Here is a 124,991-nt window from a genome sequence, read left to right on the forward strand (position 1 = left end):
GGGGGCCGGGAGGGCTGGGGAGAAAAAAGGCAAAGATCCAAAGAACTGCGTAACACACAACATAGCCAACAGTACCTTGGACCTGTGTTTCACAAAGCAGGCAAATGCAGCATGCTTCCCTCACCTTCAAGTGCTGTAGAGGAAGCCTTAAAAGTATTTTGGAATTTGAAATGGGACTTAGAAGCTCCAAGCCAGAAATCCTACCAGCTGTGTGCAAGATATTGGTGCCTGTTTTGGATCTTGGCTAAAAAAGAAACATAATGCCCAGGCCGTGTCGAAGACTATTCTGCTCCATTCGGAGTGGCCGTTTTTCTTTGCATAGCATTGTGATGGGTTAACATTCTGTATCAAAGTGGCATTTGGGAGGACGTGTCAACATGAGAGGGAAGGATTTATAGAAAAGAAGGTCTTTGACTTGATCTTGGTAGTTACAAGAGCTGCTCAGCATTTCCTTTTGGAATAGTTAGTTTCGGAAGATGTGCTTACAAAAAAGGAGTCATGACTAGTCATGGGCCTGAAATTTGTCTCATCTGTTTGAGTCATATTTCCGTTTTGTTCCGTCCATTGGGATGGCACGAAACGGGAAGGCCCCTCCTAGAACGAAAATGGACTTGAAATGAAAGGAAGGCAGGAGCGGGTATCGGCTCCAAGCCTGCTTTTCAGATCGACTGCCGTGCGCATAGGCCCAAAGCGCCGGGGACTGGCAGGGCTTGCAGCAGAGTGCCGAGTAAGGAGTGCTTCTTACTCAGAACTCAGCTGCAAGCAGCCCACAGGTGCAGGCTTGGGCCTATGCGCCTGGGCCTGGCAGAGCCTCAGCCGAGTGGCAAGTAAGGACCACTCTTTGGGCGTGTAGACCCAAAGAATGCACCCGTAGACCCGGGGGCTTTCGGGTGAAGTCCCCCTTCCCAATAATGGGCCGAATGAAAATGGATCTTTCAGCCCCAAAAACAAAAAACGAAAATCTGACCTCCCAATTTCGGGAGGCTCAGATGAAATGGATCGAAGTCCCCACCAAAAACTGGAAAAATGCATGTGGTCTGAGTACACAAGGCATTTTCTTCTCTTGCAATGTCTGCTTTTGTACTCAAACAGCAAAAACTTTCCTGTTACGAGACGAAAAAATCCTTCTTTTTCCGCTCGGAGATGCTTACTGCTCAAGAGAGAGCTTGAAAATCAATGTTACAGAAGAAAAGATATCTTTTGTCAACACAAAATCAAATGCAATTTCTGTATTGTTGCAAAGTGCATTTTCATATTCCGATATAAAAATGAAGCTGCTGGGTTTGTGGAGCAGAGTATAAAGCAGGCATGGGCAAACTTCAGCCCTCCAGGTGTTTTGGACTTCAACTCCCACAATTCCTAACAACCTCAGGCCCCTTCCTTTTCCCTCTCAGCTGCTCAAGCTCAGATCTGTTTCTGACCTTGCTTCCCTAGCAAACTGCCTTTCAGAAATGTGGCCTTCAGACACAGACCGCTCATTTTCAGTGCTTAAAATTCCTTGCTGGCTCTCCTGCAGACTTGCAGACCCAGAATCCGCAGTGTCAACAGAATGACTAACAAGCCCAGAATCCCCAGAGAGCTTAAGCGACTGAAGCTTAAGCATTTTCAGAGCTTAAAATCTCTTGCTGGCTCTCCTGCTTAAGCAGCTGAGAGGGAAAAGGAAAGGGACTGGGGCTGTTAGGAATTGTGGGAGTTGAAGTCCAAAACACCTAGAGCAGTGTTTCTCAACCTTCCTCCTGCCGCGACCCCTTAATACAGTTCCCCATGTTGTGGTGACCCCCCACCCATAAAATTGTTTCCGTTGCTACTTCATAACTGGAATTTTGCTACTGTTCTGAATCGTCATGTAAGTATCTGATATGCAGGATGGATTTTCATTCACTGGACCAAATTTGGTCCAAATACCCAATACGCCCACATTAGAATACTGATGGGGTTGTGGGGGGGATTGAATCTGTCATTTGGGAATTGTAGTTGCTGGAATGTATAGTTAGCCTACAATCAAAGAGCATTCTGAACTCCACCAATGATAGAATTGACCCAACTCTCCACACAGAACTCCCATGACCAGCAGAAAACCCTGGAAGGGTTGGGTGGGCATTGGCCTTGAGTTTTGGAGTTGTAGTTCACCTAGATCCAGAGAGCATTGTGGACTCAAACAATGATGGATCTGGACAAAACTGGGCACGAATACTCAATATGCCAAAATGTGAACACTGGTGGAGTTTGGGGAAAATCGACCTTGACATTTGGGAGTTGTAGTTGCTGGTATTTATAGTTCACCTACAATCAAAGAGCATTCTGAACCCCAACAATGATAGAATTGGGCCAAACTTCCCATGACCAACAGAAAATACTGTGTTTTCTGATGGTCTTTGGTGACCCCTCTGACACCCCCTCGCGACCAACCCAGGGGTCCCAACCCCCAGGTTGAGAAACACTGACCTAGAGAGCTCAAGTTTGCCCATGCCTGGTATAAAGGGACAATTCCAAGATCACACATAACACTATATCTGTATGTAGTGCAAAAAGAATCATAGAATATGAAGATGCCAATCTGTGGGTTGGTAAACTAATACCCTAAGACAGAGGTCCTCAAAGTTTTTAAACAGAGGGCCAGGTCACAGTCCCTCAAACTGTTGGAAGGCTGGATTATAATTTGAAAAAAAACATGAATTAATTCCTATGCACACTGCACATATCTTATTTGCAGTGCAAAAAACACTTCAAAACAATACAATAATGAAAAACAATTTAAACAAATATAAGCTTACAAGTATTTCAATGGGAAATGTGGACCTGCTTTTGGCTGATGAGATAGGATTGTTGTTGTTGTGTGCTTTCAAGTCATTTCAGACTTAGGTTGACCCTGAGCAAGGGCCAGGTAAATGACCTTGGAGGGCTGGATCCGGCCCCCGGACCGTAGTTTGAGAGCCCCTGCTCTAAGACATATAATAAGAATTCAGTGGACTGCTCTGTGATTTCTGGACAAGCCATCTAATAGGGCTGGGCGGTTTCGTTCGTTAATTTCGTAATTCGTTATTAATTCGTTATTTTTTTTATAACGAAGTGATATTGAACCATTGAGGAGGAACTAAAAATCGAAACGAATTTTTATTTGTTTCGTAATTGTTTCGAAATTGTTTCGTTATTATTTCCGTATGTCTGGTGCAAGTTTTATAGTTGTTGTTTGTTTTATCAGTGATAAAAAAAATAAATTATCACACCAACAGTCAACAACAGAGGGAAGCTTCAGAAGTTCCCCCTGTCCTACTTGGAGGTTTTTTTTAGCGTATTGCGCAATCGCGTCCGCCATTAACGAATCGATTCGTTATTGTTTCGAAATTGTTTCGTAATTTCCGAAATTTCGTAAATATCGAACTTTTTTAAAGAAAAATTTCGGAATTCTTTTAAAAAACGAAACGCAAAAAACCCCTAAAAACGAATCGAGTTTAGAAACAATTTTTTCCGTGGTTGCCCAGCCCTACCATCTAATCATCATAGCAAAAACATTTATTTCATTCCAACGTTTGTCTATGCGTCACCCCAAAAAGCACCAAAAATGGACCTCATGTGCTTTACAAACAGGCCAAAGGCAAGCTTGGGACAGCAGGGAGACACAATGAAGGAAATACGACGAGTCTGATTTGAGAGGTTTTGGCAACAAACCTGGTCATTGTACAAAAATAACACTTGATAATAAAAAAAATCATCAGTAGATATTAAAAAAATGAGGACATCTATTGATCATGTTGTTCTCTTATTTGTGCTTACATGGCAGGCAAACGTTTGTTCTCTGACATACTCCATTTTGTCAGAAGTGTAAAAAATTAAAAAGGGGAAGCAATAAGAAAAGAAAAACAAACCTTCGGGTGATATCAGCAGCTCTCCAATGTCTTAACGTCTAGCTAAAAGTGCACAGAATTTTAACCCATCATGAGGCTGTGAGCGTATATGAGGTGGGTAAGTGTTGTGAACCTTCCAAAGGCCTTCTGACACCTTCAAGATGGAGATTGAGGCCACCACTGAGACGGCTTGCTTTGTTTTTTCTTCATTCGCAAGGTGAACAGATATCAAGGTTTTGCAGCATTGCAGTAAGGCACTCGCCCACAGTTAAGTATGCGGCTGACCGTTGCATCGAAAGGGCAGCAGCTAACCCACTTTCAAAACAGATGGAAGACAAATTATTCTTCTCAGCTTCGTGGTAAGTGCTGGGGGTGCCTTACATTATTATTATTATATATATAAGGGGAGAAAATTATCATTTTTCTTTCATGGGGAGGAGTAAACAGTGTTAAAATTCATCTATATACTACTGGTTTCTTTTCTTTTTTTTTCTCTTCACCAATTAAAGTATTTTGTATCCTAAAATATTAGTTTTTATAAATCTAGTCATCTGTTTTAAGGCTCTACAAGTCCCTTCGCCCCATAATCCCACCCGCCCGCCCCCAAATAATAAGGAAACAAAACCTGACCAGCATTTGATTTGGCATCGGAGGACCCAAGCATTCCACAGTCCAACGTCTACTATTGCGTTTCCACTCTCCCTCCCCCGTCCCGCCCCCCCCCCCGTCCCCCCCGAAAACCTGTTCCGTTTGGAATCGGAAGTTGGATCCCTTCCGCGGCTGTGTTTGGTCAGGGAATCGGAACACCCAAAAAACAAAGACAGTCTCTCTTGCGATACTGAAGAAGGTGTGTCCATCCGGTCGAGCGAGCGGCTCTCTTGCATTTGCCCCGGAAGATGCTGGTTTCCTGCCTCCAACGCTGTTGGCGCCCTGCAGTGATTTCTCATGGGATGCCCCAAAGTGCTCCCAATGCTTCCTTTATTTTCTTTTTTTAAAATATTCTGTATGGCTCCTACAAATCTGAAAGCTTTCTGGAGTGAGGTAAAAAATTTCGGCTTTCAAGCAAAGTACATGGTACGTAAAGTGTCCTGATGAACCTGCACGGCCTTGGCAAGGGCCTGAGGGTCTCGGCCGTTGCTTTGGCCAGATATGTGACTGCCTTCTCCGCTGGAAGGGGAAAGAGAAGGGACGGGGGACAAAACAAAGCATTGAGTTGGTAACGCTTCCTGTGTTGCAACAATATGGGTACAAGTTCCGGTATTTCTATATCACATAGGAAAAATGGAGCGTCATTATCTTCCTGAAGAAGCAATACCTACTGATCTTCTCCTGAAATTGAGGATATAGCACACATATTGTTTGATTGCAAATTGTATCAAAAGGTGAGAGACTTCCACCTTGGTCCATATATAAAAACGGACAATGTATTGGGATTCTCACATCAGAACAACATATTTTATGTGTGGCCAAGACCCAAAAATAACATATAAAACAGCTCTGTACTTAAGCAAAACAATACGTCTGAGAACCACATATGTAGGGCTGATTGGGGTAAATTGTAGGGGTGATAATGAAATATGATGTATAAACTCAGCTTGATCAGTTTATCAGCTTTATCATGTCTTATCATATGTATTTACTGTATTATTATAAGTGTCTTATTTTAACTTTCTACGTGGAGTGTGATCAGGTCTTGTCAGGCCTTGTTGTTCTGTTTCTTATTGTGATATGGCCTAAGGGCTAATCAGTAAAATTACTACTACTGATCTTCTCACATTTGCATGTTTTTGAACTGTTAGGTTGGCAGAATCTGGGGCTAACGGTGGGAGCTCACTCGCTCCCCAGATTGAAACTACCAAGCTTTCTATCACCAAGTTCAGCAGCTCAGCAGTTTAACCCGCCGCGCCATTGGCACGAATACTATGTGCCCAGATGTGAACACTGGTGGAGTTTGGGGAAAATAGACCTTGACATTTGGGAGTTGTAGTTGCTGGGATTTATAGTTCACCTACAATCAAAGAGAATTCTGAATCCCACCAATGATGGAATTGGGCCAAACTTCCCACACAGAACCCCCATGACCAACAGAAAATACTGTTTTCTGATAGTCTTTGGCAACTCCTCTGACACCCCTTGCAACCCCCCCCAGGGGTCCCAACTCCCAGGTTGAGAAACTCTGCTCTATTTGGGTTGTTGTAGATTTTTCCGGGCTATATGGCCATGTTCTAGAGGCATTTTCTCCTGACATTTCGCCTGCATCTATGGCAAGCATCCTCAGAGATAGTGAGGTCTGTTGGAAGTAGGAAAATGGGTTTATATATCTGTGGAATGACCAGGGTGGGACAAAGGACTTTTGTCTGCTGGAGCTAGATGTGAATATTTCAACTGACCACCTTGATTAGCGTTTAATGGTTTGGAAGTGCCTGGGGGAAATCTTTTGTTGAGAGTGATTTGATGTGCCTGATTGTTTACTCTCTGTTGTTTTGCTGTTGTAATTTTTGCTCTATTTGTTATTATTATTATTATTATTATTATTATTATTATTACATTTCTTATTTTATTCTATTATCACTGTTATCATTACATTTCCATTATTTTACTCTATTATTATTATTATTTTATTACATTTCTTATTTTACTCTATTATTATTGGAAGGATACGTAAGCACATTTACATAGAAGAAGGTGAGAATAAATTAATCAGAGTTTGAATAAATTCATCAGAGTTTCAACAAGCCTTTGAAAATGACCAGTTCTAACTCAGCCCTACACATTGTCAAATACGGCCTTATTCGTTCTACCAATTACCCAGATTCTTTCCTCTAATTGGCCCCGGAATGAACAGCTACAGATCCGTACCTAATATTATTGTTGCCTGCCATAGCATTGCATTTAATTCCCGGGCCCCTTAGAATTTTTGGGCTTACACAAATCTTGGCCCGGCCTTTTAAATTTTTTAATTGCCTTGAACAGGTAGGATTATTTTTAATATATGTGTGTTATGGCGTCAATTATTATGCTTATATTTTGTTTTGTTAATCTTATGGTTATGTTGTTTTTTACTTTGGATGTTTTGTGATGTTACCTGGGAACTGCTCTGAATCCCCTCGTGGAGATGGAGCGGTATAAAAATAAAGTTGTTGTTGTTGTTATTGTTATTATTATTATTATTATTATTATTATTATTATTATTATTGTCTTAAATCACACTTTTATGTAAATATTCAAAAACATTTACCCTACAGATGCCTCCATAAATGTAATTTTATTGGTATCGGAAATTCCCGGAAATTCGGCCCGGAAATTCCAACTGGTCCAACGGGCGGCGGCCAGGTTGTTAACTGGTGCTCCTTACAGAGAGAGGTCAACCCTCCTGTTTAAGGAGCTGCATTGGCTGCCATTCATTTTCCGGTCCCAATTCAAGGTGCAGGTGCTTATCTACAAAGGCCTAAATGGTTTGGGACCCGCCTACCTCCATATATGAACCCACACGATCTCTCCGATCATCTGGAGAGGCTCTGCTCACGATCCCACCTGCGTCGCAAGTGCGATTGGTGGGGACGAGGGACAGGGCCTTCTCCGTGGTGGCCCCCCGACTCTGGAACTCTCTCCCTAAGGATATCAGACAAGCCACAACATTGGCAGTCTTTAGGAAGAGCTTGAAGACGTGGTTGTTCCAGTGTGCCTTCCCAGAATAGGAAACTCCTAGCATCATGTCCCAATTGCACTTTACTAGAGATTTAAGATTGTCTGCACACCACACTTATCTCCAAAAACCTATCCATCTCACCTGTCATGTTCAGCATTTTGAAATTTTAATCATTACATTTGGCCCGGCCTTAGTTTTAAGTGTGTCATGGTGTTATTGTCTAAAGTTTATTGCTATTGTTTTAATGTTTATTGCTTGTTTTATGAGTTTATTTATTGTTGTATTTGTTATGCTGTTGTTTTATTGATGTGTTGGGCCTCGGCCTCTTGTAAGCTGCACCGAGTCCTTCGGGAGATGTTAGCGGGGTATAAATAAAGAATTATTATTATTATTATTATTATCTATTTTTATTTTGAACTTTATCAGTAGCTGAGGCATTTCCCACACTCGGCTTATACTCAAGTCAATACATTTCCCCAGTTTTTTGTGGTAAAATTAGGTGCACTGGCTTATATTCGGGTCAGCTTATAACTGAGTATATATGGTAATCTCCAAAATGTTTTACTATATCCTGGTTTTGACCTATAAAGCCCTAAACAGTTCAGGTCTGGCCTATTTGAAGGATCATACTCTCTCTCCCCAAGCTGTGTTTTGAAATCTACTGGTAAGTTTCTTCTTTCTGTGCCATCAACATCCCAGGTACATTCCCCACTAAAAATGCACCACAAAGTGACTGCGACAAATCAGGCAGTGGAGGAAAACTTACCTCTGGGGGTGGAGGAATGTTCACAAGAAAGACAAGCATTATTGCGTGATTATCAACCAGTTGCTCACCTGTCATGCTCTTTGTCTACAAGGTGATATCGTGCCCGAAAGGCCACCAAGCGGGCATAATATGCTGGTGCTGGGATAGAGACAGAGCGGGTGCAGCGGACGTACGTGTGGCAAAGCTGGTAGGTGAGGATTTGGAGCTCGTCTGCTGTAAACCGGTTGTCGTCCCACAGAACGTAGTAATGAGACGGTCTGCTCGTACCCTGGCGAGAAGAGGAAAAAAATTAGTGTGTATATTGCGGTGATGGTTTCATCGAGATGCTGTTCTCCTGGAAGACCTATCAGGGACATATAGAAAGCAGTCCATGAAATAAAATATATCTGAAATATTGTTACACATTTGATAATGTCCTTAAGAATGTCCTTGGCCCTCTGTTTAAAAAGTTTGTGGATCCCTGATTTAGACACATAATTTTCACGATATATGCCACCACAGATAAGTAAAACAAGCAAAACATCTTTACTGTAAGCTGTTTTGAGTCTCTTCTTTGGAGAGAGAAAAAGCGGAGTATAAATAACAACAACAGTAATAAAGCACCCCACTCAGGGGGACTCCACCCCACTCAGACCCATCGTGAGTGCCATTGGATCCCCCACGTACAACTTAGCAAAATTCCTTGCTGCAAAGTTACAAAGCCATATTGGGCTCACTGCACACAACATCAAGGACTCAGCCCACTTCATTGAAAAAATCAGCAATCTCAAGCTAAATACCAATGACAAACTGATCAGCTTTGATGTGGTGTCTCTATTTACCATGGTCCCGGTAGCAAACACCACGGCACTAATCAACCAGAGGTTCCCAGAAGACATCACAGTTCTGTTTCACCATTGCCTCACCACCAGCTACTTTCAATGGGACAATGAATTCTACGAACAGAAAGATGGAGTAGCTATGGGGAGCCCTCTCAGCCTGGTAATAGCTAATTTCTACATGGAACACTTTGAAAAACAAGCCCTTGAAACAGCAACCAAAAAGCCCACGATATGGTTCAGATATGTGGATGACACTTTCACCATTTGGAGCCATGGAGAAGAAGAACTCAACAGGTTCCTGGACCATCTTAACAGCATCCACCCAAACATCCAGTTCACCATGGAAAAAGAAAAGGAAGGAAGACTGCCTTTTCTAGATGTCCTAGTCATCCGCAAACCAGATCAACCATTGGGTCACACCGTTTACAGAAAACCCACACACACAGATAGATATCTACATAAAAACTCCTACCATCACCCAAGTCAAAAAAGAAGCACCATTAAAGCCTTGGCAGACCGTGCAAAAAGAATCTGCAAACCCCACCTCCTTCAAGATGAACTGAACCACCTCAACTGGGCTCTCCAGGCCAATGGATCCTCCACCTCAGACATCAGAAGAGCTGCAAGACCAAGAACAACCCACGAGAGTAAAGACGAAGATCCACCCAGAGAAAAAGTGTTCTTGCCATACATCAAGGAAACCACTGACTACATAGGGAAGCTGATGAGGAAACACAACATACAAACTATCTACAGACCCACCAAGAAAATCCAACAAATGCTACGTTCAGCAAAGGACAAGAGGGATCCTCTCACCTCTGCAGGAGTCTACCGTATACCATGCAGCTGTGGACAAGTCTACATAGGGACCACCAAACGCAGCATTGCCCAGACACGCATCAAGGAACATGAAAGGCACTGCAGACTACTTCAACCTGAGAAGTCAGCCATAGCAGAGCACCTGATGAACCAGCCTGGACACAGCATATTATTTGAGAACACAGAAATGCTGGACCACTCTCACAACCACCATGTCAGACTACACAGAGAAGCCATTGAAATCCACAAGCATGTGGAGAATTTCAACAGAAAGGAGGAAACCATGAAAATGAACAAAATCTGGCTACCAGTATTAAAAAACTCAAATATTACAACAGCAAAACAACAGAGAGTAAACAATCAGGCACATCAAATCACTCTCAACAAAAGATTCCCCCCAGGCACTTCCAAGCCATTAAATGCTAATCAAGGTCGTCAGTTGAAACATTCACACCTAGCTCCAGCAGACAAAAGTCCTTTGTCTCACCCACAGATATATAAACCCATTTTCCTAGTTCCAACAGACCTCAATACCTCTGAGGATGCTTGCCATAGAAGCAGGCGAAACATCAGGAGAGAATGCCTCTAGAACATGGCCATATAGCCCGGAAAAACCTACAACAACCCAGTAATAAAGCAAATTATGGATAATACTACAATATTTGCAGATGTAATGTACTGTGATTATTCCACTCCATTCTGTTGTCACCTAGAAAGTTTGTGCTTGAAAACCATGCTGTTGAGTTAAAAAAAAAAAATCTCTGTATTATAAGTAAGTTTAAAATTTTGTGTTGGGATGCATTCATAGGAGTCTAGGGCCATATGTGGGCCACGGGCCACAGGTTCGACAAGTCTGCCCTAGGCCTTGAAGGGTTAATACCCTTCTGGGGTCTCCCTCATCTTTTGTAGGTCTTCATTCAACCTGTGCAACACACAAGAATTGACCAGCGCAGGATGTCCTATCACTTTTGAGCAGGTCCGGAAGATGGCTAGTAGAGGGACTGGCAAAACCAAAATATGTTCTGTTCCTCTCTAAAACACACACACACACACACATTCCTTTTCCATGAAAGGCTATTCAAAACATGGTACCTGAATGCCAGCGTGACTGCACAGGTAGAAATCAAACTCAAAGGGATGAGTGATGTTTGTGTCCACAGTTGTTCCTGCAGGGATGTTCCCACTTTTGCCAATCTGCAGTTTGTTATAAAAAAAAAAAGAAGAAGAGAAAGGGTTGCAGGGAAAGCAGTTTCTTAGACTGATGGATAAGGTGCAGCTTCTGTCTGTTTCCCCCCGGTAAAGCTATATTTAGGGGATCTGAAAACAAGCCGCTTACCAAATAACATTTACAAATTCAGTATTGAAGTTTTATGAGCACAACCAACTGCCCATCTGTTTGTGGGTCAAACTGTCCTTTGCTGCACAAACAGACAGCATTGGAGGATAGGTAAAGATTCAGGTGGGATCACAAAGTTTAGACTTGCCTATGTGACACCATCAATTTAATGATCACATATTCACAAGGTATTCGGGAATTAACCGATCTATTTTAAGATATCTGCAGATGACACCCAACTCCACTACTCTTTTCCATCTGACTCCAAGGAAGCCCCGAGGATACTGGACCAGTGCCTGGCAGCTATCACAGTCTGGATGAGGACGAACAAGCTGAGGATCAATCCTGACAACACAGAGGTCCTCCAGGTCAGTCGCCTGTCTGATCGGGCTATTGGGTGGCAACCTGTGCTGGACGGAGTTGCACTCCCCCTGAAGTCACAGGTCCGCAGCTTGGGGGTCCTCCTGGATTCAGCACTGACACTTGATGCGCAGGTGTCGGCGGTGGCAGGGAGGGCCTTTGCACAGTTAAAACTTGTGCGCCAGCTGCAACCATACCTCATGAAGTCTGACTTGACCATGGTGGTCCACGCCTTAGTTACCTCTAGACTGGACTACTGCAATGCACTCTACATGGGGCTACCCTTGAAGACGGCCTGGAAATTACAACTTGTCCAACGTTTGGCAGCCAGATTAATAACTGGGGCTAATTATAGGGAGCAGTCAACTCCCATGTTTAAGGAGCTCCACTGGCTGCCGTTTATTTTCCGGTCCCAATTCAAGGTACAGGTTATTTATTTATTTATTTGTTTATTTACTTTGCTTGTATACCGCAGTTTCTCAGCCCATAGGCAACTCAACGTGGTTCACAAGAAGAGCAAAAGTCAATGAAACAACAATATTTAAAACCATTAACAGCACAATATACAAAATAATGACACATCAATACAACACATTAGCATCTCCTAACTAAAATCGTGATCCAATTCGTCATCCATAAATTCCGTTTCCTATATTCATCGTTCATTGCACTATTTATCCGAACGCCTGTTCGAACAGCCAGGTTTTTAGTTTTCTTCGAAACACCATTAACGAAGGGGCTGATCTAATGTCCCTGGGAAGGGTGTTCCACACTCGAGGGGCCACCACAGATAAGGCCCTGTCCCTCGTCCCTGCCAGCCGTGCTTGTGATGCAGGCGGGATCGAGAGCAGGGCCTCCCCAGAAGATCTTAGAGTCCTGGTGGGTTCATAGGCAGAGATATGTTCGGATCGGTAGCTTGGGCCAGAACCGTTTAGGGCTTTATAGGCCAACGCCAGCACTTTGAATTGAGCCCGGTAGCAAATCGGCAGCCAGTGGAGCTGGTGCAGCAAGGGAGTTGTATGCTCCCTGCACTCCGCTCCTGTTAGTATCATGGCTGCCGAGCGTTGGACTAGTTGGAGCTTCCGAGCCGTCTTCAAAGGCCCTAAACAATTTGGTAATCAGGACAAGAACATTTAGTAATCAGGACAAGAACATTGAGCTGCCTATATGCAAGAGAGATACCAAAATACAAGACCCCATCTTTGAGCCTCACCCTTTCATTCTTGTCAGCACAGAAAAGGCGGGTGTGATGACGCTTCTGTACAACAATGTAGGTGATGCCTGGCTGGTAGTCCTTCTCCAGTTTGATGCAGGCATCGCGGATGGCCAAAAGCTCATAGTGAAGGATCTAGAAGGAAAAAGCAGCCAAAATGCTTTCAGGAGGAGGATATGAGGAAGCAATGTCAAATCTGTACTGAGAAAGAGAACAGGGACAGTGCAACTCTAAGTCCAGCTCGATCCAGAACATTCTCATTTGCTCTACGTGAGTATGCTTTCCTCCTTCTCCCTCCCAATGCCAGATCTGTATTGCTCCAACTGTTCACCTGAGGCCCTGGACTATCTCAGTATCATTCTATTCTGGTAGCCTTTGTGAAATGGAATTACAAATAAAATGTCCAATAAATAAATGAAATTAATAAGGATAACTTTTAGTGCAGCCTTTAAATGGCTTTATAGAAGGTTCATTTAGAGGAGGGGTTTTTTTGGTGGGGGTCGGTGATAACTAAAGATGAATAATAATTATAGTAATAATAATAATAATAAAAACTTTATTTGTACCCCGCTACCGTCTCCCCAAGGGACTCGGTGCGGCTTACATGAGGCCAAGCCCACAGTTCATCAATAAACAAAGCAATACAATTAATATAAATCACCTAACAAAAATAAACAATAAAACAACAAAAACACACAAGCATTTAAAACCAATGGCTGGGCCAAATGTAATACATTAAAATTAAAAATAATGCTGGACATGAACAAGGTAGGATATAACAGGGATAGAATTTTCAAGGAGAGATAAAGGAACACAGTCAGTCCTAAATCAATGGTAAAGTGCATTTTGAGGGCATATTGCTGAGAGTTTTCCTAGTATTGGTTTAGGAAGACCCATGACTATATTCCCCTCTGAATCTTAAAGCTTTTTGGGTGACCATGGACTATTCACATACACTCTTCTCAAGTTCACCATTAGAAATGTTGTAAGGCAGTGTTTATCAACCTGGGGGTCGAGACCCCTGGGGGGGGGATTTGTGAGGGGGTGTCAGAGGGTTCACCAAAGACCATCAGAAAACACATATTTCTGATAGTCTTAGGAACCCCTTTGGGCTTGAAGTCTGAAGATCTCTCTGCATGTTGTTCTCTTCCTTTTTGGAAACAGATGGCAACCCCCCCCTTCACTAAAAGCCCTCCTCTTGCTGTGATTGACTGGCCTCTCAGCTGGCCTCTCAGCCAAGGGGCGGGAGGGCTGTTTCTGAAACTCCAAGTGGGGAGGGGAGAGCAGGCGTGCTTGACGAATGGTAGCCTGGTTCGTATGTGTGAGCGAGGAAGACCATGCGATGCTGGAGGGAAGCTCATACCAGCGAGTCCCTCCAAGGCAGTGGGAAAAACACCAGCTTAACGTGGGACTGAGAGTGGCCCAGCAGCATCAGAAGGAGGAGGAAGAGGAGCAGAAGCAGCTTAAGTAATTTGGAATGGTATTTATTAGAAAAAAGTCAGTCTTTCCTTTTGTTTTTTATTAATACTCCCATTAGGAAATGCATAAGGATGTGGGTGAACTACAACTCCCAAAATCGTGGGTCAATCCTCCCCAAATCGCACCAATATTCACAGTTGGTCTGTGTGCCAATTTTGGTCCAGATCCATCATGGTTTGAGTCTACAGTGCTCTCTGGAAGAAGGAGAACTACAACTCCAAAACTCAAGATCAATGCCTACCAAACCCTTTCAGTATTTTCTATTGGTAATGGGAGTTCTGTGTGCCAAGTTTGGTTCAATTCCATCATTGCTGGAGTTCAGAATGAACCTTGATTTTAGGTTAACTATAAATCCTAGCAACTACAACTCCCAAATTACAAAATCAATTCCTTCCCCAACCACACCAATATTCAAATTTGGGAATTATCTGGTATTTGTGCCAAATTTGGTGTAATGAATTAAAATACATCCTGTATATTAGATATTTACATTATGATTCGTAACAGCAGCAAAATTACAGTGATGAAATAGCAACAAAAATAATTTTATGGTTGGGGATCATCATAACATGAACATAACTGTATTAAGGGGTCATGGCATTAGGAAGGTTGAGAACTATGATTGTAAGGGAACATTCAGATCCCATTTATCTCTGAAAACTCGTAGTTGACAGAAGACTATGGATGGCTGGCATCACAAGACCCTGCTCCAAGGCTTCCCCAAAACAAGGAAATGGGATTGGAATATTATTTTAATCTTTTGTTTGATTTGACCTAAGGTGGAATAAAGGTGGGTATAAATATAGCTAACAGTAACAAGAGATTCCCTTTTTGGGTTGTCCATAACATCTTGCAAGTTGCTCTTAGGAAACTGGGGTCCTCACCTGAGGAAGCTGTCCTTCTGGAACTCCGTCGCGGTAGAATATGATGCGGGTGGGCTTGAAGCGGGTGGACTTGTAGAACTGGATGAGGAGTTCCCTGACCATGTATGAAAGGTCCTCGATGATTTCTTGCCGGGGACGTTGGACCCGCACCGTCGCGCAGTAACGACTTGGGTGGGCATCCATGCTTCCCACCACCTGCAACCAAGAAAGAGCATAATAATAATAATAATAATAATAATAATAATAATTGTCATGCCAGGAGCGACCTGAGAAACTGCAAGTCGCTTCTGGTGTGAGAGAATTGGCCGTCTGCAAGGACATTGCCCAGGGGATGCCCAGATGATTTGATGTTTTATCATCCTTGTGGGAGGCTTCTCTCATGTCCCCGCATGGAGAGCTGGAGCTGATAGAGGGAGCTCATCCACCTCTCCCCGGATTCGAACCTGTGACCTGTTGGTCTTCAGTTCTGCCAGCACAGGGGTTAACCCACTGCGCCACCGGGGGCTCTAATAATAATAATAATAATAGTAATAATAATAAGCTTTATTTATACCCCGACACCATCTCCCCAATGGGGACTCGGAGTGGCTTACATGAGGCCAAGCCCAAACAGAAAATTACAATAAAATAAAACTGAAAACGCAAACAATAAACAACAAACAACATAATTACATAAAACGTATGAAAACATAGCAATACAAAATTACAATAGGCACAATCACAATGACAATGGGCGGGCTGCATGTAATGATTAAAAGAGAGACTGATTAAAACTAATTAAAAGCTTTCCCACAAAGTGGGGATGGCATATACTCCAATGACAAAATGTTGAGGCTAAGCAATAGTGTGAGAATGTAAACCTATTCATCAAAAGCACAGCAAAAGAGCCAGGTTTTAAGGTCCCTTTTAAAGGTTTCTAAGGTAGGGGCTTTCCTAATTTCTCCAGGTAGTGAGTTCCAGAGTCGGGGGGCCACAGAGGAAAAAGCTCTCTCCCTTGTACTTACTAGGCGAGCTTGTGAAACTGGCAGGGGCGAAAGAAGGGCCTCCCCAGAAGAACGGAGGGCCCGAGTTGGTTCATGGAGGGAGATATGGTCATGAAGGTAGGCGGGTCCCAAAAGCGTGGATTCACCATTCTTCTCAAGGGGAATGGATATTACTTTGATTCTCTTTTCCTTTACTTCAGCCCCCCCCCCCCCCCCCCCCGGTCACTTTCGTCATGCTTGGGAGACCAATGGCGACAAAAATTGAAAGCTGACAACTGGTGAGGAGTAAAACTAGCTGAGAGGAACATTGCTTTTGATTTTAGAGACAGTCCCTGGCCCCAAGGGGCACTGCTGCTCCTGCTGGTGTTCAGGTCATGACCATTACAATTGGAGAAGACACAAAAGGATCGGAAACTGGGGCAAGCTCCACAAGAACAGCTGCTGTGCAGATCCTTCCTGGATACTCTTTATATTCCCCAAGACAAAAGAGATGACAGCTGTGGGCCAAGGATCAGTGGTGTGGTGAGACGAGACAAGGCACAGTGGATAGAGAGAAAAAGAGCAATCAAATGCAGGGAAAGCAACAGCAAACAAAAACCTAGCAATGGGAAATGCATAACGGTCACAGTGTGGGAACACTTATTTGGACGACAACTTCAAGAATCCCAGAACATGCCTGGGGGTGGAATCATCCCCCAAACTAACTTTTTTCTGAGTTATTATACATGTTGATTATCCCTTGTCCAAAAGGTCTAGTTGAGATTTTGGATATTGTGGGAGGAGAGGAATTTTGTAATTCTGTATTTACGGTTCTGGCCCAACTTACCTGTCCAAACGTATCTCCCCTTACGAACCACTGAGGACTTTAACATCATCTAGGGAGGCCCTGCTCTCGGTCCCGCCTTCGTCACAAGCATGTTTGGCGGGGACGAGAGACAGGGCCTTCTCAGTGGTGGCCCCTCGGCTATGGAACGCCCTCCCTAGGGAGATCAGTTCTGCTCCCTCCCTCTTGACATTTCGGAGGCAAGTTAAAACATGGTTATTCGAGCAAGCATTTACAAATACAGAGTAGGTAATATAGGAAATCGAATGACCTGACAATGGAACTGGACAATGCTTGAGAATAATGAGACGCTGATGATGTTGTTTTTACTGCTTTTGTGATGTCTTATACTGTTTAATGATAATCTATATTATGTTTTATGTATACTGATTTTTTGGAAACCGCCTTGAGTCGCCGATTGGCTGAGAAAGGTGGTATACAAATACAGTAAATAAATAAATAAATAAAATCCGGATATGCATACACAACATTTCTTTATGCTTCTTATACACATTGCCTGGGTTCAATATCACGTGCATTCAGGTCCGTAGCCAGGATTTTGATTTGGGGGGGGGGGGGGGGGGGGGAGGTGAGTTTGATTTGGGGGGGGGGGGGCTGAGGATCTACCCTAGCAAACCTTTTGTATCATTATCCCAATATCCCATTGCATATGGGATATATTGAGCATGGTGATCAGATCATGGATAAACATAACAGTTTAAATAATGTACCAGTAAGGCCTTCTCATGGACCACCATGAGAATTTGGGGGGGGGGGGGGGCGGGCTGAAGCCCCTGAAGCCCCCCCCCCCTCCTTAGGCTACATGCCTGCGTGCATTAAACAAAGTTTGTTGGGGAAGTGGCTTGATTAAACAAAGACTCTCCTCATAAATGAACAGCAGAGTAACTTAGCAGCATCATGACCCAGCACCAGTAGCCCAAAGTGATAAAAAGAACAAAAACACAGAGACCAATGTTATCTCTTCCATAGGAGGCTTTTCTCTATAGCAAAAATAATATGGATGCACTATTTACAAGAACAAGGTTTCAATGACACAAAGAAAGTTCAACCTTCACATTGGAGCTTCGCACATGAGGACTTCTCATACTCTGATGCCTTCTCACAGACCTCAAACAGAGGCTTCTCTGAAAGACTAAGGCCTACTTCACACTGTGAGGCCTTATTCTGGTTTCAGCTTTCCACTTTCTAGGTATAAGTGATCTACACTGATGATCGTGCCATCACCACCCAAGCAGGGAATTTTGAAATGGTTGAACAGAAGCTCTCCAAAGCTTTAGGTGCTCTTCCTGTTTATTACAGGGAAAACCAGCTGATTCCTAATCCATCTAAAACACAGACATGTGCTTTTCATCTTAAGAACAGACAAGCATCTTGAGCTCTGATGATGACCTGGGAAGGAATCCCACTGGAACACTGCAGCACACCCAAATATCTCGGAGTCACTCTGAACAATGCTCTGACTTACAAGAAGCACTGCTTGGATATCAAGCAAAAAATGGGTGCTAGAAACAATATAGTACGAAAGCTGACTGGCACAACCTGGGGATCACAATCAGACACAATGAAGACATCTGCCCTTGTGCTTTGCTACTCTACTGCTGAATATGCACATCCAGCATGGAATACATCACACCGTATTAAAACAGTGGATGTAGCTCTTAATGAGACATGCCACATTATCACAGGATGTCTATGCTCCACACCACTGAAGAAATTATACTGTTTAGCTGGTACTGAACCACCTGACATCCGTCGGCAAGCAGCAGCCAATAATGAAAGGACCAAGGCAGTGACATCTCCGGCCCACCCCGTTTGGATATCGGCCAGCACGTCAACGACTTAAATCAAGAAATAGTTTTCTAAGATCTACAGAGACACTCGCTGGAACACCTCAGCAAACGAGAGTCCAAAAGTGGCAGGCTCAAACCCAGAACCTCAATCAATGGCTGATACCAAATGAAAGACTCCCCCCTGGGCACACAGAAAACTGGGCAACTTGGAAGGCGCTGAACAGACTGCTCTCTGGCACTACGAGATGCAGAGCCAATCTTAAGAAATGGGGCTACAAAGTGGAGTCCACGACATGCGAGTGCGGAGAAGAGCAAACTACAGATCACCTGGTGCAATGCAACCTGAGCCCTGCTACATGCACAATGGAGGACCTCCTTGTGGCAACACCAGATGCACTCCAAGTGGCCAGCTACTGGTAAAAGGACATTTAATCAACTACCAAGCTTGCAAATTCTGTGTTTTGTCTGTTTGTTTGTTTTGTTAAAAATATAATACAAATGTCTGGTTGCTGATGACACGATAAATAAATAAAATAAATCATAATGCAGTTCAAACTGTATGTAGATGGATGCTCACTACGTCCCGGTCTGCAGGTACAAGTTCATGGGACAGACTGGCAATCTGTTTTTCAAGAGTCAAGACTAAACCTGCCTCCATCTTTCACAAGTCCATCACAACAACAATATTTGAGAAGTGAAACTTACGGCTGTTATAGAGGGCTTCTTTCCATCTCCTGCCGGCGGATGAGTCACATCAGCTCCCAGAAATATAACTGGCTGTTGAAAGACAGCAGAGCTGGGGGAAAACAGAAGAGAAGGTGTAAAACAAGAAAGATACTACCTACAATGTCTGTCTATGAGTTTTGGGGGAGAAATCTTATCTCTTTGTAAAGGCTAACTCCCCAACGTTGCTACAGAATGGGGTCCTGGATCTTGTCTTTTCTTGCTTAAGCTATACAGTTTTCACGTTCCGTCCACCTCCATAAGTCCTAAAATTATCTATTTATACCCTGCTTTTCACCCAGAATACAACCCAAATCATATTCCTCCCAAGAAACTTCAAAATATTTTGTTTTAGATTAATACTGTTAATAACTGCAAGCATAGATATACTGATATAATTTGGAATACAGAACAGCCCCTGTATCCATGGGGGACAACATTTCTGAACTTACTGAATGTCAGGAATATTAAAATTAACTAGATATTTTAAATTACAAAAATATGAGTCAAGCACTGAAAGGATTAAATGGATGCAATGACTCATCATAAGCAGGTGTGCCTGTAGCTTAGTAGCTCTCAGTCTGTGAGAGGTTTCTGTGTGAGAAAGGCGTCAGTCTGAGAGAGCCCTCAGTGTGAGAAGGCCTCAGTGCAACACTCGAAAATATCAAGCTTATGGATATAACTCTGAAAATGCTTCTACAGTCTGTTTTTTTATTGTACCTTAGTGATTGCTTAGTCTGCTCATTTTGGAATGACTTTTGGATTACTGTCTACGCATTTTTGAAACTGCATTGTCTATTATATACTCTTTTCTTAATTAGCTTATTACTTACTAGCTATCCCCTGCCACGTGTTGCTGTGGCCCAGTCTGTGTATATGTGCTTTGTGTGTATATATTTGTGTATACGTGTGCATATATGTGTATTTGCATATAGATAGATGGATGGATGGATGGACAGATAGATAGATAGATATGGTTTTGCGCATGGTTGTAATGTTTTGTTTTTTTGCTTTTTAAGTCCCTTCTGCTGTGTTTTTCAGTGTTTTTATGAGTGATGGTCACTCGTTGGCCTGATAGGCGTATTGTGTCCGAATTCGGTGTCAATTCGTCCAGTGGTTTTTGAATTATGCTAACCCCACAAATGAACATTACATTTTTATTTATATAGACTAGCCATCCCCTGCCACGCGTTGCTGTGGCCCACATGGGGGTTCTGTGTGGGAGGTTTGGCCCAGTTCTGTCGTTGGTGGGGTTCAGAATGCTCTGTGATTGTAGGTGAACTATAAATCCCAGCAACTACAACTCCCAAATGTCAAGATTCTATTTCACCCAAACTCCACCAGTGTTCACATTTGGGCATATTGAGTATTCGTGTAGAGTTTGGTCCAGATTCATCATTGTTTTTGAGTCCACAGTGATCTCTGGATGTAGGTGAACTACAAATCCAAAACTCAAGGTCAATGCCCACCAACCCCTTCCAGTATTTTCTGTTGGTCATGGGAGAACCGTGTGCGAAGTTTGGTTCAATTCTATCGTGGGGGGGGGGGGGGGTGTTTCAGAATGCTCTTTGATTGTAGCTGAACTATAAATCCCAGCAAATACAACTCCCAAGTGACAAAATCAATTTTTTTGAGTGAAGGACATACATTGGGTTTTTAGGTGTCTTGTGTCCAAATTCGGTGTCAATTCGTCCAGTGGTTTTTGAGTTCTGTTAATCCCACAAACGAACATTACATTTTTATTTATATAGATTGGTGAACTGTGTGGTATTAAAGTGAAAAGTTGTCATGCAGGCAGCTGAGATGCAACAGGTGTTGGGTAAGGTATGACTTAACTCCACATCCCTCCATCTCCATCCCTTGATTTAAACCAGAATGTCTCCTTTCTATGACTAAAACACCCCCATTCCCCACCATAATAGGTTTAACACACAAAGAACACCACTTTTTCAAAACCACAAGTAAACCACAGCATTTTAGGTGGTCTGTGCAACTTTCAGAAGCCTCAGGGGCAGAAAATTAGCCCCCGCACGCTCTGCAGTCTGTTTGAATCAGGGCACCAAAGGGATACAAAGGATGCCCCTGTCATTCAGTTCCACCAGCCCACATACCGTTGGTGGGGCACCAAGATGTTGTTGATCCCTCCCAGCTTGACGTTGATCTTGAGGCAGAGGTTGGACAGGGTCTGCGGAGACGTCTTCACGACATTCTTCACCTGCACGCACTGAGTGGCCATACCAAGGAGCGTGTCTCCCACACGCTTCACCTCCGCTGGAGACAGAACAACAAGGTGTTTTTAAGTGCCTTAGAATGATCGGGAGAAAGACTGATTTGGAAAGAATTTCCTCTGAGATATAGGGAGAGAAAGCAGTAAGTTGGACTGAGAACTTGAGGACCAATTCAAATGTCCAAGAAAAATTCTGTATTTGTGTTAAAACAGCATCATATCATGTAAAGCTGCAATTAGCAGAAGGAGCGGCTATCTGTCTACTACATCTTTGATTACTGTTTGCATTTAAGTAACTTGCTTCCAAGCTACAGAAATTAACATGCTCTCAGTGGGACTATCTTTAAAAGCACTTTAGAAATTCAACAACTATAGAATACTGCTCAACGATTACAGCAATGCCCAATCGCTAACAGGAAACTGCATCATTCCCGGTCTCAAACAACCTTGCGGATTTCATGTACACTTTTATGCTCGGTTCCAAGAAGTGACATTTAAACAAAAGAGTGGAGATCTGGGCATCTGATGGTATTCCTTAAGAGCTTGAATTTCCTTGTTTCCTTCCACAAGAAAGAGCAAGAAAGAGCATGCCTTTGCTTATTCCTATTTTGCTTCCATCTTGCTGCCAAGCAAAGCTGCATTACATCTCACCAGGCTTAGAACATCTTTTAAAGTATAGTATATACTCGAGTATAAGTCGACCCGAATATAAGCCGAGGTACCTAATTTTACCACAAAAAACTGGGAAAACATATTGACTCGAGTATAAGCCGAGGGTGAGAAATCCAGCCGCTACAGGTAAATTTCAAAATAAAAATAGATACCAATAAAATTACATTAACTGAGGCACCAGGAGGTGAAATATTTTTGAATATTTACATAAAACTGTAATTTGAGATAAGACTGCCCAACTCTGATTAAATCATTATTTTAACCTTCTTCAATGTAAATATACTTACACATCCTTCCAACAATAATAAAGAGAATAAAATAATAAATGTAATAATAATAACAATAAAGTAAAATAATGGAAATGCAAAAATAACAGTAATAATAGAGCAAAATAATAAATGTAATAATAGAGTAAAATAATAAATGCAATAATAATAAAGTATAACAAATGTAGTAATAATAATAATGTATTGTCGAAGGCTTTCATGGCTGGAATCACTATTATTAGGTTCTTGTGGGTTTTTTCAGGCTATATGGCCATGTTCTAGAGGCATTTTTCCTGACGTTTCGCTTGCATCTATGGCAAGCATCCTCAGAGGTAGTGACTACCTCTGAGGATGCTTGCCATAGATGCAGGCGAAACGTCAGGAAAAATGCCTCTAGAACATGGCCATATAGCCCAAAAAAACCCACAAGAACCTAATAATAATAATAATAATAATAATAATAATAATAATAATAACAACAACAACAGGGTATAATACTGTAAATGTAATAATAACAGAGAAAGTAAAATAATATATGAAATAAAAATAATACTAATAACAGAATAAAATAATAAATAACATAGCTCAAGTATAAGCTATGGGGAGCTTTTTCAGCCAAAAAATGTTTTGGCACTTTGCTTCTGTGCTATTCTCCTCATGACTGCTGGCTGATTGTTTGATATTTCCAATTACATATTTCCATGGAATGCTGACTAGTACTAAAGGTGCAGGATATCAATTTTGTCCTAAAATAGGATAAAAAAGAAGAAAACTAAGAAGCCGGGGTTAGTCTGTTGAGCAAGCTTTACATCTCAATAGACAGCTTGTTTATCATCCTCATCATCATTATCATGGATGATCCGCCAATGATGTGCCTCTACCAGAAAGGACAGAGTTCCATCTATACTGATGCTTGCACCATCACCCCCATGCAGGGAGATTTGAAATTGTTGAACAGAAGCTCTCTGAAGCTTTAGGTGCTCTTACCGTCCACTACAGGGAAAACCAGCTGATTCCTAATCCATCTAAAACACAGACGTGTGCTTTTCACCTTAAGAACAGATACGCATCTCGAGCTCTGAGGATTACCTGGGAAGGAATCCCACTGGAGCATTGCAGCACACCCAAATACCTGGGAGTTACCCTGGATCGTGCTCTGACTTACAAGAAGCAGTGCTTGACTATCAAGCAAAAAGTGGGAACTAGAAATAATATCATACAAAGCTGACTGGCACAACTTAGGGTTCACAACCAGACACAGTGAAGACATCTGCCCTTGCGCTTTGCTATTGTGTTGCTGAATATGCAGGCCCAGTGTGGAACACATCTCACCACATTAAAACAGTGGATGTATTTATTTATTTATTTATTTACTTACTTACTTACTTACTTACTTACAATGTTTCTACCCCGCCTTTCTCACCCCGGAGGTTACTCAAGGCAACAATTTACACTTAACTCAATGTACACTTAAATAAATATTAAAACAGAATTAAAAAGTACATTAAAACAATTAAAACATTTAAAAACCAATACATTCTGAGTTAAATATGTAATCCACAAGCGTAATCCGGGCTGCTCCAATGGTCATTGCACATTGTTCCAAGTCTATCTATTGAACAAGTTCTCCAAAGGCTTGGTAACAAAGCCACGTTTTCACTCTCCTGCAGAAGGCCAAGAGGGAGGGGGCTGATCTAACATCACTGGGGAGGGAGTTTCACAGCCAAAGGGCCACCACCGAGAAGGCCCTGTCTCTTGTCTTCGCCAATCGTGCCTGCGAGGGAGGCAGGACTGAGAGCAGGGCCTCTTCAGATGATCTTAAACTCTGCGGTGGTTCATAGAGGTTCCTAGATGTAGATCTTAATGAAACATGCTGCATTATCACAGGATGTCTACACCTCACACCACTGGAGAAATTATACTGTTTAGCCAGTATTGCACCACCTGACATCCGCTGAGAAGTAGCAGCTAATAATGAAAGGACCAAGGCACTGACTCTCCAGGCCATTACCTGTTCGGATATCAACCAACACACCAATGCCTTAAATCAAGAAATAGTTTTCTAAAATCTACAGAGATACTCGCAGGAACACCTCAGCAAGTGAGAGTCAAAAAGTGACAGGCTAACCAAATAAAACTAGAACAATGGGAGAAAATTTGGAACCAAAAAATCAAATATACCTATTCCTATAACCTAAAAGAAAATCTACTTAAAATGATTCACAGATGGTATATTACACCTCAAAAGATCTCAAAATTCTATAAAAATGCATCCAACAAATGTTGGAAATGTGAACATCAAATAGGATCTTTCTTCCACATTTGGTGGTCTTGCCCCAAAGCAAAAGATTTCTGGAGTATGGTTCACAATGAAATACAAAAGATCCTTAAAATACAAATAAAGAAGGAACCAGAATACTTCCTACTTGAAATGCTTGACTTTGAAGGGGACAAAAATAAAGACATAACCTTCAACTACCTAACCACTGGGCACAGGGCAAGACCAAGGGCAAGATGATATCCTTGAAGTGACTGGACTGACCTTGAAGGAGCTGGGGGTGGTGACGGCCGACAGGGAGCTCTGGCGTGGACTGGTCCATGAGGTCACGAAGAGTTGGAGACGACTGAACGAATGAACAACAACAACCTAACCACTGCAGCCCGAATTGTTTTCGCTAAGAACTGGAGACAAATAGAAACACCAAAAAGAGAAGAATGGCAACATAAAAGATTGGAAAGAATGAATATGGACAAACTTACCTATTGGCTGTCGCCAAATGAAGGGACACCAAAGAAACATACAAACTGGGACATGGTAAAAAGTTATTTTAAACAACAAAAAATAGAGATTATCTTTTGAAAAGACTAATCAGAAGTTGAAGAAGAACTAAAAGAGGGAAGTATTCTTTTATTTTACCAACAATATAGGAGAAAAAATCTACCCAAGATCTTCAAAGAATAGATGTAGAGTTTTTATGTATACATACTTTTTAAACTTTTTTTCCTTTTTTTCTTTTTTCTCTTCCCTTGACATTTTTGGAGAGGATCTGTAAACCCTATGGACAAGTTTTTTTGGGGTTTTTTTTGCCTTTATCCCCCACCCCCTCACTTTTCATTGGTTGTGGTATTATTCTCTTACATACCTCTTTTCCTGCTTTACTATCTCCTTCACAAATATTCCCCCACTTTCCTTGTAATCTTACATTCTATTAATAACAATCATTTTTTTAAAAGTGACAGGCTAAAACATGGAATGTCAAGCCATGGCGGAGACCAAATGAGAGACTCCCTCCTGGGCACACAGAACTTGGAAGACACTGAACAGACTGCGCTCTGGGACAAGATGTAGAACCCACCTTCAGAAATGGGGCCACAAAGTGGACTCCATGACATGCGAGTGCGGAGAAGAGCAAACCACAGACCACCTATTACAATGCAACCCGAGCACTGCCACATGCACAGTGGAGGACCTTCTCACAGAGACACCAGAGGCACTCCAAGTGGCCAGCTACTGATCTAAGGACATTTAGTATAATACATTACATTTTAAATACATTACAACTGTACCCTCAGTTCGCTTCTGACATGATAAACAAATCATGGATAATTAAGACATCTTCTCCCAGCATCTTTCCTGTCAACATACCATACACTGGTGTTTTCCCCGGCAGGATGACGATGATGAGCTGGAGTCCTGAGTAGGTGTTCTTAAGGTGCCGGAACATGGGCTCCACACTATCTGCGCCTTGTGCATATTTGCAGAAACAGGGCTGACCCTGGATTGGCATCCCCGCATCCTTGGATATCTTGCGCAATTGGTCTGTGAAGTTTCTGCAACAACAGAAGATAAAAAAGCAACAAATGCAGAAGAGTTCCCCTTGTATTTGACTAAAAGCCATTACAAATCCAATAAAATATGAACGCTTGATTGCTTCCCTTCTCATCAAGCAAAGAAAAAAAAACATGTCAGGACTACTCTTGAATCAGAGTCTAACCCAGGGCCTTAAACTTCAATGTCAGAGAGGTACCACTTGTCAGAAATATTAAAAATTAACTGGGTTTTTTATTACAATAGTGTGAGTCAAACACTGAAAAAGTTAGTAGGCCAAAGCTTGTTAGAGTCAGTGGGCCAAAGGTAGTGTCGTCCTGAGGAGAGTAAGTAGGTCGAAGCCTGTGAGAGTTAGTGGGCCAAAGCTTGTGTAGTCCTGAGGGATGTGACGTAAATCTCTGTGTTAAGAAAGCTGCAGTGTGAAGGCTGCAGTGTGTAAAGCTACTATGTATTTGTTTATTTGCTCTCGATCCCACCAGAATCGCAGGCGTGGTTGGTGGGGACAAGAGAGAGGGCCTTTTCGGTGGTGGCCCCTCGACTCTGGAACTCACTCCCTAAAGACATCAGACAGGCACCAACCTTGGCAGTCTTTAGGAGGAGCTTGAAGACGTGGTTGTTCCAGTGTGCCTTCCCGGAATAATGATCCCATAGCACTTTGTCCTCCAAAGCACTTTACACTTTTTAGATCTGCTCGTATGCCCTTCCACAAACGCCACTATCACCTTTCATCCATGTCCCAGCATCATTTCCATTTTAACTTTACATTTGGCCTTCCCACTGTTTTTAATTGCGTGTTGTCTTATTGATAATGTTATATATTTTATTGTTTATGTGTTATTTTAATTGCTTGTACTGTTGTTGTTATTGCTTGTATTGTTGTATTCGGGCTCAGCCTCATGTAAGCCGCACCAAGTCCCTTGGGGAGATGGTAGTGGGGTACAAATAAAGTGTTGTTATTATTATTATTATTATTATTATTATTATTATTTTGTGTTCTTGTAAATAGTGCAACCATATTATAGTGTTCCCTCACTACTTTAGTGGTTTACTTTACGCGGACTCGCTGTTTCGGGGGTTTGTGTAAATATTAATATAAAATATTTATGTACATTACAACGGGCCTCAGAAAGGGAGGCTGGTGTGCAGGCCGGAACTTCCTCCGTCGGCTCTGCTAAAATAATGTATAAATATTTAAATTAATATAGTGTTCCTACTTTGTGGATTTTCACTTATTGCTGATGGTCCTGGAATGGAACACCCGCGATAATTAAGGGAACACTGTATTTTACTACAAGAAAATCCTTCTATGGAAGAGATAACATTGGTCTGTTTGTTTTAGTTCTTTTTATCACTTTGGGCTACTGGTGCTGGGTCACGCTGCTGCTAATAAGTTACTTTGCTGTGCATTTATAAGGAGGATCTTTTGTTAATAAGCCCACTCACACAACACTCTTGCTTTGAAAAACAGGAACGTGTGAAGGCACTATCTTGCAGCAGCCACCCACCAACCGGGAGCAAACAGTATGTAGGGCCCAGGCTCAGATTTCTACAGCTCATGAATAGCCAGTCCTTACAGGTTAACATATCTGACTCTCTAAGATCATTCTAAGATGGCACACTGTTTTTGCCTTCTTTCTAAAGGTGATCACCAGGGATGCATTACAGCAGTGTGCTGCAATCTCAGCTAAGAAGTTGAACCAAGTTAAAATGGCGATCCGTCTCAATACAGTCTACACTGAGCAGCAGCGGCTCTTGAGGATTTAATATAGGAGCTTTGTTGTTACTAGGGGTTTGCAACGGGGCTTTTTCTAAGTCTTAGAAAGGATCAGGATTTTTTTATGTTGCAGCTGTTATGGGTTAATTGAGTGTGGTATTGTTTCCTGTATATAGTAAGGCATCAAGTGTTTGTAAATTTTGAGCATTGCGTTCTAAGCTTTGCTTGAGAGCTCGTTTTGAGCTGAAAAGCCTTTGTTTGGTGCCGGGAGCAGTTCTGCAGAGTCCTGAAGATAAAGTGTTTACAGCAAGACAAGGTCATTCTACAGACAATTGAGTAAGTGAGACTGTATATTATTCTGTTACATGTCTGCATATCGCCATTGAATGAAGAGGACTCACTGAAGATATTGTTTTTGCTATGTTTTGGTGAGAGCAATTCTTCTGTCTTGTTTTGTATACAGCGAATAGAACTTTTATTTCTACTTAAAGTGGAGGATTCATGTGTTTTTATGAGTTATTTTTAGAGTTAAAAGGGCTAAGTCATTATGTGGGCTACTAACGCTAATGCTGACAAGCTTTTCCTCCAGTGTTTTTGCCTTCCTTCTAAAGGTGATCACCAGGGATACAGGGAGGCAAAGTCAGTCCAGCCTGGGACCCTCAGTCTCAGTGTGATCACCTCTGCCTCCCATATACACACAAAGCCACATACTGAAATAGACCACTTCAGAGAATAGTCTTTCCCAGAACCACCTGGAAAATCCAGGAATTCATCCTGGGACCTGTGCTGTGATGCTATGGCCCTGCTGCAGTCTTACGTCTCCCAGCAAAGCCCCCACTTACTTCAGTACTTCTTCCCTGCACTGCTTCTGAGGGGCGAAGCAGGCGATGGCCCAGACTTTGATCTCAATGCCGTTGTAAAATTGCTTTCCTCTCATGTCCCAGACCCCCTGGTTTGGTGTGGCGATGGCACGGTTCTGTGGAGAAAGCAAGACCTTTCATTCCAAAATAAGCTACACTTCTCAGGCCACACTCCAAAACCATTATGGAGTTCTATTCACATGTAGACAATCATTTGAGAAGGATGCAGTCGTTAACTGCCATCAAAATGACTTTGACTAATGAATGAGAAGTTTCCAAGTCATACTGCGGGTAAATTTAGGGCTGCTATGGCTTCCATGGAATATGGTCTTCCCCTTTTCCTTTTGCCTTCTATCTTACCAAGCATTATTGTCTTTTCTAATGAGTTATGTCTTCTTATGATGTGGCCAAAGTATGCTAGTTTCAGTTCAGACATTTGGCTTCTAGCAAGAGTTCAGGATTCATTTGTCTTTTTAGCCATCCACAGTATCCATAGAAGTTTGGCCATTCAAAAATCTGCCATCAATTCCAACATGTAATGCTTAATTTAATTTCTCATGCCACATCAAGTACAGCAACTTCTGCCAAAAAATATTTGGAAACTGACCTCAGAATTGTGCTGGAGGCCTAGGGAGAACACTTCCCTGAGCACTGCCAGGTCCTCGAGCACTGGTCTACAGTATTCAAATATCCCAATTCTCTGGGATCTAAGGTCAGTATTACTACTCTAAATAGTTCCATACTACCAGCTGAAACAATATCATACGAAAGCTGACTGGCACAACCTGGGGATCACAACCAGATACAGTGAAGACATCTGCCCTTGCGCTGTGCTACTCTGCTGCTGAGTATGCATGCCCAGTGTGGAACACATCTCACCACGCTAAAACAGTGGATGTGGCTCTTAATGAGACATGCCGCATTATCATGGGGTGCCTGCGCCCTACACCACTGGAGAAATTACACTGCTTAGCCGGTATTGCACCACCTGACATCCGCCGGGAAGTAGCAACCAATAGTGAAAGGACCAAGGCAGAGACATTTCCAGCTCATCTCCTGTTTGGGTATCAGCCAGCACGTCAACGACTTAAATCTAGACATAGTTTTCTAAGATTTACAGAGACACTCGCTGGAACACCTCAACCAGATACAGTGAAGACATCTGCCCTTGCGCTATGCTACTCTGCTGCTGAGTATGCATGCCCAGTGTGGAACACATCTCACCACACTAAAACAATGGATGTGGCTCTTAATGAGACGTGCCACATTATCATGGGGTGCCTGCGCCCTACACCACTGGAGAAATTACACTGCTTAGCCGGTATTGCACCACCTGACATCCGCCAGGAAGTAGCAGCCAATAGTGAAAGGACCAAGGCAGAGACATCTCCAGCTCATCCCGTTTGGGTATCAGCCAGCACGTCAACGACTTAAATCTAGACAGAGTTTTCTAAGATTTACAGAGACACTCGCTGGAACACCTCAGCAAGCGAGAGTCCAAAAGTGGCAGGCTCAAACCCAGAACCTCAACCAATGGCTGATACCAAATGAGAGACTCCCCCCTGGGCACACAGAAGACTGGGCGACTTGGAAGGCGCTGAACAGACTGCGCTCTGGCACCACAAGATGCAGAGCCAACCTTAAGAAATGGGGCTACAAAGTGGAATCCACGACATGTGAGTGTGGAGAGGAGCAAACCACTGACCACCTGCTGCAATGCAACCTGAGCCCTGCCACATGCACAATGCAGGACCTCCTTGCAGCAACACCAGAAGCACTCCAAGTGGCCAGATACTGGTCAAAGGACATTTAATCAACTACCAAACTCACAAATTTTGTATTTTGTCTGTTTGTTTGCTTTGTTCTGTTAGAAATGTAATATAATTGACTGGTTGTCCTGACACGACAAATAAATAAGCTGATAACTGAAGAAACAGTGGTCAAGAATCTTTGTGTTGCTCACCCGGCCTCCATATTGTAAGATTGGAGCTGGCAAGACACGTCCTGTCACCTCTGTCATATCGTCCTTCACTTTAATGCCAAACTCCTGTATGTATGGGTCCAGGTTATAACTGGCATTCTTCATCTGTAAAAGAAAGAGAAAGCTACAGTCCTCCAAACAGGCCACAATTTCAAGCAAGATTTGCCCCTTTGGTCTGTGGAACTGTATCTGAGGATGCAAATAATGAGGTTTGCCAATAAATTATTATTATTATTATTATTATTATTATTATTATTATTATTATTTATTTATGCCCCAAAGGGGACTCAAAGAGGCTTAACAAAACAGCATTAGCACAAAATTTAAAATATACAAATGTTTAAACAGAATTAAATATAAACAGTATTTTTTTAAAAAATTAATGGCAAAAATATCTGCATACATAATAGGAAGATCCTATCACTTCTTCACCTGTTCCCCAAGAGGATTTTGATGGATTCATGTCAAACATCTAATCTGCTGATGTCTAGGGGCATAAGAAAACCCCTCTCACATGTCCTCTCTAAAATCCTAGGTTTTCAGTGACAGGAACAGGTAAGATAGCTGGATACATAGATAGATAGATAGATAGATAGATAGATAGATAGATAGATAGATACTGTATAGATACTGTATATACTCGAGTATAAGCTGAGTTTTTCAGCACTTTTTTAGGCTGAAAAAGCCCCCCTCGGCTTATACTCAAGTCAAAATTATTTAACATTTTACTCTGTTGTAGTAGTAAAAAGGTTAGGTAAAGGTTGTCCCCTGACATTAAGTCCAGTCATGTCTGACTCTGGGGTGTGGTGCTCATCTCCATTTCTAAGCCGAAGAGCCAGCGTTGTCCGTAGACACCTCCAAGGTCATGTGGCCGGCATGATTGCATGGAGCGCTGTTACCTTCCCGCCGGAGCGGTACCTATTGATCTACTCACATTTGCATGTTTTCGAACTGCTAGGTTGGCAGAAGCTAGGGCTGACAGCGGAAGCTCACGCCGCTCCCCGGAATCGAACCTGCGACCTTTCGATCAACAAGCTTAGCAGCTCAGTGCTTTAACCCACTGCGCCACCGGGGGCTCCGTTGTAGTAGTAGTAGTAATTATTATTATTATTATTAGATTTATATTATTTACTCTTTTACTATTATTATTATTAGATTTATTATTTTACTATTATTATTATTAGATTTATTATATTACTCTACTATTATAAATAAATATAAATTAATAAATAAATAAATAATAAATATTATTTTACTCTATTATTACATTTCCATTATTTTATTAAATTTATTACTTTATTCTATTTATTATTATGAGTACATTTCCATTATTTTACTCTATTTATTATTATTTTACTGACACAAAAGCAGAGTCTGTCACAGCAAACGAGATCTATATGCTAGATTTCGTATCACAAAATCACAAGTCGAACACTTCTCAAGTGTCTAGGATTGTGTGATGTATTTTCGATTGATGCGCGCAGATCCAAGTAAGGTGGCCTTTATTGTTATTATTATTATTATTATTATTATTATTATTATTATTATTATTTGAAACACAACAAGATGAGTCCACAGCAGACACTCTGCTGGCTGTTGAATTGGATCACACGTCAGACACTTCCCAAGTGTCTAGGACTGTGTGATGTATCGGCGAATAATGCGTGCAGATCCCAGTAAAGTGGCCTTCTGCAGCTTGTGTTTAAGTGCAGGCCAAGGTCTTTAGACACTGTACCCAGTGTGCCGATCACCACTGGGACCACCTTTACTGGTTTGTGCCAGAGTCTTTGTAGTTCGATTTTTAAATCCTCATATCGTGTCAGCTTTTCCAGTTGTTTCTCTTCAATCCTGCTGTCACCTGGGATTGCGACATCGCCGATCCATACTTTGTTTTTAACACGATTGTGAGGTCAGGAGTATTGTGCTCCAAAACTCTGTGTCTGAATCCGGAAGTCCCAGAGGAGTTTGGTGTGTTCATTCTCTGTAACTTTTTCCGGCTTGTGATCCCACCAGTTCTTTGTCGCAGGAAGATTGTATTTGTGGCACAAGTTCCAATGAATCATCTGAGCAATGGTGTTATGCCTCTGCTTGTAGTCTGTCTGCGCAATCTTTTTGCTGCAGCTCAGGATATGATCTATTGTTTCATCTGCTTCCTTGCAGGGTCTACATTTGGGATCTGTTGTCGACTTTTCAATTCTGGCTTTGATGGCATTGGTTTGAATGGCTTGTTATTGGGCTGCCAGAATCAGGCCCTCCACTTGTGAGCCACAGCCATGTTTTTTCTTTGTCAATTTGGCTCTCAATTTTTCCCAGGAACTGTCCATGGAGAGCCTTCTTTTGCCAGTTTTCTCTTCTGCTCTGGATTGTGTTTTTACGGTATTCCCTCTTTGTTTTTTGCACTTTAAGCAGTTTACTACAATTGACTTCCCTCAATGTTGGTTCTTGACTGCCTTTCACATAATCTGCCAGTGCCGTGTTTCTCTTCTTCTACCATTTGTTTCACTTGCAGAAGCCCTCTGCCTCCTGATTTTCTGGGCAGGTAAAGTCTGTCGACATCACCACACGGGTGTAATGCGTAGTGGATTGTCATCAGTTTTTATTATTATTATTATTATTATTATTATCTCACCCTGGTCATTCCACAGATATATAAATCCTTTTTCCTACTTCCAACAGACCTCACTACCTCTGAGGATGCTTGCCATAGATGCAGGTGAAACGTCAGGAGAGAATGCCTCTAGACCATGGCCATACAGCCCGAAAAAACCTTATTATTATTATATTTATATTTATATTTATTATTTTACTCTATTATTATTATTGTCTTATACTCAAGTATATATGATAGGACAACAGGCTTACTTGGGGGGCGGGGCAAGAGAGATTAAATTTCAACTTTTCATAGTTCAGCCACTAAGCAATGGAGCTATCCCACTGAAATTACAGAATCCAAATTATCACCCCCGAGAACCCCAACCCTGATTCCTTCCCAGCAAAGCGAAGGGAGAAGAGGCACTTACCAGCCGGCTGATTTCCTCCTGTCTGTCTGGAGCGGACCTTGCTGTTGCTTTGATCATGGTGGAAGTCTGATTGTCCGTCAACTTTTTGATGCACCGCTGGCCAGCCACAATGTTACATACCTGGCAGGATGGATAGAGATCCAAACATTTGCATAGTTTTATTTGGCCCAAAACAGGGTGCCTCAATGGCACTGTGATACACATGTAGGGTCATCCAAATGTATGCTAAGGGCAAATATCTACATTTGGATAGCCTACATGTGCATCACAGTGCGTATGAAGATAATTTTTTGAAGGGAGTCAACTTCCAGTAGACCCTCTATGTCAGGGGTCCTCAAACTTTTTAAACAGAGGGCCAGGTCACAGTCCCGTAAACTGTTGGAGGGCCGGATTATAATTTGAAAAAAAAAACATGAATGAATTCCTATGCACGCTGCACATATTTTATTCATAGTGCAAAAACACTCTAAATCAGTGTTTTTCAACCTTCCTAATGCCGCGACTCCTTAATACAGTTCCTCATGTTGTGGTGACCCCCAACCATAACATTATTTTCATTATTACTTCATAACTGTAATTTTGCTACAGTTATGAATCGTAATGTAAATATCTGATATGCAGGATGTATGTTCATTCACTGGACCAAATTTGGCACGAATACTCAATACACTCAAATTGAATATTGGTGGGGTCGGGAAGGACTGATTTTGTCATTTGGGAGTTATAGTTGTTGGGATTTATATTTCACCTACAATCAAAGAGCATTTGGAACACCGACGACGGAATTGAACCAAACTTGACACACAGAACTGCCACGACCAAGAGAAAATACTGGAAAGGTTTGGTGGTCACTGACCTTGAGTTTTGGAGTTGTAGTTCGCCTACATCCAGACAGCACTGTGGACTAGCACAATGATAGATCTGAACTAAAATTGGCACAAATATTCAATATGTCCAAATATGAACACTGGTGGAGTTTGGAGGAAATAGACCTTGACATGTGGGAGTTGTAATTGCTGGGATTTATAGTTCACCTACATTCAAAGAGCGTTCTGAACTCTACCAATGATAGAATCACGGCATTAGGAAGGCTGAGAAACACTGGTTTACACAATCATGTATCCCATTCCAGAAGACAAGCTTTCACCTCCAGAGGCAGATATGTGTGTTTCTGTTCTTGACCAACTTGCAGACACGGCAAATGGGGGTACTTCAGCTGGAGGTTGTATTTCTGCTTGAAGTATTGTGCAACTGTGCATTCCACCGTCTGACCGCTCTCCAACTGCAGGGGGAACCTACGCAAACAGAAATGCAGCAGTTTAAGGAGCTTAGGGGAAAGAGCCATTGCCACTTGTTCCTGAATGGTGAGTACTCCAACTAGGTGACTATACTAACCAATAATTTTTGCATATTGTTATTTTGCATATTTTATTTATTCATAGACTTAATTGAAAAGTCTCTTGGTCCTCCAAGGCAATCCTATAACTTCCATGGGAGATGTCATCTCACATTTTAAAAATAGCAATTTTTAATTCACGTTTTTTTCACTTTCATGTGGGGGGGGGGGGGGGGCTTTGTCAGAAATATTAAAAATTAACTATGTATTTTTAATTACAGAAATGTGAGTCGGGCACTGAAAGGGTTGGTTGGATGGATGCAGCGACTCAGTATGAGTTCAGTAAGGGCAGGTATGCCTGTTGCTTAGTAACGCCTCATTGTGAGGTAAACCTCAGTGGGAGAAAGGTCTCAGTCTGTGAGTAGGCCCCAGTCTGTATAAGACACTATCTTACAATTATTTTTCCTCCAGAAGACACACTATGGCTTATTTTCAGGGGATGTCTTATTTTTATTATACACGTGTGTGTGTGTGTGTGTGTCTGTCTGTCTGTATGTATGTATGTATGTATATATATATATATATATATAAAATTATTATTATAAACATAGATATTCTAGGCATACAGGTATTATTATTATAGATGTATAGATATTATTGACAGACAGATATTATAATTATAGACATGGATATGGATATTATTACAGACCTATAGATATTATTATAGACATGTAGATATTATTGTTATAGACATATAGTTATCATAGATATGTGTACACACACACACACACACACACACATATATATACAGACATAGATATTATTATGATAGATATTATTACTGTAGATATATTATAGCCCAGGGTTGCTGTAAAATAAAAATGGATGGCCATCTTTTGGGAGTGTTTTGATTGTGCCTTCCTGGACAGCCTTTCCTAACAGAGCGTGCATTTTTGTCCTTTCCTTGAACACTGGACTTCATTTCCCAGAATTCCTTCCCATAACTCAATATGGATTAGCTTTCTGGGCACACACACATACACACAGAATCCCTCCCATGTGAGTTCCCAGCAGCAGAGGCACCTCCATGCCGCCGACAGCCAAGACCCAAGAGGGAAAGGGAAAAAAAAAGAAAGGAAAAGAAGGAAAGGGAGGGGGTAGATCTGGAGGAGGGTGTCCTCTCTCTCTCCCTCCCCTCCCTCTCTCTGAATCCTTTGGGAAGAGAGAGGCTGGGGGTAGCAAGAGGGATATACCGACCACCTTTCCCTCCCTCTCTCAAGCTAACTCTTACTCAGTTGTTGGGTTTTTTTCCCTCGTACAGGAGGGAGGGGAGGGTGTTCTTTTAATGCATGCTCTGTATAGTCATTTAGGCTTGTGGGGGTTTAAGTTCTTTTCAGTTAATTTTTTTTCATTTTTTTTTTTTTGTGAAGGACATAGATTGCTTTAGTTGTCTTGTGTTCAAATTTGGTGTCCATTTGTCCAGTGGTTTTTGAGTTCTGTTAATCCCACAGACGAACATTACATTTTTATTTATATAGATGGAAACCTTTAGTGTAACCATATTATTTTACTACAAAGAAAAACCTCCTAAGGAAGAGATCTTTTTATCACTTTGGGCTACTGGTGCTGGGTCATGCTGATAGAATCATAGAATCATAGAATCAAAGAGTTGGAAGAGACCTCATGGGCCATCCAGTCCAACCCCCTGCCAAGAAGCAGGAATATTGCATTCAAATCACCCCTGACAGATGGCCATCCAGCCTCTGCTTAAAAGCTTCCAAAGAAGGAGCCTCCACCACACTCCGGGGCAGAGAGTTCCACTGCTGAACGGCTCTCACAGTCAGGAAGTTCTTCCTAATGTTCAGATGGAATCTCCTCTCTTGTAGTTTGAAGCCATTGTTCCGCGTCCTAGTCTCCAAGGAAGCAGAAAACAAGCTTGCTCCCTCCTCCCTGTGGCTTCCTCTCACATATTTATACATGGCTATCATATCTCCTCTCAGCCTTCTCTTCTTCAGGCTAAACATGCCCAGTTCCCTAAGCCGCTTCTCATAGGGCTTGTTCTCCAGACCCTTGATCATTTTAGTCGCCCTCCTCTGGACACATTCCAGCTTGTCAATATCTCTCTTGAACTGTGGCGCCCAGAATTGGACACAATATTCCAGATGTGGTCTAACCAAAGCAGAACAGAGGGGTAGCATTACTTCCTTAGATCTAGACACTATGCTCCTATTGATGCAGGACAAAATCCCATTGGCTTTTTTTGCCGCCACATCACATTGTTGGCTCATGTTTAACTTGTTGTCCACGAGGACTCCAAGATCTTTTTCACACGTACTGCTATCGAGCCAGGCGTCCCCCATTCTGTATCTTTGCATTTCATTTTTCCTGCCAAAGTGGAGTATCTTGCATTTGTCACTGTTGAACTTCATTTTGTTAGTTTTGGCCCATCTCTCTAATCTGTCAAGATCATTTTGAATTCTGCTGCTGTCCTCTGGACTATTGGCTATCCTTCCCAATTTGGTGTCGTCTGCAAACTTGATGATACTGCCTTCTAGCCCTTCATCTAAGTCATTAATAAAGATGTTGAACAGGACCGGGCCCAGGACGGAACCCTGCGGCACTCCGCTCGTCACTTCTTTCCAAGATGAAGAGGAAGCATTAGTGAGCACTCTCTGTGTTCGTCCACTTAACCAATTACAGATCCACCTCACCGTAGTTTTGCCTAGCCCACATTGGACTAGTTTCCTTGCCAGAAGGTCATGGGGGACCTTGTCGAAGGCCTTATTGAAATCCAGGTACGCTACATCCACGGCATTCCCCGCATCTACCCAGCTTGTAGCTCTATCGAAGAAAGAGATCAGATTAGTCTGGCATGACTTGTTTTTGATAAATCCATGTTGACTATTAGCGATGACTGCATTTGTTTCTAAGTGTTTGCAGACCGCTTCCTTAACAATCTTTTCCAGAATCTTGCCCGGTATCGACGTGAGGCTGACCGGACGGTAGTTGTTTGGGTCATCCTTTTTTCCCTTCTTGAAGATTGGGACCACATTGGCCCTCCTCCAATCTGCTGGAACTTCTCCCGTTCTCCAAGAACTCTCAAAGATGGTTGCCAATGGTTCCGAAATGACTTCCGCTAGTTCCTTCAATACTCTGGGGTGTAGTTGATCTGGCCCTGGGGACTTGAACTCATTAAGAGCGGCCAGGTATTCCTGGACGACTTGTTTCCCAATTTGGGGTTGGATGTCCTCCAATCCCTCATCCACTCCATCTTGCTGAGGTTGAAGACTCTCTTTTTGTGAGAAGACCGAGGCAAAGAAGGCTTTAAGTAGTTCTGCCTTTTCCCTATCCCCTGTCAGCATTGCCCCATCTTCTCCTCGAAGAGGTCCTATCGCCTCCTTGTTTTTCCTTTTTCTACTAATAAGTTACTCTGCTGTGTGTTTATGTGAAGGATCTTTTGTTGATAAGCCCACTCACCCAACAGTCTTGCACTCCTAATCCCAGCAAATGTGGAAATCTGGTTGTTACTAAGTTCAGCCTGACAATTGCACCCCTTCTCTGTTCAAAGCAGGTGGCAAGGTCGTGTTCGGCACTGAACGCAACTGAAGCATTCAGTCATTTCTTAAGAATTAGATGCCAGTCATGCAGCAATGTGAGTCACTGCACTGGGCAGACAATGGGTTTTCTGGAAAACTTTGAAGTGGGAGATTTCCCTACCCATATCAAAGGAGATATTACTTAACATTATTCAGTAATGATGGTCTTAGATCATCCATGATTATTATCATCATCTTTAATTATATCCCTTTTCTGTCCGAGACTCAAGGCAGCTTATGTGTTTAAAGTGATTACAATATAATTTTAAAAGTCTACATTAAAGTACAGTAGTTCTAAAGAAATGCGCATGCGTAAACATCATGGAAATTGTAATGGGAACAGCACACTGCTCCCACAATCTCTTTGAGAGGAAGTTAACAATGGTGCCTGTGCTGGAACTGTACAAATCCCAGTTCCTGGGTTGTTGTAGGTTTTTCCAGGCTATATTGCCATGTTCTAGAGGCTTTTTCTCCTGACGTTTCGCCTGCATCTATGGTAAGCATCCTCAGAGGTAGTGAGGTCTGTTGGAAGTAGGAAAATGGGTTTATATATCTGTGAAATGACCACGGTGGGACAAAGGACTTTTGTCTGCTGGAGCTAGGTGTGAATGTTTCAACTGACCACCTTGATTAGCATTTAATGGCTTGGAAGTGCCTGGGGAAAATCTTTTGTTGAGAAAGAGTCCTTTGTCCCACTCTGGTCATTCCACAGATATATAAACCCATTTTCCTACTTCCAACAGACCTCACTACCTCTGAGGATGCTTGCCATAGATGCAGGCGAAACGTCAGGAGAAAATGCCTCTAGAACATGGCCATATAGCCCGGAAAAACCTACAACAACCCAGTGATTCCGGCCATGAAAGCCTTCGACAATACATAGTCCCAGTTCCTTTTGTCAGGCGGCCTCACGCCATTTTAGAATAATAATAATAATAATAATAATAATAATAATAATAATAATTTATTTATACCCCACTCCATCTCCCCCAGGGGGACTCAGGGCAGCTTACATGAGGCCACACCCATCAATACAATAAACACAATATTACACAAAAGCATAACACAAGGCATAACAGAACTAAAAAAAAATAACATGCAAAACCTAAATAATAAGTGAGATAGCAGTATAAAATCGGACAGTAAACACACAAAAAATTGCATGGGGTAAGGCCAAATTTAAGGATAACATTTTAAAATTTTAAAAGGAGGGAAGGAGAGAAGGTAGGAAAGAAAGAAGCATAGAGAAGGAAGGAAGGAGAGAAGGAGGGAGAGAAGAAGGAAAAGAAGGGAAGGAGAGAAAAAAGGAAAGAAAGAAAGGTAGAGAAGGAAGGAAGGAGAGAAGGAGGGAGAAGAAGGGAAAGGAGGGAAGGAGAGAAGGAAGGAAAAAAGAAGGGTAGAGAGAAGGAAGGAAGGAGAGAAGGAGGGAGAGAAAGAGGGAAGGAGAAAAGGAAGGAAAGAAAAGCGTAGAGAAGGAAGGAAGGAGAGGAGGGAAAGAGAGAAAGAAGGAAAGAAAGAAGGGCAGAGAAGGAAGGAGAGGAGGGAGAGAATGAAATAAAAAAGTGAAAGAGGGAGGGAAGAAGAGAAGGAACGAAAGAAAGAGGGAAGGAAGTAAAGAGGGAAGGAAGGGTGGAACCAAAGAGCAAAGGAAGTGAGAAAAGAAAGAGGTAGAGAAGGAAGAAAGAAGGGAAAGAAAACGAGGGAAGGAAGGAAAGAGGGAGGGAGGGAAGGTTGGCCACAGCAACACGTGGCGGGTACAGCTAGTAAGTAAATAAATAACAAACCAATATTTAGCTAACCAATAACAAATTAACAGATTGGGCATTGGGTGCCGCAAAGACAGTGGAATACTTTCATTGTGTTGTCGAAGGCTTTCATGGCTGGAATCACTGGGTTGCTGTGAGTTTTCCAGGCTGTATGGCCATGTTCCAGAAGCATTCTCTCCTGACGATTCGCCCACATCTATGGCAGGCATCCTCACATACCTCACAACCTCAGAGGCTACCTGCCATAGATGTGGGCGAAACGTCAGGAGAGAATGCTTCTGGGACATGGCCATACAGCCTGAAAACTCATCGCAACCCAAAATTTTCATCTATTTTTCTTCTCAGGAATCGTCAATGACCGGGAACTTTAGTAGCAATCAGTTACCTTAGAATTTTAAATATGGGCTTTGTTGTGAGGAAATCAGGTTAGCATCTGGGTGGAGATAAACCCAGTCAATACATCGTTACCATTTCATGAAATCAATAGCATGGACATTGATTCTGTGGGGTTCACTGCTCAAACACAAAGGCAATCCGACATCCTCCAAGCTGATAGAACGTTAGGATACGTCAATGCTAAAGACACTTTAAGCAGCTTGAGTGCGACAGCACAGTGTCCCTTACCTATTCCCTTGTCTAAATTTTTCATGATCACAGCAGTGATGCAGGACTTTTGGTTCCATGCCATTAGGACCCCCCCCCCCCCCAAATTCTAACCCCAATACTACTCTCCCCTTATTCAACCCCTGCCTTACGTTTGGTGGCTAGCTGGCCGCCGGGTAACGTTACACACACGGTATTTCCTCTTCATCTGCCCACAGTGTGTCACTTCCACTTTCAAACCTAGTGAGGGGGGAAGAGAGAAAGAGGCTTAATTCTACATGGACTCATGAAGGTTATGCAGATCGCCATCAGAATTTCCTACAAAAAAAAGTAATTAGCATTATATGAGAACAACATCTGAAGCTCACAGGTTGCCTAGAATCATAGAGTTGGAAGAGACCTCATGTGCCATCCAGTCCAACCCCCTGCCAAGAAGCAGGAATATTGCATTCAAATCACCCCTGACAGATGGCCATCCAGCCTCTGTTTAAAAGCTTCCAAAGAAGGAGCCTCCACTACACTCCAGGGCAGAGAGTTCCACTTCTGAACGGCTCTCACAGTCAGGAAGTTCTTCCTCATGTTCAGATGGAATCTCCTTTCTTGTAGTGTGAAGCCATTGTTCCATGTCCTAGTCTCCAGGGCAGCAGAAAACAAGCTTGCTCCCTCCTCCTGTGACTTCCTCTCACATATTTATAAATGGCTATCATATCTCCTCTCAGCCTTCTCTTCTTCAGGCTAAACATGCCCAGCTCTTTAAGCCGCTCCTCATAGGGCTTGTTCTCCAGACCCTTGATCACTTTGGTTGCCCTCCTCTGGACACATTCCAGCTTGTCAACATCTCCCTTCAATTGTGGTGCCCAGAATTGGACACAATATTCCAGGTGTGGTCTAACCAAGGCAGAATAGAGGGGCAACATTACTTCCCTAGATCTAGACACTATGCTCCTGTTGATGCAGGCCAAAATCCCATTGGCTTTTTTTGCCGCCCCATCACATTGTTGGCTCATGTTTAACTTGTTGTCCACGAGGACTCCAAGATCTTTTTCACACGTACTGCTCTCGAGCCAGGCATCGTCCCATATTCTGTATCTTTGCATTTCGTTTTCTCTGCCAAAGTGGAGTATCTTGCATTTGTCCCTGTTGAACTTCATTTTGTTAGTTTTGGCCCATCTCTCTAATCTGTCAAGATCATTTTGAATTCTGCTCCTGTCCTCTGGAGTATTGGCTATCCCTCCCAATTAACACTCCCTTTCTGTCTCTTTCACATACAAGGTCTCTTTTCCTCTTTCTCTCTCCCTCCTGTACTTCTTTATTCCACTCAGGTCAAAGAGACTTAGACTGAAGATGGGTTTTTGATCACGACTAAAGAGCCTCCGGTGGCGCAGTGGGTTAAAGTGCTGAGCTGCTGAGCATGTTGACTGAAAGGTCACAGGTTGGAATCCGGGGAGCAGTGTGAGCTTCCGCTGTCAGCCCCAGCTTCTGCCAACCTAGCAGTTCGAAAACATGCAAATGTGAGTAGATCAATAGGTACCGCTCCGGCGGGAAGGTAATGGTGCTCCATGCAGTCATGCCGACCACATGAACTTGGAGGTGTCTGCAGACAACACCGGCTCTTTGGCTTAGAAATGGAGATGAGCACCACTCCCCAGAGTTAGACACGACTGGACTTAATGTCAGGGAAAAACGTTTACCTACGTAACTGCAGCGTACAAATTGATTAGGCTGATATAGAAGGAATATCTGTTTAATTTTAAAAGAGATCTGGGATTGGATAAATAACATGTTCCAACAATTTTTTTGGAAGGGGAGGGGGGAGATTCACTATTTGTGGGATTTACAAGCTAGCAGTATGTTATTAAATTTACAAGTGTGACTATAATATGCGTTAAAGGGAGTAGATTTGCAGTTAGAACTAAAAAGAAACAGCAGACAGAAAGTGAGAGGTCTTTATTTTGCTAGCTTGTTTTAGTATATATGTTATGTACCATATATACTGGAAGATAAGCCCAGTTTTTCAGACCTTTTAAGTGCTGAAAAAGCCTCCCTTGGCTTATAATAGGATCAAGCCGGGCAATGGAGCCTGTAGGTTCATTGCTTGCATTTCTCACTCATCTTCCCCTCCCTAAACAGCATGTTTTCTTTTCTCCTTCTGCTTTGCTTCTTCTCCCAGGATGGAATGTTTTGAAAAGGGAAAAGAGGGGGAGATAAGCCCTTGCAAGTAAGGAATGTCCATTAGACTTATTAAAGCATTTCCCCCCGAAATATTGGTTGATCTCTCCCACAGATATATAGGCATTTCCCCCTGCAAGCTTTTGCAATCCCTATGTACTTATATATCTATATGTATGCATTGTTTGTATATTTTCCCCTCACATGTTTGCAAGTTTCTGCAAATCCTATATAGATATTGATAAATATATAGATACCTATATATCTGTATATCTTTGTGTGTGCATGTATATGTACACATATACACATATATATAAATAATTGTATATATGTGTGCATGTGTATGTACATATATATAAATAATTTTATATATGAAGAGAGGATAAATAAATGTTTCAGGGGGAAATTCATATGTGAAATCTATATATATAAAATGCTCTGTGCATAATGAGTACAAAACAAAAGAACCAATGAACGAAATCACACCAAATTTGGCAACAAAACGTTTCACTACACAAGGAGTGACCTTCACTCAAAAAAATATGATTTTGTAATTTGGGAGTTGTAGTTGCTGGGATTTATAGTTCACCTACAATCAAAGAGCATTCTGAACTCCACCAACGATGGAATTGAACCAAACTTGGCACACAGGACTCCCCTGACCAACAGAAAACACTAGAAGGGTTTGGTGGGCATTGGCCTTGGGTTTGGGAGTTGTAGTTCACCTACATCTAGAGAGCACTGTGGACTCAAACAATGATGGATCTGGACCAAACTTGGCACGAATACTCAAATATAAACACAGATGGAGTTTTGGGGAAATAGACCTTGACATTTGGGAGTTGTACTTACTGGGATTTATAGTTCACCTACAATCAAGGAGCATTCTGATGAAATTGGGGCAAACTTACCACACAGAACCCTCATGACCAACAGAAAATACTGTGTTTTCTGGTGGTCTTTGGTGACCGTTCTGACACCCCCTCACAACCCCCCCCCCCCAGGGGTCCCAAACCCCAGGTTGAGAAATGCTGCCTTAAGGCCATCCAGTCCAACTCCCTTCACCAGAGCAAGAAAACATAAAGCCCTCCAGACAAAGAGCCATCCAGCCATAGATATAGATAAATATATATGATTCTCTCTCACACACAGATATAGTATCATAGATTTGAAAGGGACCCCTAAAGAAGGACAATAATATGTTGCATGTTCCAGAGTAGCCAAACCAGACACTCTCCACATCAACACTGACAAAGAAACAGCAAGAAACACTGTTTACCCACAACCATAAAGAAATTACATATATTAGAAACCAACAATTTCTCATTACTGTATGTTCCGAATCACCAGGCTGGGCCACAGCAACGCGTGGCAGGGGACAGCTAGTTAGTATATATAATTATAGATCTTTATCTAGCTCTGCATTGTTTATAAAGGCATTGAATGTTTGCCTGTTACTATGTTGGAAGCCTGTCTGAGGCCCCATGGGGAGATAGGGCGTGATATAAATGAATATTATTATTATTATTATTATTATTATTATTATTACGTTATGGTTGATCCAATATTGTTTTTTTGACCCTCCTTTCCCACTTGAAGAGCTAGTTTACTGTTTTTCTTTGAAATACGGTAAATATTCAAAAAGATTTTAACCTCCTGAAGCCTCAATTAATATAATTTTATTGGTATCTATTTTTATTTTGAAATTTACCAGCAGCTGCTGCATTTCCTCCCTGAGCTTATGCTCAAGTCAATAAATTTTCCTAGTTTTTTTGTGGTAAAATTAGATGCCTCGGCTTATTTTCGTATAGGCTTATACTCAGGTATATACAGTATGTATGTCTATGTATTGATGTGTTCTACTTTTTGTGTTTATACGTTCTTTGTGTTGCCATGTGCAGGTCTTTTTTGTACTAGTAGATTAATAGGGTGTTTGTTGTTTAAAAATATATAAATTTGTAATGTATTCCCTCACTTTCTTACATTTGTATTAAGGTTTTTCCTATCTATCTATCTATCTATCTATCTATCTATCCAGTTATCTACTTATTGGCTTAGAAAAAAAGCTACCATTGCTATCAGTTCCCAGGTGTAGTTTCCTTGGCAAGATTTGGTCCAAGGGAGGTTGCCATTGCTTTCTTCTAGGCTGTGAGTCTGTGACTTTACCAGGCTCTCCAGTAAGGATTAGCAGCTCCTTATTTTTCCCTCTGTCCTATTTATTATTTATTTATTTACAGTATTTATATTCTGCCCTTCTCACCCTGAAGGGACTCAGGGCAGATTACAATGTACATATACATGGCAAACATTCAATGCCACAAACACACAACATATATAGACAGACATAGAGGCAATTTCACATTCTAGCTTTTTTCTTGAGGGTATTCTGGCCACCAGGGGAGCTGTCCTTTCACCGACCATTTGTGACACTGATGAAGTACGTTCTCATTCTTTGCATGCTTGCTTGATATTTTTATGGCCTCGTAAATTAGTTAAATTTGCCTCCCCGCATAAGCGGTACCTAAATTTCCTACTTGACAGATGCAAGCTACACAAAATTGGTTGGAAGCTCACTCCGACCCAGGCTGGCTTCAAACTCATGACCTTTCGGTCAGTAGTGATCATAATGCAGCTGATTCCCAGCCAGCTGCGCCACAGTCCCGGTCTTACCTTTGATCTCCTTGGTGAAGCGAACTCTCTGAGAGTCAGTCAGGGGCTTTGGCTGTTCATCAATGTTCCGGATATCGAGAACTTCACACATGAACTCTATGACAGGCTGGGCCTTATAAAAGGCTGTTGCTGACACTGTTATGGGGTAAAAGCAGATACAGAGTTCAAGTCAGTCAATTATACATAACTGCAAGCTAAAAATTTACACTTCACCACAGTAAGCAGTGTCAAACTGCATTAATTCTACAGTGTATGTGCACCCCAGGTTATAACCTCGGCAATCCATTTAACAGCTACAAAATTCTGAGTTTGTTTCCAGCCCAGTTTATTTTATTAAAATAAAAACAAAGAGGTGGGCATATGTGAAGCATTAGGTTACCATCAATGTTGAGCATCATCTTCCACATAGCAGGCCTGACAGACTGGTGGAAACCGAACCAGACCTCCCGACCTCCTCCCAGCGGATGATAGTATCCTTCCGGGGGCGAGAAGAAAGAACGGCCCACTGGGGTGTACCTGAGGGGGGCAAAGACAATTTAGAAGCATTACTCCAAGTGACACCCATAAAGGAGAGCAAATGCTTGACATGTAAAAACCTAGATTAAGGCACAAAGCACACTAGAGTTTCCCTGAGGCTCAGATCTCCTATCAATTTCATTTCTGGCATGAGAGGTCCGGTTCATTCTTTACATATTGTTTAAAACACATATACGGTATGTCTTTCCTCATATTTGGAGTTTATATAGAGAACTTTAACTTCTTCTACCTTCCACTTTAAGAATTCAGGAAAATGAAATTTTGTTAAGGACAGTTACAGACTACTTGCTCTCCCTACTATTACAACTTTCAAAAATTCTTTACAGGAAGTTAAGTAAACAGATCTTAAATCCATCCGAAATAACCCAGAGCTGTGTTCCGGATATTTCTTTTGGGACCACTCAGTTCAAATAATCAAAAAATCAATCAATCAGTCAATCAATCAATCACCACAATACTCAACTGAGAAATACTCTCACCCACCTCATGGATGCTAGGTGCCTCATGGCAACGTCAAGGGCCTGGACAGATTCCAGAGGAACGGGGATCTGTCCACTCACCAAGGCCTCATGAAGCATTCTCCAACTCACGATGGCCATCCACTTGATAGAAACCTTGAATATCCTGTCTTTGCCTTCACCTGGAATTGTCACCTCAAAGTCAACCTGCAACAGAGAAGAGAAAGAAGAACAGAGAGCTGCTAGATGAGTTGGGCTCAACTATATGTATGTATATAGTCAACTCTCCAGATTTGGTTACTAACTTTTGAGGATCTTATTATTCACTGATTTGATTAATATGGCCTCTCTAAGAATCCCTAAGTCTTCCACCATCAAAATTTGGCCACAGAGTTGTGCTGGAGGATCTAGAGATTCCTAGTAAGAATACATGTCATACTGAAAGACCTAGAAATTCATAGGAAGAGCACTTATTTGGGCATTTGTGGATCCTCCAGCATGATTCTATGGTGAACATTAATCACAAGTTGATCCTTGTGATACTGGAAGACCTAGAACAGCGTTTCTCAACCTTGCGGGGGTCGTGCGGAGGTATCAGAGGGGTCTACAAAGGCCATCAGAAAACACGGTATTTTCTGTTGAACATATGGGTTCTGTGTGGGAAGTTTAGCCCAATTCTATCATCAGTGGGGTTCAGAATGCTCTTGGATTGTAGGTGAATCAGAAATCCCAGCAACTACAACTCCCAAATGTCAAGGTCTGTTTTCCCCAAACTCTGTCAGTGTTCACATTTGGGCATATTGAGTATCACTGCCAAGATTGGTCCAGATCTATCATTGTTTGAGTCCACAGTGCTCTCTGGATGTAGATGAACTACAACTCCAAAACTCAAGGTCAATACCCACCAAACCCTTCCAGTACTTTCTGTTAGTCATGAGAGTTCTGTGTGCTAAGTTTGGTTCAGTTCCATCATTGGTGGAGTTCTGAATGCTCTTTGATTGTAGTTGAACTATAAATCCCAGCAACTACAACTCCCAAATGATAAAATCAAAACACCATTATTCAAATTTGGGAGTATCGGGTCTTTGTGCCAAATTTGGTCCAGTGAATGAAAATGCATCCTGCATATCAGATATTAACATGAAGATTCATAGCAATAGCAAAATTACAGGTATGAAGTAGCAAAAAAAAATAATTTTATGGTTGGGGGTCACCACAACACAAGGAACTGTATTAAGGGGACACGGCATTAGGAAGGTTGAGAACCACTGACCTAGAGATTCCTAGAATGACATTCTTTCAGTACAAAAAAACAGCAGCATTGGTTTTTACTGGCACGATAATCTATTAATTTATTGTTAAATTTTACTGATGATGTACAATGTTTTAAAATGATTTTATTGTGAATTGTAATTTATATGGTACTAGCTGTCCCCTGCTGTGGCCCAGTCTGGTGATCTGGAAAACGAAGTAATGAGAAAGTGTTGGTTTCTAATATATGTAATTCCTTTATGCTTGTGGGTAAACAGTATTTCTTGTTGTTTCTTTGTCAGTGTTGATGTGGAGATTGTCTGGTTTGCCTACTCTGGAATATGCAACATATCATAGTCCTTCTTTAAGGGTCTCTTTCAAATCTATGATACTATATCTGTGTGTGTGAGAGAGAATCATATCTATCTATCTATATTTATGACTGGACGGCTCTTTGTCAGGAGGGCTCTGATTACGTTTTCTTGCCCTGATGAAGGGAGTTGGACTGAATGGCCTTAAGTATTTTCTGTTGGTCATGGGGATTCTGTGTGGGAAGTTTGCCCCATTTCTGTCGTTTGTGGGTTTCAGAATGCTCTTTAATTGTAGTGAACTATAAATCCCAGTAACTACAAATCCCAAATGTCAAGATCTGTTTCCTCCAAACTCCATTTGCGTTTATATTTAGGCATATGGATTTTTTGTGTCAAGTTTGGTCCAGATCCATCATTGTTTGAGTCCACAGTAGTCTCCGGATATAGGTGAACTACAACTCCCAAACTCAAGGTCAATGCCCACCAAACCCTTCCAGTGTGTTCTGTTGGTCATGGAAGTCCTGTATGCCGTGTTTGGTTGAATTCCATCATTGGTGGAGTTCAGAATGCTCTTTGATTGTAGGTGAACTATAAATCCCAGCAACTACAACTCCCAAATGTCAAGGTCTATTTCCCTTAAACTCCATCTGTGTTCATATTTGGGCATATGGAATATTCGTGCCAAGTTTGGTCCAGATCCATCATTGTTTGAGTCCACAGTGCTCTCTGGATGTGGGTGAACTATAATTCCCAAACTCAAGGTCAATGTCCACCAAACCTTTCCAGTTTTTTCTGTTGGTCATGGGAGCCCTGTGTGCTAATTTTGGCCCAAGTCCATAATTGGTGGAGTTCAGAATGCTCTTTGATTGTAGGTAAACTATAAATCCCAGCAACGACAATTCCCAAATGACAAAATCAATTTTTTGAGTGGAGGACATAAATTGGACTGTTAGGTGTCTTGTGTCCAAATTTGGTGTCAATTCCCCCAGTGGTTTTTGAGTTCTGGTGGTAGCACGGACGAACATTACATTTTTATTTATATAGATTTATGCTGTTAGCATCCTCTGATGCTCATGTGAGGCCACGCTGAGTCCCCCTTGTGGGGAGAAGGGCGGGATATAAATATTTTAAATAAATAAATATAAATAAAAAATTTTAAAAATGCAGTTTTCCCACTTTCACAGGCGTTCTGTGCCCCAAGCCCCACCAAGTTGGGCCTACTGTATTATCCATTCAAATTTATATTAGTGAACACAGATAGCCCTTACCACAAAACATTTCACCAAAAGCTTTGTAAATTGGGTAGAATTAATTCGTCCTCAACTTGTATGGAACCCACAGTAGCTCAGTGGCGCATTTCAGGCTCAAGATATATCAACACAAACACAGATATAGGAACACTCATCTGCTCCATTATAATGTTCATAACATTCCTGAATCATAGAATCATAGAATCATAGAATCAAAGAGTTGGAAGAGACCTCATGGGCCATCCAGTCCAACCCCCCGCCAAGAAGCAGGAATATTGCATTCAAATCACCCCTGACAAATGGCCATCCAGCCTCTGCTTAAAAGCCTCCAAAGAAGGAGCCTCCACCACACTCCGGGGCAGAGAGTTCCACTGCTGAACGGCTCTCACAGTCAGGAAGTTCTTCCTAATGTTCAGATGGAATCTCCTCTCTTGTAGTTTGAAGCCATTGTTCCGCGTCCTAGTCTCCAAGGAAGCAGAAAATAAGCTTGCTCCCTCCTCCCTGTGGCTTCCTCTCACATATTTATGCATGGCTATCATATCTCCTCTCAGCCTTCTCTTCTTCAGGCTAAACATGCCCAGTTCCCTAAGCCGCTCCTCATAGGGCTTGTTCTCCAGACCCTTGATCATTTTAGTCGCCCTCCTCTGGACACATTCCAGCTTGTCAATATCTCTCTTCAATTGTGGTGCCCAGAATTGGACACAATATTCCAGATGTGGTCTAACCAAACCAGAATAGAGGGGTAGCATTACTTCCTTAGATCTAGACACTATGCTCCTATTGATGCAGGCCAAAATCCCATTGGCTTTTTTTGCCGCCACATCACATTGTTGGCTCATGTTTAACTTGTTGTCCACGAGGACTCCAAGATCTTTTTCACACGTACTGCTCTCGAGCCAGGCGTCCCCCATTCTGTATCTTTGCATTTCATTTTTTCTGCCAAAGTGGAGTATCTTGCATTTGTCACTGTTGAACTTCATTTTGTTAGTTTTGGCCCATCTCTCTATTCTGTCAAGATCGTTTTGTCAGCCCAAAGTCTAATGATGCAGAAGATCCCGTTTCAAAGAATAGGGAATCACTGCCATGTAACAGAGGGCTAAGAAGATGCACTCACATAACTCCTCCTTTGGAAATAGTTCTAGCCTTAGACAAAAAATAAATACAGAAACTATCCACCCACCCAAAGGACCACTGCCCTCTTACCCTCTCATTCCCAATCGGCAGGGCAGTGACGGTGTAGATGTTCTTCTTGCCATCATATACTGGCTTCCGGTCTCCAAAGATCTGAGGTTTGAAGTGTTGGACCATGTATTCCACAACCTCCCTGGAAAAATAAAGAGTTTGGTAAGGGGACTGAGAACAGAAGCTAGAAAAATAGGTAGATATTGGTGTTACGATCCTGGTTGAAAACTCAGACCTGGACTGTGGACTGCTTGACTAGACTTCAAGGAATCATAGAATCATAGAATCAAAGAGTTGGAAGAGACCTCATGGGCCATCCAGTCCAACCCCCTGCCAAGAAGCAGGAATATTGCATTCAAATCACCCCTGACAGATGGCCATCCAGCCTCTGTTTAAAAGCTTCCAAAGAAGGAGCCTCTACCACACTCCGGGGCAGAGAGTTCCACTGCTGAATAGCTCTCACGGTCAGGAAGTTCTTCCTCATGTTCAGATGGAATCTCCTCTCTTGTAGTTTGAAGCCATTGTTCCGCGTCCTAGTCTCCAGGGAAGCAGAAAACAAGCTTGCTCCCTCCTCCCTGTGGCTTCCTCTCACATATTTATACATGGCTATCATATCCCCTCTCAGCCTTCTCTTCTTCAGGCTAAACATGCCCAGCTCCTTAAGCCGCTCCTCATAGGGCTTGTTCTCCAGACCTTTTATCATTTTAGTCGCTCACCTCTGGACACATTCCAGCTTGTCAATATCTCTCTTGAATTGTGGTGCCCAGAATTGGACACAATATTCCAGGTGTGGTCTAACCAAAGCAGAATAGCGAGGTAGCATTACTTCCCTAGATCTAGACACTGATCCTATTGATGCAGGCCAAAGACCCATGTTAACCAGGATTCAGCTATACTTTTATTTGGTTTGAGATTTTCCAAAATAAGAATTTAGACACATATGTGGATGTCTTCCTAATGGAAAAAAATAATTTGAAATTAAAATATCTGAACGAGACAGAAAATGGAACTGACAAACCATGCATGCCTTGAGTGCTTAGCTCTTAGAAACATGAGCAGATGTTTCTCGCTCGAAATTAACAGATGCAACTAAAAATGACTGTTTGCACCTAAATGAGACTCTGAAATAAAGGCTGGGGTGACTGGTAAGAGAAAGGGCTGCAAGCACTTTTTCCTTCTCACATGGAGAAGAAATTTGTTTGCACAGAATGTGCTCAGCCCTTCAATTTACCTGTTCAGAAGACCCTAAAGATCCAATAAACCTAAAATCAACCCACTATTTCTTAAATATTTTTTTATTTCAAAGATATTGGGGAGCACTGAGGTGAAAAAAGGGGGAAAAAAGAGAAAAGGGGAGGAAATGTCAAAGCAAAACAACAAAACAACATGTTAAAGAGGTTGATGTATAAAATGCAATAGTATGTAATAATTGTGATAAATCAATAAAAATTAATTAAAAAAACAAAGATATTGGGGGTAGGGATTAGGGTGGGGATAACAGTGAGGGAATGCAGCATTTATTTCGATAGAGAAGTGTAAAAAAATCGGGTTGGAAAGTGATTAAAAAATAATAATAAAAAGAAAAAAAACTTTGAGGAAAAGATTATTTGACTCCTAATTTTTCCATCGGGGTAAAGTGTCTATTTTAGTATATATCATATTGTCCACTCCGTTTTTATATATTTATATATATATTTTATTTCAGAATTTTTTCAATAAAGTCCAGTCTGTTGCTATCTTTGGTTTGCCTTGGTGAGTCTTTAGATAGAATGTTAACTAATTCATTTTTATTGTGTCCAATAGGAGCCTCCAGTGGCGCAATGGGTTAAACCCTTGTGCCGGCAGGATTGAAAACCAACAGTCAGCAGTTTGAATCTGGGGAGTGTGTGGGTGAGCTCCCGCTGTCAGCTCCAGCTCCCCAATCATGGTATCCTTCTGGGACAACTCTCCAGGATGGGCCTTGGGGGCACGGTTTTATTGTGGCTCCGATCCTTCCTGGAGGGTCGTTCCCAGATGGTGAAGCTGGGAGATGCCTGCTCGGACCCCTGGCCTTTGACCTGTGGGGTCCCGCAAGGTTCCATTCTGTCTCCCATGCTTTTTAACATCTACATGAAACCGCTGGGAGAGGTCATCCAGAGTTTTGGAGTTGGGTGCCATCTCTACGCAGATGACACACAACTCTACTACTCTTTTCCACCTAACTCCAAGGAAGCCCCTCAGGTGCTGGACGGGTGTCTGGCCGCTGTGGCTGTCTGGATGAGGAGGAACAAGTTGAAGATTAATCCCGACAAGACAGAGGTCCTCCTGGTCGATCGTAAACCAGAGCGGGGTATAGGGTGGGGTTACACTCCCCCTGAAGTCACAGGTCCGCAGTTAGGGTGTCCTCCTGGACTCATCACTTATGCTTGAAGCTCAGGCGTCAGTGGTGGCCGAGAGGGCCTTTGCACAACTAAGACTCATGTGCCAACTGTGACCGTACCTCGTGAAGGCGTATCTGGCCAGGGTGGTCCATGCCTTAGTCACCTCCAGATTGGATTACTGTAACGCACTCTGCGTGGGTATGCCCTTGAAAACAGCCCGGAAATTTCAATTGGTCCAACGGGTGGTGGCCAGGTTGTTAACTGGTGCTCCTTACAGGGAGAGGTCAACCCTCCTGTTTAGGGGGCTCCACTGGCTGCCGTTCATTTTCCGGTCCCAATTCAAGGAGCAGGTGCTTACCTACGAAGCCCTAAACGGTTTGGGGCCCGCCTACCTGTGTGACCGCATCTCTGTTTACAAACCCACACGATCTTTTCGATCGTCTGGAGAGGCCTTGCTCACGATCCCACCTGCATCGCAAGCGCGATTGGTGGGGACGAGGGAGAGGGCCTTCTCGGTGGTGGCCCCTCGACTCTGGAACTCTCTCCCTAAGGACATCAGGCATGCCCTAACGCTGGCAGTTTTTAGGAGGAGCTTGAAAATGTGGTTGTTTGAATAATGATTTAATCAGAGCTGAACAGTCTTATCTTAAATTACAGTTTTATGGAAATATTCAAAAACATTTAACCTACTGATGCCTCAATTAATGTAATTTTATTGATATCTATTTTTATTTTGAAATTTATCAGTAACTCCTGCATTTCCCACCCTCGGCTTATACTCGAGTCAATAAGTTTTCCCAGTTATTTGTGGTAAAATTAGGTGCCTCGACTTATATCCGGGTCGGCTTATACTCGAATATATACGGTAGTTACATTACAATTCATTACACTACCAAAATTACAGTTATGAAGTAGCAACGAAAATAATTGTATGGTTGGGGGTCACCACAACATGAGGAACTGTATTAACTGTATTATTGAGGCCCCTCCAGGGTGAGAAAGGTTGGGGTAGAAATTTCGTAAATAAATTAATAAATATTAAGGGGTTGCAGCATTAGGAAGGTTGAGAACCACTGCTCTATGCCTCTAACCCTAGTGAATACAGATAGTTGACTGTACACTAGTGAGGAGAGCCTGTGCTAAATGTCTCCACAGACAAGTGTGTAAGAAGTTGCAAAGTCTTCATGCTGAATGCTCTCATCCTTATCCTCGCAAGTTCAGAATGAAAAATAGAACAGTTTAAAAGGCAGTACAATTGCCCAAAGTCTAAGGACAGCTATTTTAAAAGTCTGGGAGCACAGCCAACATGGCACAGCTGATGTAAGTTGACCGGTGAAAGAGCCAAAAGCCCAGTTAGCTCCTGAGCCGCGAAGGCATGGCCGGGGGCGAGAAACGAGGTGAGAAGGGACACCAAAGACCTAGAGTGGGTGCGGCGGAAGGAAGAGAGGAAGACGCTACAAGAGCCATTTCCCTTCTTGTCTGACTGCCAGCTTGCAGGATCAGCTCCCACCACAAGTAATGCCTCTGCTCTTAACAAAGCAAAACAGGTAAAAATAGCTGTAACAGGTGTGCTCTCCCATTTTGGGGGTTGTTTGTTCTTGTTGGATGTCTTATAGTCCTGAGGTATCAAACCTGTTTCCATCACATCAGCCTCATGGTTGCCTTCAGAGGGCCGGTGATTCCATGGGCAGAGAATAAGTGGATATGGAGAGTCAACTACAATTTTTTTACATAGCGGCCAGTGCTCTTTAGTTTGCACCCAGTTTAGGTCTCATAGAATCATAGAGTTGGAAGAGACCTCATGGGCCATCCAATCCAACCCCTTTCTGTCAAAAAGCAGGAAAATCAAATTCAGATTACCCCTGACAGATGGCCATCCAGCCTCTGTTTATTTTTATTTTTAAAATAATTTTTATTGAAGTTTTACAGGGTATACATATAATAAGGAAATAATGAGCGGCCCATCGCTAGGTGATAAGTTCAAATCTAGAGGGGTTCACAGGGTTCCCATAACTCTGGGGCTTCTGTGCAATTCAGGGACCCAAGGATTTGCAGTAACTGCTTGTGGGCTGGTGTCATGGGGGGGGGGGGGCTAACCATGCTATTACACCTGTTTCTGACAGACACCCCTTTTCTGGAGGTCAAAGGAGGTGCAGCCAAACATCGGCCCAAAATGACCAATGAAACCTTCCTCCTGAATGAGTCCGAGATGGTGAGTCCATTCTGAATTTTACCTTGAACTTTCAAGGAACGATCCCAGATCTGTTTTGGGGAGAGTTCAGTGGGGCATTGATTCCGAACCAGAATTTAATTTTCAGATTACTATCTCTAGATGTTATTTTGGGGAAAGAGGTGTCAGGGTGGTAGTGAATCCGAGCTGGGTGTTGGGGTTCAGCCTGTGTGTGAACCTGAACCTGATTCTCTGATTGTATTTCCTGATGCTACTGAAAATACATTTTCAGTAGCATCAGGAAAATGCAAAGTCAAAAAGCCATAGTCAAAAAGCCATAGTAAAATTCAGCAGTCAAGAATATCCATGAATTAGGTCAAAATTCCAAAAGCAACACTGTAAAAACCTGGAACCTGTTAGCAATTCACTTGGCCCAACGAGGTTTGTTTGGCTCTTTTTCATGGAGGACAGGCAGCAAAGGGGGAGAGACGAGCGTAACATAGCTGTGCAGATGGCGAGGAAGGATGCGGAGCCCACAGACTGGCCTCGGAGGGAGAGAGCGGGCGGAAACCCCTGCGGGCAACGCGCCTCCTCGTCCGGCGTCGTTGCTAGGGAGGGGGTCCATGCAGGGCGGTTGCTAAGGGCCGAAGCGGCGAGGAGGCGCGTTGCCCGCAGGGGTTTCCGCCCGCTCTCTCCCTCCGAGGCCAGTCTGTGGGCTCCGCATCCTTCCTCGCCATCTGCACAGCTACGTTACGCTCGTCTCTCCCCCTTTGCTGCCCGTCCTCCATGAAAAAGAGCCAAACAAACCTCGTTGGGCCAAGGTAAGCCTTTGGGGCGAATGCCGAGCCTCAAGGAATTGTGGGAGTTGAAGTCCACCACATCTGGAGGGCCAAAGGTTCCCCATGCCTGAGCTAACACCTGGCTTCCTTAATGAGGAGAGAAAAGGACAGATCTGGAAAAACAGGAGTGAATCGCAGAGTCTGCGAAGGTCAAGCAGATTAAGGGAAAAGGAAAAACAAGCTTCAAAGCCTGGAGGCGTGTCACGAAACAGTTTTCTCAGTTTTAAGTGCCTCTCGCTGGGTTGTCTCGTTAGATCAGGCATCGTTTAGACTGAGGCATTACCTTGGCAGATTTCCCTGTTTCCCGTGGCCTACATCCCAAGAGGCTTCTAGTGCTCCAAATACGGTTAGTGAATTGCTAACAGGTTCCAGGTTTTTACAGTGTTGCTTTTGGAATTTTGACCTAATTCATGGATATTCTTGACTGCTGAATTTTACTATGGCTTTTTCACTTTGCATTTTCCTCTATTTCGTAATCATTTTTCATCAATAAAAAGGGATTGTTTTTCCCACAGTCAAGTGTGTTGGATTGTTATCTTATGGTCTCGTTTCCTGCTCTGGGTTGCAACATTGGGTATGGATGTGGAGGTGAGGGAAAAAGATTAAAAGATAATATCTATAGTTATCCTATATATATATATATAATAAAAGAATATATAGAGGGACGCAGGGGGGAGTGTGAATGAGGGGTCGGGGAAGGACAAGGGTGGTGTGGGGGGAGGGATGTTGACTTTCCAATCTTCCTTCCGACGTTCATATCCTTTTCTTTACTTGTTTCTTCGTTTCTTGTCGCGGCTCTTCTTCCTGTCGACTTTTTCCTTAATGTTTATTAAAATAAATTTTAGCTTTATTTTGTCCTACTAATCTTCTAGTAAGACCCTGATTCTTCCTTGTTTTTATAGGTACTCATAAAGTCTTCAAACTGTTTCCAGTCTGTTCTTTTCATAGGTGATCCTGTATAATCTTTCAAATAATAAGTTAACGTGTCCATATCTTTCAAGTCCCAGATTTTATGTAACCACTCCTCTATCGAACTAGATTCTTTCAGTTTCCATTTCCTAGCGTACACGATTCTGGCAGCTGTCATGAAGTAAGTAAAAAGGATGTCTTGGTTAGGGTCTAATTCTATGTCATTGTCAGTAATGCCCAGCAAAAAATACTCCGGTTTCATTTGGATTTGGATTTTTAATATTTTCTGGGATAGTTCTTGAATTTCCTTCCAGTAACTTTTAGCTGTGGGACAAGTCCACCAGAGGTGGTAGAATGTTCCCACCTGAGTGTTGCACTTCCAGCATTTATTCGAAGTTTTCTTGTACATTATACTCTGTTTTTGCAGGGTCATGTGCCATCTGTATATCATTTTGTAATGGAAATCATCTATCGGACAGATGGCAAGCTATTCAACCTCAGCAGATTGAAAGCCAAAACCAAGGTTACAACAACATGTTATAGAACTCCAGTATGCTGATGACAACGTTGTCTGTGCGCATTCAGAAGAAGATCTACAAGCCACTCTAAACACCTTTGCAGAAGCATACGAGAAGCTCGGCCTGTCATTGAACATTGAAAAAACCAAGGTGCTGTTCCAGCAGACACCAGCCAACCCCTCTCCAATGCCAGTGATACAGCTTAATGGTGTAACATTAGAAAATGTTGATCATTTCCGCTACCTTGGCAGCCACCTCTCCACCAAAGTCAACATCGACACTGAAATACAACACCGCCTGAGCTCTGCGAGCGCAGCATTTTTCCGAATGAAGCAGAGAGTGTTTGAGGACCGGGACATCTGTAGGGATACCAAGGTGCTTGTTTATAGAGCTATTGTCCTCCCAACCCTGCTATATGCCTGTGAGATGTGGACTGTCTACAGACGTCACATGCAACTCCTGGAACGATTCCATCAGCACTGCCTCCGGAAAATCCTGCAAATCTCTTGGGAAGACAGGCGGACAAACATCAGTGTGCTGGAAGAAACAAAGACCACCAGTATTGAAGTGATGGTCCTCCGCCATCAACTCCGCTGGACCAGCCACGTTGTCCGGATGCCCGACCACCGTCTCCCAAAGCAGTTGCTCTACTCCGAACTTAAGAACGGAAAACGGAATGTTGGAGGACAGGAAAAGAGATTTAAAGATGGGCTCAAAGCCAACCTTAAAAACTCTGGCATAGACACTGAGAACTGGGAAGCCCTGGCCCTTGACCGCTCCTGCTGGAGGTCAGCTGTGACCAGCAGTGCTGCAGAATTTGAAGTGGCATGAATGGAGGGCGAAAGGGAGAAGCATGCCAAGAGGAAGGCGCGTCAAGCCAACCCCGACCGAGACCGCCTTCCACCTGGAAACCAATGTCCTCACTGCAGAAGAAGATAAAGAGCAAGAATAGAGCTCCACAGCCACATATGGACCCACAAGAATACTGGAAGACAATCATCCTCGGAAAACGAGGGATCGCCTAAGTAAGTAAGTAAGTAAGTAAGTATTTTGTAATAATTTTCTTTCAATTCCGTCGCATATACATATTTCATCTTCTTATTCCACAGTTGTTCCCATTCTTTATAACTGATGGATCTCCCTATATTAGTAGCCCATTTTATCATGCACTCCTTTATAATTTCCGTTTCAGTGGCCATCCAGCCTCTGTTTAAAAGCTTACAAAGAAGGAGCCTCCACCACACTCCGGGGAAGAGAGTTCCACTGCCAAACGGCTTTCACAGTCAGATGGAATCTCCTTTCTTGTAGTTTGAAGCCATTGTTCCAGATGGCTTCAAACTGGATGGTCTCTAAACGTTATTGGACGACAACTCCCATCACTTTGTATTATCCACCATGCAGATTGGGGAGAATAGGAACTGCACCCCAAGAGCACTTGTGACTGAGGTGGGGGAAAGGTGTAATGCTATTTAAAGACATAAGACATCCTAGCCACAAGCCATGCCAAACTAATATGATTTTTTGATAGAGTTACAAGCTGGGTAGATGCAGGGAACGCACTGGATGGCGCATATCTGGATTTCAGTAAGCCTTCCTTCGACAACGTCCCCCATGACCTTTTGGTAAGGAAACTAGTCAAATGTGGGCTAGGCAAAGCTACAGATAGGTGGATGTGTAATTGGTTAAGCGAACAAACCCAAAGAATGATTCTTCCCAATGCTTCCTCTTCATCCGGGAAAGAAGTGACGAGTGGAGTGCCATAAGCAGAGTTCTGTCCAATATTTTTTTAATGATTTAGATCAGTGGTTCTCAGCCTGGGGGGCCCAGATGTTTTTGGCCTTCAACTCCCAGAAACCCTAACAGCTGGTAAACTGGCTGGGGTTTCTGGGAATTATAGAATCATAGAATCAAAGAGTTGGAAGAGACCTCATGGGCCATCCAGTCCAACCCCCTGCCAAGAAGCAGGAATATTGCATTCAAATCACCCCTGACAGATGGCCATCCAGCCTCCTCACTGTAAGGATAGCTGTTCAGAAGTGGAACTCTCTGCCTCAGAGTGTGGTGGAGGCTCCTTCTTTGCAGGCTTTTAAGCAGAGGCTGGATGGACATCGTTCAAGGTGCTTTGAATGCGATTTTCCTGCTTCTTGGAATGGGGTTGGACTAGATGGCCCAAGAGATCTCTTCCAATGCTATGATTCTGTATATCCAAAATTAAACCTGACTGAACAGAATAAACCGCAGCCTTCCTAAGTCACAGCTCCCATCCACCCTAGTCAACAAAAGTTGTAGTCCAGCATCTGGAGGACCACATAAAATGTCATGTATTCTAGCAGTTTTCAATTCATGAGAGTGTGTGACTTGGCCAAGGGTTACCCAACGTATTTCCATGGCTGAGCAGAGCATCTAATCCTGGTCTCCAGAGTTATACTCCAATGATCAAAGCATTACACTGTGCTACCTGTACAAGGAGGGGAAGAACAAGGAGTAAAATGGCTAAACACTAATACTTGCCTTACCTGTTGACTCTGCGCGGGCACTTGTCGGGCTTGATATCAACTTCATAGTGGTAGACATCGATCTTGGGGATGTCCACCTCAAAGTAATTGGCTAAGAGTTTGATGGGCTTCCCAACGGTTCCTATCCCGGGCCGGCGGGGAGCTTGAAACACCTGCTGCAGGGGAGGCAGGTAAGCACCGGCAGCGGCTGCTGGACAGAACAAAAGAACATGGGAAGAAAAGATTGAAACACAATGCTATTCATAGCATTTCACATATTATGCAGTTATCCCTCTGCATTTGAGGTTTTGACTTTTGCAGAGTTGATTATTCACAGATTTAATTCAAAACATTCTCTAGGTTCTCCAGTGTTACTCTATGGTGAACTTCCTTCAGACACCTCTCTAAAAATGCCTAGGTCCTCCAATGCAATTCTATAGTCAACTTACAGTAGATGTTGACCCGAAAGACCCAGAAATTCCTAGAGAGGTGATCTCTGAGGTAAATAATTGTTGAGCGAATGTATAGCAGAATAATTTATCAGCAGCAGCGTGACCCAGTACCAGTAGCCCAAAGTGACAAAACGAACAAAAACACACAGACCAATGCTATATCTTCGATAGGTGGCTTTTCTTTATAGCAAAATAATAAGGTTCCACTATTTACAAGAACAAGGTTTCCATAACACAAATAAAGTTCAACCTTCACACTGGAGATTCACACACAAGGCCTTCTCACAGATTAAGGCCTATCTCACACAGAGGCTTCTCTCACAGACTAAGGCCTATTCTCCCACTGAGGCATCATCTCACACAGAGAGGCTTCTCAAACACCGAGAGCTCTCTCAGACTGAGGCTAAGCAACAGGCACGCCTGCTTATATTGAACTACAGCTTTCATGAGTCACATCCAACCCTTTCAGTGCCAGACTCACATTTTTGTAATTAAAAATATCTAGTTAAAAGTTACAATTTTTATACCTGGATTTTCACTTTCATGGAGATCAAGTGCCTCTGATCTCAGGTAAGTGGAGGGCTGACTGTATTATAAGTGATCCATACAACTCCTGGTTTGTATCACTACAGCTGTATGCGGCTTACAATGGCTTACTATATTTCATTCATATATATATAATCATTTATATATATTTTATATATACTATTTTATATCATATGCTATTGTTTTTAACAGAATTTCTTGATTGTTTTTACTTGATATAATTGTTGAGGCATCGAATAGTTGCCAATTTGTGAACTGCTCCGAGTCGCCTCTGGGATGAGAGGGACGGTATATAAATATAGTAAGTAAGTATATAAATAAATACTAGAATTTTAGGTATTAAGACTCCACAAAGTAACTTTCTTAACTGTAAACAACCACTCAGAAGTTGTACAGAGGGGGATCCTGCAAATGGAGATATGCCATTTACTTCACTGCACGACAGCTCCAAGAAAAATGCTGAGAACAAAATCAACCTCTGTACATGGCATTCATCGACCTTGCAAAGGCATTCGACACAGTGAATCGCAGCGCTCTCTGGACCATCCTCCAAAAAATCGGGTGCCCTAACAAATTTGTGAATATCCTGCGGCTGCTCCATGATGACATGATAGCAACAGTTTTGGACAGCAATGGCTCCCAAAGTGACCCATTTAAAGTGGAATCGGGTGTCAAACAGGGATGTGTTATTGCAACCAACTCTATTCTCCATCTTCATCGCTATGATACTTCACCTTGTTGACGGGAAGCTTCCCACCGGAGTGGAAATCATCTATCGGACAGATGGCAAGCTGTTTAACCTCAGCAGACTGAAAGCCAAAACCAAGGTTACAACAACATCTGTTATAGAACTCCAGTATGCTGATGACAATGTCATCTGTGCGCATTCAACAACTTAATGGTGTAACATTAGAAAATGTTGATCATTTCCACTACCTTGGCAGCCACCTCTCCACCAAAGTCAACATCGACACCGAAATACAACACCGCCTGAGCTCTGCGAGTGCAGCATTTTCCTGAATGAAGCAGAGAGTGTTTGAGGATCGGGACATCCGTAGGGATACCAAGGTGCTTGTTTATAAAGCTATTGTCCTCCCAACCCTGCTCTATGCCTGTGAAATGTGGACTGTCTACAGACGTCACATGCAACTCCTGGAACGATTCCATCAGCGCTACGTCCGGAAAATCCTGCAAATATCTTGGGAAGACAAGCAGACAAACGTCAGCGTGCTGGAAGAAGCAAAGACCACCAGCATTGAAGCGATGGTCCTCTGCCATCAACTCCGCTGGACCGGCCACGTTGTCCGGATGCCCGACCACCGTCTCCCAAAGCAGCTGCTCTACTCCGAACTCAAGAACGGAAAACGGAATGTTGGTGGACAGGAAAAGAGATTTAAAGATGGGCTCAAAACCAACCTTAAAAACTCTGGCATAGACACTGAGAACTGGGAAGCCCTGGCCTTTGAGCGCTCCAGCTGGAGGTCAGCTGTGACCAGCAGTGCTGCAGAATTCGAGGAGGCACGAGTGGAGGGCAAAAGAGAGAAATGTGCCAGGAGGAAGGCGCGTCAAGCCAACCCCGACCGGGACCGCCTTCCACCTGGAAACCAATGCCTTCACTGTGGGAGAAGATGCGGGTCAAGAATAGGGCTCCACAGCCACCTAAAAACCCACAAAAATAGTCATCAAGGAAGACCATCTTACTCGTCCAACGAGGGATCACCAAAGTAAGTAAGTAAAGGTAAATGGCCACAGTGCTACCCAGAATGAGAACTTTTAGATTTCCATATTCAAAAATAGACCTGCCGGGACCTCCAGCCTGCTTGGAAATTATACTCTGTGGCCTCAAACTCCACCTTTTGACAGGATTCTCATCTGGCTATACATGCTGCATCGTAAATAATTGACCCAAGAAAGGGGGGGGGGAGCTATATGGTATAAGGAAGGCCACAAATAAGAGCAAGAGAGGAACCAATGGATCAACATATGTGTATAAAGCTGTGTATAGTCGCTATGTCACTTCAGGAAAAACTGACTACATATACAGTCCAAGCAAATATATATTAGGAGAAAGAGGAAAGGCACCATTTTTATGTGACTACTCAAATAATGTGATGTATAGCTAGGTAAATGGGAGACCAAAATACCCAAAATGTACAAGATCATGACTGAACTTGGATGCTGAGCAGGGTCAGCCCTGCCTAGTACTTGGACGGGAGATCACCAACAAATTCCAGGTGCTATGGGCCATGTTTCAGAGGCAGAAACTGACAAAACTATGTTTCAGGATTCTTTGCCTTATGGGATCACCATAAGTCAAAAGGCACAAATGCAAGCACAAATGGAAAGAAGAGATGGCAGCTTACATTCTAAATACAGCTGCTACCTCCAACTGCGGATGTAGTTCAGCCTGTGATTGTGTCTGATGTAAATGGGAATGATGGTTTTCCTGGGCCTGTGTCTGATGTCAATGGGGATGAGGGTTTTTCTGGGCCTGAGTCAAGCCTAGGCCTTGCTGAGAGGCCCGAGATCTCTCATGAATGGAGTGCTTCTCCTGTAGATTCCCAAGGTCAAATTCCTGGGAGAGGCCAACAGCGGTCTTTCTCTGAGAAACTAGTGGAGAATTTAATGAGTTTGCAGATAGAAAACAAGACTTTTGTAAACTAAGATAAAGTTCTCAAGATTGACGAAGGTCAGTCCATCTGCTAGAAAAGAGAAATAAGACACCCTTATCTGGCTGTAAGGGCAAACTGAATGCTTTCCTTTGGGTTTATTAGATCATGACAGTCTTGTTTCTAAGTGGATTTCTAGTTTCATGTTTCAAGTTTTGCCAGGTTCCTCTTCTGCGAATTGGATCTCTATGCTGTCTGTTTCGCATCTTTGGATCTTGTGTTTTTGTTTTTGTACCCTGAAGTTCATGAACTATCTGTACTCTTTGGAAAATACTGTTTTGGACTATACTGTCTATAATTTTTATTGCTTTGCTAGATTATGACACGGTGCAACATAGTAAAATGCTGAAGAAAGTCTACCATATTACCCGAGACTATGATTTTACAAAAACTATCCAGACTCTCCTAGAAAACCGTAGCTTCTATGTGGAGTTTCAAGACAGGAAAAGTAGATGGAGGAGGCAAAAGAATGGTTTACCCCAAAGCAGCGTTCTTGCACCGACGTTGTTTAATATCTTTACTAACTATCAGCCACAACCACCACTCACAAAGAGCTTTATATTTGCAGATGACTTTGCCCTAACAACACAAGCAAAAGACTTTGAAACAGTTGAAATCCAACTTACTAATGCCTTGAAAGATATCTCCAGCTACTTCAAAGATAACCACCTGAAGCCTGACCCTGCCAAGACACAAGTGTGTGTTTTTCCACCTATGTAACTGTGAAGCCAACAGGGAATTGAAAGACACCAGGGAAGGTCAAGAGCTTGAACATTGTTTCCATCCTAAACATCTTGGTGTCACCTTAGATCGAGCACTAGCATATAGGAAACACTGCTTGAACAACAAACACAAAGTAGCTGCACAAAATAACATCCTGCAGAAACTTACTGGCAGCACATGGGGTACAGACCCAAAATTAGTAAGAACATCAGCCCTAGCCTTGTTTTACTCAACTGCCGAGTATGCCTGCCCTGTTTGGCATAGGTCTGCCCATGCAAAGCAGGCGAACAGAGCATTGAATAATTACAGGATGTCTTAAACCTACACCTGTTGATGAACTCTACAAGGTAGCTGGCATTGCGCCCCCCCCCCCCAAATGTGCAACGGGAAGTTGCTGCTAAATGTGAGAGAAATAAGGTTGAACACTGTGAAAGCCACCCACCACATGGCTACCAGCCTCCTCCCAGTAGGTTCAAATCAAGGAAAAGCTTTATGAGAACTACCACTCCTCTTGGCGTCCCCCCAACAACACCAAGAGCATCCCTCTGGGCAGCTCAACCAGGAAACCCCAACTGGATGGCCCCCCACGAGGGTCTTCCTCCAGGGGCAAACCAAGAATGGGCAACTTGGAAGTCCCTGAACAGACTCAGAAGTGGATTGGGCAGAACAAAAGACAACCTGGCAAAATGGCACTACCTAAAAGAATCCTCCACCTTGTGCAAGTTTGGAGCAGAACAGACAACTCTGCATCTGTATGCTTGTCCACTGTGCCCTGCCTCAAGTACAGAGGAAGAATTGTTGGAGGCTACAAACAATGCCATTGCTGTTGCCCGTTTTTGGTCAAAAGGTATTTAGCCACCTGCACTCCTTCTATATTTTTTCGATTTTATACTAATTTATGCAATGTTTTTGATATGAAATAAATAAAATTGCTTTGCTCACATATATCTTTCAATAAACAGATTACTAATTTAACCATGCTGGTGTGATGTTTAAGGACAGAGGTGTTCCTACTCTGGTAAACAACAACAGAGTAATGGATGTCATAGAATCATAGAATCAAAGAGTTGGAAGAGACCTCATGAGCCATCCAGTTCAACCCCCTGCCCATAAGCAGGAATATTGCATTCAAATCACCCCTGACAGATGGCCATCCAGCCTCTGTTTAAAAGCTTCCAAAGAAGCAGCCTCCACCACACTCCGGGGCAGAGAGTTCCACTGCTGAACGGCTCTCACAGTCAGGAAGTTCTTCCTCATGTTCAGATGGAATCTCCTCTCTTGTAGTTTGAAGCCATTGTTCCGCGTCCTAGTCTCCAAGGAAGCAGAAAACAAGCTTGCTCCCTCCTCCCTGTGACTTCCTCTCACATATTTATACATGGCTATCATATCTCCTCTCAATCTTCTCTTCTTCAGGCTAAACATGCCCAGCTCCTTAAGCCGCTCCTCATAGGGCTTGTTCTCCAGACCCTTGATCATTTTAGTCGCCCTCCTCTGGACACATTCCGGCTTGTCAATATCTCTCTTGAATTGTGGTGCCTAGAATTGGACACAATATTCCAGGTGTGGTCTAACCAAAGCAGAATAGAGGGGTAGCGTTACTTCCTTAGATCTAGACACTATGCTCCTATTGATGCAGGGCAAAATCCCATTGGCTTTTTTTGCTGCCACATCACATTGTTGGCTCATGTTTAACTTATTGTCCACAAGGACTCCAAGATCGTTTTCACACGTACTGCTCTCGAGCCAGGCATTTGCCCCCATTCTGTATCTTTGCATTTTGTTTTTCCTGCTAAAGTGGAGTATCTTGCATTTGTCCCTGTTGAACTTCATTTTGTTAGTTTTGGCCCATCTCTCCAATCTGTCAATCTGTAAACATGCCCAGCTCCTTAAGCTGCTCCTCATAGGGCTTGAATTAACAGTATTTATGAAAGTACTAATTCACCATTCATTAACTGATTTCATGAATGTATTCTAGGTGTGACTAGCTAATAGATTTAGGTCGATGTTAGGAAAGTTAGTTAAAAGAAAGTCCTGGTAAAGCTACAGCTCTCTGAAGGGCAGATTGGTGAACAGAATGATGCCAGGAGTTCAAACTCGCGCCCAGTATATGGACTGCCTTCAAGCCGTCCACTTCCAGATAAATCCAGCAGGCTGCACTGTGACTGCAAAGTTCCCACTGGGTGTCTCCAGAGAGACACTTTTAATCAAAATTTATTCCGCAGTTCCAAATCTTTGGGGGAAGAAATACTTTTTTTGGTTTACAATTACAAGGTCAGGCAAGGTGAGGGAGTCTGGGAGCAGCCTTGAAGGTGGGTGGAGATCTAGTCCAATGAAAAAGGAACCTTCTCAAGCTCTGCCTTGCCTCTACTCTTCCTCCCAGAGAGTCTGGCTATTCTGCAGAATAACGGTGATTAAAAAAATATATTTGCATTGAGAAATAACAACCAGAAAGCTTCATTACAATGACAGGCCTCTCTGGGGTTATTTTTGGAGCTGTCAAATCTACAGGTTGCAGTAAGGCAGACGGAATGCACTCATCTTGACAATCCGAAAAACCTGGAGGCGAGTGGTCTGGACGGCCAGGAAGGTATTGTTCAACTACAACAGAGAAGGCAAAAGCTCAGAACAAAGATGCACAATGGACAGACCCTGAGAATTATGAGCACCAAAAGAAAAGCAGCCCCAAGGCCGGGTCTCTAGGGAAACAAGACGTAAAGGGAGTCCCGTCCTTCCTATTCCAGGCATTTGCACTTCTGTTTGACATCTACTGTGATAAAAATATCTTGAATCCAATCCAAAATCTCAAATGGTTTCTAGATTAAATGGAGGCAAGTGTAGAATTCCTAAATGTTTGGTCTAGACCGGTGGTTCTCAACCTTCCTAATGCCGCGACCCCTTAGTACAGGTCCTCATGTTGTGGTGACCCCCAACCATAATATTATTTTCGTTGCTACTTCACAACTGTAATTTTGCTACTGTTATGAATGGTAATCTAAATATCTGATATGCAGGATGTATTTTCAGTCACTGGACCAAATTTGGCAGAAATACCCAATATTTCTGCCAATATTTCTGCCAATATTTCTATGGAAGCTTGCCATAGATGCAGGCGAAACGTCAGGAGAAATGCCTCTAGAACATGGCTCTATAGCCCGAAAAAACCCACAAGAACCTAGTGATTCCAGCCATGAAAGCCTTCGACAATACAATACCCAATATTCCCAAATTTGAAGACTGGTGAGGTTGGGGGTGATTGATTTGGTCATTTGGTAATGCTGGAGTTGCTGGGATTTATAGTTCACCTAAAATCAAAGAGCCTTCTGAACTCCACCAATGATGGAACTGAATCAAACTGGGCACACAGAATTCCCATGACCAAGAGAAAATACCGGGAAGGTCTAGTGGGCATTGACCTTGAGTTTTTTGGAGTTATAGTTCACCTACATCCAGAGAACACTGTGGACTCAAGCAATGATGGATCTGGATCAAACGTGGCACAAATACTCAATATGCCCAAATGTGAACACTGGTAGAGTTTGGAGAAAATAGACCTTGCCATTTGGAAGTTGTAATTGTTGGGATTTATAGTTCACCCGCAATAAAATAGCATTCTGAACCCCACCGATAGAATTGGCCCAAACTTTCCACACAGAACCCCCATGACCAACAGGAAATACTATGTTTTCTGATGGTCTTTGGCGACCCCTCTGACACCCCCTCGCGACCCCCATGGGGGTCCCGACCCCCAGGTTGAGAAACACTGGTCTAGACCCTCCTAATGCCATGACCCCTTAATACAGGTCCTCATGTTGTGGTGACCCTCAACATTATTTTCATTGCTAAATCATAACTGTAATTTTGCTACTGTTAGGAATTGTCATGTAAACATCTGATATGCAGGATGTATTTTCATTCACTGGACCAAATTTGGCACAAATACCTGATATTCCAAAATTTGAATACTGGTTTGTCATTTGGGAGTTGTAGTTGCCTGGATTTATAGTTCATCTACAATCAAAGAGCATTCTGAACTCCACCAACAACGGAATTAAATCAAACAGAAAACACCTAGCTCCAGCAGAAAAGAGTCCTTTGTCTCACCCTGGTCATTCCACAGATATATAAATCCTTTTTCCTACTTCCAACAGACCTCACTACCTCTGAGGATGCTTGCCATAGATGCAGGCGAAACATCAGGAGAAAATGCCTCTAAACTATGGCCATACAGCCTGAAAAAACCTACAACAACCCAGAAAATACTGGAAGGGTTTGGTGGGCACTGACCTTGAGTCTTGGAGTTGTAGTTCACCTACATCCAGAGAGCACTGTAGACTCAAACTATGATGGATCTGGACCAAATTTGGTACGAATATTCAATATGCCCAAATATGAACATTGGTGGATTTGGGGGGAAACAGACCTTGACATGTGGGAGTTGTAGTTGCTGGGATTTATAGTTCACCTACAATCAAACAGCATTCTGAACTCCACCAACAATAGAATTGAGCCAAACTTCCCACGCAGAACCCCCTATGACCAACAGAGAATACTGTGTTTTCTGATGGTTTTTAGCAGCTCCTCTGACACCCCCCTCGCGACCCCCTCAGTGGTCCCGACCCCCAGGTTGAGAAACTGTTGTCTAGCCAATTTTATGGAAACATACGAGGGGCCCTGGGCCTCTAAACCCTGCAAAAGTGGAGGGCCTATTGTAATACAAAGGGGCCTCTTCCAGCTACAATGGAGCATTTTTGTTCTCTGTGATTTCCTGCTTAAATGCCTTGCAAGAAAAGATTTTGCTCCTCAGGGAGAACTTTGCTATTATCCTTGAACTGAACGACGTGATTTTTTTTTTAATTTGGGGGGATCTTATAAAGGGGAGCACCGGAACAAGAAACGGGACCATCTCTGCTCTGAATGATAAAGGCCATTCATTCTGTGATTTCATTCTGCTGTTATTTGGAAAGACAGGTGAAGTGATGGCAGAGGCTTACTCCGAGAAGGGAGGGACATTTCATAGAAAAATGGCTTTTCTCTTATCTTTCTCTTTCCAGAATTGAGAAGATTTGGGAGGGAGCAATTCATACTCTTTCTCTCAAATGACTTCCACCCCTCTCAAGTGACTCACGGACAACTCCAAGCAGTAAAAAAAGGCTCCCTCCAGGCATAAAAACCCTAATGGTGACAGATCCTGTTTAATCTTGGATGCTAAGAGTAGCTACCCCTGGTTAGTACTTGGAAGGGATATTTATTTATTTATTTATCGTGTCAGAAGCAAATGGAGGGTACAGTTTAAATGTATTTAAAAACATAAATATTAAAAAAAACTTGGCATTACACTAAATGTCCTTTGACCAGAAGCTGGCCACATGGAGTGCCACTGGTGTTGCTATAAGAAAGTCCTCTATTGTGCATGTGGTAGGAGTCAGGTTGCATTGTAGTACGTGGTCTGTGGTTTACTCTCCCCTGCACTCACATGTCATGGACTCCACTTTGTGGCCCCATTTCTTAATGGCTCTGCATATTGTGGTGCCAGAGCCCAGCCTTTCCAGGTCACCCAATCTTCTGTGTGAGCAGGAGGGAGTTTCTGATCCGGTATCAGCCACTGATTAAAGTGCTGGGTTTTAATCTGCCATTTTTGGACTCTCGCTTGCTGAGGTATTCCTGCGAGTATCTCTCTTGATCTTAGGAAGCTGCTTCTTCATTTAAGGCATTGGCATGCTGTCTGATATCCGAACAGAGGATGGGCTGGAGATGTCGCTACTTTGGTCCTTTCATTATAGGCTGCTACTTCCTTGTAGATGTCAGGTGGTGCAATACGAGCTAAACAGTGTAATTTCTCCAGTGGTGTAGGACATAGACGTCCTGTGATAATGTGGCATGTCTAATTAAGAGCCACATTCACTGTTTTGGTGTGGTGCAATTCCACACTGGGCATTTGTATTCGGCAGCAGAGTAGCAAAGCGCGAGAGCAGATGTCTTCACTGTGTCTGGTTGTGATCCCCAGGTTGTGCCAGTCAGCTTTCATACGATATTATTTCTAGCACCCACTTTTTGATTGAGCAGTGCTTCTTGTAGGTCAGAGCACAGTCAAGGGTAACTCCCATATATTTGGGTGTGCTGCAGTGCTCCAGTGGGATTCCTTCCCAGGTTATCCTCAAAGCTCGAAATGCTTGTCTGTTCTTAAGATGAAAAGCACACATCGGCATTTTAGATCGATTAGGAATCAGCTGGTTTTCCCTGTAATAGGCAGTAAGAGCACCTGGAGCTTCAAAGAGCTTCTGTTCAACCATTTCAAAGCTCCCTGCTTGAGCGGTGATGGCACGATCGTCAACATAGATTAAACTCTCTGTCCCTTCTGGTAGTGGCTGATCATTTGTCTAAATGTTAAACATTGATGGAACAACCACACTCCCCTGAGGCACATCGTTCTTCTGTTTACGCCATCTGCTGCTCTGGCCCTGGAACTCAACAAAAAAGTTCCTGTTTTGTAGCAGATTTCCTCTGAAGCGGGAGATGGGAGATCACCAATGGATACTATGGTACTGCAAGCAATATTCCAGAGAAAGGAATTGACAAAACCACCTCTTAGCATTCCTTGCTGAAGAAAACCCAATGAAATTAATGGGGTCATCGTAAGTCAACAGCAGGTTGAAGGCACATACACATACAAACACAAATCAATCCCACCTACTTCCTCCCCTGGCCTTTAACCCACCGGTTTCCCCAGTGAACTGAATTTGGAATCGGTTCCCTCCCAAGGTCATGCAGGGGCCAGTGTTTCCACACAGACCCCTTCCAAAATTGCTCTCCGAGGATGAAGCATGATTTACAAGGAGGGAGGTTCAGAGCTGAGAGAGAGGGGGGAGTGTAGAGGGAGAAGAAAAGATAACCAAACAAAGACATGTTCTGCAGCAGCTCTCAGAACATGTCTTTGTTTCTTCTAATTATATCATATCACAAAAATTCAAATAAAATCTAGTAGACTTCAGCTCTTCTAATGCTAAGGAGGCGTCCACTGAAAACCATCTCCCTCCTTTGACAAATGTTCAGAAGAAAAAAAAACCACCTCCATCACATCGTCATCCATACATACTAGGGCTGGGCGGTTTCGTTTCGTTAATTCGTAATTCGTTAATAATTCGTTAATTTTTTTGATTACGAAGCGATAACGAACCATTCTGGAGCAATTTTTAAAAAAAACGAATTTTTAAATACGTTTTGTAAATGCTTCGTATTTTGTTATGTATTCGTTTCGTTATCGTTTTGAGGTCGTTTCGTTATTATTTCCGCATGTCTGGGGCAAGTTTTATAGTTGTTTTTTGTTTAATTAGTGAAAAAAAATTATAATATCACACCAACAGTCAACAACAGAGGGAGAGGGAAGCTTCAGAAGTTCCCCCTGTCCCATTTGGAGGTTTCTTAGCGTATTTCGCGGTCGCGTCCGCCATTAACGAATTGATTCGTTATTGTTTCGGAAATCGATTCGTTATTGTTTTGTAATTTTTTCACATTTACGAAATTTCGTAAATATCGAACTTTTTAAAAGGAAAATTTTGTAATTATTTTAAATAACGAAACGCAAAAACCTCCCAAAAACGAATCGATTTTAGAAACAAATTTTTCCGTTGTTACCCAGGCCTAATACATACTTCTTGGTAGAAAGATACACTGACCAACACATTTTGTTGCATCAAATGTTAGCCCGGTTTCTGGGTATATTTGACCTGCTGATTCCAAAAATGGCACCAGTTTTCCCCTATCAGATACAAAACATCTACCAGTCTTTATTTCCTCACCTATAAAAAAATAAGAAACTATAAACCATATCTAAGAAACTAGAGCTGATGCAATTTTCTGAATCAGGGCCCCAAAATAACCCCAGGAACAGACCTAAAAACCAAGACACCAAGATATTTTTTTTTTTTTGGTTGGACTGTGTAATTGAAAATGGTATAGTTGTTAAAGATTAGGGTTATGGAAGCTTGCCTACAGCATCACGTCTGAATTGGCAAATCATGGTTTCTGACTGGCCAGTCAGCCTGAGAACAGAAACACTGGCTTAAAGAAGATTTACTAATAAACATTAGTGGGATGTTTGGACAGGAAAGGCACACATATGTGTTTCAGTCCTGAACTGCAGCCCTCAATCTGTCTATGTTCCGTGGAGGAGAAGGCTTTTTCTGAGTCAACATGCTCGGCCTTGAGGCAGATAACCTTGGCCAAGCCAGTGTTTCAACCAAAACCCTGAACAGATAGCTCAGTTCTTCCATACGGAAAAGAAAGGGTGAGCTAAAGAAACATTTGAGAATCTATCTATCTATCTATCTATCTATCTATCTATCTATCTATCTATCTATCTAAATGCTCTGTGCATAATGAGTTCCTTAAAAATAAAAGAACCAATGAACGAAATCACACCAAATTTGGCAACAAAACGTCTCACAACACAAGGAGTGACCATCACTCAAAAAATTATGATTTTGTCATTTGGGAGTTGTAGTTGCTGGGATTTATAGTTCACCTACAATCAAAGAGCATTCTGAACTCCATCAACAAGGGAATTGAACCAAACTTGGCACCAGAACTCCCATGACCAACAGACAACACTAGAAGGGTTTGGTGGGCATTGACCTTGAGTTTGGGAGTTGTAGTTCACCTACATCCAGAGAGCACTGTGGACTCAAGCAATGATGGATCTGGACCAAACTTGGCACAAGCACTCAATACGCCCAAATATGAACACAGATGGAGTTTGGGGGAAATAGACCATGCCATTTGGGAGTTGTAGTCACTGGGATTCACAGTTCACCTACAATCAAGGAGCATTCTGAACCCCACCAACGACAGAATTGGGGCAAACTTCCCACACAGAACCCTCATGACCAACAGAAAATACTGTGTTTTCTGGTGGTTTTGGTGACCTTTCTGACACCCCCCTGGTGACACCCCCCCCCCCCCGGGTCTTGACTTCCCAGGTTGAGAAATGCTGCCTTAAGGCCACCCAGTCCAACTAAGAAAACATAATCAAAGCCCTCCTGACAAAGGGCCATCCAGCCATTCACACACACACATATATGTATATGACAGATGCAGTATCAAAGATTTGAAAGGGACTCTAAAGAAGGACAATGATATGTTGCATGTTCCAGAGTAGGCAAACCAGACACTCTCCACATCAACACTGGCAAAGAAACAGCAAGAAATACTGTATACCCACAAGCATAAAGAAATTACATATATTAGAAACCAACACTTTCTCATTACTTTATTTTCCAGATCACCAGATTGGGCCACAGCAACGCGTGGCAGGGGACCGCTAGTCCCTTATACAGAATACTCTGGAATCCAAAACTGTCCACATGGATGGCTGTGATAGTGATTCCTTCACTTTCTGATGGTTCAGTGTACACAAACTTTGCTTAGCACAGCAGGCTAAACTGGGTTTAGCACAGCCGGGCTTAGCAAAGCAGGTTGAACCGCTGTGCTGCAGAAAAATCCTGTCAATGAGAAGGTTGGCAGTTCGAGCCCGGGTTGGGGTGACAACCCGCCGTTAGCCCTAGCTCACCTGCCCACCTAGCAAGTCAGAAGCAGAAATCCGAGTAGATACCGAATAGGTACTGCTTTTAGTGGGGAGGTAATAAAGGTGCCCTTAAGAACACTGATCAGAGGAATGCTCCTCAGCATGGAAGATAGAGCGACAGCACTCCCTGTGGCCGGAGTCGAGCACAGCCTCCAAGATGCTAGAAATAAGATGGGGGGAAAACTGCCTTTACTTCTGTTTGTGTTGTCTGTCCCTTGTTAATTTTTGTAATCGGCACTGAATGTTTGCCATATGCGTGTTCTGTAAGCTGATCTAAGTCTCCTTCGGGGTGAAAAGGGTGGGGTAAAAATACTGTAAATTAATAAATAAATTCATGCACAAAATTATTTAAAATACTGAAACAAGTGTATATTCAATATTAATGAATACTGTAGTCAGACATTGGTCGTATCACTAATATATCTCTCTTTTTTAATCATCTTTATTGAATATTAAAATTACAGTTAAAATGTCTATAGAAAAAAGTAACATAGAAAAAAGAAAGAAAAAAGAGGAGAGACGAGAAGAAGGGAAGAAAGGAGGGAAAAGACGGCAAAAAGAAAAAAGAAAAAAGAAAGAAAGAAGTTTGAAAAAATAAGGATATAAAACATTTTTTGACTTCCTGATGTCTTCCAGTGGTCTAGTTTCTTTTCTTCTTTCCTCTTCCTCCCCTCCTGTTCTCTTCCTCTTCTCTCAAACTCTTTCTCTCTCCTTTTATTTATTCCCTTCCTTACTAGATCAAAATCCTTTTCTCTCTTTGATGGAAGTATTCCGTAACTTTTTCCCAATTTGTTTCTTGCATATTTATTCCTTTACTCTTTGCAATTAGAAAGGTGAGCCTATCCATATTCTTTATCTCCAGTATTTTTATTAATCTTTCATTTTCATCTGATGTTTCAGTCTGCTTCCATCTTTTGGCATAACATATCCTTGCTGCTGTTGTCATTAAGAACAGGAGTTTATCCGTATATCTCATGTATCTCGTGTATCTCCATTTATCCATATATCTCATGTACTGGTGATACGGTATACACTTATTTGTGCATAAGTTGACCTTGTGTATAAGTCGAGGGCAGGTTTGGAGGTCAAAATTATGGATTTTGACACGGCCCGTGGATAAGTTGAGGATCGTGTCGCAGAGGGGGAAAAGAGCCAGTACAACCTCCGGGGGCAAAATTTGCCCACTGGCCTTTGCCTTTTCCCCATCCAGAAGTGACAGCATGGCAGAGATAGTAAAGGGAGTCAGTACTTCCTTTAGGTTCTGCTAGGACATAGTAAACGCTCGCCTTTCACCACTCTGCTTACAGATTGTTCCTTTTTATAATAAGAGCTAAGGTACACTATCGCCATACAAATATAGCTATTTCAAATTTTTAAAAAATCTGAAATCAAGAACACTTCTGTTCCCAAACGTTTCAGTCAAGGGATATTCACCCTGTACTGTTCAGAACACGCTGAGACTTTGGGGATCCCACTTTGCATACAGACCAGCATCCCTAGCTGTAGCCTTTTAATTTTGACTGCAGCTAGCTTTCCTGTGCTTCTTACCAACTGGAAATGGGCCACAACAGCCACAAAGTGAATGAACAATAATGTGAACAAAGGTCCCAGGGAAAACCAAGTGTGTGGCTGGCATTCGAGCCCTGCATCTCACCTCAAATGCCCTCTGACCGTGTTGCCCAAGAGCAACGCTTAAGGGAAAGTAGAGGAATCCTCTTATCTCAAGCCATGCTGCTCTATGTGGCTCCTGGATTAAAAAATACTGCTATATGTTTCTTTGCAACAAATGTCATTCCCTGGAAAAGGAACAGGCTCACACACCTCTTTCAAACAGCTATGGGTCCGTGGTAAGAGGCCTCAAGCATTTAATTAACTATCCCCAAGTGGGCACAGGAGAGAAGGGGATGATGGGAGCTGGAACTCAGTAACAGATTGGAGGAAGATGGTTTCATGAATGCAAATATTTGCAGCTCAGCAGAATCAATCAACCAGAACTAGACTTTGGTGTTGACTTTACAGGCCCTAGACGTTTCTTACAGAATCACAGCTGCATCTCATGAAGCCCACTGAATTTTACAAAAGTTTATACTACCTCGTTCCTTCCCTCAGTTAGTCTCAGAGGTGCTACAAGATCCCTTTGCAGACCAAAGATGCAAATCACAAGTTGCACATTTGAACCTAGAAGCATCCCCAGCTTTCAGTTTATTGTCCAGATCAGTTTAAAAGCTTGGACATCTCCCTTATCCCAGCCTTGAGATGGGTGTTGTTGCTTGTTCATTCAGTTACTTCCGACTCGTGACCCCCTGGACCAGTCCACGACAGAGCTCCCTGTTGGCTGTGGCCACCCCCAGCTCCTTCAAGGTCAAGACAGTCACTTCAAGGATATCATCCATCCATCTTGCTCTTGGTGGGCCCCTCTTCATTTTTCCTTCCATTTTCCCCAGCATCATTGTCTTCTCCAAGCTATCATGTCTTCTCATTATGTGGCCGAAGTATTTCATCTTTGCCTCTTATATTCTTCCCTCCAGTGAGCAGTTGGACTTTATATGAGTCCCCCTCGGGGTGAGAAAAGCGGTATACAAATACTGTAAATAGATAATAATAAATAATATTTCCTGGAGTATGGACTGGTTGGATCTTCTTGCGGTCCAAGGCACTCTCAGAATTTTCCTCCAACACCACAGTTCAAAAGTGTCGATCTTCCTTCGCTCAGCCTTCCTTATGGTCCAGCTCTCGCATCCATAGGTTACTACGGGGAAAACCATTGCTTTAACTATGCGGATCTTCGTTGCCAGCATGATGTCTCTACTCTTCATTATTTCATCAAGATTGGTCATTGCTCTCCTCCCAAGAAGTAAACGTTTTCTGATTTCCTGGCTGCAGTCTGCGTCTGCAGTCATCTTCACTCCTAGAAATACAAAGTCTGTCACTGCCTCCATGTTTTCCCCCTCTATTTGCCAGTTCTCAGTCAGTCTGATTGCCATCATCTTCTTCCACCTTTATTAGAAGGCTCCCCAGCTCCTCCTCACTTTGAGCCATTAAAGTAGCATCATTTGCACATCTAAATTTCGTCCAGTAATTTTAACTCCAGCCTTGGATTCATCACGCAAGCCCCACACATCACATGATGTGTTCTGCATACAAGTTGAATAGGGAGGGTGAGAGTAGACAGTCCTGCTGAACTCCTTTTTCAATCTTGAACCAGTCTGTTGTTCTGTGGTCTGTTCTCACTGTTGCTACTTGGTCGTTACACAGATTCCTCAGGAGACAGACAAGGTGACTTGGTAAAATCATTCCTATTCATGACAAATTCCTATTTGTCATCTGGCTATAAAAAGTATTCAGGTATAGTCCATGATTTGGAAATCGGTGGTGCACACATCCATTATATCTAGTCTTACTTGCTTCAAATCTCTATATCTACCATAACTGAGAGAACAAAGTTGGTAGCAGAAGTTTTTGTAGGAAGAAAAATCAGTTCACCAAAGCGTATGCTACCAACTTCATTCTCTCAGTATATAAGGTGCTACAAGATGTTCCAAAATCCTTGATCCCCCCAAAATTGGTTAAATGGACGAACCCAGAGGGTGCTCACCAATGCTTCCTCTTCATCCTGGAAAGAAGTGACAAGTGGAGTGCCGCAGGGTTCCGTCCTGGGCCCGGTCCTGTTCAACATCTTTATTAATGACTTAGATGAAGGACCAGAAGGCATGATCATCAAGTTTACAGACGACACCAAATTGGGAGGGAGAGCCAATACTTCAGAGGACAGGAGCAGGATTCAAAACGATCTTGACAGATTAGAGAGATGGGCCAAAACTAACAAAATGAAGTTCAACAGGGACAAATGCAAGATACTCTACTTTGGCAGGAAAAACTAAATGCAAAGATACAGAACGGGGAAGATGCCTGGCTTGAGAGCAGTACGTGTGAAAAAGATCTTGGAGTCCTCGTGAACAACAAGTTAAACATGAAGCAACAATGTCATGTGGCGGCAAAAAAAATCCAATGGGATTTTGGCCTGAATCAATAGGAGCATAGTGTCTAGATCTAGGGAAGTAATGCTACCCCTCTATTCCACCTTGGTTAGACCACACCGGGAATATTGTGTCCAATTCTGGGCACCACAATTGAAGAGAGATATTGACAAGTGGAATGTGTCCAGAGGAGGGTAACTAAAATGATCAAGGGTATGGAGAACAAGCCCTATGAGGAGTGGCTTAAAGAGCTGGGAATATTTGGCCTGAAGAAGAGAGGGCTGAGAGGAGATACGAGGGGTATTTTTAAAGTAAGGTCCGTTTTGTTGTAGACACTAGTAGTTCGTGTGCATACCACAACGAGCACGTGTGTCATGTACCGGCATGCTTCGGGAACAACTGTGCTCAGTTTCCGCTCTGTAGCTAACCTGTACGGTTCTGTTCTGTGCTTTAAAAATGTTAAAGACTATCAACTCACCCTCCGCATGTGAGGTTCGCTCAGTGATACGGTTTTTGTCAGCAAGGAACCTGCCTGCTGCCGAAATTCATCAACAGATTTGTGAAGTGTATGGTGATACTGTTATGAGTGAAAGCAAAGTGCAAGTGGGTATGACAATTCAAAGATGGCCATGACAACGTCCATGATGAGGACCGCTCCTTATTTGATTACAGACGATTTGGTTATCGGAGCAGGCTGCAAGTTTTTATGAAGAGGTTATTTTAAAATTGGTTCAGGGAGTGTTTGAACAAACTTGGCAATTATGTCGAAAAATAGAGTGAAGTATGTACTTTCTGAAAATAAATTTACTTTTTTGAAATAAACTTTCGTTGTGTACTTATGTTCCAACGGACCTTGCTTAAAAAATACCCCTCGTATGATAGCCATGTATAAATATGTGAGAGGAAGCCACAGGGAGGAGGAAGCAAGCTTGTTTTCTGCTTCCCTGGAGACTAGGACATGGAACAATGGCTTCAAACTACAAGAGAGGAGATTCCATCTGAACGTGAGGATGAACTTCCTGACTGTGAGAGCCATTCAGCAGTGGAACTCTCTGCCCCGGAGTGTGGTGGAGGCTCCTTCTTTGAAAGCTTTTAAACAGAGGCTGGATGGCCATCTGTCAGGGATGCTTTGAATGCAATATTCCTGCTTTTTGGCAGGGGGTTGGATTGGATGGCCCATGAGGTCTCTTCCAACTCTATGTTTCTATGATTCTATGATCATTATTCAAAGATCTACCACTCTATCTTGCTCCTGTGCCCACTCCTGTATTGAATTAGGACTTCTAGTAATCATTAAGAATTAACTGGCATCAGTTCTGTCAGCCTTCCAGCCAAATGATGTGGCCCACATGCATTTTTGTCAATTGCTAGGAGAGTGAAATATCCTTTGTGCTATTACCGCAAAGCAAGCAGGAGGAATAAGAAGGAAAGGGAGCAAAAGAAGAAAGAAATGGGAAGGGGTTTTGTGAATAGATGGAGTCAGAATTGGGAATATGGCAACTGAGGTGCAGAGGGAAAACCCTGGAACAGAGGGAGAAAAGTGGGATGGAAAGAGGCTTAGTGCGTAGCGAGTAAGTCTAAGGAGGCAAGAGAATCTTTGGAAAGATGGGGGGAAACAGGGAGAGGGTCCCCAACACGCTTGTGGACCATATTCAACATGTCCCCCCAAAATGAAATAACTGACATACACTGTAAGACTATTTAAGTACATTAACTGACTTTAAAAGGGGGGAAGATAATATTTGAGGCATACTGGTCACAGGGAGGAGGGAGCAAGCTTGTTTTCTGCTTCCCTGGAGACTAGGACATGGAACAATGGCTTCAAACTACAAGAAAGCACTGCCTGAACATCAAGCAAAAAGTGGGTGCCAGAAACAATATCATATGAAAGCTGACTGGCACAACCTGGGGATCACAACTAGATACAGTGAAGACATCTGCCCTTGCACTGTGCTACTCTAGTGCTGAGTACGCATGCCCAGTGTGAAACACATCTCACCACACTAAAACAGTGGATGTGGCTCTTAATGAGACGTGCCACATTATCATGAGATGTCTGCGCCCCACACCACTGGAGAAATTACACTGCTTAGCCGGTATTGCACCACCTGACATCCGCCGGGAAGTAGCAGCCAATAGTGAAAGGACCAAGGCAGAGACATCTCCAGCTCATCCCCTGTTTGAGTATCAGCTAGCACGTCAACGACTTAAATCACGAAATAGTTTTCTTAGATCTACAGAGACACTCGCTGGAACACCTCAGCAAGCGAGAGTCCAAAAGTGGCAGGCTCAAACCCAGCACCTCAATCTGTGGGTGATACCAGATGAGAGACTCCCCACTGGGCACACAGAAGACTGGGCGACTTGGAAGGCACTGAACAGACTGCGCTCTGGCACCACAAGACGCAGAGCCAATCTTAAGAAATGGGGCTACAAAGTTGAATCCACGACATGCGAGTGCGGAGAAGAGCAAACCACTGACCACCTGCTGCAATGCAACCTGAGCCCTGCCACATGCACGATGGAGGACCTCCTTGTAGCAACACCGGAAGCACTCCAAGTGGCCAGATACTGGTCAAAGGACATTTAACCAACTACCAAACTCACAAGTTTTGTATTTGTCTGTTTGTTTGCTTTGTTCTGCTAGAAATGTAATATAATAGACTGGTTGCTCTGACATGACAAATAAATATATTTGAGGCACTTTGAAAGTCCACCAAATTTTATCTTATGGACCTCACAGCAAATCAACTTGCCCATCACTACAGAGCCAGCACATTTTGGGGTTGCATTTGTGGCAATGCCGGCTGGAAATTCTCACAGGATGAAAAACAGCCCCTCCACTCTGAACACAGCCAGCCTGAGAACCGGCGGCTCCGGGAGCGTCCCTGCCGCGTCACTGAACACGTTCGCAGGGCAGAAATGAATGGACAAGGCACAGCTGTGGGCTGGAGACACACAATGGGGACCCAACTCTCAAAGATTCCCCCAGGGCTCATTCTTTTCAGCCCATCTTCCCTTCGCTCCCCCCTCTCTTGTCGCCTCCTCCCTGCACCCAGATCAAGTTGGGGATTAGTGGTTGCTTCTCTGCAGAAAAAAAAAAATCCAGGCTAGAGACAGTTTGGAAAATTCAAAAGGTCTGAAGAAACACAAGGGAGGGGGTGCTGTTTGAATTTCCAGTCTGCGGAGTTTCACACAGAGGCAGATTTACTCAACGCTTCGGAAAGTGGCCAAGCTCTCTCTAGGGTCTAGAAAACCTCGTAGATTAATTAATGAAGTCAAGGAATCAATGCACAGATGAAAAGCGGTTACCCATGAGCGACGCAAGGGGCCCGGCTGGAGAATTACAGCTGAACCACAGGGCAAGGAGAGTGACCACAGTGCATAAATTACACCTCCCCAGCATCCCAGCTGGCAAAGTGGTACTCCAGGCATCACAATACAGGCAGAGATCCTCCTTCTGGCTCCTGCTGTGTTTCCACGCTCTCTGGGTTTCTTGACCCTCGCTTATATCCACATGCACATACTTACACTCATTTCAAAACGCCTGCATGCGGCACACTATTCGACATTGTTGGATGAGTGGGCTTATTAAGAGAAGACCTTCCTCATAAATGAACAGCAGAGTAACTTATCAGCAGCAGCGTAGCCCAGCACCAGTAGCCCAAAGTGATAAAAAGAACAAAACATGCACAGACCCATGTTATCTCTTCCATAGGAGGCTTTTCTTTGTAGTAAAATGATATCCAATCACCTCCAGATTGGACTACTGTAATGCGCTCTACGTGGGGCTGCCCTTAAAAACGGCCTGGAAATTCCAACTGGTCCAAAGGGCGGCGGCCAGGTTGTTAACTGGTGCTCCTTACAGGGAGCAGTCAACCCTCCTGTTTATATGCTGGATTTCGTATCACAAAATCACAAGTCGAACACTTCCCAAGTGTCTAGGACCGTGTGATGTATTTTCGAATGATGCGCGCAGATCCAAGTAAGGTGTCCTTTTGCAGTTGACAGATCGTGATTTTGTCAATGTTTATTGTTTCCAAATGCCGGCTGAGATCTTTTGGCACGGCACCCAGTGTGCCAATGACCACTGGGACCACCTGTACTGGTTTATGCCAGAGACTTTGCAGTTCGATTTTGAGGTCTTGATAGCAGCTGAGTTTTTCCTATTGTTTTTCCTCAATGCGACTGCCACCTGGAATGGCAACATCAATAATCCAGACTTTTTTCTTTTCCACAATTGTGATGTCTGGTGTATTGTGTTCCAAAACTTTTTCAGTCTGGATTCGAATGTCCCCCAGTATTTTTGCATGTTCATTTTCCATGACCTTTGCGGGTTTATGATCCCACCAATTCTTTAATGCTGGCAGGTGGTACTTGTGACATAAGTTCTAGTGAATCATCTGGGCCACAGAGTTGTGCCTCTGTTTGTAGTCTGTCTATGTGATTTTCTTGCAACAGCAGAGGATATGATCCATGGTTTCATCAGCTTCCTTGCACAGTCTGCATTTTGGGTCATCCGCTGATTTTTCAGTCCTGGCCTTAATGGCATTGGTTCTGATGGCTTGTTCCTGGGCTGCAAGAATCAAGCCTTCTGTCTCCTTCTTCAGGGTTCCATTCATGAGCCATAACCAGATCTTCTCCTTGTCAACTTTTCCTTCAATCTTCTCAAGGAACTGCCCATGTAAGGCTTTGTTGTGCCAGTTGTCAGCTCTGGTTTGGAGTGCAGGTTTCTTGTTCTTACTGTCTGCTCTGCTTTGAGAAGTTTCCGATTATTGACTTCATTTAAAGCAGGTTCTTAGTTTTCCTTGACATATTCTGCCAGGGCGTGTTTTTCTTCTTCAACTGCTTTTTTGACTTGTAAAAGTCCTCTGCCCCCAGACTTTCTAGGCAGATAGAGTCGGTCAACATCACTGAGAGGATGTAATGAATTATGAATGGTCATGAGTTTTTTTGTTTTTCTGTCCAAATTGTCCAGTTCTTCTTATTATTATTTACTAGCCGTCCCCTGCCACGCATTGCTGTGGCCCACATGGGGGTTTTGTGTGGGAGGTTTGGCCCAATTCTATCGTTGGTGGGGTTCAGAATGCTCTGTGATTGTAGGTGAACTATAAATCCCAGCAGCTTCAACTCCCAAATGTCAAGATTCTATTTTCCCCAAACTCCACCAGTATTCACATTTGGGCATATTGAGTCTTTGTGTAGAGTTTGGTCCAGACTCATCATTGTTTTGAGTTCACAGTGATCTCTGGATGTAGGTGAACTATTATTTTTTATTATTATTATTAAACTTTATTTGTATCCCGCTAGCATCTCCCACAGGACTCAATGCGGCTTACAAAGGCCAAGGCCTCAACAACAATACAACAATACAACCTAAGCAAATTAAAATAATTAAAGCAATCTAAACAACAAGCAATGAACAATCCATTAAAACACAATAAAACTGGGCCGGGCCAGAGTAAGGGTACAAGGGTTAAAAGTGCTGATGTGACAGATGGAAATGAGGCTTATGGACAAGTGCAGTGTGCAGTGTGCAGCGATCTTGGCTTTAATAAAGTGCTTGTGGGACTTGGTAATGGAAAGTTTCCTATTCGGGAAAGGCACATCGGAACAGCCAGGTCTTCAAGTTCTTTCTGAAGACTGCCAATGTAGGGGCCTGTCTAAGATCTTTGGGGAGGGTGTTCCAGAGTCGGGGGGCTACCACAGAAAAGGCCCTGTCTCGTGTCCCCACCAAGTGCGCTTGCGACGCAGGTGGGATCACGAGCAGGGCCTCTCCAGATGACCGACGAGAGCGTGTGGGTTCATAGACGGAGATGCGATCACGCAGGTAGGCTGGTCCCAAACCGTTCAGGGCTTTGTAGGTAAGCACCTACACCTTAAATTGGGCTCGGTAGATAAACGGCAGCCAGTGGAGCTCCCTGAACAGGAGGCTTGACCTCTCTCTGTAGGGAGCTCCAGTCAACATCCTGGCTGCTGCTCGTTGAACCAGTTGGAATTTCCAAGCCGTTTTCAAGGGCAGCCCCACGTAGAGCGCATTACAGTAATCCACCCTAGAGGTGACCAAGGCATGGACCACTCCGGCCAGATCAGCCTTCACGAGGTACGGTCTCTAATGTCTCTACAACTCCAAAACCAAAGGGCACTGCCCACCAAACCCTTCCAGTATTTTCCGTTGGTCATGGGAGTTCTGTGTGCCAAGTTTGGTTCAATTCCATCGTTGGTGGGCTTCAGAATGCTCTTTGATTGTAGGTGAATTATAAATTCCAGCAACTACAACTCCCAAATGACAAAATCATTTTTTTAGTGAAGGACATACATTGGGTTGTTAGGTGTCTTGTGTCCAAATTTGGTGTCAATTCGTCCAGTGGTTTTTGAGTTCTGTTAATCCCACAAACGAACCTTACATTTTTATTTATATAGATTATTATTATTATTATTATTATTTATTGTCCAACATTTTCACTTATCCAACTCTCTGCCAACCCGTTTATGTTGGATAAGCAAGACTCTACTGTACTTGGATAAAGTTACATTAAGAGGCACAACTCCCAAAATGCCTGGAGGCATGCTGGAAGCTGCAATCCCAAAATCACAATGCCCTCAAACTCTGGTTTGCAGATGCAAGCTCAAAGCCGAGGCTAAACTGTTCAAGGGGGAGCTGCCAGACAGACCCCCCCTTCCATTTCCCAACCCAACCCCCTCCATCAAAAGCTGCCCATTCTGCTCGGAGACAAGGCGGTTGCCTCTGCCTGCATAGCTCCACTCACCATGGCAAACTTGCATTAAGTCCCCACTTTGTCATGCAAATAACTGCGCCTCGCCATAGGGGCACAAGGAGGGGAGACCGTATTGAGAGGGGTGAGGGAACTTATATTTGCATTGAACATAAAGCTAGCATGGAAAAGTATGAAACTGAACGTTTATTGATATAGAGGGGGCATTAGAGATGTCTTTTTTTCTCTGCTTGGATACAGTCTGTTCCAACAATCCAGCATCTATACTGAAGCTCGTCCTGCTTCAAGCAATTTGGGAGGCGAGAGGTAGAAATCAAGGTTGTTTTCGGATAAGCCCATCCTGAACAAAAGGATTTGTCTGCACAGCTGCCAGCCGGCTCTGGAGCAACATCTGCTTGTGGGGGTAGCCCCCTTCAGAAGGCATGAAATTAACATGTCTATTTAAATCCTTGGGCCCTGAACATAAGGGGGAAGAGGGAAGGAGGGGGGCACTCACGATGCCCCGAGGATCCCAGACAGAGGCAAGAGGTAGTCTCTTTTCATCAATGGTACTTGGAAGGATAAACGGCCACCTCCAGCCAAGCCTTCTCTCCCACACACTCTCCTGCTGCTCCCATAAATTAATGTGGGGGGAAGGCAGAATGACGGCACCCCCCCCGGGGGGGGGGAGAGGGACTGAAACACACACATGCTATACAAAAGATGTCCATGAACAACCCAAGCTATTAATCACTGCTCTTCACTCTACTGGACCAAAGGCACACAAAGGAGAGGAGGCCAATTTTCCCACCCAAAGGAGATTTAATGTATTGAGGAGGGGGTTGTACAGAGTTTGAGTCCCAAAGTACGATTTAATTTATCGCACCAGAAGCAAACCAAGGGTATAGTTGGAATGTCTTTTTTTAAAAAATACAAAGTTTAAAAAACTTGGCATTATACTAAATGTCTTTTGACTACTACAAAGAGATCTACATGGGATTGTCTTTTAAGACTATCCGAAAGCTTCAAATGGTTCAATGGACGGCAGCAAGATTAATAACAGGAGCGACGCTCAGGGAGCATGCAACTCCTCTGTTGCAATTTTATAATCTTTCTTTACAGTCCCAACTGGGTAGGACCCAGTTGGGACTGTAAAGAAACATTATAAAATTGTTTGGGAATTGTCTATTTGTATTGATACCATTTTCGTTATATCACAATACTAGCTGTTCCCTGCCACGCATTCCTGTGGCCCACATGGGGGTTCTGTGTGGGAAGTTTGGCCCAATTCTGTCGTTGGTGGGGTTCAGAATGGTCTGTGATTGTAGGTGAACTATAAATCCCAGCAACTACAACTCCCAAATGTCAAGATTCTATTTTCCCCAAACTCCACCAGTGTTCACATTTGGGCATATTGAGTATTCATGTAGAGTTTGGTCCAGATCCATCATTGTTTGAGTCCACAGTGATCTCTGGATGTAGGTGAACTGCAACTCCAAAACTAAAGGACACTGCCCACCAAACCCTTCCTGTATTTTCTGTTGGTCATGGGAGAACTGTGTGCCAAGTTTGGTTCAATTCCATCGTTGGTAGGGTTCAGAATGCTCTTTGATTGTAGGTGAACTATAAATCCCAGCAACTACAACTCTCAAATGACAAAATCAATTTTTTGAGTGAAAGGCATGCATTGGGTTATTAGGTGTCTTGTGTCTAAATTTGGTGTCAATTTGTCCAGTGGTTTTTGAGTTATGTGAATCCCACAAACGAACATTACAATTTTATTTATATAGATAGATATCTGTGCCTAACTGATGAACTCCTCTGCTGCATCAGCTCCACTGTCTGCCAGTCTGCTACCGGGCACAATTCCCAGTGCTGGCCTTAGCCTACAAAGCCCTAAACTGTTCTGGCCCAACTTACCTGTCCGAACGCATCCACCATTATGAACATGCTAGGACTTTAAGATCGTCCGGGGAGGCCCTGCTCTCTATCCCGCCTGCATCACAAACACATTTGGTGAGGACGAGAAATAGGGCCTACTCACTGGTGACCCCTCGGCTATGGAACGCCCTTCCTGGAGACATTAGATCAGCTCCCTCCCACTTAACATTTTGAAAAAGGGTCAAGACTTGGTTGTTTGAGCAAGCATTTGAAAATGCAAGGTAAAAGACATAGGAGTTGGAACGACTGGACAACGAGATGTGACAATGTTTTTCATTAAGAGACGCAAATGATCTATGTTTTAATATTCTTGTTATGGAGATGATTGTCAGTTCTTAAGATGGAAAGTGCACATCTGTGTTTTAGTTGGATTAGGAATCAGCTGGTTTTCCCTGTAATAGGCAGTAACAGCCACTGGAGCATTGCAGCGCACCCAAATACCTGGGAGTTACTCTGGACCGTGCTCTGGCCTACAAGAAGCACTGCATGAATATCAAGCAAAAGGTGGGTGCTAGAAACAATATCATACAAAAGCCGACTGGCACAACCTGGGGATCACAACCAGATACAGTGAAGACATCTGCCCTTGCACTCTTGCACTATGCTACTCTGCTGCTGTGTATGCATGCCCAGTGTGGAACACATCTCACCACACTAAAACAGTGGATGTAGCTCTTAATGAGACATGCCACATTATCACGAGGTGTCTGCACCCTACACCACTGGAGAAACTACACTTTCTAGCCGGTATTGCACCACCTGACATCCGCCGGGAAGTAGCAGCCAATAGTGAAAGGACCAAGGCAGTGACATCTCTAGCTCATCCCGTTTGGGTATCAGCCAGCACGTCAACGACTTAAATCACAAAATAGTTTTCTAAGATCTACAGAGACACTCGCTGGAACACCCCAGCAAGCGAGAATCCAAAAGTGGCAGGCTCAAACCCAGAACCTCAATCAATGGCTGATACCAAATAAGAGACTCCCCCCTGGGCACACAGAAAACCGGGCGACTTGGAAGGCGCTGAACAGACTGCACTCTGGCACCACGAGATGCAGAGCCAACCTTAAGAAATGGGGCTACAAAGTGGAATCCACAACATGCGAGTGCGGAGAAGAGCAAACCACTGCATGTAGCAGGGCTCAGGTTGCTGCAATGCAACCTGAGCCCTGCCACATGCACAATGGAGGACCTCCTTGCGGCAACACCAGAGGCACTCCAAGTGGCCAGATACTGGTCAAAGGACATTTAATCAACTACCAAGCTTGCAAACTTTGAGTTTTGTCTGTTTGTTTGTTTTTTTTAATGTAATACAAATGTCTGGTTGCTCCTGACACGATAAATAAAAATAAACAAACAAACACTAACCCTAACCCTAAAGCTTTGGAGAGCTTCGGTTCAACCATTTCAAAGCTCCTTGCTTGGACGGTGATGGAACGACCATCAGCATAGATGAAATTCTCTGACCCTTTTGGATTCTGGAAGCTGTAACCCCATGTTTTGAATTACTGGGCATCCGTTTTCGGAATGGTTAACCAAATACATTTCAATTGTAATTAGAGTGGAACCCTTGGCATCTGCTGGGGTTTAGTTCCAAGACCTCCCTGAATGTCTCAAGGCATCTCTACTGTACTGTTCCATCGGGGGGGGGGGGGGGGAGGAAAAAAAATATAACCGTAGACCTATAAACCTCAAAGAGTTAAGCCCCGACCTAACAGATTTTTCTACTCTTTGAGAAGTGAACTCCACCGAAAATTAAGTCATCAGCAAAGGCTTAGAGATGACTTTTAAGTCAAGCTCTCAGGAGACAAAGACATCTACACAAATGGATCAAAGCCAGGTTCTTTTCTCATCTAGGTTCTGCCAAGCCACACGTTGGCACCCTCTGGGTGAAATACTACATAGAGTAGAACTCTCTCACCAGCAGACTTACAAGAGATGACAGAAGCATTTCTCTCTCCCCGGCAGCCTTCCCAAAATGCAAAAATAGCTGGAGGGCTGCCAGGGGCATTCAATCTCACTAGCCACTGACTGGCTGCAGGGATGCCCTTTGCATTATGGATGCCCTTTGGCTAATTCTAGTTGCTCTTGAGCATGGAGGAAACAGTGTCCTTCTTCTTCCCAGCCTAAGGCTACTCCGTCCTTCCACATACCTCAAAGGCAGCTGGAGAGGGTTTGCACACATGATAGGTGTCTGCATATGTCACCTGGTGGATGTTGACTTAAGTATACTGATTATTCTCCAACATACTACTCATGTACACATACTACTCGTGTACACATCCCTTCACATTTGCTGGGGTTGGGGCTTAGGACTCCCGTGAACATATATAAGGAAATTGGAAGTCTCTAGGAGTGTCTTCCAGCATGGAAATTGACCACAGAAGCCTCTTCCCCACAGCCAAACAAAATCCCACATTATCTGCTTTGAACTTGAACATATGGCAGTGTGGATTCAGATTACACAGTTCAAAGCAGTTATTGTGGGAATTTCTGCCTTGATATTCTGGGTTATATGGCTGTGTGGAAGGGCAGAGTCACCCTGGAAGGCCTAGCACAGTGGGCCACAGACCACCAGTGGGCAGTGAGGACAAAAATCTGGTTCGCGAGCCTCCTTCCTCTTTATTTATTTGTATTTATTTTATTTCCGCTCCTTTCGCGCCTCCTGCCACTCCTTCCCTGTCACTGACCATGGCATATGTTCTGTATCAGAAGCTAGAGCTGATGTGGTCTATCCAATGCAATTTTCTGAATCAGCACCCCAAAATGAATCTAAAGTTGACCAAAAATTGATTTGTAACCCTTTTAGTACTAATATTGGAGAGTGGTTCCTGGTCAAGTGGTCTCTGGTCAAAGTGATTCCTGGGCAAGCGGTCCCTGGTCAAAATGGTCCATGGTCAAGTGGTCCCTGGTCAAAGTGGTCCCTGGTCAAAATTATTATTATTAATATTATTATTATTAACTTTATTTGTACCCCGCTAGCATCTCCCAAAGGACTCGATGCAGCTTACAAAGGCCAAGGCCTCAATACACAACATAACAATACAAACCTAAAGCAAATTAAAAACAATTAAAGCAATATTGAACAACAAAACAACAAGCAATTAACAATACACCAAAGCACAATAAAACTGGCCGGGCCAGAGTAAAGGGTACAGAATTAAAAGTGCTGATGTGACAGGTGATATGTAAGGATTATAGGGTAAGTGCAATATGCAGTGTGCGGCAATCTTAGTTCTAATAAAGTGCTTCTGGGACTTGGTATTGGAAATTTCCTATTCTGAGAAGGCACATCGGAACAGCCAGGTCTTCAAGTTCTTTCTGAAGACTGCCAATGTAGGGGCCTGTCTAAGATCTTTGGGGAGGGTGTTCCAGAGTCGGGGGGCCACCACAGAAAAGGCCCTGTCACGCGTCCCCACAAAACGCGGACCAAATGGTCCATGGTCAAGTGGTCCCTGGTCAAAGTGGTTCCTGGGAAAGTGGTCCATGGTCAAGCGTCCCCTGGTCAAAATTGTCCCTGGTCAAAATGGTCCCTAGTCAAAGTGGTCCCTGGTCAAAAAAAAGTTGGGAACCACTAGCCTGGAGAGACAAGTTATAATGAAATCTACAAAACAACAAATGCGAAAATCAATTACACATTTTCACCAATAACTACAGAAAATGGTGGAGCAAAGGCAAACAAAATACACAGAAGAGTGATGCTTTTATTGGTCAACAAAAATACAGAAAACATGCAAGCTTTTGAAGCTCTACTGGCTTCTTCATTAGGCAAAAAAATTCTTCAAAACCATGCAAGAAAAGTGCTGGAGTCATAGGCCAAATTTTGTACCAGGTGGTATTTCTGCTGTCATTCATTGAGATCCCTCCAGGCTAAAGGAACAACAGAAACAACATCGGATACAACATTATCACTTTTCTTTTCTTCTCCTGTATACTTTTAGAATATCTTTTGCCTGATGGAGCTTCAAAACTTGCGTGGAGTGTTTTGTGCATAAAGTTATCATTGTGGATGATGTTTTGTGTCACAAAATGCTGGAAAGCATGTCAAAGCAAACACTGAGCAAAGCTGCCAGTTGCAATGGGCCTGCTTTAATCTCTTTTTACAAGAGCTGAACTGAAAACATGCTAATTACCTATCTTCATTTACTTATCTATTCAGGGCTTGAGACAGACAGATCAAGGCCTCTATCTACCAGGCTAGGAAGATGACAGATGTGGTAAGCTGAGAACATAAAAACTGGTTACCATTTGGACACTTATTATGCAAGCCAGAGAGATGAACTACTGAGACAAGTAACCCCAAAGCTGGCCAATTTAAAGATTAGCTGCCAGGTGCAGGTCCAGAGCAGCTACTGGGAAAAATTGTGAGCTGCTTTTGTGCATTTAAAAGGACCTGATTCAACCTAACACGAGAAACATAACTCATGAACTTGAGCATCAAGAAAACACTGATAAAAACAGTTAAAAATAGATGTCTTCCAACTTCTGTGATAGTTCCCAGAATCTCTATGTAGTTTCATAAAGCCCTGCTAAATGATCAACATATGCTTAGTGATAAGGAAATATGTGGAGGGAGAATGAGCAAGTTAGAAAGGGAAGAAGGAGACTCTGTTTATCAGAAGGTTCAAGGGCTGCTGTCTAGGTTCCAACTGATATAAGCAGAATGAAAAACTAAGAAGATACGAGGGGTATTTTTTAAGTAAGGTCCGTTTTGTTGTAGACACTAGTAGTTCGCGCGCATACCGCAACAAGCATGTGCGTCGTGTACCGGCATGCCTCGGGAACAACTGTGCTCAGTTTCCGCTCTGTAGCTAACCTGTACAGTTCTGTTCTGTGCTTTAAAAATGTTTAAGACTATCAACTCACCCTCCGCATGTGAGGTTGGCCCAGTTTACCTGTCCAAATGTATTCTCCCCTATGAACCATCTAGGTTGTTAAGATCGTCTGGAGGGGCCCTGCTCTCGGTCCCACTGGCCTCTCAGGCGCGTCTGGTGGGGACGAGGGACAGGGCCTTCTCGGTGGTGGCCCCTCGACTCTGGAACTCTCTCCCACTGGAGATCAGAACTGCCCCCTCCATTCTGTCGTTCAGAAAACGGGTGAAAACCTGGCTGTGGGGTTTGGCTTTCGACGAGTGAATCAATATTTCTGTGATTGGATAGATGATGATGAATGATGGACAACGAATTCACTATGACGACTGACCATTGTTATTATGTGATTGCATTTTGCTATTATAACGTTTTAATTGAATATGTCATATGATATTTTTAATGATTGTTTTGTGATTTTATTGTTGGAAACCGGCCCGAGTCCCCCGATAAAGGGGAGAAGACCGGTATACAAAATTGCTAAATAAATAAATAGTAATACGGTTTTTGTCAGCAAGGAACCTGCCTGCTGCAGAAATTCATAGACAGATTTGTGAAGTGTACAGTGATACTGTTATGAGTGAAAGCAAAGTGCATAAGTGGGTACAACAATTCAAAGATGGCCATGACAACATCCATGATGAGGACCGCTCCGGTCGCCCTTCTTTCATTACAGACGATTTGGTGGCTTTTGGTGGCAGCAAGTTTTTATGAAGAGGGTATTTTAAAATTGGTTCAGAGGTATGATAAGTGTTTGAACAAACTTGGCAACTATGTCGAAAAATAGAGTGAAGTATGTACTTTCTGAAAATAAATTTACATTTTTGAAATAAACTTTCGTTGTGTACTTATGTTCAAACGTACCTTACTTAAAAATACCCCTCGTATTTATTGATCGTGTCAGAAGCGAATAGAGGGTACAGTTAAAATGTATTTAAAAACACAAACAAAGTTAAAAACTTGGCATTATGTTACATGTCCTTTGACCAGGAGTGCCTGTGGCGTTGCTGTAAGAAGGTCTTCCATTGTGCACGTGGCAGGGCTCAGGTTGCATTGTAGTAGGCGATAGGTGGTTTGCTCTTCTTCACACTCGCATTTCGTGGACTCCACTTTGTAGCCCTATTTCTTAAGGTTAGCTCTGAATCTCATGGTGCCAGAGGGCAATCTGTTCAGCGCCTTCCAAGTCACCCAGCCTTCTGTGTGCTCGGGGGGAGTCTCACATTAGGTATCAACCATGGCTTGAGGTTCTGGGTTTTAGCCTGCCACTTTTGGACTCTCACTTGCTGAGGTGTTCCCGCAAGTATCTCTACAGATCTATTTAACGACTCTGGAACTCACCCCCAAGGATATCAGACAAGCCCCCACATTGGCAGTCTTTGGGAGGAGCCTGAAAACGTGGCTGATCCAGTGTGCCTTCCCTGAATAAAGCTCTGAATATCGTGGTGCCAGAGGGCAATTTGTTCAACGCCTTCCAGGTCACCCAACTTTCTGTGTGCCCAGGAGGGAATTTCTCATCTGGCCTCAGCCACCAATTGAGGTTCCAAGTTTTAGCCTGCTATTTTTGGACTCTCGATTGCTGAGGTGTTCCTGCGAGTATCTCTGTTGATTTTAGGAAGCTGATTCTTGATTTAAGGCGTTGACATGCTGGCTGATATTTGAACAGAGGATGGGCCAGAGATGTTACTGCCTTGGTCTTCTAATTATTGACCGCTACTTCCCGGTGGTGCAATACCAGGTAGAGCACTGTTTTTTAGATTGTGGTGCCAACCCCAAATGAGGGTCCCTTTGTCTCAATGATGGGGTCACTAAAATTTTATCAACAGTAGAAGTTTTCTGATTACCACCTATTTACACAAATCTGTTAGCAACAAAGTACAGTGTTTACAGTGGAATTTGCAGAAAATGCTTCAGTTGTACTTTATAAAAAGGAAAATCAGCATGTTTAGCAACAGTAGCAAAATTACAGTTATGAAGTAACAATGAAAATAATGTTATGGTTAGGGTTCGTCACAACATGAGGAACTGTATTAAGGGGTCACGGAATTAGGAAAGTTGAGAACCACTGCTGTAAAATGAGGAAAATTATGTGATTATAGGTTTGAAGCTAATTTTAGAACACACCAATCTCGCATATTTTCACACTGGAGAAAAAGACAGGAGCTACCATGTGGCGTGATTGATCCTGTTCCATTCAAACATTCAGCAAAAACGCACTGGCATCCAAGAATCTCCTTTTTCTTGGGCGGTTTTTAATCTAAATCTGATGCCACAGAGTCTGCTCAGTCACTGCATGGAGCATGGCTCTCTATAAAAGTGTCAAAAGTCAATAAAAGTGTCAAAAGAACGTTGTTTTTAATTAGGAATTGAAGATGGCATCGCGCATCTCCAGTGCCCGTAAAACAGCTCTGAAAAATAGAGATAATGGGCACAAGCATGTGTTTCAAAATGGTACCACATTTTTAAAGATTTCATGGGCAATTCAATAATGATAGCTTTCAACTGTGCATAAACTTTTTACCAGCTTTTCAACTTTATCTTCTTATAACTTTTGTTGCAAACCACTGGGAATAGGACAGGATAGTAATTATTAGCTTGGCAACAAAGCCTTCGCTCCTTCCAGAGCAGTGACTTGTACAGAAATGTTCTGTCTGTGTTTAGCTTGCTGTGCTGTCTGAACCTGGCACTCTTGGCTTGTTTCTTCTGCAAGCCAGAGAAATAACTCATGAATTGTTTTTGTATTTATTTTTCTGACATATTGAGGTAGAAATAAGCAAGTCATACACTGAAATTATGGAGTTTGTTTACCTGCTTCCACCTGCATTTGTGCAATGTATACCATACATACTCGAGTATAAACGGATCCGAATACAAGCCGAGGCACCTAATTTTACCAGACTCCTTCTTTGGAAGCTTTTAAACAGAGGCTGGATGGCCATCTGTCAGGGGTGATTTGAATCCAATATTCCTGCTTCTCGGCAGGGGGTTGCACTGGATGGCCCATGAGGTCTCTTCCAACTCTTTGATTCTATGATTCTATGAAAGACATTGGAAATTGTATGATCTTGGATGTTAAGCAAGGTCAGCCCTGGTTAGTACTTAGACGTGAGATCGCCAACGAATACCAAGTGCAATAGGTTACATTTCGGAGGAAGGAAGTGGCAAAACCACCTCTGTGAGTGCATATACATTGTAGAATTAATGTAGTTTTACACCACTTCAATGCTATAGACTCAGGGGAATTGTTGTTTAGTGAGACACAAACACTCTTTGGCAGAGATGGCACCCAGGATTCTATAGCACTGAGCCATGGCAGTTCAAATGGGGACAAACTGCATTCAGTGTAGTCTTGCTTGCCTAAGAAATTCCAGTAAAATCAATGGGGTCGCCCTAAGCTGACAAGGGATTTGAGGGCACACACAGAAGCAACTGGGAACTATTGAGGTGTGCATCCCCTGCCATCCTCCACCCCCCACCCACTAAACCATAAATGCAAACCACTCCACTTTGCCTGGAGAAAGAAAGGAAAGGGGGAGGACAGCCACCCAGCTGCTGCTGGCTCCCCTTGTCTTAACAAGGGACCGTTCTCCTTCTCCTCCCTCCCCCTTCAGCCATGCTTCACAGCACAGATCTCAAATCTCAGCTTCCTTCTGATTGGGGGGGGGGGGGGGAGGCTTGCCAAGAATGAATGTATTGCCTGTGTTTCCTTACCACCAACACATCAAACCCTCACCCTGATCTCTAGCAAATGACAAGGTGCATCCCAAGAGAAAAACCTGCATCCCCTCAAAAGACACTTGTCAGTCATCTCCCGAAACCCAATCTGTAGAACCCAGTAAGCCCTACGTACATCTATGATCCATTTTGTCCCCTAATCAAGCAGGTTTTGCATCCAATACATTTCCCTCGAGGGTCCTACGAATCTGAATCCAGGAATAAGGGCAACGGGCTGGCTCCTATTCCAGGCACGTCCAACTTTGCCATTGCGGTCCACAGCTAAGAGCTGTTTTTGGTTTTCTCTGGACCCTTTTCCATTCATGTCTCCTCCGTCGGTCTAGCTTTTCATCCCTCGTCTCCCCCTCTCTCTTGACAGATGGATCCCCCTCCGTCTGCCTGAACATCCCTGGGTCTCTCAACCATGTTTTCCCCTTGGGATCCATCTCTCGGATGGCCTTTCCATGTAGCAAAGAGTGACCCCTCTCCAGCACAACAGAACGAAAGATATAGGACAATAATCTATACAAATAAAAATGTAATTTTCGTTTGTGGGATTAACAGAACTCAAAAACCACTGGACGAATTGCCGCCAATTTTGGTCACAAGACACCTACTAACGCAAGGAGTGACCATCACTAAAAAAAACGATTTTGTCATTTGGGAGTTGTAGTTGCTGGGATTTATAGTTCACTTACAATTCACCTGTGGAACTCACTCCCGGGGGAAATCAGGGCATCAACATCCTTCCTCGCCTTCAGGAGGAAGGTAAAGACGTGGTTGTGGGACCAGGCCTTTGGGCAATCTGACAATTAGATATGGAAACCAGATGGACAGGACTGAAAGGACTGACAATTGTGGAATTGTAATTTAACTATGAGATTGCGAAACACTGACCTGAGTCAATGAGGTTTGTATTGGCTTTATTGCTTTTATTGGTTTTATGGTTGTTTTGCCTATAATAATTATTGTTTTCTGTTAATTGTTGTTATTGCTAGAATTGCTGTCTTGTTAATTGATATTATTGTCTTTTGCTGTTATGTGATGCGGGCATCGAATTGTGCTTTGCTTCTGTAAGCCGCCCTGAGTCTCCCCCCCCCCCCCCCCCGGGGTGAGAAGGGCGGGGTAGAAGCAACCGAAATAATAATAATAATAATAATAATAATAATAAGAGCATTCTGAACTCCACCAATGATGGAATTTAACCAAATGTGGCACAAAGGATTCCATGATCAACATGGGCATTGATGGACATTGACCTTGAGTTTGGAAGTTATAGTTCACCTACATTCAGAGAGCACTGTGGACTCAAACAATGATGGATCTGGACCAAACTTGGCACGAATATTCCATATGCCCAAATATGAACATAGACGGAGTTTGGGGGAAAATTGACGTTAACATTTGGGAGTTGTACTTACTGGGATTTATAGTTCACCTACAATCAAAGAGCATCCCGAACCCCATCGACGACAGAATGTGGGCAAACTTCCCACACAGAAAATACTTAAGGCCACCCAGTCCAACTCCCTTCACCAGGGCAAGAAAACGTCATCAAAGCCCTCCTGACAAAGAGCCATCCAGCCATAGATATAGATAGATATAATTCACACACACACAGATATAGTATCCTAGATTTGAGAGGGACCCCTAAAGAAAGACAATTCTATGTTGCATGTTCTAGAGCGGGCAAACCAGACAATCTCGACATCAACACTGACAAAGAAACAGCAAGAAATACTGTTTACCTACAAGCATAAAGAAATTACATATATTAGAAACCAATACTTTCTCATTTACTTCATTTTCCAGATCACCAGACTAGGCCACAGCAATGTGTGGCAGGGGATGGCTAGGAATAATAATAAACTTTATTCTGATAAATATGGATAAAGACACAAAAGACCCAAGAAAGATCAGATGGAAGTCAACACATTTCCCCCTGTTTTTGGACACTTTTTATTTTTCAATTTTTTAAACTTTTTTATCCTTTCTTCTCCTTTCCCTCATTTTTTTCCCTACTACTTTCCTATCCATAAAATGTTCTCCCACTTTCGATGTAATCACTATATATTTTTGTTACACCTCCTTCTTTCTATGTATATTCTGAAAACCTCACTAATAAAACATTATAAATAAAAATAATAATAATAAACTTTATTTATACCCCACCACCATCTCCCCAAGGGGACTCGGGACGGCTTACGTGGGGCCAAGCCCTGCAATATAGTAAACAATATACAACAGAGCACAGCAAAATAAAATAAAATAAAACACAAACCTATTTTAGACGCATCAACAATATGAAATCACACATTTAAAACATAGAAATTGATCACGTTGGGCAGGCTGACTTGAATGGATTAAAATTTTTAAAACACTGCCTGCAACAAAGAACTGGTGGGATCACAAGTTGGAAAAAGTTACAGAGAATGAACACACCAAACTCCTCTGGGACTTCCGAATTCAGACAGACAGAGTTTTGGAGCATAATACTCTTTTTTTTTTTTGTCGTGTCAGGAGCGACTTGAGAAACTGCAAGTCGCTTCTGGTGTGAGAGGATTGGCCATCTGCAAGGACGTTGCCCAGGGGATGCCCGGATGATTTGATGTTTTTATCATCCTTTTGGGAAGCTTCTCTCATGTCCCCGCTTGGGGAGCTGGAGCTGACAGAGGGAGCTCATCCGCCTCTCCCCGGATTCAAACCTGCGACCTGTCGGTCTTCAGTCCTGCTGGCACAGGGGTTTAACCCACTGCGCCACCGGGGGCTCCATAATACTCCTGACCTCACAATTGTGTTAAAAAACAAAGTATGGATCATCAATGTCACAATCTCAGGTGACAGCAGGATTGCAGAGAAACAACTGGAAAAGCTGACATGACATGAGGATTTAAAAATCGAACTGCAAAGACTGGCACAAACCAGTAAAGGTGGTCCCAGTGGTGATCGGCACACTGGGTGCAGTGCCTAAAGACCTTGGCCTGCACTTAAACACAATTGCCACTGGCAGCCAGCAGTCTCAACAGCCAGCAAGTCTCTGCTGTGTACTCATCTTGTTGTGTTTCAAATAAATAAATAATAACAATAATAACAATAACAATACATCAATAACAATACAACAATAACAATAATAATACATCACACAGTCCTAGACACTTGGGAAGTGTTCGACTTGTGATTTTGTGATACGAAATCCAGCATATAGATCTCATTTGCTGTGACATACTGTGTTTTTGTGTCAGTAAAATAATAATTTTATTTCTTACCCACCTCTACCAACGGCTCGAGGCAAGTCACAGCACAGTTAAAAACAAACAATTATATAAAAATTCTACAAACTCACATTAAAATTCAGTTCATAAAAGATACTGATCAAAACATTTCTGTAAAATATACATTAAGACCACATCTGGAATATTGTGTCCAATTCTGGGCACCACAATTCAAGAGAGATATTGACAAGCTGGAATGTGTCCAGAGGAGGGCGACTAAAATGATCAAGGGTCTGGAGAACAAGCCCTATGAGGAGCGGCTTGGGGAGCTGGGCATGTTTAGCCTGAAGAAGAGAAGGCTGAGAGGAGATATGATAGCCATGTATAAATATGTGAGAGGAAGCCACAGGGAGGAGGGAGCAAGCTTGTTTTCTGCTTCCTTGGAGACTAGGACGCGGAACAATGGCTTTAAACTACAAGAGAGGAGATTCCATCTGAACATGAGGAAGAACTTCCTGACTGTGAGAGCCGTTCAGCAGTGGAACTCTCTGCCCCGGAGTGTGGTAGAGGCTTCTTCTTTGGAAGCTTTTAAGCAGAGGCTGGATGGCCATTTGTCAGGGGTGATTTGAATGCAATATTCCTGCTTCTTGGCAGGGGGTTGGACTGGATGGCCCATGAGGTCTCTTCCAACTCTTTGATTCTATGATTCTATGACTGAGACCAAAACACATGACACGGGTTTTAGAATCAAGCTTTCAACTGGCTGGGTAGACCTAGGAGAAGACATAGGTTTTTAGCTGATCTAACCATCTGAAAAGGTCTGCTGGGCGATGGTGGCCAATCGGGTTCTGGCTGGTTGGGGCAGATCCCCCCCCCCCCCACCGAAGACCTAAGTGTATGGGGCAGATTGTATGCGAGAAGGCAATGAGCTGGATCAGTTGAAATTAAATCCAGACAAGACAGAGATACTCCTGGTCAGTCATAAGGCAGAACAGGGTATAGGGTTACAACCTTTGTTGGATGTGGTTACACTCCCCCTGAAGACGCAGGTACACAGTCTGGGGGTGATCCTAGATTCATCACTGACTCTGGAGCCTCAGGTGTTGACTGTGGCCAGGAGTGTCTACGAACAGTTAAAACTAGTGTGCCAACTCCACCCATATTTTGAAACACCTTACTTGGCCACTGTATATAAATGTATATAAATAAATAGAGCAGTATATAAATAAGGTTTTGTTGTTGTTGTCCATATCTTAGTCACATTCCATTTGGACTACTGTGACGTTCTCTACATGGGGCTGCCTTTGAAGACAGTTCAGAAGCTTCAATTAGTACAGAGATCAGCAGTCAGACTACTAACCGGAGCTCCATACAGGGAGAGATCCGCTCCCATGTTGTGGTAGCCAGGCTGCTTATGGGCTAGATATAAAGTGCTGGTTATTATTTTTAAAGCCCTAAACAGTTTGAGCACAGGCTATTTGAAAAACCACATCTCCTCATATAAACCAACTCAACCCTGCGGTTACTAGAGGAGGCCCTGGTCTAAGTCCCACCCCCATCTCAAGAATGGCTGGTGGGAAAGAGAGAGAGGGCCTTTTCTGTGGTTGCCCCCACCTCTGGAAGGCCCTCCCTAAGGAGATAAAGATGGCCCACTCCCTCCTCTCCTTAAAACAAAACTATTACAAACTAACTAGTGCTCTTTAACATATGGAGAGGAGGACTAGATAATCACAGCTGATACACCTCTGGATATAGAATAATAGAATCATAGAGTTGGAAGAGACCTCATGGGCCACCAGTCCAACCCCTACCAAGAAGCAGGAAAATTGCATTCAAAGCACCCCTGACAGATGGCCATCCAGCCTCTGTTTAAAAGCTTCCAAAGAAGGAGGCTCCACCACACTCCGGGGCAGAGAGTTCCACTGCTGAACGGCTCTCACAGTCAGGAAGTTCTTCCTCATGTTCAGATGGAATCTCCTCTCTTGTAGTTTGAAGCCATTGTTCCGCGTCCTAGTCTCCAGGGAAGCAGAAAACAAGCTTGCTCCCTCCTCCCTGTGGCTTCCTCTCACATGACTATCATATCTTCTCTCAGCCTTCTCTTCTTCAGGCTACACATACCAAGCTCTTTAAGCCGCTCTTCATAGGGCTTGTTCTCCAGACTCTTGATCATTTTAGTTGCCCTCCTCTGGACACATTCCAGCTTGTCAATATCGCTCTTCAATTGTGGTGCAAATAATTGGACACAATATTCCAGGTGTGGTCTAACCAAAGCAGAATAGAGGGGTAGCATTACTTCATTAGATCTAGACACTATGCTCCTATTAATGCAGGCCAAAATCCCATTGGCTTTTTTTGCCGCCACATCACATTGTTGGCTCATGTTTAACTTGTTGTCCACAAGGACTCCAAGATCTTTTTCACACGTACTGCTCTCGAGCCAGGCATTCTGTTTTTGTAGGCCAAAAACATCTGGGAACACCAGGTTGAGAACCACTAATTTCGATGAAGGGTTAGAAGGCAGATAACACCAAATTTGGAGGGATAGTCAATACCCCAGAAGATAGGAGCAGGATTCAAAATGATCTTAACACACACACAAAAAAAGATATACCCGAAACGAAGAAGACTGGAAGTTAAAACTAAATATCCTACCCCAACCCCATCTCTATCATACAATTCCTCCTTTCCCTTCCCCTCACCTACTTTCTCAAAATTACCTCCCCATCTAATCTTATCCTATCCCTCCCTCCCATCCCCCAATACCTTAATTTCTATATTTTCCTACTTTCCTATACCAAACATATATTCCCCCTCTTTTTTATTGTTATCTGAAAACCATAATAAAATATATATTAAAAAAACAAAATGATCTTATCAGATGGGAGAGATGGGCCAAAACTAACAAAACGAATTTCGACAGCGACAAATTTCAACAGCCAGGCATTGTCCCCATTCTGTATCTTTGCATTTCGTTTTTCCTGCCAAAGTGGAGTATCTTGCATTTGACACTGTTGAACTTCATTTTGATAGTTTTGGCCCATCTCTCTAATCTGTCAAGATCATTTTCAATTCTGCTCCTGTCCTCTGGAGTATTGGCTATCCCTCCCAATTTGGTGTCATCATATCATCATTGTACTCTGGTCTTGTCGGCTTGGTTGGCGCTGTGGAATCTAATTCATTTTTAAATTTTTAATAAACCTTTAGTGGTTTTATAAATTGAGGCTCATGTTTCTTATGTTGAGATAATTTCCGTTGTTTAAATTGATTGTGTAATTTTAAGTCTCATGTATATAATTTGTTGTTTGATGTTGGATTATTTTGGGATTTGGGGTAGGTCATTGAGTGTAATGATGCACATGACTGTCTTAAGGTATTGAATGTTTGCCTTTGTGTTTGTTGGAATCCGCCCTGGGGAGATAGGGCGGAATACAAATAAAGTTTGTATTCACACTTGCCTCCAACAGACAAGAGTTCTTTCTCCCACCCTGGACTTTCAACAGATATATAAACTGGGCTCTTCAGGTCAATGGATACTCCAACATAGACATCAGAAGAGCTGGAAGGCCAAGAACAAGCCACAAGAGAAAAGACAAAAGATCCACTCAGAGGAAAAGTGTTCTTACCATACATCAAGGGAACCACTGATCGTATAGAGAAGCTGATGAAGAAACACAACCTACAAACTATCTACAGACAAACTAAGAAAATCCAACAAATGCGACGTTCAGCAAAGGACAAGAGGGATCCTCTCACCGCTGCAGGAGTCTACCGTATACCATGCAGCCGTGGACAAGTCTACATAGGAACCACCAAATGCAGCATTGCCCAAACATGAATCAAGGAACATGAAAGGCACTAACTCAACCATAGCAGAGCACCTGATGAACCAACCTGGACACATTTGAGAACACAGAAATACTGGGCCACTCTAACAACTACCATGTCAAACTACATAAAGAAGCTATTGAAATCCACAGGTATGTGGACAATTTCAACAGAAAGGAGGAAACCATGAAAATGAACAAAATCTGGCTAGCAGTATTTTTTTTTAAAAAAAAACAAAAACAAAACTCTAAAATCAGGCAGAACAGAAAAAACAACACTCTGAAAACAGGGTATAGTGCCTAGATCCAGGGAAGTAATTCTCCCCTTCTATTCTGCCTTGGTCAGACCACTTTACCTGGAATCACACTGTGTCCAATGCTGGACACCACAATTGAAGGGGGATGTTGACAAGCTGGAACGTGCCCAGAGGAGGATGACTAAAAGGATCAAGGGTCTGGAGAACAAGCCCTATGAGGAGTGGCTTAAAGAGCTGGGCATGTTTAGCCTGCAGAAGAGAAGGCTGAGAGGAGACATGATGAGGCCCATGGATCAAGATGTGACGGGGAGTCATATGGAGGGGGAGTCTTGTTTTCTGCTGCCCTGGAGACTAGGACAACGAACAATGGCTTCAAATGACAGGAAGGGAGATTACACCAGAACATCAGAAAGAACTTCCTGACTGTAAGAGCTGTTCAGCAGTGAAACTCTCTGCTGAGTGTGGTGGAGGCTCCTTCTTTGGAGGCTTTTAAACAGAGGCTGGATGTTGGGGGTGCTTTGAATGCGATTTTTCTGCTTCTTGACAGAATGGGGTTGGACTGGATGGCCCATGAGGTCCATTCCAACTCAATGAGCCTACTATTCTGGGGTAGGTATGGGCAAACTTAGTTAAACCAGGGGTCCTCAAACTACAGCCTAGAGGCTGTAGGTCATTTATCTGGCCCCCACTCAGGGTCAACCTAAGTCTGAAACGACTAGAAAGCACACAATAACAACAACAACAATCCAACATTGGCCAAAAGCAGGTGCACACTTCCCATTGAAATACTAATAAGTTTATATTTGTTAAAATTGTTCTTCGTTTTAATTATTGTATTGTTTTAAAGTGTTCTCTTTTTATGCACTACAAATAAGATATGTGCAGTGTGCATAGGAATTCATTCATGGCTTTTTCAAATTATAATTCAGCCCTCCAACAGTTTGAGGGACTGTGACCTGGCCCTCTGTTTAAAAGGTTTGAGGACCCCTGGGTTAAACCCTTATGCCGGCAAGTCTGAAGACCGACAGGTTGGAGGTTCGAATCCAGGGAGTTCTAGCTCCCCATCTGGGGACATGAGAGAACCCTCCCACAAGGATAGTAAAACATCAAAACATTTGGGCATCCCTTGGGCAACGTCCTTGCAGGCAGCCAATTCTCTCACACCAGAAGCAACTTGCTGTTTCTCAAGTCGCTCCTGACAAGGAAAAAAAAGCCTTCTAGGTGTTCTGGACTTCAACTCCCACAATGCTTAACAGCCTCAGCCCTTTCCTTTCCTTTTCCTGCCTGTTCTAGGGGAATTCCAGACATGAAACAATCAAGGCCAGCAAACGCCAACCAACAAAGGATTTCTTGTCAAAGGCTTTCATGGCCGGAATCACTGAGTTGTTGCAGGTTTTTTCGAGCTATATAGCCATGTTCTAGAGCAGTGTTTCTCAACCTGGGGGTCGGGACCCTGAAGAGGGTCACAAAGAGATGCCAGAGAGGTCACCAAATACCATCAGAAAGCACAGTATTTTCTGTTGGTCATGGGGTTTCAGTGTGAGAAGTTTGGCCCAATTCTGTCGTTGGTGGGGTTCAGAATATTCTCTGATTATAGGTGATCTATAAATCCAGCAACTACAACTCCCAAATGCCAAGGTCTATTTTCCCCAAACCCCACCAGAGTTCACATTTGGGTATTGCTGCCAAGTTTGGTCCAGATTCATCATTGTTTGAGTCCACAGTGCTCTCTGGATGTAAGTGAACTACAACTCCAAAACTCAAGGTCAATGCCCACCAAACCCTTCTAGTTCTGTGTGCCAAGTTTGGTTCAATTCCATTATTAGTGATGTTCAGAATGCTCTTTGATTGTAGGTGACCTATAAATCCCAGCAACTACAACTCCCAAATGACAAAATAAATCCCCCCAAACCCCACCAGTATTCAAATGTAGACATACGGCTATATGTGCCAAATTTGGTCCAGTGAATGAAAGTACATCCTGCATATCAGAAATTTGCATTACGATTCGTAACAGTTACAGTTATGAAGTAGCGATGAAAATAATATTATGGTTGGGGGTCACCACAACATGAGGAACTATATTAAGGGCTTGCAGCATAAGGAAGGTTGAGAAATGTGTCCAGAGGAGGGCAACTAAAATGATCAAGGGTCTGGAGAACAAGCTCTATGAGGAGCGGCTTAAGGAGCTGGGCATGTTTAGCCTGAAGAAGAGAAGGCTGAGAGGAGATATGATAGCCATGTATAAATATGTGAGAGGAAGCCACAGGGAGGAGGGAGCAAGCTTGTTTTCTGCTTCCTTGGAGACTAGGACGCGGAACAATGGCTTCAAACTACAAGAGAGGAGATTCCATCTGAACATGAGGAAGAACTTCCTGACTGTGAGAGCCGTTCAGCAGTGGGACTCTCTGCCCCGGAGTGTGGTGGAGGCTCCTTCTTTGGAAGCTTTTAAACAGAGGCTGGATGGCCATCTGTCAGGGGTGATTTGAATGCAATATTCCTGCTTCTTGGCAGGGGGTTGGACTGGATGGCCCATGAGGTCTCTTCCAACTCTTTGATTCTATGATTCTATAAGGTTGAGAACCACTGACATAGCCTAATGGAGTATTATGAAATGTGATGGTTCATGTATTGTCGAAGGCTTTCATGGCCGGAATCACTGGGTTGTTGTAGGTTTTTTCGGGCTATATGGCCATGTTCTAGAGGCATTCTCTCCTGACGTTTCGCCTGCATTTATGGCAAGCATCCTCAGAGGTTTTGAGGTCCTCCAGGCAGGAAGCAGCCAGGCATTGAATACTAATCAAGGTAGCCAATTGCACAATTCCAACAGACAAGAGTTCTTTCTCCCACCCTGGACAGATATATAAACCCCACTTCCCTAGTTTCCAACAGACCTCAGGATTACTGAGGATGCCTGCCACAGATGTGGGCGAAACGTCGGGAGAGAATGATACTGAAACATGGCCAGACAGCCTGGAAGACTCGCAGTCAACCCAAAGTTATGATGATGGCTATCTGTGTGGGATGCTTGGGCCTTTCCTATATGGCAAGCGGTTGGGCTGGATGGCCTCAGGGGTCTCTCTATGATTCTACCTATTAAGAGGCTAATAGCCATTGAAAGAGTGTCCTCTCAGGCGAAGCAGAGGGCCGGAAGCAGAACCCCACTTCCGCCCGTGGCCCTCCTCTGCAGGCCCCGCTCCCCTCGGGGCCCTTCCCGCCGTCTCAAGGGCCCGCTTGGACCCCTCCGTACCTGCTCCCGAGGGTCCCGCTTCCATCCCATCCACGCGGGCGCCGCCCGAGCCTCGCCGGGAAGGAGAGCGGCGCTGTCGGCGGCCGTGGAGGCAGCGCCGAACCCGGGCGCCGCTCCCGCCGCAGCCTCGCTCTGCTGTGGCCGACGCGGGACGGACTGCGCCTGCGCGGCGGCGCCAGCCAATCCGCGTCGCCCACCACGCGTCACCACGGAGGGAGGCCCCGCCCCTCAGCTTGCCGCCCCGCCCCTTCGCCTCCTCAAAGAGGTGGACACACAAGGAGGCCGCCTTCAGGCAATCACTTCCGAATGCCGTTCGAACGCCTCCGTGTAGCCAAAGGGAAGAAGCACACCTTCTGCATCCTCCCTAATGTTGTTAGGGAACTCTCCAAAATAGCAGAGTCTTTATATATTTTGGGACATATGGCGCAAATTGATTGAGTTTCCATCAGGCCTAGGCAAACTTGGACCCTCCCTCCAGATGTTTTGGACTTCAGCTCCCACAATTCCTAACAGCCAACCTGGACACAGCATATTATTTGAGAACACAGAAACCACCATGTCAGACTACACAGAGAAGCCACTGAAATCCACAAGCATGTGGACCATTTCAACAGAAAGGAGGAAACATTAGGACATTAAGATCGTCCGGGGAGGCCCTGCTCTCGATCCCACCAGCCTCACAAGCACGGCTGGCGGGGACGAGAGACAGGGCCTTCTCCGTGGTGGCCCCTCGGCTGTGGAACGCCCTTCCCGCAGACGTTAGATCGGCTCCCTCCCTGCTGGTGTTCAGGAGAAGAGTGAAGACCTGGCTCTTTGAACAGGCGTTCAATTAAGCAGTGCAATCAATTGACTGAATTTGGAACTGGAATAATGGACGAGGAGATCGGATTGTGATTTTACTGATGAGACGTGACGGATTAGTTATTGGATGTATTGATGTTTGTTCATTTGCTGATGTATTGTTGTATTGTTTTAACTACTTAATGACTGTTTAGATGCTAATGCTATGCACTTTGTATATTGTCCTGTTGTAAACCGCACTGAGTCGCCTACGGGCTGAGATAGTGCGGTATACAAATAAAGTAAGTAAATAAATAAATAAATAAACCTTGAAAATGAACAAAATCTGGCTACCAGTATTTAAAAAACTCTAAAATTAGAACAGCACAACAACAGAGAGGAAACAAACAAGGACATCTAATCACCTCTCAACAAAAGATTGCTCCAAGCACTGCCAGGCCATCAAATGCTAATCAAGGTGGTCAGTTGAAACATTCACACCTAGCTCCACCAGACAAGAGTCCTTTGTCCCACCCTGGTTTTTCCACAGATATATAAACCCATTTTCCTACTTCCAACAGACCTCACTACCTCTGAGGATGCTTGCCATAGATGCAGGTGAAACGTCAGGAGGGAATGCCTCTAGAACATGGCCATATAGCCCAAAAAACCTACAACAACCCAGTGATTCCAGCCATGAAAGCCTTCGACAAGACAACTAACTTCTTCTGAGAGGCACAAAACGCTTGATTTGTTACAAATGTACAGTAGCTTGATGGTTGCTGGAATAAGTTTCTTCACTTAGTTACATGCAGAGGTAATCAGATATAGCTCACTACCTCTGAGGATGCTTGCCATAGATGCAGGTGAAACGTCAGGAGAGAATGCCTCTAGAACAGTGGTTCTCAACCTGGGGTCCCCAGATGTTTTTGCCTTCATCCAGGGCCGGCTCAACCCATTACGCAAAGTAAGCATTTGCAGTATAGTTGATTTTGCCCAGGGGCGCTCTTGAGGCGCTCTTGGGGGAAAATTGACCTTGACATATGCGAGTTGTAGTTACTGGGATGTATAGTTCACCTACAATCAAAGAGCATTCTGAACTCCACCAATGATGGAATTGAACCAGATATGGCACACAGAACTCCCACGACGAACAGAAAATATATATCAGTGATTGGTTGGGGCGGGAGGGGGGGGCAAAATACTGTTTGCTTACCGTTGAAAATTACCTAGGGCCGCCTCTGCCTTCATCTCCCAGAAATCCTAACAGCTGGTAAACTGGATGGGATTTCTGGGAGTTGTAGGCCAAAACACCTGGGGACCCCAGGTTGACAACCACTGATCTAGAACATGCCCATATAGCCTGAAAAAACCTACAACAACCCACTGGTTTATATTGATTGAAGGAAAAGAGAGCAAACCTGCAACAGAAACAATGAAATAAGACAATGGAATAAGTGTCAAACAAAAGGAAAAATTATCTATATAAATAAAAATGTAATGTTCGTTTGTGGGATTAACAGAACTCAAAAACCACTGGACAAATTGACACCAAATTTGGACACAATACACCTAACAATCCAATGTATGTCCTTCACTCAAAAAAATGATTTTGTCATTTGGGAGGTGTAGTTGCTGGGATTTATAGTTCACCTACAATCAAAGAGCATTCTGAACTCCACCAATTATGGCATTGGACCAAACTTGGCATACAAGACTCCCATGACCAACAGAAAACACTAGAAGGGTTTGGTGGGCATTGACCTAGAGTTTGGGAGTTGTAGTTCACTTACATCCAGAGAGCACTGTGGACTCAAACAATGATGGATCTGGACCAAACTTGGCACAAGCACTCAATATGCCCAAATATGAACACAGATGGAGTTTGGGGGAGGTAAACCTTGACATTTGGGATTGGTAGTTACTGGGATTTATAGGTTCACCTACAATCAAAGAGCATTCTGAATCCCACAAACGACAGAATTGGGGCAAATTTCCCACACAGAACCCCCATGACCAACAGAAAATACTTAAGGCCATCCAGTCCAACTCCCTTCATCAGGGCAAAAAAACATTATCAAAGCCCCTCCTGACAAAGAGCCATCCAGCCATAGATATAGAAAGATATATATGATTCACACACACACACAGATATAGTAGCATAGATTTGAAAGGGACCCCTAAAGAAGGTCAATTATATGTTGCACATTCCAGGATGGGCAAAAGAGACACTCTCCACATCAACACTGACAAAGAAACAACAAGAAATACTGTTTACCCACAAGCAGAATTAAATTACATATATTAGAAACCAACGCATGGCAGGGGACGGCTAGTAATCTATATAAATAAAAATGTAATGTTCATTTGTAGGATTAACAGACCTCAAAAACCACTGGACGAATTGACACGAAATTTGAACACAAGACACCTATCAGGCCAACGAGTGACCACCACTCATAAAAACGCTGAAAAACACAGCAGAAGGGACTTAAAAAGCAAAACAAAAACAACACATGCTCAAAACCATATACAAACACACATATATACACACATATATGCATATACACACACAAAACACACAGAAAAGAGGAAGGAGAGAAGGAGGGAGAGAAGGAGGAAAGGAGAGAAGGAAGGAAAGAAAGAAGGGTAGAGAAGGAAGGAAGGAAGGAAGGAAGGAAGGAGAGAAGGAGGGAGAGAAGGAGGGAGAGAAGAAGGGAAAGAAGGAGGGAAGGAGAGAAAGAAGGAAAGAAAGAAAGCTAGAGAAGGAAGGAGGGAGAGAAGGAAGGAGAGAAGAAGGGAAAGAAGGAGGGAAGGAGAGAAGGAAGGAAAAAAGAAGGATAGAGAAGGAAGGGAGGAGAGAAGGAGGGAAAGAAGGAGGGAAGGCGAGAAAGAAGGAAAGAAAGAAAGATAGAGAAGGAAGGAGGGATAGAAGGAGGGAGAGAAGAAGGGAAAGAAGGAGAGAAGGAAGGAAAAAAGAAGGGTAGAGAAGGGAGAAGAGAAGGAAAGAAAGAAAGGTAGGGAAGGAAGGAGAGAGAGGGGAAAGAAGGAGGAAAGGAGATAAAGAAGGAAAGAAGGGTAGAGAAGGAAGGAAGGAGAGAAGGAGGGAGAGAAACAGGGGGGGAAAGAGGGAAAGAAGGAGGGAAGGAAAGAAAGAAAGATAGAGTGGTGGAGGAGACCTTTGATGACCCAGCAACTCAGTGCTGCGAGTTTGCGCACCATTTTGCAGGCAAAGTTGCTCAGATACGCCTTGAGTTGGACTCCAATTTCATCACAGTGCCAGGAAAGGTGATTGAGGCATCTGCTTGTCCAATTTTGTTCTTCCTGAGACCGTGGAGGAGGTCCTTGGGGCTGTGAGGGCGACCACATCGGCTTCAGACCCTTGCCCGTCTTGGCTAATTAAATCGGCCAGGGATGGGTTGAGTGACTGGTTTGTATTGATCATTAATGCATCATTGGAGCAGGGTTTTTTTCCATCTCGACTAAAACAAGCGGTGGTTCGTCCACTCCTTAAAAAGGTCTCCCTTGACTCCACGGTGCTGAACAATTTCAGACCAATCTCCAACCTCCCTTTTTTGGGCAAGGTGTTGGAGCGGGTGGTCGCCTCTCAGCTCCAGGGCTTTCTGGATGACATCAATTACCTGGACCAATCACAGTCTGGCTTCAGGCCTGGTCACGGCACCGAGATGGCTTTGGTCGCCTTGGTGGATGACCTCCGCAGAGAACTGGACAGGGGGAGTGTGACCCTGCTGGTTCTCCTGGACATCTCAGCGGCTTTTGATACCATCGATCATGGTATCCTTCTGGGACGACTCTCTCGGATGGGTCTCGGGGGCACGGTTCTGTCGGGGCTCCGGTCCTTCCTGGAGGGTCGGTCCCAGATGGTGAAGCTGGGAGACGCCTGCTCGGACCCCTGGCCTTTGACCTGTGAGGTCCCGCAAGGCTCTATTCTGTCTCCCATGCTTTTTAACATCTACATGAAACCGCTGGGAGAGGTCATCCGGAGTTTTGGATCATCTATTTCTTGTCTAAGGAATCTTGCCAGTGATTGTACAACACAATAATCCATTAGAGCTGTTCTCAGGGAACCAGTAACTTAATACAATTCAAGAGTGACGAGCAATGTTTTTAATAGTTTTATGTTATTCATTTTAAAATATGAACGTATTGTTTCTTTTTCCTTTTTTGCCATCACTGCTACTGTTTTCAGACACAATTTCTATAGTTCCAAGGCAGAACTACATGAAACTGCTGGGAGAGGTCATCCGGAGTTTTTGAGTTGGGTGCCATCTCTATGCAGATGACACACAACTCTACTACTCTTTTCCACCTAATTCCAAGGAAGCCCCTCGGGTGCTGGATGAGTGTCTGGCTGCTGTGGCTGTCTGGATGAGGATGAAGATGCTGAAGATCAATCCCGACAAGACAGAGGTCCTCCTAGTCGATCATAAACTGGATCGGGGTATAGGGTGGCAACCTGTGCTGGACAGGGTTGTACTCCCCCTGAAGTCACAGGTCCGCAGTTTGGGGGTCCTCCTGGATTCATCACTTATGCTTGAGGCTCAGGCGTCGGTGGTGGCCGGGAGGGCTTTTGCACAATTAAGACTCGTGCGCCAACTGCGACCGTACCTCGTAAAGGCTGATCTGGCCAGGGTGGTTCATGCCTTGGTCACCTCTAAATTGGACTACTGTAATGCGCTCTACGTGTAGCTGCCCTTGAAAATGGCTCGGAAATTCCAACTGGTCCAACGGGCGGCGGCCAGGTTGTTAATGGGTGCTCCTTACAGAGAGAGGTCAACCCTCCTGTTTAAGGAGCTCCATTGGCTGCCGTTAATCTTCCGGTCCCAATTCAAGGTGCAGGTGCTTACCTACAAAGCCCTAAATGGTTTGGGACCCGCCTACCTGCGTGACCGCATATCTGTATTTGAACCCACACAATCACTCTGTTCATCTGGAGAGGCCCTGCTCATGATCCCTCCTGCGTCGCAAGTGCGTTTGGTGGGGACGAGGGACAGGGCCTTCTCTGTGGTAGCCCCCCCGACTCTGGAACTCTCTCCCCAAGGACATCAGACAAGCCCCAGCGTTGGCAGTCTTTAGGAGGAGCTTGAAGACCTGGCTGTTCCAGTGTGCCTTTCCAGAATAGGAAACTCCCAGCATCATGTCCCAAACGCACTTTATTAGAGATTTAAGATTGCCTGCACATTGCACCTACCCTAAAATCCTTACATTTCACCTGTCATGTCCAGCACTTTTAATTTTTATTCATTACATTTGGCCCGGCCCTAGTTTTAACTGTGTCATGATGTTATTGTTTAATGTTTTATTGTTTATTGCTTATTGGTTTGTTTTAGTTTTATTGTGTATTTGTTATGCTGTTGTTTTATTGAGGGCCTTGGGCTATGTAAGCCGCACCAAGTCCTTCGGGAGATGTTAGCGGGGTACAAATAAAGTTAATAAATAAATAAAATAATACAAAACATATCAAGATACACAATAGAGCACAATAGTAAAAGTGAGTTTACCATGAAGGATTAAGCATTGAGATAAAAAATATAACAGAATAGTCAGTAAGACATAATTAACTAAAACATAAATAAACATGACAACAAAAACTCTCCAAACAGTTTAAAATGCAGTTACTTTAAAAATGGTTGGCACTGGTGTCCCTTTAAAATTTTTAATTTCATGTTTCAAGTTTTGTCTATATCTTTCTATCTTTCCCTCTGTCTGACTTTCTGTCTGTCAATAATCAGTCTTCTATATATACTTTTGACTGTCTGTCTATCTATCTATCATGCTCTGATATTGTCGAAGGCTTTCATGGCCAGAATCACTGTTGTTGTTGTAGGTTTTTTGGGCTGTATGGCCATCTTCCAGAAGCATTTTCTCCTGACGCTTCGCCTGCATCTGTGGCAAGCATCCTCACAACCTCTGAGAGAATTGGCCGTCTGCAAGGACGTTGCCCAGGGGACGCCTGGATGATTTTTGATGTTTTATCATCCTTGTGGGAGGCTTCTCTCGTGTCCCCGCATGAGGAGCTGGAGCTGATAGAAGGAGCTCATCCGGCTCTCCCCGGATTCGAACCTGCGACCTGTCACTCTTCAGTCCTGCCGGCACAGGGGTTTAACCCACTGTGCCACCGGGGGCTCACCTCTGAGGATGCTTGCCACAGATGCAGGCGAAATGTCAGGAGAGAATGCTTCTGGAACATGGCCATACAGCCCAAAAAACCTACAATAACCCTGTTCTGATATTGCTTGGCTTGGTCTGGATGGTCTCCTGTGGCCCCTCCTGGGAGTATATGACTCCCATGGTTACGCCAGCAGGTTCATTGGAACACAGAAGCCCCCTCACCATGACAAGGTAACAATCCATCGAGGGAGAAAACCAGCAGGTACCAGTCAATCCCTCTACAATGCCAAGCTTAATTCTGTAACATTTGAAAATGTTGAGCATTTCTGCTCCCTGGGCAGCCACCTCTCCATAAAAATCAACATTGACACTGTAATACAAAACTGTAGAACTCTGCGAGTGCATCATTCTTCTGAATGAAGCATAGAGTATTAGAAGATCGGGACATCCGTAGGGATACCAAGATAGAATCATAGAGTTGGAAGAGACCTCGTAGGCCATCCAGTCCAACCCCCTGCCAAGAAGCAGGAATATTTCATTCAAAACACCCCTATAGAATCATAGAATTATAGAGTTGGAAGATGGTTGTTTACAAAGCTATTGTCCTTCCAACCCTGTTATACGCCTCACTCAGCGTCACAGTCATCTCCTCAAATGATTCCATCAGCGATGACTCCGAAAAATCCTGCAAAACTCTTGGGGAGAAGAAGACAGGCAGACATATGTCAACAAGGGCTGGAACCAGGTGGCAGATCCACTTCCTGAAGATCTCATGGGATGACCACATCAACTTCCCCGGGTCCTGGGGCTCCAAAAGGACAAAGAAGTAGCGACGGTGGGAGCAGCACAGCAGCAGGAAGCTCATAGAATCATAGAATCATAGAATCATAGAATCAAAGAGTTGGAAGAGACCTCATGGGCCATCCAGTCCAACCCCCTGCCAAGAAGCAGGAATATTGCATTCAAATCACCCCTGACAGATGGCCATCCAGCCTCTGTTTAAAAGCTTCCAAAGAAGGAGCCTCCACCACACTCCGGGGCAGAGAGTTCCACTGCTGAACGGCTCTCACAGTCAGGAAGTTCTCAGTTTGACAATCAGCTGTTTTTCTTTAAAAATATTCTCAAAAATAAAAAGGTTATTCCCAGAGCGTAGGAGTCCGAAATGCAAAAAGCGAGATAGCAGTTAGTGTTAGAATTGAGCTAGGAAAAATATGGTACCAAAATGAAGTCGTTTCGTTGACCCGTGGATACGGGGCCCCGATGGGTTTCCGTATCCGCGGTTTGAAGAAACGCAGATTCGGCCTCCCTGGGACGCCTGGAAGGCATCCCAGGCGGGCCAGCAACTGCCCCAGGCCCAGAAAAGGTTAGATTCATGCATTTGGTACTTGTGAGTCAGGAAATTGGCACAATGTATCACTATGAAGAGGTGAAGGTTACAATTCAATTAGTCTTTATTAGGGGTTTTGTTGCAATGTTTGGGCTGGGGAGAAAGGCAAAAGGAGAGAGCTCAAGATTGCAGAGAGTCCTTGGTTGAGGCTTCTGCTGGGGCACATTTCATCAGCGCTGGCTCAGCGGGGCACTCAGGAATTGCGGAACTCCCTGCAGCTGGTCAGATCAGCTGGAAAGCAGGGGTCTGGGGTGAATTCGGCATCAACGTGGTTCGAATACCCAGAGATCACCATCTCCCAAAACAGTTACTCACCTTCCAAGTGAAGAACCAAAAACGGAAAGTTGATGGGTTGGAAAAGAGAGTGAAAGATAAGATTAAAGCTAACCTTAAAAATTGTAGCATAGACACCAAGAACTCAAAAGCCCTGGCCCTTGAGCATCAGAACTGGAGGCTAGCTGTGACCAGCAGTGCTGTGGAATTCGAAGAGGCTCGTATGGGTGGAGAAAGGGAGAAATGTGTCAAGAGGAAGAAGTCGCATCAAGGTTACTCTTGCTGGGACCACCTTCCATCTGGAAACTGATGTGAAAGAACGTACAGATAAAGAATAGGTCTCCACAGTCACCTATGGATCCACCACCGAGACCCTACACTTGAAAGGCCATCCTACTCGGACACGAGTGATCGCCGATGATAAGCATTAATGCAGTTCCACACCACTTCAACAACCATGGGCTTCATGCTCTGCAATCCTGGGAGATGCAGTTTGGTAAGCAGAGAAAACTAAAGAGCTTGGCAAACTACAACTCCCATGATTGCACTGTATGGAGCCACATCTGCTAAAATGGTAACAAGATAAAAGGTAAAGGTAAAGAATGTCCCCTGACATTAAGTCCAGTCGTGTCCGACTCTGGGGTGTGATACTCATCTCCATTTCTAAGCCAAAGAGCCAGCGTTGTCCGTAGACATCTCCAAGGTCATGTGGCCAGCATGACTGCATGGAACGCCGTATCAAGATACATAGTCTATATTAATTTTTTGGTAAAAATTAGTGACACACGTATCTCCCCTTCCCAAGTCCTTTGCTAACTCTTGCAATGTACTATTTTTGTGGTTTTGACCCCGACATGGAAGATGTCCCCATCCCAAAGGGCGATTGGTAATCGGAAGTTTTAATAGGAGCCCCCTGGAAATTTAACTTCTCCTCTTTGGTTTTCCTTTTGGCTTCTGTTGCCAACAAAGGGGAAGGGACTATAAGGGAGAAAGAGAAGGACCCCCCTCTGCCGGAGAAGCGGGCAATTGCAAACACAACCTTAAGCAGCTGAGCATCACTGCAAGCACATTTAGGACAGTGGTCCTCAACCTTCCTAATGCTGCAACCCCCTAATACATTTCCTCATGTTGTGGTGATCTCCAACCATAACATTATTTTCCTTGCTACTTCATAACTATAATTTTACTACTGTTATGAATTGTAATGTCAATATCTGATATACGGGATATATTTTCATTCACTGGACCAAATTTGGCACAAATGCCCAGGCTACGCCCAAATTTGAATACCGGTGGAGTTGGGGGAGAGGATTGATTTTGTCATTTGGGAGTTGTAGTTCACCTACAATCAAAGCATTCTGGACTCCACCAATGATGGAGTTGAACCAAACTTGGCACACAGAACTCCCATGACCAACAGAAAACACTGGAAGGGTTCCTCCGATAAAGGAAACTGATTGGTCAAAAGTCACAGACTATTTAAGATCGAAAAAAGAATATTAATATAGAAAAAGGGGGGAGTGGAAAGAAAGAAAGAAAAGAAGAAAGAAAAGAAGGAAGGAAGGGGGAAGAAAGGAAAGAGGGAAAGAGGAAAGAAAAAGGGGAAAGAGAGAATAGAAAAGAAAAAGAAGCAGAAGAACGAAGATAAGAGAAGAAAAAGAAAGAATCCACTCTGAAGATACTCATGGAAGTCAACAAACAACTTTTTACTCTATTTTTTCTACAACCTTTTTCTTCTATTTTTTCTACAACTTTTTTATTCTATTTTTTCTATCTATTTCATTTTTTCCTCTTCATTTTCTTTTTTTCCTCATATTTTTTTCTTTTCTCTTAATAATAATAAATAATAATAACACTTTATTTGTACCCCGCTATCATCTCCCCAAGCGACTCGGTGCGGCTTACATGAGGCCGAGCCCAAACACAACAATACAGGCAATAACCACAACAATACAAACAATTAAAAATAGAACATAAACGATAAATATATAACATTATCAATAAGACAACATACGATTAAAACTGTGGGAAGGCCAAATGTAAAAATTAAACTTGGAAAAGTGCTGAAGCATGGACGAAAAGGTGATAGTGCCGATTGTGGAAGACATACGAGCAGACCTAAAAGTATAAAGTGCTTTGGAGGGACAAAGTGCTATGAGATCATTATTCCGGGAAGGCACACTGGAACAACCACGTCTTCAAGCTCCTCCTTAAGACTGCCAGGGTTGGGGCCTGCCTGATGTCCTTAGGGAGTGAGTTCCAGAGTCGAGGGGCCACCACCGAAAAGGCCTTCTCTCTCGTCCCCACCAATCGCGCCTGCGATGCTGGTGGGATCGAGAGCAGGGCCTCCCTAGATGAACGAAGAGATTGTGTGGGTTTGTATACAGAGATGCGGTCACGCAGGTAGGCGGGTCCCAAACCGTTCAGGACTTTGAAGGTAAGAATCTGCACCTTGAATTGGGTCCGGTAGATGAATGGCAGCCAGTGGAGCTCCTTGAACAGGAGGGATGACCGCTCCCTGTAAGGAGCCCCAGTTAACAACCTGGGGCTCCTTGCTACTGCCCGTTGGATCATCTGAAATTTCTGGGCCGTTTTCAAGGGCAGCCCCACGTAGAGTGCATTGCAGTAGTCCAGTCTAGAGGAAGTGACGAGCGGAGTGCCGCAGGATTCCGTCCTGGGCCCGGTCCTGTTCAACATCCTTATTAATGACTTAGATGAAGGGCTAGAAGGCAGGATCATCAAGTTTGCAGACGACACCAAATTGGGAGGGATAGGCAATACTCCAGAGGACAGGAGCAGGATTCAAAACGATCTTAACAGATTAGAGAGATGGGCCAAAACTAACAAAATGAAGTTCAACAGTGACAAATGCAAGATACTCCACTTAGGCAGGAAAAACGAAATGCAAAGATACAGAATGGGGGGTGCCTGGCTTGAGAGCAGTACGTGTGAAAAAGATCTTGGAGTCCTCGTGGACAACAAGTTAAACATGAGCCAACAATGTGATGTGGCGGCAAAAAAAGCCAATGGGATTTTGGCCTTCATCAATAGGAGCATAGTGTCTAGATCTAGCGAAGTAATGCTACCCCTCTATTCCGCTTTGGTTAGACCACACCTGGAATATTGTGTCCAATTCTGGGCACCACAATTCCAGAGAGATATTGACAAGCTGGAATGTGTCCAGAGGAGGGCGACTAAAATGATCAAGGGTCTGGAGAACAAGCCCTATGAGGAGCGGCTTAAGGAGCTGGGCATGTTTAGCCTGAAGAAGAGAAGGCTGAGAGGGGAGGCCCTGCTCGTGATCCCGCCCACGTCGCAAGCGCGCTTGGTGGGGACACGGGACAGGGCCTTCTCTGTGGCGGCCCCCCGACTTTGGAATGCCCTTCCAAAAGATCTCCGACAGGCCCCTACTTTAGCAGTTTTCAGAAGGAACCTAAAAACCTGGCTGTTCCGATGTGCCTTCTCAGATTAGGAATCCCCATCCCAAGTCCTAGAAGCACTTTAGCACAACCGATGTTACTGCACACAGCACTTTTACTCCTACGTTCCTCCTGCCATTTCAGCATTTTAACCCTGTACCCCATTGCGCCGGCCGAACCAGTTTTAATAGTGTTTTGATGTAGTTATTGTTGTTATTTTGCTTAATTGTTTTGATTTGCTTGTTTATTATTGTGTTATGTATTGTGTTTGAGGCTTCGGCCTGTGTAAGCCGCATCGAGTCCTGCGGGAGATGCTAGCGGGGTACAAATAAAGTTAATAATAATAAATAATAATAATGATAGCCATGTATAAATATGTGAGAGGAAGCCACAGGGAGGAGGGAGCAAGCTTGTTTTCTGCTTCCCTGGAGACTAGGATGCGGAACAATGGCTTCAAACTACAAGAGAGGAGATTCCATCTGAACATGAGGAAGAACTTCCTGACTGTGAGAGCCGTTCAGCAGTGGAACTCTCTGCCCCAGAGTGTGGTGGAGGCTCCTTCTTTGGAAGCTTTTAAACAGAGGCTGGATGGCCATCTGTCAGGGGTGATTTGAATGCAATATTCCTGCTTCTTGGCAGGGGGTTGGACTGGATGGCCCATGAGGTCTCTTCCAACTCTATGATTCTAGGATTCTATGACTCTTCTTATGCTTTTGTTATCAATGGAAATTCTTAATAAAATGATTTAAAAAAAGAAATATATGTTTTCTGATGTTCTTTGGTGACCCCTATGAAACTCCCTCATGGCACCTCCATGGGTCCCGACTTCCAGGTTGAGACACACTGGTTTAGGTGCATAGGCATTCAATAACAGTTCTGTTCACTAGGGAGGCATCTGCACTGTAGAACTGATGCAGTCTGCCTCCTCTTTAACTAAGAAGGCACACATCTCTGGAATGATAGGAGCTGTCATTTGGTGAAGCAGAGAAAGCAAAGGGCCTCTGGAAACGACAGCTATGATGCTTCCACAGCATTGAGCCATAGCAGTTCAGTTGCACTAATTCTACAGTATCGATGCCCCGCAAATCAAGTGACTTTAACTGATGCAGATAAAACAAGCAAGGGAAGATTGGGATGCTAGATACCGGCTCCTCGCTTTCTTTCCCATTGGCAGGAGAACCAAGACATTCGGTGCCGGAGGCAAAGGATCAAAAGGAGCCTCTTCCTCCATCTATCCATATTTAGAAGCTGGCTCACGTAGCAGCCTTACTTCACCTCTGGCAACGAGTGAAGAAGCCAGGGAGAAGAATCATAAACCAGAGAATTGGAAGAGTGCCCCAAGGACCATCTAGTCCAGTGGTTCTCAACCTTCCTAATGCCACGACCCCTTAATACAGTTTCTCATATTGTGGTGACCCCCAACCATAAAATTAGTTTCGTTGCTACTTCATAACTGTCATTTTGCTGCTGTTATGAACAGTCATGTAAATATCCGATATGCAGGATGTATTTTCATATACTGGACCAAATTTGGCAGAAATACCCAATACACTCAAATTTGAATACTGGTGGGATTGGGGGAGGGTATTGATTTTGTCCTGTGGGAGTTGTAGTTGCTGGGATTTATAGTTCACCTACAATCAAAGAGCATTCTGAACTCCACCAATGATTGAACTGAATCAAACTTGGCATAACAGGACTCCCGTGACCAACAGAAAATACTGGAAGGGTTTGGTGGGCACTGACCTTGAGTTTTGGGAGTTGTAGTTTACCTACATCCAGAGAGCACTGTGGACTCAAACAATGATGGCTCTGGTCCAAACTTGGCACGAATTCTCAATATGCCCAAATGTGAACACTGGTGGAGTTTGGGGGAAATAGACCTTGACACTTGGGAGTTGTAGCTGCTGGGATTTATAGTTCACCTACAATCAAAGAGCATTCTGAACTCCACCAATGATGGAATTGGACCAAACTTGGCACACAGAACACCCATGACCAACAGAAAATACTAGAAGGGTTTGGTGGGCACTGACCTCAAGTTATGGAGTTGTAGTTCACCTACATCCAGAGAGCATTGTGGACTCAAACAATGATGGATTTGGAGCAAACTTGGCACGAATACTCAATATGCCCAAATGTGAACACTGGTGGAGTTTGGGGGAAATAGACCTTGACATTTGGAAGTTGTAGTTGCTGGGATGTATAGTTCACATACAAGGAAAGAGTATTCTGAACCCCACCAGAATTGGGCCAAACTTCCCACACAGAAACCCATGACCAACAAAAAATACTGGGTTTTCTGATGGTCTTTGGTGACCCCTCTGACATCCCCTTGCGACCCCTCCAGGGGTCCCGACCCCCAGGTTGAGAAACACTGATCTAGTCCAACCCTTACCCACAGATGAAGACACCATTCCAAGCCCTCCTGACAGATGGCCATCCAGCCTCTGTTTAAAACTCTCCAAAGAAAGAGACTCCAAGGTAGCAGATTCCAATATTGATCCGCTCTCTAACCATCAGGAAGTTCTCAATATTTAGCTGGAATTGTTTTTCCTATAGCTTGAACCCATTGTTCCTTGTCTCTTGTCCAGAGAAGCAGAAAACAAGCTTTATTTCACCCTCCAGGTGTTTTGGACTTCAACTTTGGCCATCCAGATGTTTTGGTCTCCAACTCCCACAATTCCTAACAGCCTACTGTAAAGGAGTCGTTAAACTGCTGCCACCAATTGTAACGATGACCGTTTTAATGCCACCGAATGCCACCAATTGTGAAGGTGCGTGTGGTAAAGCACCCACTGCCACCTAATCTATGAGGGAAGCCAGGCAACTATCAATATCAACCTAGGAGCTATTTTATAAAGGGACTGTTAATTACAGAAGGCTTTATTCACTTGATAGCGTAGCGTTTACTTTCTTGGCTTGACTTTATTATTGTAGGCTGTTCAACTTAGGAGCAACTTATCAGGCAAGGCTTGAGGAAAACAGTAACAAGTTTATTTTAACAGGCGTATAACAATGTATAACTGTTCTTCAAAAGAGGCACAAATCTTGATGGATACATTGGAAAGGTTTCATGAGTAAACTCAGGCAAACACTTCATAAGGTTTCACAGCTGGCACAACAGGCTTAAACCCAGCCAAACCTTGATTCTTAATTCAGAATCAACAACCCCCTGTACCGGGTCCTTCTCTGCAACCACTTGGTCACCAATTGATCCCCTGAATCTCCACCAAGAGATTCAGTCTTTCCCTATAGCACACTGGCTACAGACACATTCCCTGAATCTCCACCAAAAGATTCAGTGTTCTCTCAGTAGCTCTCCGGCCACTGACTAATTCCCTGTTTCTCCCACTAGAGAAATCAGTCCCTTCCTGTAGCTCACCGGCCACAGACTGACTTTTTAAAACACAGCTGCCTCCTGAAGAGGTGGTTGGCTCCGCCCCTGTTGCTATGGCAACTCAGCTAACACCAAGCCACCCTCTCCCACAAAACATAATCTCCCATACTTACCATCCCTAAACCACTGTCCAAACTACACATAACCAAAGAAATAAAACTTACACATCGTCACACCTACCAGCTGTCAGGAATTGTGAGGGTTGAAGATCAAAACACCTCCTGGGACAAAATACTAACCACTGACACAAAAATTATAAGAAAAATATATAATCAACTACTAATATGGGTCACAGAGACGGAACAAGTTAAGACTAATATGATAAGCTGGTCAAGAGACATAGGCCAATCGATACCACTAGCAGATCGGGAAAAAATCTGGAAAAATAAAATTAAGTACACATATGCCACAGACCTAAAGGAGAGCTGGTATAAGATCTTTTATAGATGGTACCTAACACCTGAGATACTAGCAAAAATTAACAAAGACAAAACAAAGGACTGATGTTGGAAATGCGAAAAGGAAAAAGGTGTATTTCTACACATGTGGTGGAACTGTAAAAAGGTAAAAAAAACATTGGTCACAAATTCATATGATAATGGAAAAAATATTGAAGATAAAAATTGAACTAAGACCAGAAATACTACTATTAGGACTGCATAACCTGAAATTGGAAAAGAACGAGGATAAACTATTTTTCTATCTAACAACAGCTGCTAGGATGGTGCTAGCAAAAATGTGGAAAATTAAAGAGATCCCAACAAAGGAACATTGGACTAGTAAAATAATGGACATAATGAACATGGACATTTTGACACAGAGAATCTCTCAAAACTACAAAAAACCTCAAAGAACTGACTGGAAATCAGTATTAGAATTTATAAAGGAGGGAAATAAAGAAATGTACACAATAGATTTATAAATGAAATCCAAGAAAAAGGCAAATGAAGAAGGGACCGTATGTCCTGAGCAAATAATTGTATACATACGCTGACAATTATTAAGGCAAGTGAATATAAGGTAAAAACTTGGAGGGGGGATCACGAGCGGGTGTCAGAGGGGTTGCCAAAAACCATCAGAAAACACAGTATTTTCTGTTGGTCATGGGGGTTCTGTGTGGGAAGTTTAGCCTAATTCTATCCTTGGTGGGGTTCAGAATACTCTTTGATTGTAGGTGAACTATAAATCCCAGCAACTACAACTCCCAAATGTCAAGGTCTATTTTCTCCAAACTCCACCAGTGTTCACATATGGGCATATTGGGTATTTGTGCAAAGTTTGGCCCAGATCCATCATTGTTTGAGTCCACTGTGCTCTCTGGATATAGGGGGACTACAGCTCCAGAACTCAAGGTCTGTTGGGTTTCATCCCTGGACTGCACAAGTCTGCAGTCCTCAACGAGTAGGTAGACTAAGATATAGGATTAGAATAAGGTATTTCTTTCCCCACATTCCGATGCATGCTTTCCCAAGAAGGGGCTTTATCTTTATTCTTCTTGCTTGCCACTATCTCCTCCCCCCTTTGAAGATGTAGCAATGGAATCTCTGTGAGGGATGACGCACCTTATTCTTTAAAGGTATTTTTTTATTGTCCTGGGTTTGGCCATGTGGTCATTCTCCATTTTGGCCCTCCTTTCTGCTGCCTTTGTCTTCCCTCCAGTGAGGACGCATTTTGCCATTCTCCAGGCAAAATGTAGCTGCATTGATATTTTTGATATTTTATCCTTTTTACCTTCCAAAGAATATTAGCTTAGTAAGCTAGTTAGTTACAAGATCTTTTCTATCTAGAATGTATTTCTTTTGTTGAATAAATATTTGGAACCTAAAGATTTGTCTCTGCAATCCTGTACCATCCTGTTCAATGGAAGTTAATCCTGACTCACCACACGTTTCTGCCGTTTATGAAGTCTGCTTCTAGCACTCCACTGTATTTTTAGTAGAATCACTCCAAGTGAAGGTTATTTTTTGAGCCTGTCAGCTCTGATTCCCAGCAAGGTTAACACCCACCAAACCCTTCCAGTATTTTCTGTTGCTCATGGGAGTTCTGTGTTCCAAGTTTGGTTCCATTCCATCGTTGGGGAAGTTCAGAATGCTCTTTTATCAGGTTTTACAATGTATTGTAATGTAATATAGCTGACTCATGCACTGCTAATGGGCTTCTATTGGAAATGCTGAGTCATGCATTAACTGTATATAGAACTTCATTTGGGGAATGTGTTCTGGCCGAGTCCAGGTGATTGTGAATGATGTAATCCACCGGATCGGGGTATAGGGTGGCAACCTGTGTTGGACGGGGTTACACTCCCCCTGAAGCCACAGGTCCGCAGTTTGGGAGTCCTCTTGGATTCATCGCTCACGCTTGAGGCTCAGGCATCGGCGGTGTCCGAGAAGGCTTTTGCACAATTGAGACTCGTGCGCCAGCTGCGACCGTACCTCGCGAAGGCTGATCTGGCCGGGGTGGTCCATGCCATGGTCACCTCTACCTGCATGACCGCATCTCCGTTTATGAACCCACACGTTCACTTCGTTCATCCGGAGAGGCCCTGCTCTCGATCCCACCAGCATCGCAGGCGCGATTGGTGGGGATGAGAGAGAGGGCCTTTTCGGTGGTGGCCCCTTGACTCTGGAACTCACTCCCTAAGGACATCAGAGCAGGCTCCAGTGTGCCTTCCCGGAATAATGATCTCATAGCACTTTGTCCCTCCAGGCGCGATTGGTGGGGACACGAGACAGGGCCTTTTCTGTGGTGGCTCCCCGACTCTGGAACACCCTTCCAAAAGATCTTAGACAGGCCCCTACATTGGCAGTCTTTAGAAAGAACCTGAAGACCTGGCTGTTCCGATGTGCCTTTCCAGATTAGGAATCTCCAATACCAAGTCCCAGAAGCACTTTAGTAGAACTAAGATTGCTGCACACTGCACACTGCACTTACCCTATAATCCTACATACCTCCTGTCACATCAGCACTTTTAATCTTGTACCCATTACTCTGGCCCGGCCCTGTTTTATAGTGTCTTGATGTATTGTTTATTGCTTGTTGTTAATATTGCTTTAACTGTTTTTAATTTGCTTTAGGTGTTGTATTGTTGTGTTGTGTTTTGAGGCCTTGGCCTGTGTAAGCCACATCAAGTTCTTTGGGAGATGCTAGCGGGGTACAAATAAAGATAATAATAATAATAATAATAATAATAATAATAATAATAATCCTGGGTCTGAGTTAAGTTCATGAGTTGGGAACCAATCAGAGATTGCTATGTGTAAATGTATAGAATTGTATATAAGGAAGTCATGTACAGTGTATTCTCTCTCCTTGTGCTGTGATGCTGTTTGCCGAAGACTCTGTGTAATGTATTAAAGGAACCTGTCTGCTAAGG

General features: G+C 43.4%; 1 protein-coding gene across 3 annotated transcripts; it reads right to left on the reverse strand.

Annotated features, from left to right (window-relative positions):
* Positions 1 to 4,574: 4,574 nt before the first annotated feature.
* On the reverse strand, positions 4,575 to 106,372 carry LOC132780766 (protein argonaute-1). 3 transcript variants are annotated; one of them, XM_060784532.2, is made up of 19 exons: positions 106,228 to 106,372; positions 60,523 to 60,709; positions 51,232 to 51,352; positions 47,242 to 47,423; positions 46,601 to 46,737; positions 46,222 to 46,356; positions 41,535 to 41,622; positions 35,229 to 35,376; positions 34,082 to 34,201; positions 31,044 to 31,166; positions 29,063 to 29,196; positions 26,324 to 26,508; positions 21,624 to 21,783; positions 19,495 to 19,585; positions 15,173 to 15,367; positions 12,810 to 12,944; positions 10,993 to 11,094; positions 8,329 to 8,528; positions 4,575 to 5,012 (listed from the first exon to the last, which is right to left on the reverse strand). In XM_060784532.2, exons 1-19 carry the CDS (start codon positions 106,250 to 106,252, stop codon positions 4,904 to 4,906), a joined length of 2,577 nt encoding a protein of 858 aa, XP_060640515.1. In that variant the 5' UTR covers positions 106,253 to 106,372; the 3' UTR covers positions 4,575 to 4,903. The 3 variants fall into 3 exon arrangements, with proteins under 3 accessions (XP_060640515.1, XP_060640514.1, XP_067329816.1); XM_060784531.2 differs by having other exon boundaries at positions 60,523 to 60,712; XM_067473715.1 differs by lacking the exon at positions 106,228 to 106,372 and having other exon boundaries at positions 60,518 to 60,606.
* Positions 106,373 to 124,991: the final 18,619 nt, after the last annotated feature.

This window comes from Anolis sagrei, chromosome X, assembly GCF_037176765.1.
Source record: "Anolis sagrei isolate rAnoSag1 chromosome X, rAnoSag1.mat, whole genome shotgun sequence".
Lineage (NCBI taxonomy): Eukaryota > Metazoa > Chordata > Lepidosauria > Squamata > Dactyloidae > Anolis > Anolis sagrei.

What these genes read in the sequence shown, in the direction of transcription:
- LOC132780766 (XM_060784531.2), bottom strand. Translation starts at nt 106,252, where the DNA reads ATGGAAGCGGGACCCTCGGGAGCAG. An exon ending in CGGCCAGCTAGCCACCAAAC is followed by an intron (nt 35,377 to 41,534) that starts GTAAGGCAGGGG and finishes CTGTTTGCGTAG; the next exon opens with GTTCCCCCTGCAGTTGGAGA. An exon ending in AGGAGGAAATCAGCCGGCTG is followed by an intron (nt 31,167 to 34,081) that starts GTAAGTGCCTCT and finishes TTTCTTTTACAG; the next exon opens with ATGAAGAATGCCAGTTATAA.